Consider the following 120,833-nt stretch of genomic DNA (forward strand, 5'->3'; position numbering starts at 1 on the left):
TATTAGTAGAAATTTTCCATTTAAATAGTAATTGCTTTGAGGGAATAATATAATTTAGCAGTTTCCATCTAAACATTTTCATCTTATTCTCTCTTAAAAATTTAAATATGAAATCGTTTACGAATGACATATTTGGCTTGCTATCTAGCTTTAAATTTTTTGTCCAAATATTGATACCAATCGGCTGTGTATACTTTTGATCTATTAGACTATTATATAACATTTTATTAAAGATATCTTGTGCTTGTATTTGTTTATTTCCCCATCTCAAATTATCCTTATTAATACTAATTTTACTCTTTAAAGAGTTTTCTTTAATTAGAATTTGCTGCCATTCCTTTGGGATGGAAGATTTTAATATTGTAAACTCTGCAATCCAATTAGAGTTATTGCTTAATTTTTCTAAAATAAAACCCTCTGATAACTTTCCCTCACGATCAAGTATGTCGTTGATGTAAATCAAACCACTTGCTACCCAGTTTTGAAAGAATAAACTTTTGTTACAAAGTTTAACGTATCTATTTCCCCAAATAATCTGTTTTCTTATATTTGAAAAATGATCTTTAAATTTTGTAAAACCTCCCCCTGTTTTCACCCAGCTTGAAATTACTTGCAAATAAAAGTCTGGTATATTTTCAAATTCTTTTAGTGATTTAATGTTATCTAAATTCATATTAAAGACAAGATAATTTTTTCCCAGATTGTTGAAATATTTGGTAGGAATAATCTTCCAGTTCGGCATAGTGGTTGAATTGAATTTGGAAACCCATGAAGCTTTCAGTGATCATGGTGATGTAAAATAGCTATCAAAATCAACCATTTTTAACCCCCCTTTTTGATAATCGCCAATAAGTGTATTTCTTTTTACTTTGTCATTTTTACCTTCCCAAATATATTTAAAACAACAGCTTTCAATCTCTTTTATGTATTTGTTTGGAACAATACACGAAGTAGCCAAAAATGTAAATTTAGGTAAGATCAAAGATTTTATAATTAATATTTTTCCAATTGTTGTTAATTTTCTTTTTTTCCATGCCTTTAGTAAGGATTTCATCTTATCAATTTTAGGTTCCCAATTTAACTTTTTACATTCGTTTATGTTGTGACCAAAATAAATCCCTAAGGCTTTAACTGGTTTGTCCGTCCAGCGTATTCCTTCAATTTTATCTTTACTATGTTTAAGCGCCCCTATCCATATTCCTTCTGTTTTACTACGATTTAATCTCAGACCTGAGAAAGAACCAAACGTTTCTATTATATTGATAGCATTTGATATGTCGGTTTTTTAACTACAAAAAAGAGTTGTATCATCTGCCAATTGAGATATTTTTATGCTATGTGTTTTTTTATCAATAGTAATTCGAATACCTTTGATGTCGGGGTTTTGTCGTAATCTCAAAGCCATAATTTCTACTGACAAAACAAAAAGTAAAGCAGATAAAGGTCATCCTTGACGGATTCCTCTAGAGTTTTCAAAAATCTCAGATACCCATCCATTATTTATTACACATGTTTGTATTCCCTTATATAACGTTTCCACCCATGATATAAATGATTCATTAAAACCGAAATGTTTTAGAACGCTTAACATGAATTCCCATTCCAAAGAATCAAAAGCTTTAGTAAAATCAACAAATACGATAGCCTCTTCTATTCCATATGATTCTGCATAGTCCATAATGTCTTGAATTTGCCTTAAATTGAATCCAATAAAACGATTTTTTACATACCCAGTTTGATCTTCATTGATTAGTTTAGGAAGCAGTTTTTTAAGTCTCTGTGCCAAAACATGGGATAGTATTTTTAAATCTACGTTTAATAATGATATAGGACGATAATTGTCCAAAGATAATGGGTAATTCTTTTTAAATAATAAAGATAGTACACCTGTTCGTTGGGTATACGATAAAAGTTTTTCCTCGTGTCCCTTATTAAGAACTTTAACTAACATTAGTTTTAATTTTTCCCAGAAAGTCTTATAAAATTCCAAAGTCAAGCCGTCAAGACCTGGTGATTTATTTAGCTTCATCGTGTTTATTGCACTGGTGCATTCATCTATAGTTACTTCCCCATCACATTCTTTAAAGTCATTAATATTTATATCTTTTTCCATAATAGTATCAGCAACGTATGAATGTAACAATTTTTTATCGGGGCATGTTGTAGTGTATAATACTTTATAATAATTCTTTATCATTTCCAAAATTTCATCCTGGTTTGTTGTTACTTCGTTTCTTTCGTTTCTAAGCTTATTAATAGATTTTTTAACCTGTCGCTGTTTTTCTAACCCTAAAAAATAAGCGTTATTTTTCTCCCCTAATTCCACCCATTTTTCCCTTGATCTAATATGAGCCCCCTTGGCTTTATATTCATAAATTTCTTCTAAAAGCACCTCTAATTGTTTTATATCTTTTGTTAACTTTTCATCTACCTTTAATTGTTCATCTCTTAATTTCGTAAGTTGCTCTAATTCGTTTTCCAACTTTCTTGTTGTCTCCCTTGATAACATTTACAGTAAAGTATAGATTCGTCCCTGATTTCGACTTTTAAATTGTCCCATAGTAAACGTATATCACTGCTGTCACTATTGATTATACGACCTTTAAACCTATTTATCACATTATTGATTTTATCTTGATATTCAATATCTTTTAAAATAGAATTATTCAATTTCCAGTACTCATTCCCTCTTTCAGAATCTAAAACCCGAATGTTAATTACTACGTCTTGGTGGTCCGTCACTTTAATAAGTGCTGGTTTTATTTTACAATTCTCAACAAGAGACTGAACATATTTCCAATTAAAATATAATCTATCCTACTTGCTTGAGTCTTATCTTTTCTTATCCATGTAAATTGTTGTGTGCTTTTGTGTAGAAAGCGCCAAATATCTATAAGGCTATGACTTTTAATAAAAGTTTTTAAACTATTAACAGGCTCGGTAAATCGTGCATTTTTATTTAAACTTTTTCTATCAATATTTCTTAACGCTTCATTGAAATCGCCTCCAACCAAAATTATGCCAATCGAGTTTTCCTTTAAAAAAAATGTTGACCTTTTTATAGAAAGAATTCCTATCAGTCCTGTAATTTGGTGCATACAGACAAACTAATGAAAATTTCAAATTATTCATTTTTACATTTAATAGGATAAGTCGCCCGTCGTTATCACAGAATTTATCAATTACCTCGATATCTGCGTATTTATTTATAGCGATTGCTACCCCCCTACTAGCTGAAGTGCCATTACTGCAGTAGAAAATAAAATCAGATTCTTTTTCAAGATTTGTTTTTGTGTCTTCGAATTCGTTAAAGTGCGTTTCTTGTAATAAGGCAACGGAGCATTTATTGCGTTTAATCCACTCTATAACCCTCAATCATTTTTCTTTATTTTTTATACCATTAACATTAAGTGAACAAAAATTGATGTTTTTCATAATGGTATCGATAGTTTAAAAAAGTATTTAATTTATGTGATTTATCTACATGATCTACTACTTTAAGATACAATTTGTCAATCGACAAAAGATAACAATGTGTGACCTTGGTTAAGCTCGTGTCAATTATCAACTCGTGAAGTACGGACGTACCCAGGTACAAATCATTTGTAACATAGCGTATAATATAGAAAATATGTGGAACACAGTTAATGTTGGAATTGGACTTTTCTGAAAAAGTGAATCTTGTATATCGCAATTGCCAGATTTACTTACATAAGTGGAAAATAATACTATCTGTATCTAGAAAGGATTTAATTAGTAATATAGAATTGAGACAGAATTGCCTGTTTGTTTTATTTTTACGTTTTTGGAGCGACTGTGTCCCAAAGGAGAGTCCATTTTCAATAAGGTAGGTACTTTTGTTTTTCTTTAAAACATCGATTACATATTTGTGTTTATAATTTACTTTGTTATCATTTAAAGCAAGTGATTCTTGTCTATGTGTAAAAATAGTTTTACAATTTTGAATACCGTCAAGTATGTCTAAAAATAGACTTAGAAAAACCCAACATAGCAGGTAAGTATAAAATGTCTTTAGCATGAGCATTCCAATCATAATAATATAATCATACAGTATTAAGCTAATAACTAGACACGTTGTCCTAAGTTTAAAGAAACTATAGTTGTTATACATTGTTTGCATTTTTGATACATGTAAGAACATTCTAAATTTGATCAATTGACTTAGTACAAATAACAGGTAGATAGTACTGTATACACATGTCCATAATAAATTCAGTGCAGTACTAACTACCAAGCATACATTCTTGCCTCTGTATAGTTGATTGAAGTTAATTAAACAATAATAATGCATATAATATAATTTCATGCGGTTTATTGTGAATGAGTAGTGGTTTACTTTGAAATAATAACCGTAAAATTTACGTGACAAATTTTCAATCCGATATGATGTTTCTATAAATAGAAAAAGGAAAAACCACTTTATTTGGAAAAGTCTATCAGTTGTTTTTCGTATATAAAAACAATTTTTGAAAAAAAAAATTACATATAGTCTGATTGAACATATTTTTAGATATAAATATAAGCGCTTGTCTTTTTAAATCATATAGCTTACACAATGATTTTGTATCTAATATCATTAATTGACATTTTATAACATCTGACTTTTGTAAAGTATTGCACATACACATGTATGTCATTTTCAACATTATATTAACTATTGCATATAGCCATTTTTTGAAAAAATGTCTACTGTTTTCATCATCATTTAAATTAAACTCTGTATTTGAGCTTGATCTTTTTTTCATGTTTAATCTTTTTTTTATTTTATTTTTAAATAACATAAAAATATAGAAAAATATAATAAGTTAATAAATTATATGGTTTAAAACTATTATACAACAGTTATTTTACAAGATAAGTTTCATGCTTTTGATTTCTTTGGTCCAATGTTTTCAGTAGGTGTAGGTGGAGTATGATTTCTTGCAGCTGATTTTCTTGAAATTTTAGGTGTATTTACGAATTTGTCAATGGATGGTTGCGATTTGTCTTGACCTGTGTTGTTCACATTTGACATTTGCACATTTCTAGCTGGACCTGTCTTTGTGCTACTAGCTTTGTTGGATGTACTACTAGTATGTGATGGTTTTAGTATAGCTGTATTTGGTGTTTGTTTGTCAGCTGTTTCAGACATATGTTCTATTGTCTGATTGTCATTGGACTGTACAACTTCACTTTCACTCTCTTGGACATTTACATCTAGGTTTTCTGAATTTTCATTTTCAGTTTGTAAGTCAGATTGGCAATCTAACATTTTATGACCACTTTTGTTGCATGTTCTACAAACCCAATCATTAGGGCATTCATATATTAAGTGACCTGGTTTTAAGCATTTATGACATGTCTTTACATTGCTACTAGTATCATAGTTCATACTTCTGTTAAATTCTGGTTGTCCAGCATGGAATACTCTAGCCATATATTTACCAATCTGTAAATTTCTTGGCACTACTTTATCTAGGCATTTACTTATAACCACTCTGTCTCCAGTCTGACAAGCAGTTATTCTACCATTGATTCTCAAGCATTCTCTAGACAGACTTTGGATGTCACAACCCTGCAGTGTTAAAGCTCTGTGGATTTGCCCATCATCCGCGGATAGAGGGACATTTTTTTACTTTAATGCGAATTGTATTTTCTTGTAGCCTACCCGGATTTCGAGGATTTTGCGAGTACAGAGGTACCTGCCTGCCACGCAGGTGCAACCCTGTCACTAACAAAGACAGTCTGTCCTCCTCGTTGTCCATATACAGGCGCCACATTTCTCTTATCCGTTGTATACCTTTGATTCGTTCTGCAGGTACCTTGACATCTATTGCATTATATATCTCGACATTTGTCAGCCATAGAGATTTCGGAGGTTCCTGAACCATGGACATCTTCATCTTTAAGGAAAATGGGCTTTACAAAGTTCCCTGGGTCATTGTCAGTGTTTTGAGATGTTACATTTAAAGGAGTAGGGGCATTAAGCCCTAGTTTTGGCCCAAAAAAATGAAATGTTTGATAACTATTTCAAATTGGCACATAACGTTTAGAAATGCATAGGGTCAAGAAATATAAATGAAAAACATGAAGATTTTTATCTGATGACGTCACAATTACGTCATAATATAAACTATTTTCACAAAAACGATGAAAAATACAAAATGTATGCAGTTTTCTGACTTTATTTCTGTTTAGGAAACATCCTGCGCGGCCGAGAAACAACAAAATAATTTAACAAAAGCTTTATTATTACTATTGGCATTATCTCACCAAATATAAAGTTGTTTCTTGGGTGCGCACATACTTTTTCAGTCTAAAATATACTTAAAATTTGACGAAAAAACAAGGAAAATCACGAAATTTAACAAAATATGCAATTTAGGTTATGATTTGTTGCCATGGTAACTTGTTCGATGTCAAATTTGTTTTGTTTTTCTAAGTACCTTATACCTTAGACAAGTTTTCAGTTATTAAAGAATATGTATGATAACTTTAAAATTTGCAGTAATTTTTGGGCCAAATAAGGGCCTTATTGCCCCTACTCCTTTGTTTGATGATTAGTTACCACCTCAGAAAAAGACGCCATTTTTTCTTTGTTTTGATTTTGTTCGACCACTTCATCATTGATATTTTCACTTTCTTCACTTTGTAGGACACTTAACAGACGTTTTATACGATCAGCTGGCATACGTTTACACATAGATTCGATTTCTGAATCCATTTTACCTTAATTCTACTATTTTAACAACTTTTTAGGCGGAGTGCTATCTCAACGAGCCGTAGCAACAAGGGACATCACTCAAATCGTATTGGTATTTGCAGTTTTCAATATCACTATTTATGCATGCAATATTCGGATCCTGACCTAATCTTAAAATGCAAAAATCATATTTATAATCAGATTAAAATATTGATGCACCCTTTTTTAAATTCAATGAGGACCGTAACAGGAATAGTTCGCATTTCTGACTTGTCGCAAGCACCAGCGTGAATAATAGCGTTCACAATGGGTTGTGGTGATAACATTTTTATCTTATGGTCAAAGTCCCATAACTCGTATGAAGGAAATAAAATTACCAAAATACAGTCAAAATTTTATATACAAGAAGATGAAGTTATAAAATTAAGAATGGAAATAGGAAATGTGTCAAAGAGCCAACAACCCGACGATAGAAAAAACAACAGCAGAAGGTCACCAACAGGTCTTCAATGTAGCGAGAAATTCCTTCACCTGGAGGCCCCTAAACAAATGTATACTAGTTCAGTGATAATGAACGCCATACAAATTTCCAAATTGTACACAAGAAACTAAAATTAGAAAAATACCAGACTAACAAAGGCCAAAGTAAACAAGTATTCGAGCGTTCTGTCGAATGGTTTCATAAGGTCTGTTTTTTTTTAACCAAACACCATATCAAAATATAGTTAGAAAATGGTATAATGCACAGGTAGCAAGCAATCCTACCAAACAAAGGAAAGTTCTGTAAATAAAGTCAACAGGAAGATATCGATGATTAAAAGACAAAAGTCCGGGTTCAAAACTAACACCAAGAGAAACACATTAACAATTAAACTTTCAATTGTTCTTGAACAATTAAGAGGTCTTCCCTTTTCGTAATGTAAAATACATGTTCCAATAGTAGCAGAATGGATTGAAAAGCTCTCAAACACACATAAAACCGTAAAAATATGACAAAAATAACAAATTTCGCTTTTTAAGACATGACCTTGACTTTTGACCTTGTGACCTTTGTGAAGATCATTGGTTCATGATGTCATTATAACAGACCCCATGGGTCTAGGACCTTTGGTTCAAGAGTTAAAGCTATTGTTGTCTTTTCAGAAACCGTTAACGGGGGTTATGCCCCTTCATGGTATTTTAAAGGTCTTCGGTCAAAATGTAAAAAAGTTGCACCTTAGTCAACTCAACATGTCTCACTATTTACTATTTCTGTAAGTATAATCGTTTTTGAGATATCCAATAAAAAGTTGAAAGGTCAAAGGTCAAGGTAAAAACACACTAAAAATCCATTTTATAAGGTTAAAAATACTAAATTCGCTATATGGGACATGACTTTGTCAAGGTCATTAGTCCCCAATGTCATTGCTGAAGACACCTTGGGTCTAGGACCTTTGGTTATACAGTAAAAGCTGATTTTTGCCTTTTCAGAAACCTAAAACAAGGGTTATGCCCCTTACATAAAGGTCAATCAAATCTCTTCGGTCAAATGTAAAAAAGTTGCGCCTCATCCACTTCAACGTTTTTCACTATTTACAATTTCTGTAAGTACAATCGTTTTTGAGATATCGACTAAAAAGTTTTAAGGTCAAAGATCAAGGTCAACCTTAAAAGGCTTTAAAACACACTGAAAATCCCTTAAATAAGTTCAAAAACACATAATTCGCTATATGGGACATCACCTTGGCCTTTGACTTTTTGACCTTTGTCAAGGTCATTGGTCCCCAATGTCATTGCTGAAGACCCCATGGGTCTAGGACCTTTGGTTATATAATAAAAGCTGATTTTGTCTTTTCAGAAACCTAAAACAGGGGTTATGCCCCTTATAAAAAGGTCAAATCTCTTTGGTCAAAATGTAACAAAGTTGCACCGTAATGACTCAAACATTTTTTCACTATTTAAAACTTCTGTAAGTATAATGGTTTGTGAGATTTCCCCATAACAAGGTGTTAGGTCAAAGGTCAAGGTCAACATACAAATTTGACCTTGAGGTATTTTTCAAAGAAACATGAATTCACTACAAACCATTAAAGTCTGAAATGGCCTTTATCTGTACTCGACTGTACTAATTTTTACTCGGCCAGTCTAAATTGGTCCGACTTTTACTTGACATTACTCGAACCCAGTCTGAACCATACTTGACTGTACTGAATCGTACTTGACCCTTACCTTTCCGTTGAAAATAGTCTGAACTATTACTCGACAAGTCAGAAACAGTCTTAACCCATTCTCGACTTTTGCTCGACCTATTTTTCCAGTCTAAACCATACTTAACCAAAGGTCTTAACAGTATTCGACCAGTCTGAACCATACTAGACCAAAAAAACAACTCTTTTTTAACTGTTAAAATAAATTTCTTTTCAACTGACATATATAACAACAGCCAACATAATTTGTATTTTTTTACCTTATATTAGAAATATACCTATGATTATATTTAGGATAAAAAAAAAATATTATATATAACTTATATCAAAAAGGGATAAAATTAAATAAATAAATAAAATTGTTTTTCTGATAAGTGGTGAAATATATAGAATAAACTCATAAATAAGATCACACCTAAGTAGAGTTATTAAATTGTAAATAGCATTGATTCAAAATTGCAACATCCTATTTAAGTTAAATAACAAGGCCTTTTAAATATACATGTTAAATATTTCTCAGTGTGTTTGAATTTGTTTGATAGCCTTTTGGTCATGACTGTTTGTCTCTAATATTTAATTAACTGTGCATTTGTATTCAGATATCGCAGATCAAATTTATTCGTTCTTTGTGTAATCATACGTTTTTTGATTGAGTTAAGTCTGCAAATTGATATTTTATCGTATGTTTTTATATGTTGTGATGTTATGCTATTGTTTCAGAAAAAGGGAGAAGGTTTGGGCCCATTAAAACGTTTAATCCCGCTGCAAATGTTTGCACCTGTCCTAAGTCAGGAATCTGATGTACAGTAGTTGTCGTTTGTTTATGTAATATATACGTGTTTCTCGTTTCTCGTTTTGTTTATATAGATTAGACCGTTGGTTTTCCCGTTTGTATGGTTTTACACTAGTAATTTTGGGGCCCTTTATAGCTTGTTGTTCGGTGTGAGCCAAGGCTCCGCGTCGAATGCCGTACTTTAACCTATAATGGTTTAATTTTTAAATTGTTATTTGGATGGAGAGTTGTCTCATTGGCACTCACACAACATCTTCCTATATCTATGTATGTACTAGATAAGTTGTACACGATTGAAGAAAATAGGGCTTTCTTTATACCTGTAAAACACACTTGTACTGAGGTAATAAGAACATATTAAAGTGCTTTATATATGTTAATTTGACAAAAAAAAAAAACTCAAATTAATTGATTAATTTTTACTGTCACTTTGGAATACATTTCCCTTTTTAAAAAGGTTTTCAAGAATTGCTATGGAAATTCTATTTTCATGATTACATTACATTCTTGGTTTAATAAAACAAAACAATTAAGCTCCCATTTTTTTAATTTTTTTAAGTTGTTTTATATACTATTATATTATATATTTTAATAAAAAAAAAAACATTCACTGCATTATTAATTAAACTCAACCAAATCTATACTAGGCTTATAATAAGTTAATGGGGGAAATAGTCCAGTTACCATAAAATACTTCCGATATAGTAAAAAAAAATTAAATAAATATTGAAAATGTTACTCATTTGTTAGTAACAATTCATTTTTTTAGATTATTTGATCAGCTTGTTTTATTTATATTTTAAAAGTTGATATATATTATTACGTTAGTGTTGATTAATATTGAGTTGAAGTTATATTATGATTGATTATTGTGAAATTTTAATTTCAATACTGTTTAATACACTTTTAATTTCAAGTTGTTTTTCAAATTTCATTTTTATGAGAACAAAATCCTTAATTGACAAAATTCAGTTGATAGATACAAACCATAGGTCTAGGTTGGTTAATACTTGGTCGAGTATGGTTCAGACTAGGTCGAGTATGGTTCAGTCTTGGTCAAGTACACATTCAGACTGTTAAGTATGGTTCAGACTACAGTCGAGTATTATCAAGTAAATCTCAGACGAATTTAGACTGGTCGAGTAAAAATCAGTACAGTCGAGTACAGATATACGCCATTTCAGACTTTTAATGGTTTGCAGTGATTGATGATGATTGGTGAAGATCATAGGTGTCTACGACTTACGATTTCTGAGTTTTGAAGGCCAACCGACACCGGTTAATTTTCATAGGAGCATAACCCTACCAAAGAGTCGTTGAATATTTTCGATACAAATGTAACGAAGAACCGGGGTCTGGTCCTGAACAAATTTCACCCTTCGGTTTTTTTCTACCTATTACGGTTACGGTGTTGAACGATAATAAGGTTTTTGGGTTTCGGACAGATAACTCCGAACCGACAAAATATTTCGACTCACAGGGTGAGTTCCAGATATGAATTCATGACACCCATACAAAGTGTGAACATGAAAGCGACATGGTTTACGGTTACGGAGGTAAATTTTGTCAAAGTTTGGCGGAACAAAAAGAATAATAATAGTCAGAAGAAATGCAGTAAGGTCTTTCCCTTTTGAAAAAGAAAAGACCTTAATAATAATAATAATAATAATAATAATAATAATAATAATAATAATAATAATAATAATAATAATAACAATAATAATAATAATAATACTAATAAACAGAAGAAATACAGTAAGGTCTTTCCCTTTTGTAAAAGGAAAGAACTTAATAATAATAATAATAATAATAATAATAATTGAAAACCAATTGTTCAGAGAACCATTGATGGTCTTTCCACCAGTAAGGATTTTTTTATATGAAAATATTAAAATTTGGTTTAAAATGTCAATTGTACCGTCAAATGACAGCTTATTGAACGCTGATTCCAAAAATGTATGGTCTCTATGGAAAAAGATATAGATAAGCTAGATAATTGTTTACTTCCGGTTCAAACGATGTTATTTCCGGTATAGTTTGATAGTTTAAGTGACACTGATTCCAAAAATATATGGTTCTATATACTTTTACATTTATTTAGAACAAAGAATAGCTACTTCCGGTAAACAAAAGGTCACTTCCGGTTAGCTTTTACAAGGTCAGATTGCTTGCAACTCATTGCAAAAAGTCCCATGTCTTTATAATGTATAAATATGAGGTAAAAGCAAAGGTCATAATCTAGAACGTTAATTTTGCCTATGACCTTGAGCTTAATTTCAAGGTCAACAACCAAGGACCTCAAATCAAAAGACCCTAGGCCTCTACTGTATATTGTTAATGAGTAATATTACCATACAACTAATATAAGATATAAAAGGGGGAAATCGCATCAAATGTTTACGTACTCTTTTAACTAAAATTTACGTGTTACGACATGTCGCAACTCACAATTGTGCTGAAAATAAGTGATAACAAGCAAAAATCAAAATTTTGAACATGACCTTGACCTTTGACCTTGACCTCATTTTTTTTTTTGGACCAATGACTTCATATAAAAAGAACCTAGGGCTCTATCACTCATGGTTTTCCAGTTATAATTACAGTTCAAAATTTCAAATACAAAAGGGGAAATAACTCTCATATGGAATCCCTATACGACTTCGGTCAAAATAAGAAAGAACATCATGAGGATATAACTGTATAACTTGGGCATGAAATCAGGTTGTAACTATTTATTCCTATCGTTTCAACCTACAAACAAACAAAAAAAAAAGATATTTATCGTTCAAACGAACAATAACGAGCAATTTGTAACAATTAATTTGTCGGTTTCTAATACGGTTGCGAAGCCTTAGAGATAACAAGAAAAACAGTGTTTGGGGAGATAACTCTTATATGGGAAAGTATTCGGTTAAGCAAAAGCGTATCAACTGTTCGATATCATATTCCAAAAATCTAAGCGACATCTTGCAAAAAAAAAAAACAGCAAAAAAAAAAAAATTAGGCGGAAGAAAAAAAATTAATAATCAGAAGAAATCCAATAGGTCTTTCCACGGAAAAGTGGAAAGATCTTATAATAAACAGAAGAAACACAGTTAGGTCTTTCCCTTTTGAATCAGGAAAGATCTTAATTAGAGAAAAACAACGGAACAACAGAATACTGAAAAAAAGACAATGCCAAATACATCGAAACGACCTATAATATAACATCTGCCATATTCCTGAATTGGTACAAGACATTTCAAGAACAAATGTTTGGCGGAATTTGGTTCTGTGGCTACTTGGTTTCAGTGGAAATGCGTTACAAAGTGTTCAGATAAAAAAACTAGAGAGATAGAAACAGTTCCACGACGCAAACATGGTCAATGAGAATATAACTTGGTTGCAAAAATAAAACAACAAATTGCTTCAAAATATGCAAGCTTTCTGTCAAATAGTTTAAAATATATAGGTGTTTTTTTATATCTTTACAATATCCCTGCAGTGCGCCATAATATACCAATGTCACAAATGAGTTTTTAAGTCCATTTAAACTCTAGTTATCTACTTACACAAACACTGTACTCAAAACGTGATCCATGATAAACTGATAATTTTGATTGTCTATAATTGGTGCAAGGAAACCACCGTTGTCCCGACACTTATTCATGGCATCAACAATTGTCCATGACGTCATTGATGAACTCTTACTTGTAAACCAGTAACAGTGTTCTCTGATCTGTTGATCAGCGGTGGAATTCCATTTTAAACAATTTTCTAAAAATATTTAACACCAGTAAAATACATGTAGATTGTGTATGCACTTCTATTCACTAACCAGAAACAAGGCTGTATAACGTTGGGTTTGTGTGTCTTTTTTTCGTGGATTAAAATATGTTCGGCCGTATTCATATGTTCAGTTGTTTTTTAAGGATTTTACAAAGATGAGTTTATGAATACCCCCTGTTTCAGGCGCTTCATGTTGACATAATTAGTACTAAATGCCAGTTCTTATATATATTTACTATCGCGTACTATCCAATTTCAGAGGAATGGTCATATCCTTTCCTTGGTGAATGATATGGAACGCCATGACTGCCTTATGTTAATGATCAGCATTATATTCAGTGCTCACAATACTATATGCAGTGCTCACACCATTATATGCAGTGCTCACCACATTATATGCAGTGCTCACACCATTATATGCAGTGCTCACATCATTATATTAAGTGCTCACAAAAATATATTAAGTGCTCACAACATTATATTAAGTGCCCACACCATTATAGTAAGTGCCCACAACATTACATGCAGTGCTCACACCATTATATGCAGTTTTAAATATTGTATACTGCCTTAATGATAACATGACTATAATAACTGTTTAAATTTGTTTGCTGAGCATTACCGTAATTTGCCAATTATGAATTCGGTAATTTCCCCTAAAAAACGAAGTTTACCGAATGATCTCATCATACATCAATCTCAACATACATCAATCTCATCATCATGATCGTACATCAAACATCATCATCACCATCACCCATCATCACCTTCGTCAACAAAAGACGTATAATGTTGTGACTACTTCATATAATGTTGTGACCACTGCATATAATGTTTGGACCACTGCGTATAATATTGTGACCACTTAATTTAATATTGTAAGCACTGCATATAATGGTGTAAGCACTGCATATAATGGTGTTAGCACTGCATATAATGTTGTGAGCACTGTATACAATGCTGATCTTTAACATCAGGCGTTCCATAGAATGATGTATACTATTGCTGATATCGCCTTACACATAAGTCGTTAAGATATCATTTACATATAGCAAATTATTCCACTAAAGCTGGAGCTAGATGCAGCAGGGAGTAAGCTTAATCAATATTTAAAAGGCTGTAATGTGACTGTGAAAGAGAGAATTTCCCAAACGTAACATGAAAAACCCTTTTGGTATTTTAACATTATTTTTTTTAAATATGGACATGTGTTTTAATCATGGATAAGAAATTATATATGTTGTATACATTTATGAGACAAAATCAACGGATACAAAAATGATATCAACAGCAAAGTAGCAGCATTTCTATTGGTGTTTCAAATCTCAATGTGCCAGTGTGGTCTTAAACAATAAAACAAAAACATGTAAGGTTAATGGACTGATGATTAATTTACGCCACATCAACACAGCAAGGCTGAATCGTAGCCAGAGATGCATATACAAGAAAATTGCCGTGCAACAAAAAAACAAGTTAAAATAATTACTAGCAACTTACCTTTTTTATAACATAACATTTCATCCCGTAAAACTCCTGTACACGACTTGTCCTGGGTTTTATTTGGAAGATGAAATGATCTACTGCTAATCACAGCACAGTTTTGGCCTGGTCCTCCGTTCGGCTGGCTTTTAGTTAGGTCTGCATCAACCCAAAAGGTCGACCAAAAGTCGTTGTTTGTTATTCTTGACCCGTCTAAATGGGTCCAAGTGTCTTCTTCAGCTACGTCCATCACGCCAATAAATGTTTCCCATCTATAAAAATGATGGTAAATACATGAAGGATATAAGTCAAGTAATGTCATATTGCACGATGGTATAAAAATTATATGTTGTTGAATGATGCCTCTGTGGACATATGCTAGTCATTTCAGTTTTAAATTTTATGCTGTATCTTGTTCAATTCACCTCTGTTCAAAATCATATAACTATGCATACTCAATTGAATACATCATGATGAGACAAACCCATTGTCCAAATTAATTTCTGATATCTTTAAAAACAAAGAGGGGGGAGGTGGGGTGGTGGTTGAAGTTGAAAAAAAAACAATGAAAGGGATAAATTCTAAAGGGAATAGTAAAATCCTACACTTTCATCGGGTTAAAGTTCAAAATGATGGTTCAAATTTGGTATTGAAAACCAATAGGAGGGCTTTTTAAAAAAAAGCTGGAAGAAAAGAAAACACAGTAAGGTCTTTCCTCGAAAAGAGAAAATGTAAATTGCAGCAGCTGTATGATAATTCACGGCCTTCGGTAAAAAAGCAAAGCCATACTGCATATTAAGCTATACAAGGACTTGACAAAACGAAATTAGAAAAAAAAACATACGCGTTACTAGGTCTTAAATTTTCCATAAAATTGTACTGTTCCATGTCTATGTATGGCGCCAATCCGTGTCCGTCTTCAGCACAAAGCCTGTTAGCCTCAAATACAGTTACTAACTTCGTTGACCTTTTGTACCAGTAACAGTGGTGTCTGTAAATGCCATCTAACGACGAATACCATTGTAAACAATCAACAGCAAAGCACGAATACCCTAAAAGTATGAAAGAAGAAAACATTATTGCAACTCTCAGGTTCTATTATTGGGCACACAGTTTTGTCTTTTCGATGCTTTTTTGAATAAAGTTTCGAATATTTTATTTTACGCACTTTTTTAGAATTTAAAAAAATATCTCTTCGTTCATACATGTCAACAACCAGATGTTTGGGAATCTTTTTTTTAAGCTTGTTTTCTTGAAACAAAGAAGGGAACAGCCATAAAAAAACAAAAAGTAATCATAGGGAGAATAAATCACCATTTTCCTCCCAAAAGATATTATGAATCTTCAGAAGATAAGAAGATAAGATTTTATAATTATTAATGTTTTTAAAAGGGGTCTAAAGATATCAAAGGGACATTCAAACTATAAGTCGAAAATTAACTTACAACGCCATTGCTAAAGAGTCACGTGTTGATCTTGCAAGTAAAAATATATGTTCATGACACATATAAGAGTTACATTAAAATATCACTACCTAGCCGAAAAAGATTAACTAGACACTCAATTTCGAATAACACACATTTCGAATATATAATTTATGAAATATTTACAAGCACGCGTACGTCTTAGATAAGGATGTGAAAATTCCACATTTTACAAAGTAAAAATCGATATGAAAATGCCAATATAGAGATTAAGTAAATACAATTGTCGATGACATTGTTTTAAAAGAAGAATATACAAGTATTGAAGACAATAATATACGCTGGAAATACCAAAATCTATCTTTTGATAATGTTAACAATTAAAAAACGAGAAAAACGGATCTTGTAGCGCCCGACACAGGACAAACATCTATTACGAGGGACAAAGAAGTACTTGGTTTTTATTTCTCTTTTACAAACTGAAAAAAAGTATATTGAATTTTTATACATTTAAATATTTTTCAGGAAGTTTGTTTAAATCGAAATATATAATTTCCTTTCCAGAATATTTGATTTCTTCCAACATTTTCAATATGGACCAACATGCTTTATAGAAAAGATATTATTGGTTATAATGCATTGTTAACATTTTTTAGGTTACCATTTCGAGTTCGATAATATGGACGATGTAGCATGAAAAAATAAAGACAATTGAATAATCAATAGAATACAAAAAACAATTTACGAGACTTGTGACTTGTTTGGTAAAAAAAAGACGCTAGCTGGAGAGACTGCGTTCCGATCTCACAGCGATGTTATTTCAAGTTCACTCCGACCATCGCGTCTGTACCGCCACTCAACCATGCTTCTTATACGCATTTACAACTTTTATACCACGTTGTGTTTAGGGCCACGGTACAATTCCACCATGCTCATGCCGTCTTAATCATGCTCGTCTTACGAAATAACTACATGTATGCGTTCATACTACGAGCATTTTGAGTTCTAGCCATGATCCTTGCCATTGTCACATAAAATACATAGAAGCTATGCAGGTTTTGTTTGAAACATCAATTTCAATTAATCATTGAAACACAAGATCATGAACAGTGTAGATTACTTCTAACCTATCATACAATCTGTCAGCATCTGTCAGAACAACTGTTCTAGGAAAAAATAAAGAACTGTCATCCTGAAACCTTTTAGACAGTTCTAGCTAAAACAGCTTTAATCAAGAACTAATTTGGATAGTATTTAGAAAGTTTTACTACGTTCATCCGTACGTTGACTTTTAGCTGTTAACTTCTATGTAATTTGGTCTCTGGTAGAGAGTTGTCTCATTTTACCACATATTCTTATTCTTATATTAATCTTTTGAAATAGGAACTAAAGATACCAGAGGGACAGTCAAACTCATCAATCGAAAATAACTGACAACACCATGGCTTAAAATGAAAAAAGGCAAATGGTAGTACACATGACACAACATAGAAAACTAAATAACAAGCAACACAAACCCCACAAAAAGGGGATGATATCAGGTGTTCCGGAAGGGTAAGCAAATCCTGCTCAACAGAAATAAATATAAAATTACGAAATTAACTATGTCTTTTTACTTAACAAGTATACGAATTAGACAAACCATTAAATTGTCTGTATCAAAAATTTATTAAAACGGTTGCTGATTCAAAGAACATCTTTTCATATGATTGATCAATGATCTAAATGTCTACCAGTGATATAATGGTTATGGTTTTATGTTTGAGTCAGAAATTGTTATCTTATTTGCTGAATAATAATTGTCTTACCTTGCATTAGAAGAAATAGAAAATAAAATTGTAACTTCATCTTCTCCTCATTTTTCTGAAAAAATTAAATGTGAAAGTCTTTGTTCCGACAAAAGTTAAAGGTACTACAGCTTTGTTCCAAATAAACTCGAAGAGACTTTTGCGTTTGTTACTGAATTTTCCTAATATATGAACTGTTAACGTTTTGAATGGTTAAACAGTTATATACTGTACCTGTCAATTTATTTATTTTAATCATAGCTTGAATTATTAGGCTATTCCTTTGTAAGCACGTGTTAAAATCCTGTCCAATAGAAATGCGTCAAAGTATCTCATAGAATAAACAAACGTATGGATAATTTTGAAGATTAATTTTTCTGTACTGATGTCTTCATACATCTACGTGCAATACAGTAGGTTATATTTAACAGATTTTAAAACCAATAATGAAAGTAAATAACTAACTTAATTCAGCATTGCGATGCGTAGTATAGTATTATTAATTGAACAGTCATAGAAAGTTTGCAATTCTGCTGAGTGCAAAGTTTTGACCTCAATTTCGGAGTTAAGTCAACATGAAGTTGCATGGTTACTTGGTTGATATTAGCTCCCTAGTATTTGTTTTGACTGGTTTTGGCTTTAGCACCACTGTAAAAAATTCACTCTCCTTGTTTCAACAATTACCTCAGATACGTTAGAGGAAAAGGCAATATTTTTCTTCCTCAATGGAAACAGAAGTCCCATAGGCTATTTTCTTCATCAATGTTTCCTTTGAGAAAATTTGCGGCTACACATTTTTATTTTAGGAATTACTTTCGTTTACTGCAGTTGTTTGTGAGAAATTTCTTCACAAACAATTTTCCCGGAGGGAAAATTCAAAACCACAAAATTTCCTCTAGGGAAACCGTTGATCTCCAAATTTCCTCTATGACAAATGTTTCCTCTGTTTCAACTGTATTTGTTTTTCTGAATTATAAAACATTTTTTTTTTTAAATGAATAAATGATACAATATTTAAAAGATTGATAATTTTTAATTAAAAGTATCATGACTTACAATAACAACCCAGTCTGACTTTTTAAATCAAGGTTATTGTACATTCTGTATATGACTTTAATTTTGATTTATTATATATGTTATGTAGTAAAGTATTGAGTTTTCTTTGTTGATTGTTTCAATGCAAATCATTAATAAGCAACCAATGTGAATGTCATACCATTTGTTGTGCGCTTTTTATATTTGCAGATTAAATAAAATAAACACTTTTCTTGATTTAAAAGAAAAAACCATCTGTGTCAGCTGCTGTACATGTGTACAGCTATTCAATCCCCTACGTAAAAGTTCAAAGCATACATTTAACCCTCCACTAAATATCTTCCGTCATTTCTCCCTTCTTTCGACGAATATATATCGTATGGTACAACTCAATTTTGTTTATAGCCATTATCACGTGATTATAATTAAATTTTCTGATTTTTTTTTGCAGGAAAGCATTCAATCCATTTCACATTTATCCACTTAGAGCGTCATGGAGAAACATATGAACTTTTACAAAAAAATGTAGTTTCTTCTGCAATGTTGACTTATTGATCATGCAAGCCAAGATGTCTGATCTATGCATACGCAAATAAACCAATACAATAAAATGTTATAAATGGAGAGATAAATAGCGATAACAAAGCTTATTTTGTCATGTTCCTGAACAATTTAAGAATATTGTGTTTCTTTCTTGTGAGTAATCTGATTTCTGTGTTTTTGTCTATGCTTTTTATATTATTTAGTCTTAATTTTTTGAGTTGAGGAAATTGCAACGGAAAATTTACAGTTTGTTTTTAATGTGTTGAGTTGTCAAACCACTGTCCAAAGTAAGGGCAGGGTTGAGTGCTCACAAACCTGTTTTTTATTACATGTATTAGATGGTATTGATTTTATACAAGCTGTCAGTCACTGTGAGTACAAACATATCCTTGTTTCTTTTCGATAAACTGGATCGAGCTATGTTTCTATATTATCCCATTGAGATTTATCGAGGCATTCTCGTATATTACCCAATCATATGCAAATGAAGTCAACAGCAGCTTTATAAACAATTAACCACAGGAGGGTAAATAGTTATTGTTTTAGCTCGAAACACCAAATCAACATGGTGACCGAGGGGTTATAATTCATAATGATTACTATACGCATCACTGAATATAATAGCGTAAGAGTAAGACCCCCCCCCCCCTTAAAAAGCGGATCGTGTTAGACTCCGTTCTAAATTGACAAATATTTCAGTTTTACTGCGTAAAAACAATCTAAAATTAAACTTCGCATAGCACACATTAGGAATTAGGGGAGTTTATGAAATTCATTCATTATCTGTCGGTCACAGCTTACGGTTACAACATACAAACTTCTTTTATAACACACATGCTACAAAGATTATCCAGTTTCTCCAGGGTTCCATGCTTTGTTAACTTACAGTTTTACAGTACTGTGCAAGTATTTTAGTTCATGGGTATCAATTTTCGTTGTTTAAGCAACAATGTTCGTGGAATTTTTAATTCTTTGATTTTGGTTCATGTCACCTTACGAAAGTATACTGAACGACTTTAGAAACGCAACACTCATTTTGTTGCTTTTTTATACCAAATCTTGTTTGATTCTCTTACAACCACTTGTCATGCTTATCATAGTTCTTTCTCTCTACACATCAAAATCTGACTTACTTGTGGTTTGAACATGCCGAATTTTTGAAGTCGTACGAAATTCTTAAAGAGAAATTTAAAACCCATGCATGAAAAATTGTTTCATTTTTTTTTTTTGCTTTATGAAAGAGGTCTTTCAATCCTTTGCCTCAGTTTAAAAATGTTGCATCTCGAAAATGTCAAGACTGAGAATTAAAAAAAATGAATCAGCCCTTGTGAATACTGCACACAGGAAATCATAAACGTTCGACAACCATACTGTATGAATTCAGAAACTCGTATTACTGTCCGTCCGACAACTATATAAACTAGACAAGATGTGTAACTGGCCATCAAAGAACAGATCAACGTGTAGTGACAATGAGACGTCAACAGAATAAGATTACGAAACGTCATTTGTCCGTCATGTGAACGACCGCAACGTCAACTGCTTATTAAATTGCCGAATGCCATTGCGTACAGATACATGCCATAAAAGTTCCCATCAACTGAATAGCCAAATAATCGACTGAAGGAAAACCTTTAAAGCCCTCGGGTTCCAACAGCATAGCTACCAACACCAATAAATGCATTGAACAAATGCAAAACAGAACACAAAACATGTCAGACTGAATTTGTTGATCATTCTGACAATATTTTTGGTGGCTGTAACACACATGTAACAGGGTGTCATCGCTTTTGACTTTGACACATTCATTCAAAAATAACAAACTAATCATCTAGAGTTGTTAGTCTCTGATGCATGATTTTTTACTATTAATTGGTTTTGGCTTTTAACTAGCTGTCAGTAAATGCGAGTACTCTCAAATCGTATTTTCTTGTTAATTCGACCTATTGATACTGTTTATAATGTTTTTTTTGTTATTTTTTTATTTATATGGATCTTGTCTTTACACCAGCTTTGATTAAGTGTAATATCTTCAATTTTTCACTTATTCTTACAAAATTTGTATAAACTTCAAGATTATAAAAAAACGGTTTTTTTCTAAAGTAAACATTGATTGGTTAAATATTTCTCAGTGATGTCCTGTGTTTGAATTTGTTTGTTAGCTTTTTGGTCATGAATGTTTGTCTCTAATATTTAATTAACTGTGCATTTGTATTCAGATATCGCAGATCAAATTTATTCGTTCATTGTGTAATCATACGTTTTTTGATTGCGTTAAGTCTGCCAATTGATATTTTATCGTATGTTTTTCTATGTTGTGATGTTATGCCATTGTTTCAGAAAAAAGGGACAAGGTTTGGATCCATTAAAACGTTTAATCCCGCTGCAAATGGTTGCACCCGTCCTAAGTCAGGAATCTGATGTACAGTAGTTGTCGTTTGTTTATGTAATATATACGTGTTTCTCGTTTCTCGTTTTGTTTATATAGATTAGACCGTTGGTTTTCCCGTTTGAATGGTTTTAGACTAGTAATGTTGGGGCCCTTTATAGCTTGTTGTTCGGTGTGAGCCAAGGCTCCGTGTTGAAGGCCGTACTTTAACCTATAATGGTTTACTTTTTAAATTGTTATTTGGATGGAGAGTTGTCTCATTGGCACTCACAAAACATCTTCCTATATCTATTGTGTTCCTAAAGCCAGTCAGTATAGAAACGTAAACAAATGCTACAAACGTACCTTTAAGTGTAAAATAATTCTGATCAAGAGCAAGCCTAGCATGAAATTATTACTTGTCATGCGTGCGAGAATTATAAGAATATTAAATATCGGTTGAACACTTTATAATAGCACAACAATACCGGAAATCTGCATTTTATTCAGAAAATTAAAAGATGTAAAATTAACAGAAACCATGACAAAAGGGTTCCCACGAATACAAGTTCTTTTAATTTAACAAATATGCAAAAGACATGTTTTGCTATAGAAAAGTATGATTGACCTGTTTATCGGAGGTTAGAAGACATTTTTATCATTTCGGGATTATTCTTTTGTCATGATTCGGAATTTTAATGTTTTAAGATCGGGAATTCAAAATTTTGGGCAAAAGAAGTTTGAACTTCAAGTTGGATTCGATCAATGTGTTGGTTCCATTCACCTGTTATAAGTGATCAATTTGCAGTGAGCAATCACAATCTACATGCTTCTTGTGGATTCGTTATTGATGTGTTTTGTCATTTGATTTTACAATGTTATTATTGACTTTCCTACTTGATTTTCCTTTGAGTTTAGTATTTTTGTGATTCTAATTATGCTAAAAGGTATACTCATTGCTGTTCAGTTTGCATAACAAAATATATGTCTACTCACTTCTCCTTCCTACATTATCACGGTAAACATTAAAAAAGCCTTGTTATGCGTCATAGTTTTTGGACTTGACTAGGTTTTTCAGATACAGACATTTATTTATTTTACTAAGTGAGATTGGGTAATGGATTTTTTTTTATAGATTGTCATTTTTTTAAATTCTTATATTCACTTTTGTGAATCCTTTTATTTTATCTTATGCATGGTTTTTTTATTTATCACTTACCTGACAAGGTTATTCCTTAAAAAAATCCTCGACCCGTATTCAAGACTAACAAATCAAACAGTTGTCCAATTACACCTACATGACCTAAAACTTATTCATATGACTATTTGGTATCATTTCTTTGACAACTCTTCACCAGTCATATGATATAACCTAAAGCAGGCAAGATATTTGAGCAAGTAAACAATTGTTGGTCCAGTTATAAAACAGTCGCTAGTGTGAACAGTGAAGTACTTCCAAATGTATTTCTTTATATTAATACATTAAAAGTAAGTAGGGGGATGACATTTTTGTTTTTATTTGAGAATGACTCAGACCATTTTATGATGTCACCATAACTAGAAATTACCAAAAGAAATACACATGTATTTCTTCTTCTGGGAATGTTTAAATTTTCATATAAAAAACATGTTACTGCCTATAGCATCGACCTCCTTATTTTTCAGTCTTGCATTGCCTAATGGGCATAATAGTACCTTGTTTTACCCATTGGTATTCCATACTTTAATTACTTTCTTTCCTTTTATAATACATTGAATATAAATATGAATATGATGGAAGAAACCCGTATTGAACAATTACTTCACAAATTAAAATTTGTATGAGACAAATACAATTTGATATGAGCCTCCTCCTGTATGCCAATTAATTATAAATCTCTATTTCCAAGCATAGGCTCAGATAATTTGACTTTTGAAGAATTCAAATAAATCTGAGACAGCAAATCAGTAATGAATGTTTAACTGCTTTACATTAAAATGCAAGCATGTGACATACAAGGTTAAATATAAAGTCATTTAAATTAGGTAGGCCCAAATCTCGACAGTTGTAATTGTTTTTTAACGTAAAAATCTTAACACCAAAATTTTAAATGTAGGAATATGATATTGCCATGAAACTTGGTAAACTGTCTTGCGATTCCCTAATTTTAGTGGATCATGTGGATGCCAAATGTGAATAAAATTGGTGAAGTGTTTCTTCTCTAATTGGTCTCTATGGAAATAGTGCATAAGTTGCGAATAATTTTCATTCTCCCTCCAAATTTGTTTCTTTATATATTATGGATAAATAGTAAGTATTGGATACAATTGCATTTACATAAACATGTGGCCATTATTTTTAGGGTAAAATTGTATTATGGTTTACTTTGAAAAGGTCAAATATTAGTATGTCTGAAGTTGTCAACTAAATTATAGACCCTCCAAACAAATTTCAGATATAGCTTATACATTTTTCTATAATGTTGATTTTTTTCTGTTCCAAGACAAATGCAAGAGTAGTACATTATACTGTTGTTTTTTTTTTGAATACTCAGTGCACTTTTTTTACATTGCGTTTTTGTTAAAAACAGCAATGGTATCAAGGAGTTAACTATAAAGAATAGTTCAGTATACAATATATATATATCTGACATAATTTTACGAATAGTTAAAAACTTTTATTTTCACTAATCATGCTACATGTAATAATTAAACAATAATTAATCCAATGTAACCCATATAGCCCATGTCAAGAAACATTAAACTTTAAAGAAAATATGACAAATAAAAAGAGGATTAAAATGGAATTTTCAAGCAACTCATTAACATATATTGACAGCAACAAAAATAATAAATGAAAGATCCAAGCAACAAATTACAGTAGAGCGATTCAGGCTATAGGGAGCCTCTCGCTTTAATTCCTTCTGTAAGTAATATATTAATTTGAAATTATGACGACAGACACATACATATTATACAATTAACAGTATTTCAAAATTAAGAGTTGCCAATCGATCACACTTCAGAAGAATAGTTGTTCAATGCAAAGTTTGTATGAACACGATGAAAAATTACGGCACTGTTTGTTTGTTTGTTAGGTAGTCGTATTTGAAAAAAAACTGTCGATTGGAAAATAGTCTGTCAAATGAAATAGCATAACTATCACTATTGTTATGTCGTCATTCTCTTGCATTTAATGCGTTTCCCTCGGTTTTGGTTTATGACACTGATTTTTACTATCGATTTATAATTTTGAACATCGGTATACTATTGTAGTATTTACTGATGTAAAATAATAGTTATTGTCATTAAATGATAGTGCTTATCCATTTTATGTGCTGGACAAGAAATATAGATGATAAAGAAAAATATTTACTCTTGAGAAAAAACCGACAAAACAAGACAAACAGAAGACAACAAGGCCTATTCATTTCACTAACTAGTTTATAGTTGACTTTCATAAAACTGCTTCTCGATTAATGTGTGCTTCTAAGAAAGTGCAGAAAAATGTAACCTATACTAACATTCTCTTTGCTTGTATTCAAAGCTACACAAAAAAAAAAGAATCAAAACATTATTCAGTCGTTTAGAGACCAAAGAAACAAAACCATAATACGACATAACAACAACAATCCATGAACAATTACCAAAAAAAATAATTTAAACACTGGAAAAATAACCTAATCAAAATTAGGTGTCTACATTGTAATATCCGATACTCGGAAAGGATGCATATAGTTCAATAATGAACAAAAATATCAACCGAACAAAACTTATATTAGTAAACTTAATATTACAGTCTTTGAAATAGACAACATTTAAAAAAGAAACATATGTTTGTAAAAAACAGTTTCAATATAACAAAACCATGTAAATAATGTTGCAAATTTCACATATTTTTGTACTTTGTTTTGACTGATCCTTCACACTTACATGTCAGTTTTTAAAAGGATGTTTGTTCACATGTTGCGTTGTGAATAAGACTTCTAAAAATCAAAAACTCGTTGAGTTTAAAGCAAAATACCTCGATTCTATCAACTTTCATATTAATATATAAAAAAAAAAAACTGCAGAAAATGAATCAATGTTATAAATAATTCCTTCGAAAGTAAAAGTGGCGGCAGTAGATTATTTACATATTGGTAGATACATTTGTTTTCTTTTTAGTAATACACTGTTCTAATCGTTGACAATCTAACAACACAATGAATAATATAACTGAAATAAGGATGGCGACACCTACACCACCTATAGCTTTCGCTACTGGTCTATCTTCGTACACACTGATCTTTGTTAATTTATAGGCTGAAAAACAATAATTGTATAACGTTATATGTTGCCTCAAAAATACCAGGTAGTTCGAGTATTGAATAACGAATATGTAATTGACCAATGTTATCAGTCTTTGTGAAAATGAGAAAAGCGCCGTGTGTTCGTCGCTAGACTTGTCTTTGTATTCTTATTAAAACTGTTGTACATGGAAATGCTTGAAATACGTGTACAGTATACTTGAGTTATGGATGTTTTCCCTTTCATATTGTAAGGGGTCTGCGTCATTCTTTGTACTATTAATCAAATGCAATCAAGTGGTCATTTGTTTTCAGGAGTCTATTTCAGAAACAAAGTTCAATTCTATAGATATAGGAAGATAGATATAGGAAGATGTGGTGTGAGTGCCAATGAGACAACTATCCATCCAAGTAACAATTTAAAAAGTAAACCATTATAGGTTAAAGTACGACCTATACTTGTTTATGTTAAAAGATTAAAATGACAATTGTCAACGTGACATTTGCTATTTCGTCCAAATAAATCGCTAATATACGATCCCTTTGGAGTTTATTTGATTAGTTCTAAGTTTTTTTCTCTGTTATCTTAATTTTTCCTATCGATCTGGTGGATTTGAACACTGGCCAACTACTCTTAAATTATTTCAAAAATAAGCAACAATGATTTTAAACGGAAATACCGACGATTCGTAAAATACAAATATATTAATTGTATGTATGTTAGCTGTACTATGTGATATGTCCTTACCGTTTGTATGTTCAGGGTCAATAAACAGGACACGTTTTAATTCTTCTACTGTTGTTGAATTAATATTCAAATTAGATATATCAGGTTCACATGTTATAGCATGTATAGGTTCTGGGCTTATAAGTGGAATGTCTCCTGCTGTAAGTACATTGTTTACAATTGATAATAAGACCTACAATGTATCTTTTATCAAGAATACCCTATGATGCATGGGTAACATTAATGAAATCAACATACATCGACCACTTAAAACAGATGCATATAGTCACTCACTATATACAGCGTTGTGTGTGACACCGATAAAATTTTCCCTTTAGGAATTAGTTTGATATTTTGATTTTTTTATTATACTGTTTGTAACACTTTAAGAGTGTCAATACACAAACACTCATCAAAGATACCAAGTGTGTCTGTGTCCACTAGCCGCACATTTCATCACAATAAACTGATATAGATATACAAAGATTTGATATGAGGGCCAATGAGACAACTCTCCATTCAAATCACAACTTATAAAATAAACTACTATTGGTAAAAGTAGAGTCTTTAACTGGCCATGGGTGTCTTGTTTATTGTTTTTTTTTTGCTGCTAGTATTGTTTTAATCGTATAATCTTGTATGTTTGATTGAACTTATTTGTTTCGTCTGTCAGAAACGTGTTTTACAAATGCATGGTGGATTTCGGCATAACTGATCAGAACGTTTTTGGTTTATCAGGCAATTATATCAATGTGAGTACAGTCAAAATGAAACTGATTGTGTCTATGTCAGCGTGCATAATGATATGTTTATCAAACAATACACACATGTAGCATTTAGTAGCAATCCTTTGGAAATAGTCTTGTCTTCAAAATGTTGATTTTTTTTTAAAGGGGGTCTATGTACTCGTTTCAAAGTAATGATTAAACTTAATGGTAAAATGTCTGTTTCCCATATACATCACAGTTTGACGGCACACATACACATTGTTACGTAAGCAAGGCCAATACATCCACTTTAACTGTATTGTGTGCTCTAACATGTAAGGAAAATTTCAGACTAGGAGATAAAAAAAAAAGACATAAAACGCTTGGTGTTTAGTTTGACACCGATGGCATTTCGATAACCTCACCTAGCTCCCGGAACAAAGAAGATAACATCTTTTTGCAGTGTTTTCTTTTATGAAAAATTAATACTGAATAATTATGGAAAAAAACATAAAAATTCTCATTTTTGCGAAGATAAGTATATCAAACGGAAAATTTTGCTATGTTTATTAACGTAATACTAAAAGTTGCATTTTCGTTAGAGATTAAATTTCTTTCGTAAACACAGCCGGTTGTGAAGGGACTATTTTGTCACCGTAATTACCATTTTTTACTATTTTACATTAATTTTATATTAATTTCTACCTATAATTGCAATTACTATTATGTTCTGTAATGCCTGTAATAGTACAGATTCCCGGAGACATCATTTTAAATATTTACCCTGCCACGTTGTTTTTTTGTCGGCGAAAAACACCATGGTGCTTGTTTTGTTTTGTCATAGTGAAGTTTGATGTAACCCCATGCTTTCTGACATTAGCCCACCCTGAAGAAGATGGAGCAAAGACAAAAATGTATTATGCAGAAAAATGTAAATCAGTATCAGCCATTTGATAAGCAGAATAATTATTGGCGGGGCTTATTTTACCTACTTAGCATCTGAGTTATCAAAGGGTCATCAAATAATGTGGGGGGTTGGGGTATTGTATACAAAACCACAATACTTATAACAACAACAATTGTTCACCTGTAAAAACCAACCTGCTAGCCATTTATAATAGGTCTTAAACAAAAATACCCCACATCCATAAGTGGACTTCATCAGCTGGCCTCTACATAGTCCAAATAATTATGAGGTCTACAAAGGCTATTATATTTTTTTCTTTGACGCCTTACTTCGACATAAGGCGTCAAAGAAAAAAAATATAATAGCCTTTCAAGACGTCATAATTATTTGAACTAGCCTCTACATTTCTATTGATACATTTGTACATGTACAAAAAAAATGTATGTAGGTTGTAACTTACTTTAAAAGTTTAGAATTTTATTCTTTGATATAACCTCTCCACATTCACACCTTCACAATTAAGTCCTTATAACTATGATGTCATGCAAGTATATTTTTATTTTTTTTCTGTCAGGATGAAGATGTTTTTTTTATAATTATTGTACATTCAATACCCATAGATTTATTTTAACATCAGCTAGTGGGCCCCCACTTATAAAAATTTCTGAATCTGCCACTGATTATCAAATTTGTACTTAAAGTCTCACCAGTTCCATGTTGAACAGTTTGTCCATTTCAACAGGGGATGCAAGTACAACCGACAAAACAGAGTAATTTAAGTAAAAGTACTTGCATATCATTCTGTTTTCTAGCAAGGACTAGAGGGTGAAGTGTTTAGAAAGCTACAATTTAAATATGATAGTAAAAAAATTTAAATGATTGTAGGTCATGATGCATAACTAATCAATACTTATATCTTTCTTAGATTCACCATAGTTTTATTTAAAGTCAATCTTTTTCTGCAATCTAATTAAAATTAAATCCTTTAATTGCTCCTGTTCTGATATGTTGCGCATCAAGCCTTGATGCGTGACATATCAGAACAGGAGCAATTAAAGGATTTAATTTTAATTAGATTGTCTTTTTCTGTTAGGTACAAAAGTGTTTCCTTACAGTTTTGCAAACAAATGCACACAAAGAAAGGATAGTTAGGGACATAGGGTCATACAAACAGCTGGTGAAAGTTTTGCCTATTTATTTGAATCTGGTTTTTTTTATTATTCATTTTAAAGATAGAAATCATAGTTATGTATAAAAAAGAATATGTGGTATGATTGCCAATGAGACAAATATCCACAAAAGACAAAAATTAAACAGACATTTACAACTATAGGTCACATTATGGCCTTCAACAATGAGATGTAGTTTAAGTCTATGTGACATTATCAGACACAAAAAAATATTCCCTGATTTTTTTACAAAGGCCAAGTGATACCATGATGGATTGCTTGACTGTAAGCTGTCAATAAAATGAACGCACTGAAATTATTGACACTTTAAGTTCTAGACAATCAAACAAATAATATTTGAATAAGTACAAATGTATACTTTATACTCAACATGAAAAATGATATATATTATATAAACTCTTGTTGAATGTTTATGACTTAAACAGAAATGTGGTTATAATTCTCATTAGAGCTAATTTCCTAATGCTTGTAAAATAAGACTTTGGTAGACTTGCCTGCTATGTAGCTCAAGCATTGTGATTAAGATTGACATCTGCAAACAATGTAGATAGGAATAGTTATTTAAACTTGTATATTATATTTCAATTTAACTGAATGTTATCCCAATAACAATTGTACAATATACAAACAAAACAAGCAAGCTAACCAAATTCTTACTCTACATACATTAGGAAATTATCTCTAACAACTGCTTCTATAATTTCCTTTCATTTTAGCAGTTATGACAATGTTGTGCCAAAAGATGACTTAAAGGGGCATCTGGAGTAAAAAGACAGACTACTGAGTATAACATGAAATTAATTATATCAATCAAATTATAAAATATTTGACAATTTTATTTTCAATTAAAGTTTAACACAAATGTTTAAGACTGATTAACTTCTCTTATGTAGTGCATTACATAATGTCAAAGTTTTCTTCACAAAATTGATAATGCTACAAAGTACTGAAGTTTTAAATAGTTTGTAAATGTTGTGCTATTCATATACATCTGCTGTGTAATTACTCTATTTACATGCAAACACATGATCATACAAATCATACATAGTAAACATTGTAAAAAGATGTTCATACATGTACAGTGTATGTAGAAATTGAGTCAATATCTAGTTATACATATGCCATACATTTTCTATAGGAGTAATTAAACACTTTTAAAAATACTGGCTTTACTTTTAAGTTACCATTCATCTAAATTGCAGTTCTTCAAATGACCATGAGTACAGTTGTAAATTGTTAATAGAAGAAGAGGAAGAAGTGGATGGACAGGACTAAAACAATTATGCATATGTTGAATGTAACAATTGGATTTTTTTTTTAATTATGCCAATTTATTAAGATTAGACCTGATTTGTATATACATGATGAAGATAAATACACCATAAAAATATTTAATTTTGCTGTATTCTTTTGCAGGAAACCAAGTATGAAATTGAGAGGGTTTCAGTATTTCTAGCATATTATAGTATTCATTTATACCTGGGATTGGTATACAACTATACAAACAACTGATCAAACACAAGCCACCATTTGTTACTTTGTAACTCACTAATTGCTTTATCTTTTTTATTTTTGCTTCAATTTACTCATTTGGCCCTATGTTGCTTCTAGTCTCTTTTTTTTTTTTGCTTAAAGATAAAATGTATGCTCTATAATAACAAAGTTCATTATATATAAGTCTGTTAATAAGGGAAATACACTTGTTGTATGTTGGTTCGAATCCAACTGCAGACGAACAAATGTGAGCTTTGTAACTCACTAATTGCTTTATCTTTTGTTTTTGCTTCAATTTGCATATTTGGGCCTATGTTGCTTCTAGCCTTTTTTTTGCTTGAAGATAAAATTTATGCTCTATAATAACAAAGTTCATTATATATAAGTCTGTAAATATTGGAAATACACTTGTTGTATGTTGGTTCGAATCCAACTGCAGACGAACAAATGTAAGCTAGTTAAGCTTATGAAAGCATTTTTTTTTTTTATCATTTTACAAAATAGCAATGATTTTTAGGATAATAGTTTCTTTACTAATAATTGGAAAAATAACTTGTATATTTTCCTATAGAATTTTGTTTTTTTATTTCAAATAAATAAAGGAACACAATTCATTTAATTGGCATTTATGAAAAAAAAATTAGAAAATAAAATATAATACATGTATATTCATGATATTGATATTAAAGAATGCTTTCACATTTTGCTTTTCACCTCTTATAGTGTTGAAATCAATATGATTTTCTACATTTTGGTGTTGGTGTTAAGTTGGTGTTTAAACTACCAGATAATATACCAAAATGGACACATTTTTATCCTGTAAAAGTTACTCTCCATCTGGATGAGATAGTAACACAGACTTATTTGTAGATTTTTATACAAAATGCATATGATAGAAAAACAAAATCATGTACCATCTGTTTAGCATAAATTAAAATGCACAGACACTGCAAAGTCTTATAAACTTGCAGTTTGGTTAACACATTTTATAAAAAGGCTGTAACTTATTTGTTTTCAGTAAACAATTACTGTAGTGGTAGCCATAATTTGCCACCTTTTACAATTTACTTAGATTTTCGATTATGGGCCCAGTTTTCAAACTCGTCTAAATCGAGGTCCAAAATTTAAAAAAAATGAATATATAGATATACATTGAAGACTAAAAGGTTCAGAATGAAACTTTATTAGATTTCTTCAAAAACTGAATTCTTGGGGTTATTTCATATGCTGAATCTAACAATGTATTTTGATTTTGGATGTTGGCCAATAATAGGTAAATTTCCAATTCAATTTAAGACCACATTCATTCTGTGTCAGAAACCTGTTTTGTGTCAACTATTTATTCACAATCCAAATTCAGAGCTATATCAAGCTTGAATTTTGTGTCAATACTTGCCCAACTGTTCAGGATTGAACATCTGGGGTCTTATACAGCTGTTCCCTGCAGAGCATATGGTTAAAGTTATACTTATTTTATTTGTAAATGTTTAGGATTAAGATGACTTTTAAATTTGCAGCAATATTAATTTGAGTCAAATAAGGGTCTTTTATGCCCCTACTCCTTTGAGATATTGAATAAAGTGTTGACATTGAAACGGCTTGATTGACAAACAATGGCATACCATGTATATCCCTTATTTTAATAAAAACCGGAAATTAAAAAGATATTTTTTTTTTTATTATATTTTCAGATCACAATTATGTTAACCTGATCATAGAAACATGAGAAGCATTACAAACCTGCATAGATTATACACACAAATGGAATAGACTTTCACTTTAAAAGAACTTACAAACAAGACTTAAGAACTCATAAAAAAATGATTCATGTTTCAATGAGTGAATTGGAGTGATTCTAATTGCACATCCAAATTTGTGTGCATTTAATACATGTATTAATTACAATGAATTTTATTAATTGCTGTTTTGAAAATTTTGTATGTCTTCTTAAATCTATCATGAACATATTGTTGTTAGCAATTAAAATAGAAATGAAGAATACATTTTATCAGTTTTAGCCAAGTAGTATGGAAATATGAATGTCCTTCACATTATTTACATTTTTAAAACTTCCCAAAAAGCCTTTTGCTTTATACTACTCATAATTTCAGTAATGTACAGATAAAACTGATTTAACTTTTTACCTAAGATTTGAGATTTAAGCATATGAATTCAAGGAAATAATTGGTATGAGTCAATTGGACAGCATTCTAAAACACAAAAATCTTAATAAAATACTTCAGTTACAAATAAAGATCTGCCATCAACAAAAAGAAAGCAGTAATAACAGTTGTCTTGCAAATAAATTATAATGGGTTAAATCATCTCACACTGGATACATGTACATCATGTCTGTGCTTGATTAAATGGTTGTATTGATGCATGAGAAAGTTCAGTATTATTACCTCTTACAATGACAATTATTTCATGACCCCACACAATGAACTTGCAGAGGGGGATAATGTTTTTGACCCATGCATTTGTCTGTCTGTCATTCCTGGTCTTCAACAACTTGTCATCACAACTCCTCTGAAAACCCTCTTGTAAGAGAACTTCATATAACTTTATAGATGTGCATATCAACAGGAAATTATGATTCAATTCTTTTTCTAGAAGTTATTCCCCTTTGAACTTATTGGCCTCAATTATACTTCTACAATATAGTTTTTCATTGCAAATTCTATGAAACCTCACAATAGAATCTTATTAAGCTTTGTAGACAACAAGGACAGTCTAGGTAGATGTTTGTCCACTGACAATGTGGGGACATGGGGTATGTGAATGTGCTGACAATGGTTTTTGAATTTATTCTGAATTCAATATGGCATGTAAAATGTTTAACTAGATGATAAATTTATTAAAGCTGATGTAGATTCCAGGTTTTGTTGGCTTACTGAATAAAAAATATGAGATGTGTTTGTTGCTAGTGAGACATTATTTTTTTAGCAGTGATATAATGGATCCAGATTTTTTTCAACTTGAAATAATAACAATTGATAAACAGTACATACATTCATCACTAGTTTAGTGCACAGAACTCCAATATCAATTATTGATAATGCCAAGAGTATCAGGACATAATTTGGGTGTAACATCTACCAAGGTATCTGCTAGCTTAAAACCCAGTCCCCAATCATGTATATTAAATAATAGACATTGGTTAATGTGCAGTAAAAGTCAAGATTATATGATACATTAGAGAAGGGGTATAATGCAAGAATAAAAGTAGAGTAATAAAACCATTGTCTAGTGTTATACTGCAAGATTCAGAATTTGAAAGAATTATTTCCTATAGGTGTCTATGTACTGTAGAATGCTTGCACAAGAATAGGCTTCATGGAAGCAAAGCAATATATTTTTCTCATTTGGTAGCAGGAATTTTTATAAGGTAAGGTACAACCCCACCAAGCTATGAGAGGCTTTCCCTCTGACAAAGGGTTGTGCTGTTTAATATACAGGTATCACAGAGGTTTGTTAATATTTGCCATGTACCTTTTTTAATGGAAGTTTAATGGATTCCTAATGGTAAGGATGCATTGGACCATAAAAAGGAATATGTTTGCTTGCCCTAACCCTTAGCCTACCTACCCAGAAAATAGCTGCCTAATAAAAATCTTTTTATTGTCCTGTTTCTTTTTTTAATCAGATAGGCAGGAAGACTAATAAACAGCTGATACTTCAATTTCTTTTTTGTTGAAAAAAGGAAATGTCTACCTACCCACTGTCTCAGCCATTGAACATTGTTGAATGTAGGGTTCGGGCAAACCAACACATTTTTAAGTGTGGCCTTTTAGCAATGTTTAGTAATACTTAGCACTTTATTCCAGAAATCCCAACCTTAGATTTTCTTCATTTCTAATTTTTTTCTTTTTGCAAAAACTTTGGAACACAGGGAGGGGTTTTGTTACAATTTGCTGGGTTTACTTTTTATCTATACAAAAACCGAAAAAATACAAGGGTAGAACCCCCATAGCAACTGTGTTTCAAATCATTGTATCAATTTAATACAATGATTTGAAACACATATAAGACTTTCACTTACATGTACTTTGTTTCCACTTAACTTGTCTCCTCAGTGGCGTATCCAGAACTTTTCAAAAAGGGGGGGGGGGAGTTATCTGACTGACCAAAGGGAGCCCACTCCAGCCATGCTTCAGCGAATCCCTATAAAATCAACCCTTTTTTTTTTCTCAAGAAAAGGGAGGGCCCCTGGATCCGCCTATGCTTCTATTTTAAAATATGTCTATCACGGCACTAGGATATGTAAACTGAAGTGTGATTTTTGGGGGTTTCTTTAATATGTATGAACCGGCAAAATTGTAACAAACCCATGTGGAGTACATTGAGCTATACTGAATGGACAACTACCATCCTAGACCAGGATCAAAAGTGCTAACCGAGTGATAAAATACTTGAAAGACTCAACAGATTGCCGTAGCCTACATGTAGCCTGTCGGCAAAATTCATAGAATTTCTTCTTTTTTCGCTTCAAATATACTCCTCATAGTTACCAGGATTGAAATTTTGTGTTTGCGTCAGATGCACGTTTCGTCAAAGTAATTTTTAAACTTCAATTTGGCGACAATCCTAGTTGAAGGAGATGAAGCGATGAGATGATTCTCATAATTTCCGCCATCGCCACTTTACCTCATTACTCCTAACCTTCCGCAAATATTTTTTTCGACAATCCTCGCTAAATTGTGTATCACGCAAGGGACTTTGCAGAGAATACCGAATGCTTGTCGGCCATGAGGAAATTTCCTCATGGAGTCGGACAATGTGTGGCAGAGGTCATATTAAGTGCAGTATTGCAAAGCATGTATGGGACGGATATGAACTCTGCGCCGGAGATTGAGTAAAAGGAATATTGCGTTAAACTGTTACGTCTCAATGTTCTCACATATGCAAGATGTATCAAAATACAATTAGAAATAAATTCTTCCATATCGGCTACATCGGCGATAACAAACAGACCAGGATTCCTTTAAAACGACTCATAAATTTGCAAGTTTTGTTTTCCTTATGATGACTTTTTTAAAACAAGTCTTGCATTATTTTATTTTAATTTCAGTTTCTTGTGTACAATTTGGAAATTAGTATGGCTTTCATTATCACTAAACTAGTATATATTTTTTAGGGGCCAGCTGAAGGACGCCTCCGAGTGCGTGAATTTTTCGCTACATTGAAGACCTGTTGGTGACCTTCTGCTGTTGTTTTTTCTATTGTCGTGTTGTTGTCTCTTTGACAAAGTCCCCATTTCCATTCTCAATTTATTACTAATAAATATCACTCATTCAGGACAGATGATTAACGAGTATGGAGCAATTATTCACGACAGCAAGGATTATAAATAGTAGTTATAAATAGGAATACATATATGTAAAGGGAGTGTGTAAAAGGACAGGATAACTCACAACCTAGTTTGCCATAATAAGCCTGTTCACTTCATTAACTCACTTTTTAAAACGACTGCTTATTCAATTATCTTTTTTAACAGGAGATGAATAGAATTATCTAAAGAAATTAGTGTATAGTTTGTCTATTAATAATGTAATGCTCGGACATGAATATGTCCCTACCATTCCAATGCTTTTGAATATATCGGCAAGATGAAGAAAGTGCCATATAACTTTTCACTATTGCTTATCCATTCAGCACGAGAGGAAGAGTAAAGTCAACAGTAGCGGTTAAACACGATATATTTATAGTATTAAGCTATAAAACAAAACTTTAATAGTTGATCTGAGAGTAAATTGTAATAATTCATTTATATTCGGGTGTCCAAATATATTAATTATAAACAAGAAGATGTGGTATGATTGACAATGAGACAACTATCTACAAGGGACCAAAATGACACATACATTAACAATTATAGGTCACCGTACGGCATTCAGCAATGTGCAAAGCACATACTGCATAGTCAGTTATAAAAGGCGCTGATATTACAATGTAAACAATTCAAACGAGAAAACTAACGAGCTTATTTGTATGAAAAAATTAATAATTGCCTATTAGCTGATAAAGGCATCGATAGCCATGATCGTATATACACTGGTCACGCACGAATGCACGATAAAAGACTTTCTGGAGTGAACAGTATTTCAATTATTTTTATAGTTTCAAATAATATATATATATTGTTTTCAGTACAGGGGGTATAATGACTAAATTTCATTTTTGACTATAACTTGTACTTTTGACTTTTTTACTGTAAAAATATATATGGTTATTTATTGAACTCTTGTGTTATAGCCGTCGTATTAAATTAGTTTAAATCATCACACAAATCAATCCTTGTCTAAGTTGAATTGTAATAAGGATCACCTACGTTCTGAATAAGAAAGGTGAAATGCCGATTGTTATGTGGTTAACGTTTAATAAATAACTTCCCTTATAAAATAATCAAAACATAAATGTAATGAAACATATGTAAAATATGAGATGTTTTTAATGCTGGTTCTTTAAGGGTTGCGTTCACAACAGACCATTGTGATAACATGGTTATTGTATGGTCAAAGACTGTTAAAAAAATTATACAAAACTTGCTTTTTTCTCCTATTTTCTATTTTAAGCTATGTTAGCAATGTTGGTTCACAAACAAAGTTATTGTTTACATTTTCTTAACCAGATACCTTTATGAAGATTGTGGCTTCATTTGTTTGTCACAGTAGTTTCAGAGGAGAAATTTTTAGTAAAAGATTACAAAAACCGACAACCAATGTTACAAATTTGTTACGAAGGGCAATAACTCATAAAGGGGCCATAGTTAAGCTTTCTGTCACAGTCATGATAATCGAATTGTTTCGGTCGAATAGATGAAGACCATTACCATAGGTTCCGCGCTGTGAGTGCAATGTATATCAATACGCCGACGTCACACAAATGAGTCGAGACAGTTTTGCCTTAGAAACTTGAAATATCTACTTACGAAAACACAGTAGTCAAAACGTCATCCCTGATAAACTGATAATTTTGGTCATCTATCAATGGTACAAGGTAGCCACCGTCATCCTGACATTTGTTCATTGCATCAACAATTGTCCAAGACGTCGTTGATGAAGGCTTACTTGTGAACCAATAACAGTGTTCTCTGTACACTTGATCAGCAGTGGAATTCCATTTAAGACAATTTACTAAAAGAGAAAAACTTCAATGTCACTGTGGTATGCAGCGCAACTATTTAATCAGAGGCAAGGATGCATAGTTGGACTATGTACTTTATCATGTATATAAATATTGTGTACACTTTCTGTTGTGTTTTAAGCTTTTCGCTAACTAACGATAAGTTCGGGATTACATACTGTTGCAGGCGTTTGTGGTAGACAAACTCTTTACTGAATGTTAGCTCAAATATATGTAATACTCAATTTGATAGGCATTGCCATATCTGTTTACTCGAGAAGATTTTTTAATGTTTCTTAAGTTTCCTTTACCCCTATGCATCAGTATATATCTTATAGTTATTCAAATTATTGCTCCATTATTTCTTTTCTTTTTATCGTTCATAATTTCTTGCATGTGTACATTACTTTATAATTGCTGAGTTTTTCAATGTTTCATACTAACATAACTATATAAATAACTCCTTTTTAAAATATTATAGACACAAAAAAGATCTGTAACTGAAACTTAAAACAAAATCACGTGATCATTTTAGTAAGGAGTAGGCATCACGATGAAACATTTATTTGATTTAACAGTTATCTATCAGTTTCTATTTTACTGTTCTCAACATATTTAAGAGAACTTTTACAGGATATGTTAACTGTCAAAAACGTCCTCATATAAATGTAAAAGCTTAAAAAAGTCTCAAAAACATTTGAATGGCAATAGATGATGTCATGACAACTGTGTTGTGACAAAAATTCAAATTAGATATTTACATTCTTTGTAAGTTATTTAAGAGATAACTGTATTGTATTTGAAGCTTTAAGGACGTCCATCGGTAGTTTTACTGTCGCAAATTTAGTTTACCTGGCGACGCGGAGCGACAGTAAAACTACCGATGGACGTCCGAAAAGCTTCAAATACAATACGGTTATCTCTATTCTAATGCAAAACAAGTTTATATTTAAATTTCAATCATTATTTCAGTGTAAAATCTTCATAAAAGAAAATTCCGCGAAAAGATGTTATCTTCTTTGGTCTCTACACTAGGTGACGTCATAGGTATGTTTCCGGCGTGAAACGTAAACACCGGGCGTTTTCTGGCTTCTGTGCCGCTTCAGAATGTAATATAATTTGATAAAAAGAAGATTTTTAGGCACATCAAGTAGGTTTTTTGTTTATTATTGTAGAAATAACATGTCAATATATTCCGAAATTCAAAATGTTGGTTTCCTTAGTTACAGACAAGGAGATAGAGAATTTTACGCTTGCTGTCATCCAATCAGAACAAATGTTACAAAATAATTGCATTAGAAAATCCTGTATTATGTTAATTCACACCGCTGGTTCTCGTTAAGCAAAATTTGGTTCGTTAGGCAATCAAGACTCGGGTTTTTGTCTCTTTAAAACATTTCCCATTTCCATTCTTAATTTTATTGATTGTTCATAAATACAATTACATAAATTTAAAGTTAGATGTATGTTTAATTAAAATACGTTATCCTGATTGGACACAATGCAATATCGCGTTATTCTTTAATCAACTTCATTACACAATTAAATTTATCATTCATGATGACACGAGGTCCCACAATAAAGTGCAAAAGTAAGTTAAATAAGAACATGATAAAAAAAATAAAAGATAGTGCCCCGCAAAGTTCTGCAATATGTCTTTAATATATTTTTATTTACATTATTTTGATTTTTTTCTCATTATACTGTTAGAAAATTCAAATGATTTGTGGATATAACTATCTATATAAAAAAATCTAATTCAAGGAAGTTTTTCTGAATTTAGATTGCTACAGGTTAACAAATTACCAATTCTGTTATTTGCAGATTAAAATTCATCTTTCGTTAACTTCCGGCTGTTTTAATTTGCAAATGATCGAGTTTGTGTATGTGATTCAACTCCGCAAAATAATAGCGAGGTATGCTAAGAATTATGCATTTCCTCTTATGAAACGTAGTATAGCGTATAATTGCCTGTCGATACATAGTATTCTAATACATATCTTTAGGCGCACATTGGTTGTGAAAATAATTTACTTGTGTCTTAATTAGCAAATACATTGTCGTTTGTTCTATTAAGGAATTTATTAAGATATCTTTATATGATTTATATATAATATACTTTATATCTAATGTTGTTGATATCGTCTCGCAAAACTAGTCATCAAGGTACGTGTATCTTCAACATATACGCAAACTATACCACCTAGCTAGGATCAGCAGGGAGTGAGACTATTTTCTGTTGTAAAGGCTATTATGACTCCAAAAGGAAGAATCTCAAGAGCACCGTTTGTTTTTAAAGTTATTGGATTGTCTGCTTTTTGTAGTGATTTTATGTCATGAATAATCTTTTTGGTATTTATACATTAATTATATAAAATGCTGACTATTGCATTATTTACGGAAACATGCAAAAGGATTTGGTTTTTACCTTTGTAAAATTAGGAGACAAAATCAACAAATAAACATATCAAAAGCAAAGTTGTAGCGCTTTGAGTGGTGTCCTTAATCTCAACGTGACAATGTGGTCTTACACAATGATACAACATTTTTTCTCTTGACTGCATGTTCAAGAGGGTTATTGACATATGTAAGATAATAATGAATCTAATTAATTGGTTGGTGATGTCTTTACGTCACATCAACACAAAAATGCTATATCACAGCGAGGTTTGAATATGAAATAAATTCGCCATGTCAAAATACAATTGAAATACCAGCAACATACCTTTTTTATAACATAACATTTCTTCCCTAAAAGTTCCTGTACATGACTTGTCCTGAGTTTTATTTGGAAGATGAAAACTTCTCTTGTTAATCACAGCACAGTTTTGGCCTGATCCTCCGTTCGGCTGAGTTTTTGTCATATCCGCATCAACCCAAAACGTTGACCAAAAATCGTTGTTTGCTATGCTTGATCCATCTAAATGGGTCCATGTGTCTTCCTCAGCCACGTCCATCACGCCAATAAATGTCTCCCCTCTATAAGGATAATAGTATGTACACGAATGATGAAAGTCAAGTTAAATCATATTGCACAATTGAATGGGTATTCTGGTGTGTTGGAGAATGCCTCTATGGTCATATGATTGTCATAACAATTTAAGATGTTATGCTTTCTCTTATTCCAATCAGGTCAGATCAAAATCATAAAATTAAAACAAAATACCAATAGAAACAAAACAAATGTGACACAATTACCGCTATCTTTGTTGTTGCACAAGATGGCACGTACGTGAAGTAAACAAGTTTTCTATGCGTATCATGCTATTAAATGCTATACATATATAACATTAATATGGAATGATTGCCAACGATAATTCTAATCAAATAATGTAGATTAAAGCAGTTATAGACTACGGTACAGTATGTGTGCTTATTGCATAATTAGCTTTACAAGGACCAGACACAACAACATGTTAACCAACTGAAAGGTTAGTCCAACAAAAACAATAAAGTAAAACGAATTTGAAATAGACCGCACCCAAAGATAATCCCTAGATTACAGAACGATGGATCAACTGGTCCAATTTAAGAAAACAATGTGTGTATACGTCAGTACAAGAGCAACCCAACAACACGGAACATGAATAGCACGTTTTTAATCCCCTGTTTATTTGATTATTTTCCGTTTTTATTCATAAGAAACAACAGTAAAATCAAATAAAACATACGCGCCACTAGGTCTTAAATCTTCCATAAAATTGTACTGTTCTACGTCTATATATGGCGCCAATCCATGACCGTCTTCAGCGCAAAGCTTGTTAGCTTCAAATGCATTTATAACATTTGTTGACCTTTTGTACCAGTAACAGTGGTGTCTGTAAATCCCATCTAACGATGAATACCATTGTAAACAATTAGCAGCAAAGCACGTATACCCTAAAAGTAAGAAAGAAGAAAAAACTATTGTATTAAAACTTTCTGGTTTTATTATCAGGAATGTTGTTTCGTCCTGTGTTTGATTCGATATTTTTTTGGGATGAAGTTTTAAAAACATTTTACGCGCTTTAATTTGTTTAGAATCAACAAATATTTCATTTTGTCAACAAATATCAACACTGTTTGAACAACTAATTTTGTTTTTAATGATGTTCGCTCCTTCTGTTTTGAATACTCTAGGTTTATCCATAGTGTTCTAATTATTATTTTGTCCGCTAACCCATACGTTTCCTTTCATAATAGTATAACATATACTACTTTAAAAAGCCATTTTTTAAAATCTTACAAAATCCATATTATTTTTTAATAGTTTTTATCTATTTTAATATATTTCAAGATGTTGGTTTGAATCAAAATCTATTATTCCATTTCTCAAATATTCGATTTTCACCAACATTTTCAATCTAATCGCATATGGTACAGCACGCCTAACAGAAAAGCTATTGTCGGTTATGATTTAGTGTAAATATATTCTAGTAATACGATTTCAAGTTAGATGATATGCACAATTTAATAATTATTAGGATACAGTAAAAAAAACTGTTAAAACTAATACAAATCCAATCCTAGACTTGTTTATCTAATGTGTCATCATACGGAGAAAATCAATTGTATGGTCATTTTTATAAATTTCCTGTTTATATATAAAGGCAACAGTAGTATACCGCTGTTCAAAACTCATAAATCCATGGACAAAAAACAAAATCGGGGTAACAAACTAAAACCAAGGGAAACGCATTAAAAATAAGAGGAGAACAACGACACAACACCGAAACGCAACAAACAGAGAAACGGACCAAGCAACAGACAAAACACCACGAGAATAACAAATATAACATATATAAAATATAAATGGTTTACAAAATACATGGGAGCGATTTCAAGTCCATCCCCGGGAGCAGGATTATATGTATAATATAAAAGTGTGAATTTTTCGAAATGCTCAGGATTTTCTTATCCCAGGCATAGATTACCTTTGCCGTGTTTGGCACAACTGTTTAGAATTTTGAGTCCTCGAGTCTTCAAATTTGTACGAGTCGTTTGTCTATTTTGATCTCAGAGTCACTGATGAGTCTGATGTAGACGAAACGCGCGTCCGCCGTATTAAATTATAAGCCTGGCAACTTTGATAACTATTTACGACACGGTTTTGGATGGACTTATTACTGTTCTAGGATATGATCGAAGCTCTCCTATGGATATTTTACTGAGGATTTCCTATTCGCTAGCCTTATAAAGTAAGTGTTGGGGGGAAGTAAATAGCAAAATAATAAACATTAAACTGTATCTTTAAGATAACAATGCATAACAATTGACCTGAACATGATACCTATATTTCAAATCATCATAAAAAAGAAAAATTATGAATAATATTGAAAATGGAAAGGAGAATGTGTCAAATAAATAGAAACTAAAGAGGAGAACATAGCCAAAGGCCCGTAAGGGTCATCAAAATCATGCATCCGGAGGTGGACTTGAAAGGGCTCCTAGGTATTCTGTTAATCATGTATTACATTATTTAATAAGTGTACTTTTAAACTTTTACAAAACAACACAAAACAAACAAAAAAATATAGTTAACGAATATTTCTATTCAAATTAAACAATTTAAATGTAAATATTTACATCGATAACCTTTTTGGACAGAGTTGAAATTAAAGTATCACAGTTTATTCATTCATATCAGAATGTAAAGATTAATATCATGGATATTACATAGAATAAAACTGAGTGTTGCTTAACTATTCCAATACACGTTTGCCTACGAATGATTACGAACAAAAAAAAAGGAATCATAACTTGAGAAATACAAAGAGATAAGCTCTCATGAAAGCACTCGTCATTAGTGTATAATAACATGTCTGATGTTGCAACAAGTAGTGAGAAAGAGGGTTAAATAATTAAATAAAACCGCATAAAATACATCCCAAAAATGAGTTAATCTAGGACAATTCCTAGAAGGTAAAGAGATTGAACAATGTAGAACAATATGGGAAACAAGCAAAACATATACAATCATAGTGCTAACACAAGTAAAAGAAGAAAACTCGAATTCATCAGAAATACAAAAGTGATTTGCATTATTCTGAACGGAATATAAACATGCCCTATAGACAGCTGTATAATTCGAACGTAACGTTATCAAATACTAATGGGGCCTTGGCGATATAGTAAATGGATTAAGACCCTGGCTGATAACATCAATAACTTTCACTCGAAACGTACAGCTGCAGATATTAAACACAACGTAAGACATAGGTTCAACAAGATATGTTACTGAAAACCAATACGGCATTTTAAAAATAAGAATCAGATGTTTGTACAAACGATGACATTCACAATAGACACAAATATAAATATCATAGTGTAAACTGCTGTTCACTATACACGATGTGTAGATAAAAGAAATAGAAATGATGATCCTCAATTTGACCCTGTAGAATGTGACAATGAAACTCAATATTGATTAGGAAATGTCCGTTGACAGAGCAGATGGGCGTGTTCAGAGGAATTATCTCATCGAAATGTGTTTGCAAACATATACATACATGTATGTTGTTTATTTTGCAAAATTAAACAAAGCTAATAAAATGATACTACTTTAATTTACTTTGAGTCGTATAAAATGAAGCAAATTTATAGTTCCACTTATATACTAGTATATGGAAGTGAACACATATATTTTCTAACCGATAACATGTATGCCGAAAGTATAATTCACATGTAAACATAACACAGGGACAAATGTATTTGATAAATAAAGGCAACAGTAGTATACCGCTGTTCAAAACTCGTAAATCCATGGACAAAAAACAAAATCGGGGTAACAAACCAAAACCGAGGGAAACGCATTAAATACAAGAGGAGAACAACGACACAACACCGAAACGCAACACACACAGAAACGGACCAAGCATCAGACAAAACACCACGAGAATAAAAAATATAACATGAAAACCAAATACATGAATTTGGGATAGACAAGTACCGTGGCACGTGATAAGAGACACGAATACATCGATGCAATACAAATGTTAATATGTTTCACGGAAGTATGTGCATAGCCTGCAAACGTAACTGTCAGTCTAAGCGTGCTATGTTCTATGGTCGAGTTGTTGTGACGCATTCCCCATTTCCATTCCTAATTTGATGATGTAGTACTTAAATGAATTATAAATAATCAAAAACAAAGGATATTTAATCCTTCTTTTAAAGATGGTTTAATTCTATGATTAAAAAAGCTTAATTCTACGTCTCAAACCATTCAATGAAATTGGTTTAATACATAAATTGATGTATAAAAATATAATCCAATATACAGTGACTAAACCGATGTCAGAGATCCACAGAACATTCAGTCTTCTTATGAAAAAGTCGGGAAAATCAATACCAAAACAATGCCGGTGACGATACTGATAAAAATGTATTTCTAAACAGCAATCGTTCATTTTAAATAATTATGTGTAAAACTGTCTAACTAGAAATATACATGCAATAAAACGATGTTTTACGTTTATTATTTAGAGATAATTGCATTATAAAATTGTCAAATTGAAATTTAACACATGTTAATATTTGATGGATATTGTTAAAAAAAAGATATTGTAACAATCATGTGCTTTCAAACTTTGTTTCTTTTGTCACATGGACATTCAATATAGAAGTATTTTCTTTTCGTAAATCTAACAATTTGAACGTCTGGTTGTGCAGGTTAAAAAAAGATAAATAATTTTATAAAGTCGGTATCTTTTTCCTTTTTTTAAAACCAGTTTGGAAAAAGGTCGTCTTAATGTTTGTATATGTATTTATAAGCGGTCTTCTCTGTCTAATCACATTTAATGTTTACGTCGAAATAAGGTCCATTTAAATCTACTTTGTAATTTTGTGTGTCGCCAGGTACGAGATTTATAGATCATCGGTGATCATCTCAACGAGATTGATTTTCTCGCTTGAGCCGGGACGGCGAAAGCGAGAAAGGCAATCGAGTTGAGATGAACAGTGATAATCTTTTTATCGCTATTTTACCTATGACGACGTTTTCAATTTCGTGTTAATTTCATGTCAATTTCGATAGCAACCCCACGTGCATGCTTAGTTACTGGAGATAATTTTCCATCTCAGTCGAGTAGCATGATATGAAAATTATCACAAAAAAAGATCAAAGAAAAAATGCACAAAATAGCGATAAATATATATATATATATATAAAGCCTTCAATTTTGTCCAAATAAGCTAAGAATCAATGATGATAAATTAACGCCTTGCAAGTGAATAATTCGACCTCATTGAATCCGTATTCGTGTGACCTTCAATTAAGCCCTTTATCCAGAAATGAATAACGCATACATTATGCATGATCAATTATTTAAAATAAACGAATGTTAACATTGAAAGTAAAGCAAAGGTCAACCATTTAATTGACTGATTCGGTCAACGAAAAACACATTTTTATACAGATTAAAACGATGACAGAAATATATATTTCTAATCTATAATATGAAATTGAACAGACCTATAAAAAGGCCCTGACACAAAAAATACAAAACAATTCAATTGAAAAAAATAACGGCCTAACTTATAACAAATCAGTTTACATAAAACAATTACGACAGACATGGGCAAACGACAATCAATAAACTGCATGATCTTGCCTTGGCGCAGGCAAATAAAGAATGTGCTGGGATAAACTTGTTGTGAATGCTCAACAAACCCTACCCCATCAGTCCATTAACCTGGGATAGTGCTGTAAAAGTACAAAAGTGTCAACATGGAAAAAAACTATAAACATCACTTAAAAATCACCTCAGATTGGTACGTATTTTCTGTTTTCATTTAAAGCTATACACCCAAGTTGACGGAACGTTAGCCTCTATTCCGAATAAACTTAAAAGTACTCCACTTTTGTTATGAATACACTAACATAGACTATTGCATGTGTTCAGAACCACCTTTAATTTATATAAATATAAGAAACAGTTATTCGCATATTTTTAAAGTGATTTTATCGGTTTTTAGTAATTTGATACTAGTAAAATTGTTCTTAACATTGTTTTTTATCACGTTTTGAAATACTGTTAAAGATGAATGCGTAAAAAGTCCAACATTGAAGATAATAAATCATATTGATAATTATTTATATGAATTTTACTGTACCAATGTCTACAATACATCTACGTGTTACACAGTTCTCAAAACTAATAATTAAAGTAAATAACTAACTTAATTCAGCATTGAGAAGCGTATTATACACATGTTATAGTATTATCCAAACTTCTATAAACTCTATGAATTGTTAATTTTGTAATTATTTTTAAATAACTTCTTCATGTTCTTAGATATGCTACTTCTATCAAAGACTTACACTATTTAAAAAAAATAATCATGACGTGCGGATTATAAATTACTTGTACTTCTTCATTTAAATAAAACAAAATTTTCAATTTAATCTTAAAAAGTGTCAAAAGAAATGTAAAAATAAGGAAAAAGCATATGAGAATATGACCGTTAACTCTTTTCTTATTTCCTTTTTTGAACCGAGGGGCCTCAAATAAAAAAAAAGATTTCAGGATTAAACGACAAAAACATACAACCAAATTTATTTGGTAAATTTAGGTAAGACCTATACAACTTCATGAGTTGATGCGATCCAAACTTGCCAATCAGTTATGAAGAAGTAACACCAGATAGACAAGGATTGAGGCAATAAATCTTACAAAAAAAATCGGCTGAGCCGGTTGTAATTTGAAAGAGCAAACACTTTACGATACCTTATCAGTAATTTATTAGCGACATATTGCAACATGATACTTTATTGCAAGAACAAAATATGGTGAAACACAATAATAATCAGAACAAATACAATATTTATTTCAACGGACCTTAACGTTCAAACAGACCAGAATCTGAAAGAACCTCATTGTCTAACCAATTATTCATAATCATTTTTGTTCTTATCTGACATCAAAAAGAAAAGCATCATGATCATTACATACAAGCAGAATTTTATCTTTTTTGTCAAAATAAATTCCCCACGGATCTTTCAATTCATTTAAATCAGTAAAAAGTTCTCTGTAATGTTCACCATCATCAGATATTACTAATACGTTATTTTTCTTAAAATTCGTCACATACACATTCTGCTCATCATCTGTTGTCACACTATGAAAATCTTCCAAATTATCCTTTTTGGTTTTCCAAATTTGTGTTCCATCTAACGAGCAACAGTATATTGACGTCCTTTCTATAATAACCATCCTGTTTTTGTCTACAGTTATGTCGACGATATGCTCTAAAGGGGAAGGTATGGTACGTTTTTCTTCAGATGGCAGGTCCATCACATGCATTAAGCATCTGTCAATAACAATGTACAAGTTATTATCATAATATGATATTCCGAAGCTTTCACGACTGGTGGTGATTTCATTGGTGATAGAACATGTAGATATATCTATTTTCAATATGATTTTGCCTTTACAGGATACTGCTACAGTATTACTGTCTATCTGTGTTATAGCATATGGAGAATAGGACAGCGGAATGTCATGAATATCAGTACCATATGCATTACAAATAATAAGTCGTTTGTTTATAAAGTCCGTAAACAGTAATGTATTTCCTATTTTGATACAGCTATAAATATGTTGAGAATGATCATCCCTTTTTATACTGATGTGTTTTCTCAAATTGACAGAAACAGGCAGGTTGTGTTTGACAGATGCTTGATCCCAGGCGAATGCTTCTACTTTGGTTGGTTCTTTTTCTGAAATAAATAACTAGGAATCAAATGTGATTTTTCAACAGTCGTCTGTTTAATATATATATTGCAGTTTACCACTTAAACTATTTGAACGTTGCAACATTTCTTAAATATATTTAATATGGAATTTGTTTACCGCCTGCAATTTTTTCTTTCGGCTGTTTAACGATTTAATTGAGTGTTTTGTTTCTCATTTTGAACAGTCACATAGATTTTGCATGAGACGACCACAGCGTATAAACCATGCATGTATATATGTATTAAACAAACCATTGCAGTGAAATCATATTTTGTGTATTTGATTAACATATCTAATTGTAAAACATTGAATAGATATAGGAATATGTGGTGTGAGTGCCATTGAGACAACTCTCCATCCAAAAAACAATTTAAAAATTAAACCATTATAGGTTAAAGTACGGCCTTCAACACGGAGCCTTGGCTCACACCGAACAACGAGCTATAAAGGGCCCCAAAATTACTAGTGTAAAACCATTCAAACGGGAATGTTCACTTATTCTCTTTTTCATCTAATTGTAATAATATTAATCTGTAAAAGTCAATAACAAATGTGTTCGCCTAAAATTACACCATACTGATTCAAATACATTTATGATCTAGTTCGTACTAGACTGTATGCGTATACACATATTATACGACCGCACGCGTATGCACATATTATACGACCGTAATTGCATGAAACTGTACGTTTGACATCACTTTTTAAAAGAATAGGTCGAATCACACACGACTTTTATAATATGTTTTTTATTTAAAAAAAATCAATTCGACTGACCAGGACGGAATTCAATTGTCTTCGAATATATTTTATTGATTGAGGGTTTTACATTATTAATATACATTTTGATTAGTTAGATTTTATCATTTAGGCAGGCTTAAACACTTGCTATCTAAAAATCTTCACGGGTGTAGATATTTTGCTATCAAAATATCCGCGTGCATGTTTCTTCCTTAAGGTGGTACCCAACACTTTCACTAAAATTAATTTGGCTCGTTTAATTTTCATAAAATTTTGACAATGTATTTACTTTGAACCTTTAACAAAAATATCAAAATATCAAAAACTTTGAACCAACCGTTTTGTCAGAAAAAATACACTGGTTATATAGCAGTTTGACAAACGTCAACTTTGATCAGTGAGAAGCTTACTATTCCCTTTACAATACAACGTAATTAAAACGTTTAGCTGACTTTACAGAGTTATCTCCCTGTAGTGTTCGGTACCACCTTAAAGTAAAGTTACAAGACATAGGTCTATTATTTCATAAAATTATCTCATTTTAGATATTTTGATCCATTAATCTTTTTTTTTTTTTGTATTCAGGAGTGAATTATATCGAATATCAATCCATATTTGCTATTTAAACTTGAAAATATTGAACAAAATCTTACAGGATATAATGACGTACTCGCGTACAATCAAACATATACAAAATGTATCTATAAAGAAAGCGTTTTATTAATGTTTAAATTACCGGTATATATTTCTAATTGTGAATGTTTGCTTTTTCAATTAAAAGTTAAAAGCTATTTCACTTCGCTGCATTTGTTTGTACATGTCCAAAGTCACCTTCTATTCAGTGGGTTTCGTTTATATTAAGATACGACTGTCGGTTTTCCTGTTTGAGTTTTTCTACACCAGTCATTTTGTTGCCTTTTATAGCCTGCTGTTCGATGTGAATCAAGGTTTTTGTTAAAACCGTACATTGACCTATAATAGTTTTACTTGTTACACATTGTGACTTTGATGGAGAGTTGTTTCATTGGCATTTATACCAAATTCGCTTATTCCTATTTCCTAGTAATTTTTGTACTTTTGAATCAATATTTCTTCGAGCATGCGCAGTAACTCTTACCTTTTGGATCCGTGTCTATCTTAATGGTGTGGCATTTACTACACGATTCATTGTTAGCACTATTTTCCATAAAACATTCAGGACAGATCCACATTTCAATAATTTCTATTAAAGAATAGATAAATCTCAAAACATCATATACATGTGTTAAAATTGAATTTAAATTAATGCACACTACAGCGTACAATTTTGTTGTTGTTAATTATTGCATTTTTGTTTAATAATTATTTTTTGAATGGCATTAACCCTTCAGTACAGGATATAAGTGCTATGCATATCTTAAATATTTTCAACGAATTAGATATTTGGTTGTTCATTTAGATCCTTGTTAATTCTTTAATTAAGATTCTAATTCTTGTAAAATTTTGACAAATTATATATAGAGAAACTTGTCTGTCATTGTATACATTTTTCAAACTGCATGTTATTTGATGTTTTCTTATATAAATGTGGATGGAACGTAATCTCTCTCAGAATCATCAATTAAAAGTTCATTTATAACCGATCCATAATATAATACGCAAAACAGTGAAATTTCCATTAAAAGGGAGAGGGGTAAGGGCACTGACTGCCTAAGAGGCGTCCCACTCCAGTCATGCCTCAGTGATTGCTTATATAATCAACCTATTTTTTCCCCAAAAGGGGACCAGACACTCTGGCCCTCTGCCCCCCTCTCAATTCACCGCTACATAAATTTGCAAATGCAGTGATGAATGATTCCACATGCAGGTACAGTGGTAACATTTCTGTGAAGTGAGGCATTTAACATGTTTAGTTGTATACTTAATTTAGAACATATGTGTTACGTTCATTTTTTGAACATAAATTATTAGGCCGTTAGTTTCCTTCTTTGAATTCTTTTACATTGCCATTTCGAGGCCTTTTATAGCTGACTAAGCGGTATGGACTTTGCTTATTGATAAAGGCAGTGCAGTGACCTATAGTTGTTAATTTCTGTCTCATTTATTTATTGCATAATTGTTTGTACATAATTCTCTTTTCTGTCAGTCAATTACCTAATATACTATTCCTTGGATTATTTTCAGCCTGCTCTTTTCTTAATTTCGCCATTTCCTGTAACAATGAGTACTTTTATTGAATACAACGCACGAACAAAGAAACACATACACGATAACGATACATGATGCAACTACACTTTAGGTTTAACTATACATAAGCATTATCATTCAAATTGTCAAGGACAATCAAGATAAATACAATGACAAAATATATGCAAAAGAATTCATACTGATATACTTTAGTTTAAGCATACAATTTGCTCACACAAAAGTGAGTTGTGTAAGTATACACTAAGCGTTTTATTTTAACTTACTTGTGTCTGTACTAAATCATGGGTTTTTAAATCAAATGTAGACTGATGTTGGCGACTGCATTGTCTAGAACTTTTTGTATTCTTATTATCCTTTTGCTCAGACTATATTAACACTTTACATAATGTGAGTTCAAACATTTGACTTTGAAAGACCATCAGATAAACAAGGTTGATTTTTTTCATCATCAAAATGATATATGCCTTTTTTACACCCAACTTTGCACTACATAAACAGGATATCATGATTGCAACACACTTATAGTGTTTGCGATGACACAAATTGTTAAAACATTGCCACATTTTCATACGAAAAGCCAGGATCAATGCGGTAGCTCCCTTATGTCACATTTATAGTTATATATACTTAATGATAGATAAGTGATTGTTTCTGTGAGATGTAATTACAACTGTTGTAAATTCTTGACAGATTCGTAGGCTTACTTTTGGTGTAGATACCTGATATATTGATGCAGTTTGCCTGATACATGTAGTAATATTTTGATTGGTTCTTGTTTTTGTTATAATAGGGATATACTCGACACCAACAACCAAATGCACACAAAAGATGGAATGCGATAACAGCACCCAAGCGCCAAAACAATACTACTACAATTTTCGGAAATTCAGTATGTCTAATTAATTGCTATTATACTATGACACTATTAAGTATGTCATACGTATTACAAGGTTCGTGTTGCTATGTCGTTAGTTTTCTAAGTAGTGTTTTTTCTGTTGTTTGTCTCTAAGTCCTATACTTTGGTTTCGTGTCGTTGTATGATTTAATTCGAAATTTGAGTTTGTAAGTTCCTTTAGTATCTCTCGGCCAATTTCCATCTTTGTACCAGACTAGGATTGATTGCATATGCTGCGAAAGAATAAACAGATCCAGATTTACATATGGCATAAGTTCAAATATGGTGTTAATTTTCGATATGTCACATTCGTGGATAAAAGGGTCTTCAGAATTACCATTAAATTATTATTCGTGCAGTGGTACTAGCCATATGTGGATTGTTAAATAAAATGACATAAGAAGTTGTCCATATCTTTAAATCTCAATCTTTGTGAAAATTGTATTCCAACAAACTTTGCATTTTTAACCCTGTTTACCAACATTCCCCATGTGAAATTCAAAAGTATTTCTAAGGGATATCGTATCATACCTTCCAACATTTCAAACTGCCCATTGGGGTTTTACTTGCAAAATGGCTGTCATAGTCCTACACAACCTTTCAAGGGGCCTTCAAAACTATTGTTTAGCTGTTTATTTGCTTCTTCATACTTTAACAATGCTATACCAATGCATGGTAAAGTTGATTGTTTTGCTTTAGATAATGGTAAACATTGCTATTTCAAAAAAATTCAATCGGGAGCCTCCATGAGGAAAATCCTCCCCTAATAATGAGATAATTGACAGATATGCGTACGGGCACACGTCGTTAATAGTGATCAAATTGATAAAACATGCTACACTGAGGAACAAGTGATCAGTATGATGACGTTTCTTATTCACATTTGAACATATGTGTTAGATTAAATTTTCTGTCGGCATTCGCATTAAAAGAAGCATGCGCCTCTCTCCGTATATTTCATATTTTCATACGAGTCCAAGTTCCTTCAGAAACATTTTACAGAAAACAAGATCAAAGAAGAAATATCATTTAATTTGAAATTCAGAAATATTGATGATAATATTTTTGTTATCAATCCAAACTTTGCATATTGGGTTGATTAAAGTAGCTTTAAGAAATAGACATAAAGGAGACAACAGACACAGCTACCACTGTCTCATATTAGACACATACCTCGTATTTCACTTCAACAATAAATTCTATGACAAAAAAGCAATGACAAACGATACAATTTTAGTTTGGATATTATAAAATTTAACAACCTGGGCAGAAATAGACCAACTACACATGCATATCGAATATACATTTTTAAATTCGTTCGATATCCAAGAGCTTGCACTTGCTACTCAGACTTTCCAAAACGTTAGAAGATTAATGTCAAAGAACGTCTCGACTTTTTTTCTAAAAATATTCCGAAAGATTTTATGAACTTGCTAAAAGGTATTCCGTATCAACTTAACAAATAATGCATAAACTTAGTCGTCTGCGCACGATTTTATCATTTTTTTCGCATAAATTTCGTATAATCGTCATTTTTGTTTCAATCGGTCAGTGTTGTTGTGAAAATATGGCAAGGAATTAAATATCGTGTTTTGATGCCAAGTTTAACGATTGTCACCTGTTTACCAACAAACAACAAAAATCATTGATATTGAGCATGTGTTTAACATGTACAATCAGATTTTTAATAGTTTATTTTAAGGACATCCATGCGTATTTCGATCACCGAATTTTTACAAAATGGGTCACAATGAGGTCAGTTTGCATACAGAAAATATGTCGGGGAATTGCTTCCTTGAAGGAATCAATTAAAAGAAAGTAAACATCTTCCAAATATGAACAAATTAAAGAATTTTCTTTAGAAAAAAATATATGTACATAAGTTTTATTATGAAAAGCATCCATTGAGTCATAAAAAAACATATGCATTATTTTTTTTTTAATTTGAGGTTTCTTATGACTTTAAAGTGTAGAATTTGAATATCTTAAAACTTTAAATCATTAGGTATTCACGGTTTCAACACGGTCACCGTAATGTTTTAGCTCACCTTTTTCTCATTAACTGTGGTCAGTCAAAAAAGTCCAGTTTTTTTACAAAAATATTCTACGATGAAACTTATTGCCATACTTTAACCAAATTTAGCCACACTCATCATTGAGGTATTTTTGTTTTAAATGTGTCCGAATTCCCCGGCTGCCAAACAAGATGGCCGACATGTCTGGCATTAGAACATAAGGTTGAAATAAGGTTATTATTAGAGAAAATTTAGAATGATGAGCTCTTTTAATTTAAATTATACAAACATGCACGACAAAACTTTCAGACAACTTCTTTCAAGAATGCTAGCCCATTAATGACTAGTATTTCAATCGATTTAATTTCTCTTTATCTTCTTTCGTGTTCTGTTCAAACCACAGAAGATTGTTAAAAACCAATAGTGTATCGGAAAAAAATCTTACTTTGCTGAAACAATTATGACAATGAATGTGCCTTTTAATTTTATAGATGCTGTTTTCTTTTTGTAAATGTTGTTTCGTTTTGATATTTTAATACAGTGATGACTGCTGTAACCATATTTTGACTATTTAACCAATGATGTCGTTTCTGTTCACGCATCGTTGTAAATTTAACGGAATTTAATGCGACTATCATACAAGTGAGAGGTTTAGCGATATATAACCACGAACAATCACCATTTCTACATTTGAAAATGCCTTTACCAAGTCGGGAATATGACAGTTGTTGTCTATTCGTTTGATGTGTTTTACTATTTGATTTTGCAATTTGAATAGGGACATTCCGTTCTTCCGAGTACAATATTTTTGTGATTTTACTTTCTACCATTCATTTGTGTTTCGTCGTAAAAGATATAAAGTATAATAGGGAGAACACTTTAAATCACATTAATTGTCTGCGAGGCAATATTTTTTCCCCATACAGTAATGATTTGTTAAACCCTCTTCTGTGGTGTGCACAAAAAACGAAAGAAGATAAAGAGAAATTAAACCGACTAAATAATCAGCACAACAAGTTCAACAAAACAGTTTTTAGTCATAAATTCTGTTCTCGTCTATTTTGTTGAATACGCATATAGATCAAGGTAAGCGACCTCTTCTGTCAATCACTATATACGAGAAGGTTACGTTATTTATAGATGATGGATGTGTAGTCTTTTATTTCTTCCTCAAATCACGACCACTCTGTACAGAATGATATAACTAGTGCTTTGAACACATGTATTTACCAATTCAACTATCAGGTGGTTGGTTACATGAATGGAGTATTACCAGGTGCAACATATACAATAATATACCTTCATTTACATTTACATTGAAATACATGCTTATGTGACATAGCATTATGATAGATATTGCAGGACACGGATGACAACACTAGTTTTACGTCCGTGTATTATACTCACGGACTACTTCGAATATACGGATATAATAATGAAAGATTCACTATTCTTTCTCGTTGATACGAGTGTTTTAACATTCTGAACATGTTTAATTTATCAAGAAAAAAAAATCCATGATGATTTTTCGTTAAATAAGATAAATCTTTAACAGAAAAGTGTTGGCTATTTCGAAAATATGACTGTTCAATTTATTTTATTGAGTTTCAAAAGTATTTATTCAAAAATGTGTGATCAGCTTTTTTTGACAAATTGAACCACTGAGTGAAAAAAAAAAACGAAATATTTTGTCTTTATCTCGCTTTTATAAATGTTTGCAACAACAACAAGAATGTGTCTCAAGTACACGGATGCCCCACTCGCATTATCATTTTCTATGTTCAGTGGACCATGCAATTAGGGTAAAAACTCTAATTTGGCATTATAACTAGAATATCATATCAAAGGGAACATGTGTACTAAGTATCAAGTGGATTGGACTTCAACTTCATCAAAAACTACCTTGACCAAAAACTTTAATATGAAGCGGGACGAACTGACGGACGAACAGACGAATGAACGAACAGATCCCCAGACCAATAAACATAATGCCTCTCTACTATCGTAGATGGGGCATAAAACATGAATATTCCTTTGTCCCGCAGTTTAGTGTACACTAACATCGTAATAATAAGATCCTACCGTAGAATCGGTGCTACCTTTGGTCCATAAGTGGGCGCCTAGTTATTTGCAAGATTGAATATACAAATATTTCATTGCAATGATATCTTAGTTTATATAATGACTTTTAATTTAACTTAAAGGCTCACTATCATTAAATTAATTACATAAAAACAGCTTCGTGGTTATTTTAAAGTTTTTTGGGGGCATATAAGGGACTGTTTTCGACTTTTTTAATGGACTTTTTTTTCCATGGGATGTCAAAAATAGCTTACGGTACATATGATCAATAACGAAACTGTATAATACGGTGAGATTTGTTGGTTACTCTATAAACATAGAAGAATGGTGTTGTTAAGAAACGAAGATTAATTTAGGACACTAATATTTACTAGTCTGAATGTGCCATTAAAATAAAAGATTTATTAACTTTCATTTTTACAAATTTTGAGAAATTGAAAGAGAGGATATCATCAACACCTTTTAAGTTTATTCAAATTCCATATCATATTTACTAGTTAATGAAACAGCTAGTGGTCTTTATTAGAACTTAATATTCTATATTAATACAAGCCCAATAAAGCAACCTCAATTCATGAAAATACAAAAAAAGCAGAAAAATTGTACACTTAAACAGCACATCATACTTACTTTGTCAGCATACTGAAACCAGGTACTATCTACATCAATCCTACTATGTGTAACATTATGCTCAAGACAATAGTAGCGTCCTTGTTCACATTTTTCATCTAGTTCTTTATAAGAAATTCTGCCTTGTGTTTTAGAGTAATCCCCCTTTTTGCATTTCGCTTTTATATCGTAAGATATGTTTTGACTTAATTTTCTCTGCAACTCTTCAATTGTTTTACATAGTTCTTTAACAATAATGTCGTATCGGGTAAACTTGACATCAGCTAATAACCATACCTGTAAGGCTATAACATTCTTTGAGAAACAGATCAATAACTTTCTTGATTCAGTTTTATCTAAATTTACCAATGCTTTTCCTCTATATAAAGTTTTTCGACTCTCTTTATCTTCAGATACCGTATATCTTTTAATATAATAAAATAAAATATGATTGAAATAAGCAAGGGGGAGAAATTCAAATTCAAGTATTAACCATGGCGAAGACCTAATTTTTCCGAAAATTTTCTTAATTATATCGAGAGAAGCCGACTGCGTGGTAATCATGCATGGCATATAGTATGAATATTGTATCAGACTTGAATCGTTGTTGGAAGCTGTAAACTTGGGTTTCACTATAATATCAAATTTTTCCATCACATTAAGTATGTGAGTTTTATATTTTCCAAACTCTAAGTCAGGTTCTTTTTCAAAAAACCTATCAATAATGTTATCAGATAATTGTCCTGTCTTTTCCAGATTGTGCCAGTCAGTTAACTTTACTATTTCAATATTTCTTTTTAGTTCATGGTTATCGCATACCAGACACCTGAAACACTGAACTAACCAATCTGGCTGTAAAATTATATAATCCTTTATGTCCGCGAAAAAAATAATGTTTCCAATTTTATGCTGGTAAGTAAGGAAAGGAAGAAGTTCTTTTTCTTTGATTGTAACTATTTCGGCTAATTTCACACAGGTCTGCCATGACAATATATTCTGTTTTGAGTCGTCTTTCAACACGCTTAATGCATTTTCAAGTTCAATCCACCGCATAGGAAGTTCATCGGCAAAATACATCATCTCTTTCGCAACATCAGAGACTTTGTCTTTCAATTTTTTATAGTCGCTATTAAGAAATTCTGTGTTAGAAATAAAGAAAATGCCTCTATTGTGATTAACTTTATCTTGCTTTCCAAAAACTTCTTTAAATCTTTCGATATATTTTTTTTTCCTATCTTCAATCTGCAATAAAAAACGAAACAGAAATAAAAATACCTTTGTTAAACCATTTGATTTTATAGAAATACATTTTAGACTCACAAATGATTACTTTTAACTTCTGAAGGCTATATGTATAACCTTCAAAATCTTACAAACACATATTGCGTCTAATAATAACACACAAAAAACTTTCACCGACAGCAATGTTTTGCTCGTGAAAATCAAGTCAAATTTAATTGTAAAATTAAGTGTAATGATGGTAACATTTAAAACATTATATTTTTCATCTTTATTTTCCAAATCTCCAAATACTAACACTAATGTTAAAATATAGTTCAACAGACTGACTGTTTATGCAAACATAGGTAAGGCTATTGGTCTCTGTTTTTTTCATAAAGCATCGTCTTATCATAAACTACTAGTAGGCGTACATGTGGTGATTTGAAAGTTTCTTGTCTTACTTTTTACATCTTTTTAATAATGTTTTCCACGGTTAAAATAATGTTGTTCCGTAAAATTTTTCTTACTAACAAAATGACGTAAAATCCTTTTACTTAATTTCTTGTCATTGATAAATTGAGCTTATTTTCCAATATTTCATTGACAGTTACAAACGTTGAAGAAATGTTGACATTTAATAATTAAGAACATTGTGCAGTTTAATATTAAAAAAAATTGGTATGATTGCCGAAGAGAAAACTATCCACTAGAGACATTACACAGAAATTAGCAACTGGAGGTCACCGTACGGCCTTCAACGATGAGCGAAACCAATACCGCAAAGTCATCCATAAAAGGCCCCAAAATGACAAATTGAATGTAAAACAATTCAAACGAGAAAACTAACGGCCTTATGTATGTACAAAACATGAACGAAAAACAAATATGTAACACATAAACAAACGACAACCATTGAATTACAGGCTCCTGACTTGGGACAGGCATATACATACAGAATGTGACGGGGTTACACATGCAAACAGGATCCCAACTCTAGCCTTTACTGTGACAGTAGTATAACAGTACAATATAAGAACAAACTATCAAAATCAGTTGAAAAAGGATTAACTCATCAGATAAATAAAAATACAAGTGGACAATTTGATAGGGATTCAGGAAGCCGCAATTAAAAGCAAACATTTATAACCGGAGAGCACGTATCTACTCTACATATTTGCATCGTCACCACCGGGATTCGAACCCCGGTCGCCTGCGTGACAGTCAGTGCGTTAACCCACTGAGCCAAAGAATCGATTCCCTAGTTTAGTTGATTAAGACTGGCTTTATATGTTCTACCTGTACTGAGGGGAAACAACCCCGCTACACTATTCCCCCACCACAAGAGTCATCATATCTTTATATATAACTCTAAACAACACAGACTTTTACGACCACTTGCCTTTTATAATGATGGCATATCGTGCCGCGGTACACGAACGTACCAAGTGTACACCAAATTTAATTATACTGGGGAGGGAAGTATGTCTGCCTATATACATAATTGCTGGCTCACCGCCTAGTGAAACAGAGTTTGAATGTCCTATTAAATATATAGAATGGGTTAAGGCCGTACTTTAACCTATAATGGTTTACTTTTTAAATTGTTATTTGGATGGAGAGTTGTCTCATTGGCACTCACACCACATCTTCCTATATCTAAGGATGCTATGCAAGAGTCTTTTTCTTCTGCCCACGAGAAATTAGAGGCAAGTTTTCTTCGACAAAAACGTTTTTATGACGTCAAGCTTAAAATTCGTTCCTTCAAAAAGGACCAGTTAGTATGGTACTGGTATCCCCCACATGCAAAACGGAAATTAGGCGTCGGTTGGACCGGTCCGTATAAAATTATAAGAAAAATTTCTGAGGTCACTTATCAGATCGAGTCGAGTCAAACAAAGAAAATGAAAATCACGTAGACCATTTAAAAAGAGTAGAAGGAAACGGCTTCCGAAATGAACTGTCTAATGTCGATACAAGCCTCGCGACCTTAATGGATCAAGGATCTCTGGAACATGAAAACTCGAACGCAGAAGAATACAATACCGTTTCTTACACTGAAGATGAAACAGTTTTAGACAATGTTGTACATAACTCTCCTAAATACAGCACACGAGGTCGCTTGATACAACCAACACTTCAATCTTCACTATAAATTAGCTTTCTTATGCAATCTATTGAACATAGTTTAATAATACTGTTATATCTGAATAAAACTTTAGACCTACATTATGTAGATATATCATAAGGCTGTGACCGGGAATGCTAGGAATTTACATGTACGTTTGTACATTTTATTTACCATGGGCCTTTTCGTATGAGCTTTAATATGCAGATGTTTAGGAGAATTTAGCTGCCTTTTGTAAGGGTAGGATAATAAGGTCAGGTTAGACGTCAACCTGATTTTAAAATTTTGGAAGCTGGGGAACGCTTCTTGTAGCATGGGAACAGTCACCATGGATGTCTACATAATGATCAATAAAAATAAAATAAGTATAAATCGTAGGAATTTGACCAGAAAAACTTTTCTACATATACTACTTCCAAAGATACTACTTCCACAGATACTACTTCCACAGATACTACTTATACAGATACTACTTCCACAGATACTACTTCCACATATACTACTTCCACAGATATTTCTTCCACAGATGCTTCTTCTACAGATACTACTTCGTCAGATAATACTTCCACATATACTACTTCCACATATACTACTTCTACAGGTGCTACTTCCACAGATACTTCTTCCACAGATACTACTTCCACAGATACTTCTTCTACAGATACTACTTCTACAGATACTACTTCTACAGATACTACTTCTACAAATACTACATCTGCAGATACTACTTCTACAAATACTACTTCCACATATTCTTCTTCCACAGATACTACTTCCACAGATACTTCTTCTACAGATACTACTTCTACAGATACTACTTCCAAAAATACTACTTTAACAGATACTTCTTCTACAAATACTACTTCCACAGATACTACTTCTACAGATACTACTTCTACAAATACTACTTCCACAGATACTTCTTCTAAAGATACTACTTCCAAATAAACAACTTCCAAAGAAACTACTTCTACATATACTACTTCCAAAGATACTACTTCTACAGATACTTCTTCCAAATATACTTCTTCTACAGATACTACTTCTACAGATACTTCTTTTACAGATACTACTTCTAAAGATACTTCTTCTACAGATACTACTTCTACAAATACTACATCTGCAGATACTACTTCTACAAATACTACATCTGCAGATACTACTTCTACAAATACTACTTCCACATATACAACTTCTACAGATACTTCTTCTACAGATACTACTTCAACAGATACTACTTCTACAGATACTACTTCCACTGATACTACTACCACATATACTACTTCTACATATACTACTTCTACAGATTCTTCTTCCACATATACTACTTCCAAAGATACTACTTCAACAGATACTTCTTCTACAGATACTACTTCTACAAATACTACTTCCAAAGATACTACTTCTACAGATACTACTTCTACAGATACTTCTTCCACAGATGATACTACTTCAACAGATACTTCTTCCACATATACTTCAGCTACTTTTTCTACAGATACTACTTCCACAAATACTACTTCCACAGATACTACTTCTACAGATACTACTTCCACAGATACTTCTTCTACAGATACTACTTCTACAAATACTACTTTCACAGATACTTCTTCTACAGATACTACTTCTACAAATACTACTTCCTAAGATACTACTTCAACAGATACTTCTTCCACAGATACTACTTCCACAGATGATACTACTTCAACAGATACTTCTTCCACATATACTTCAGCTACTTTTTCTACAGATACTACTTCCACAAATACTACTTCCACAGATACTACTTCTACAGATACTACTTCCACAGATACTTCTTCTACAGATACTACTTCTACAAATACTACTTTCACAGATACTTCTTCTACAGATACTACTTCTACAAATACTACTTCCAAAGATACTACTTCTACAGATACTACTTCTACAGATACTTCTTCCACAGATGATACTACTTCAACAGATACTTCTTCCACATATACTTCAGCTACTTTTTCTACAGATACTACTTCCACAAATACTACTTCCACAGATACTACTTCTACAGATACTACTTCCACAGATACTTCTTCTACAGATACTACTTCTACAAATACTACTTTCACAGATACTTCTTCTACAGATACTACTTCTACAAATACTACTTCCTAAGATACTACTTCAACAGATACTTCTTCCACAGATACTACTTCCACAGATGATACTACTTCAACAGATACTTCTTCCACATATACTTCAGCTACTTTTTCTACAGATACTACTTCCACAAATACTACTTCCACAGATACTACTTCTACAGATACTACTTCCACAGATACTTCTTCTACAGATACTACTTCTACAAATACTACTTTCACAGATACTTCTTCTACAGATACTACTTCTACAAATACTACTTCCTAAGATACTACTTCAACAGATACTTCTTCCACAGATACTACTTCCAAAGATACTTCTTCCACAGATACTACTTCTACAGATACTTCTTCTACAGATACTACTTCCACAGATACTACTTCTACTGATACTTCTCCTACAGCTACTTCTTCTACATATACTACTTTCACAGATACTTCTTCTACAGATACTACTTCTACAAATACTACTTCCACAGATACTACTTCTACAGATACTCCATCCACAGATACTTCTTCCACAGATACTCCTTTCACAGATACTACCCCTAGATTTACTCCTTCCACAGATACTTCTTTCACAGATACTTCTTCCACAGATACTACTTCCACATATACTACTTTTACAGATACTACTTTTACAGATACTACTTCTACAGATACTACTTCTACAGATACTACTTCTACAGATACTACTTCCACAGATACTCCTTCCATAGATACTTCTTCTACAGCTACTTCTTCCACAGATACTACTTCCACATATACTACTTTTACAGATACTACTTCTACAGATACTACTTCCACAAATACTACTTCTACAGATACTACTTCAACAGATACTTCTTCCACATATACTACTTCTACAGATGCTACTTCTACAGATGCTACTTCCACAGATACTACTTCCACAGATACTACTTCTACAGATACTTCTTCTACAGATACTTCTTCTACAGATACTACTTCCACAAATACTACTTCCACAGATACTACTTCTACAAATACTACTTCCACATATACTTCTTCTACAGATACTACTTCTACAAATACTACTTCCACAGATACTACTTCTACAGATACTCCATCCGCAGACACTTCTTCCACAGATACTCCTTCCACAGATACTTCTTCCACAGATACTACTGTAACAGATACTTCATCTACAAATACTACTTCCACAGATACTACTTCTACAGATACTACTTCCACAGATACTACTTCCACATATATCACTTTTACAGATACTACTTCTACAGATACTACTTCTACAGATACTACTTCCACATATACTCCTTCCATAGATACTTCTTCTACAGCTACTTCTTCTACAGATACTACTTCTACATATACTACTTCTACAGATACTATTTCAACAGATACTTTTTCCACATATACTACTTCTACAGATGCTACTTCTTTTACAGATACTACTTCCACAGATACTACTTATACAGATACTTCTTCTACAGATACTTCGTCTACAGATACTACTTCTACAAATACTACTTCCACATATACAACTTCTACAGATACTTCTTCTACAGATACTACTTCAACAGATACTACTTCTACAGATACTACTTCCACTGATACTACTACCACATATACTACTTCTACATATACTACTTCTACAGATTATTCTTCCACATATACTACTTCCAAAGATACTACTTCAACTGATACTTCTTCTACAGATACTACTTCTACAAATACTACTTCCAAAGATACTACTTCTACAGATGCTACTTCTACAAATACTACTTTCACAGATACTTCTTCTACAGATACTACTTCTACAAATACTACTTCCTAAGATACTACTTCAACAGATACTTCTTCCACATATACTACTTCCAAAGATACTTCTTCCACAGATACTACTTCTACAGATACTTCTTCTACAGATACTACTTCCACAGATACTTCTTCTACAGATACTACTTCTACAAATACTACTTCCTAAGATACTACTTCAACAGATACTACTTCTACAGATACTACTTCCACAGATACTACTTCTACAGATACTTCTTCTACAGCTACTTCTTCTACAGATACTACTTCCACAGATACTACTTCTACAGATACTTCTTCTACAGATACTTCTTCTACATATACTACTTTCACAGATACTTCTTCTACAGATACTACTTCTACAAATACTACTTCCACAGATACTACTTCTACAGATACTCCATCCACAGATACTTCTTCCAAAGATACTCCTTTCACAGATACTACCCCTACAGATACTCCTTCCACAGATACTTCTTCCACAGATACTACTGTAACAGATACTTCATCTACAAATACTACTTCCACAGATACTACTTCTACAGATACTACTTCCACATATACTACTTTTACAGATACTACTTCTACAGATACTACTTCTACAGATACTACTTCCACATATACTCCTTCCATAGATACTTCTTCTACAGCTAGTTCTTCTGCAGATACTACTTCTACATATACTACTTCTACAGATACTACTTCAACATACTTTTTCCACATATACTACTTCTACAGATGCTACTTCTTTTACAGATACTACTTCCACAGATACTACTTATACAGATACTTCTTCTACAGATACTACTTCTACAGATACTTCTTCTACAGATACTTCGTCTACAGATACTACTTCTACAAATACTACTTCCACATATACAACTTCTACAGATACTTCTTCTACAGATACTACTTCAACAGATACTACTTCTACAGATACTACTTCCACTGATACTACTACCACATATACTACTTCTACATATACTACTTCTACAGATTATTCTTCCACATATACTACTTCCAAAGATACTACTTCAACAGATACTTCTTCTACAGATGCTACTTCTACAAATACTACTTCCAAAGATACTACTTCTACAGATACTACTTCTACAAATACTACTTCCACAGATACTTCTTCTAAAGATACTACTTCCAAATAAACAACTTCCAAAGAAACTACTTCTACATATACTACTTCCAAAGATACTACTTCTACAGATACTTCTTCCAAATATACTTCTTCTACAGATACTACTTCTACAGATACTTCTTTTACAGATACTACTTCTAAAGATACTTCTTCTACAGATACTACTTCTACAAATACTACATCTGCAGATACTACTTCTACAAATACTACATCTGCAGATACTACTTCTACAAATACTACTTCCACATATACAACTTCTACAGATACTTCTTCTACAGATACTACTTCAACAGATACTACTTCTACAGATACTACTTCCACTGATACTACTACCACATATACTACTTCTACATATACTACTTCTACAGATTCTTCTTCCACATATACTACTTCCAAAGATACTACTTCAACAGATACTTCTTCCACAGATACTACTTCCACAGATGATACTACTTCAACAGATACTTCTTCCACATATACTTCAGCTACTTTTTCTACAGATACTACTTCCACAAATACTACTTCCACAGATACTACTTCTACAGATACTACTTCCACAGATACTTCTTCTACAGATACTACTTCTACAAATACTACTTTCACAGATACTTCTTCTACAGATACTACTTCTACAAATACTACTTCCAAAGATACTACTTCTACAGATACTACTTCTACAGATACTTCTTCCACAGATGATACTACTTCAACAGATACTTCTTCCACATATACTTCAGCTACTTTTTCTACAGATACTACTTCCACAAATACTACTTCCACAGATACTACTTCTACAGATACTACTTCCACAGATACTTCTTCTACAGATACTACTTCTACAAATACTACTTTCACAGATACTTCTTCTACAGATACTACTTCTACAAATACTACTTCCTAAGATACTACTTCAACAGATACTTCTTCCACAGATACTACTTCCACAGATGATACTACTTCAACAGATACTTCTTCCACATATACTTCAGCTACTTTTTCTACAGATACTACTTCCACAAATACTACTTCCACAGATACTACTTCTACAGATACTACTTCCACAGATACTTCTTCTACAGATACTACTTCTACAAATACTACTTTCACAGATACTTCTTCTACAGATACTACTTCTACAAATACTACTTCCTAAGATACTACTTCAACAGATACTTCTTCCACAGATACTACTTCCAAAGATACTTCTTCCACAGATACTACTTCTACAGATACTTCTTCTACAGATACTACTTCCACAGATACTACTTCTACTGATACTTCTCCTACAGCTACTTCTTCTACATATACTACTTTCACAGATACTTCTTCTACAGATACTACTTCTACAAATACTACTTCCACAGATACTACTTCTACAGATACTCCATCCACAGATACTTCTTCCACAGATACTCCTTTCACAGATACTACCCCTAGATTTACTCCTTCCACAGATACTTCTTTCACAGATACTTCTTCCACAGATACTACTTCCACATATACTACTTTTACAGATACTACTTTTACAGATACTACTTCTACAGATACTACTTCTACAGATACTACTTCTACAGATACTACTTCCACAGATACTCCTTCCATAGATACTTCTTCTACAGCTACTTCTTCCACAGATACTACTTCCACATATACTACTTTTACAGATACTACTTCTACAGATACTACTTCCACAAATACTACTTCTACAGATACTACTTCAACAGATACTTCTTCCACATATACTACTTCTACAGATGCTACTTCTACAGATGCTACTTCCACAGATACTACTTCCACAGATACTACTTCTACAGATACTTCTTCTACAGATACTTCTTCTACAGATACTACTTCCACAAATACTACTTCCACAGATACTACTTCTACAAATACTACTTCCACATATACTTCTTCTACAGATACTACTTCTACAAATACTACTTCCACAGATACTACTTCTACAGATACTCCATCCGCAGACACTTCTTCCACAGATACTCCTTCCACAGATACTTCTTCCACAGATACTACTGTAACAGATACTTCATCTACAAATACTACTTCCACAGATACTACTTCTACAGATACTACTTCCACAGATACTACTTCCACATATATCACTTTTACAGATACTACTTCTACAGATACTACTTCTACAGATACTACTTCCACATATACTCCTTCCATAGATACTTCTTCTACAGCTACTTCTTCTACAGATACTACTTCTACATATACTACTTCTACAGATACTATTTCAACAGATACTTTTTCCACATATACTACTTCTACAGATGCTACTTCTTTTACAGATACTACTTCCACAGATACTACTTATACAGATACTTCTTCTACAGATACTTCGTCTACAGATACTACTTCTACAAATACTACTTCCACATATACAACTTCTACAGATACTTCTTCTACAGATACTACTTCAACAGATACTACTTCTACAGATACTACTTCCACTGATACTACTACCACATATACTACTTCTACATATACTACTTCTACAGATTATTCTTCCACATATACTACTTCCAAAGATACTACTTCAACAGATACTTCTTCTACAGATACTACTTCTACAAATACTACTTCCAAAGATACTACTTCTACAGATGCTACTTCTACAAATACTACTTTCACAGATACTTCTTCTACAGATACTACTTCTACAAATACTACTTCCTAAGATACTACTTCAACAGATACTTCTTCCACAGATACTACTTCCAAAGATACTTCTTCCACAGATACTACTTCTACAGATACTTCTTCTACAGATACTACTTCCACAGATACTTCTTCTACAGATACTACTTCTACAAATACTACTTCTACAGATACTACTTCAACAGATACTACTTCCACAGATACTACTTCCACAGATACTACTTCTACAGATACTTCTTCTACAGATACTTCTTCTACATATACTACTTTCACAGATACTTCTTCTACAGATACTACTTCTACAAATACTACTTCCACAGATACTACTTCTACAGATACTCCATCCACAGATACTTCTTCCAAAGATACTCCTTTCACAGATACTACCCCTACAGATACTCCTTCCACAGATACTTCTTCCACAGATACTACTGTAACAGATACTTCATCTACAAATACTACTTCCACAGATACTACTTCTACAGATACTACTTCCACATATACTACTTTTACAGATACTACTTCTACAGATACTACTTCTACAGATACTACTTCCACATATACTCCTTCCATAGATACTTCTTCTACAGCTAGTTCTTCTGCAGATACTACTTCTACATATACTACTTCTACAGATACTACTTCAACATACTTTTTCCACATATACTACTTCTACAGATGCTACTTCTTTTACAGATACTACTTCCACAGATACTACTTATACAGATACTTCTTCTACAGATACTACTTCTACAGATACTTCTTCTACAGATACTTCGTCTACAGATACTACTTCTACAAATACTACTTCCACATATACAACTTCTACAGATACTTCTTCTACAGATACTACTTCAACAGATACTACTTCTACAGATACTACTTCCACTGATACTACTACCACATATACTACTTCTACATATACTACTTCTACAGATTATTCTTCCACATATACTACTTCCAAAGATACTACTTCAACAGATACTTCTTCTACAGATGCTACTTCTACAAATACTACTTCCAAAGATACTACTTCTACAGATACTACTTCTACAAATACTACTTCCACAGATACTTCTTCTAAAGATACTACTTCCAAATAAACAACTTCCAAAGAAACTACTTCTACATATACTACTTCCAAAGATACTACTTCTACAGATACTTCTTCCAAATATACTTCTTCTACAGATACTACTTCTACAGATACTTCTTTTACAGATACTACTTCTAAAGATACTTCTTCTACAGATACTACTTCTACAAATACTACATCTGCAGATACTACTTCTACAAATACTACATCTGCAGATACTACTTCTACAAATACTACTTCCACATATACAACTTCTACAGATACTTCTTCTACAGATACTACTTCAACAGATACTACTTCTACAGATACTACTTCCACTGATACTACTACCACATATACTACTTCTACATATACTACTTCTACAGATTCTTCTTCCACATATACTACTTCCAAAGATACTACTTCAACAGATACTTCTTCTACAGATACTACTTCTACAAATACTACTTCCAAAGATACTACTTCTACAGATACTACTTCTACAGATACTTCTTCCACAGATGATACTACTTCAACAGATACTTCTTCCACATATACTTCAGCTACTTTTTCTACAGATACTACTTCCACAAATACTACTTCCACAGATACTACTTCTACAGATACTACTTCCACAGATACTACTTCTACATATACTACTTTCACAGATACTTCTTCTACAGATACTACTTCTACAAATACTACTTTCACAGATACTTCTTCTACAGATACTTCTTCTACAGATACTACTTCCACAGATACTACTTCTACAGATACTACTTCCACAGATACTTCTTCTACAGATGCTACTTCTACAAATACTACTTTCACAGATACTTCTTCTACAGCTACTTCTTCTACATATACTACTTCCTAAGATACTACTTCAACAGATACTTCTTCCACAGATACTACTTCCAAAGATACTTCTTCCACAGATACTACTTCTACAGATACTTCTTCTACAGATACTACTTCCACAGATACTACTTCTACTGATACTTCTCCTACAGCTACTTCTTCTACATATACTACTTTCACAGATACTTCTTCTACAGATACTACTTCTACAAATACTACTTCCACAGATACTACTTCTACAGATACTCCATCCACAGATACTTCTTCCACAGATACTCCTTTCACAGATACTACCCCTAGATTTACTCCTTCCACAGATACTTCTTTCACAGATACTTCTTCCACAGATACTACTTCCACATATACTACTTTTACAGATACTACTTCTACAGATACTACTTCTACAGATACTACTTCTACAGATACTACTTCCACAGATACTCCTTCCATAGATACTTCTTCTACAGCTACTTCTTCCACAGATACTACTTCCACATATACTACTTTTACAGATACTACTTCTACAGATACTACTTCCAAAAATACTACTTTAACAGATACTTCTTCTACAAATACTACTTCCACAGATACTACTTCTACAGATACTACTTCTACAAATACTACTTCCACAGATACTTCTTCTAAAGATACTACTTCCAAATAAACAACTTCCAAAGAAACTACTTCTACATATACTACTTCCAAAGATACTACTTCTACAGATACTACATCTGCAGATACTACTTCTACAAATACTACTTCCACAGATACTTCTTCTAAAGATACTACTTCCAAATAAACAACTTCCAAAGAAACTACTTCTACATATACTACTTCCAAAGATACTACTTCTACAGATACTACATCTGCAGATACTACTTCCACATATACAACTTCTACAGATACTTCTTCTACAGATACTACTTCAACAGATACTAATTCTACAGATACTACTTCCACTGATACTACTACCACATATACTACTTCTACATATACTACTTCTACAGATTCTTCTTCCACATATACTACTTCCAAAGATACTACTTCAACAGATACTTCTTCTACAGATACTACTTCTACAAATACTACTTCCAAAGATACTACTTCTACAGATACTACTTCTACAGATACTTCTTCCACAGATGATACTACTTCAACAGATACTTCTTCCACATATACTTCAGCTACTTTTTCTACAGATACTACTTCCACAAATACTACTTCCACAGATACTACTTCTACAGATACTACTTCTACAAATACTACTTCCACAGATACTACTTCTACAGATACTCCATCCACAGATACTTCTTCCACAGATACTCCTTTCACAGATACTACCCCTAGATTTACTCCTTCCACAGATACTTCTTTCACAGATACTTCTTCCACAGATACTACTTCCACATATACTACTTTTACAGATACTACTTCTACAGATACTACTTCTACAGATACTACTTCTACAGATACTACTTCCACAGATACTCCTTCCATAGATACTTCTTCTACAGCTACTTCTTCCACAGATACTACTTCCACATATACTACTTTTACAGATACTACTTCTACAGATACTACTTCCACAAATACTACTTCTACAGATACTACTTCAACAGATACTTCTTCCACATATACTACTTCTACAGATGCTACTTCCACAGATACTACTTCCACAGATACTACTTCTACAGATACTTCTTCTACAGATACTTCTTCTACAGATACTACTTCCACAAATACTACTTCCACAGATACTACTTCTACAAATACTACTTCCACATATACTTCTTCTACAGATACTACTTCTACAAATACTACTTCCACAGATACTACTTCTACAGATACTCCATCCGCAGACACTTCTTCCACAGATACTCCTTCCACAGATACTTCTTCCACAGATACTACTGTAACAGATACTTCATCTACAAATACTACTTCCACAGATACTACTTCTACAGATACTACTTCCAAAGATACTACTTCCACACATACTACTTTTACAGATACTACTTCTACAGATACTACTTCTACAGATACTACTTCCACATATACTCCTTCCATAGATACTTCTTCTACAGCTACTTCTTCTACAGATACTACTTCTACATATACTACTTCTACAGATACTATTTCAACAGATACTTTTTCCACATATACTACTTCTACAGATGCTACTTCTTTTACAGATACTACTTCCACAGATACTACTTATACAGATACTTCTTCTACAGATACTTCGTCTACAGATACTACTTCTACAAATACTACTTCCACATATACAACTTCTACAGATACTTCTTCTACAGATACTACTTCAACAGATACTACTTCTACAGATACTACTTCCACTGATACTACTACCACATATACTACTTCTACATATACTACTTCTACAGATTATTCTTCCACATATACTACTTCCAAAGATACTACTTCAACAGATACTTCTTCTACAGATACTACTTCTACAAATACTACTTCCAAAGATACTACTTCTACAGATGCTACTTCTACAAATACTACTTTCACAGATACTTCTTCTACAGATACTACTTCTACAAATACTACTTCCTAAGATACTACTTCAACAGATACTTCTTCCACAGATACTACTTCCAAAGATACTTCTTCCACAGATACTACTTCTACAGATACTTCTTCTACAGATACTACTTCCACAGATACTACTTCTACTGATACTTCTCCTACAGCTACTTCTTCTACATATACTACTTTCACAGATACTTCTTCTACAGATACTACTTCTACAAATACTACTTCCACAGATACTACTTCTACAGATACTCCATCCACAGATACTTCTTCCAAAGATACTCCTTTCACAGATACTACCCCTACAGATACTCCTTCCACAGATACTTCTTCCACAGATACTACTGTAACAGATACTTCATCTACAAATACTACTTCCACAGATACTACTTCGACAGATACTACTTCCACATATACTACTTTTACAGATACTACTTCTACAGATACTACTTCTACAGATACTACTTCCACATATACTCCTTCCATAGATACTTCTTCTACAGCTAGTTCTTCTACAGATACTTCGTCTACAGATACTACTTCTACAAATACTACTTCCACATATACAACTTCTACAGATACTTCTTCTACAGATACTACTTCAACAGATACTACTTCTACAGATACTACTTCCACTGATACTACTACCACATATACTACTTCTACATATACTACTTCTACAGATTATTCTTCCACATATACTACTTCCAAAGATACTACTTCAACAGATACTTCTTCTACAGATGCTACTTCTACAAATACTACTTCCAAAGATACTACTTCTACAGATACTACTTCTATAGATACTTCTTCCACAGATGATGCTACTTCAACAGATACTTCTTCCACATATACTTCAGCTACTTTTTCTACAGATACTACTTCCACAAATACTACTTCCACAGATACTACTTCTACTGATACTTCTCCTACAGCTACTTCTTCTACATATACTACTTTCACAGATACTTCTTCTACAGATACTACTTCTACAAATACTACTTCCACAGATACTACTTCTACAGATACTCCATCCACAGATACTTCATCCACAGATACTCCTTTCACAGATCCTACCCCTACAGATACTCCTTCCACAGATACTTCTTCCACAGATACTACTGTAACAGATACTTCTTCTAGAAATACTACTTCCACAGATACTACTTCTACAGATACTACTTCCACATATACTACTTCCACATATACTACTTCTACAGATACTACTTCTACAGATACTACTTCTACAGATACTAATTCCACAGATACTCCTTCCATAGATACTTCTTCTACAGCTACTTCTTCTACAGATACTACTTCTACAAATACTACTTCCACATATACTACTTCAACAGATACTTCTTCCACATATACTACTTCTACAGATACTTCTTCCACAGATACTACTTCCACAGATACTACTTCTACAGATACTTCTTCTACAGATACTTCTTCTACAGATACTACTTCTACAAATACTACTTCCACATATACTTCTTCTACAGATACTACTTCTACAAATACTACTTCCACAGATACTACTTCTACAGATACTCCATCCGCAGACACTTCTTCCACAGATACTCCTTTCACAGATACTACCCCTACAGATACTCCTTCCACAGATACTTCTTCCACAGATACTACTGAAACAGATACTTCATCTACAAATACTACTTCCACAGATACTACTTCTACAGATACTACTTCCACAGATACTACTTCCACATATACTACTTTTACATATACTACTTCTACAGATACTACTTCTACAGATACTACTTCCACATATACTCCTTCCATAGATACTTCTTCTACAGCTACTTCTTCTACAGATACTACTTCTACATATACTACTTCCACATATACTCCTTCCATAGATACTTCTTCTACAGCTACTTCTTCTACAGATACTACTTCTACATATACTACTTCTACAGATACTATTTCAACAGATACTTTTTCCACATATACTACTTCTACAGATGCTACTTCTTTTACAGATACTACTTCCACAGATACTACTTATACAGATACTTCTTCTACAGATACTTCGTCTACAGATACTACTTCTACAAATACTACTTCCACATATACAACTTCTACAGATACTTCTTCTACAGATACTACTTCAACAGATACTACTTCTACAGATACTACTTCCACTGATACTACTACCACATATACTACTTCTACATATACTACTTCTACAGATTATTCTTCCACATATACTACTTCCAAAGATACTACTTCAACAGATACTTCTTCTACAGATACTACTTCTACAAATACTACTTCCAAAGATACTACTTCCACAGATGCTACTTCTACAGATACTACTTCTACAAATACTACTTCTACAAATACTACTTCCACAAATACTACTTCCACAGATACTACTTCTACAGATACTTCTTCCACAGATACTACTTCCACAGATACTACTTCCACATATACTACTTTCACATATACTACTTTCACATATACCACTTCCACATATACTCCTTCCACAGATACTACTTCGACAGATACTCCTTCCACAGATACTACTTCGACAGATACTCCTTACACAGATAATACTTCCACAGATACTACTTCTACAGATACTACTTCTACATATACTACTTCTACAGCTACTACTTCTACAGCTACGGTTAGGAATTATAATACCTCCTTTTGGTATTCTGCAATCGCTCTTACCAAAAATTCCAGCCAGACATCCTGCCTGTATTACCCTCCGATTCAGCTGCCGGCCATCCCAGAGAATGAGACTGAGTTATCTTTATACCTACTGTTCTTATCAAATAGCATGGACTCTATGGGAATGACGAGGCAGGTGGCTAAGGAAAGGTTAGAGACCCTCAGAAAAGAGGGTTCCAAACTTGAGCTTGAACGAAAGAAGAGGAGAGAAGTGGAGGTTAAAAACCGAAGATTACGTACGGAGCTTGCAGACTTAAAATGGAAGGACCAGCTGTTTAGAACTATGGAACCTTAATTCTTTTGTATTATGGAACTATAATTTATTATATACGACTGACTGATTGTGAAATTTATGACAATGATTAGAGTGTTCATTATTTATATATTTATAAGCAAGTTGGTTGAAAAAGTTAATTGACTGCATGTATTTTGTTAAATTTGCAATAGGAATTGTAACCTAAAATTTCTTATAATTAAAATTGATTTAAGTAATTTAATTAGAAATCAAGGCTAATAGTTTTGGAAATGAAATTTTTATGGATTTTCTTTGATATTAATTAAGTGCTAATGTTAAAACATAATTAAGGACTTGATAAGTTTACATGCATTCTTTTATATTGTATGTACTTTTATCTATTGAATATTTTATCGTTGGACTAATATCGTCCCGACATTACTTTTAAGAGAGGGGGAGTGTAATGGTGGTTGGTTTTACCTTATAATTCATTCATATTAAACCCGCTCTGTAAAAATATAATAGCTTCTAAACTGCCGTACTGGCCGTAGTTAGCTATGATGTTACCGGGCCTACCGGTCTTTCTTCCGGTAGGACCGGCCCGTGCCGGTCTAATGTCTCATGACGTCATTCTAGGGTTTTGCGTTAGTTCGGCACTTACAAACTGACTGAGAAAAAGAAACACTGAACATCACCTTCTTCAGGTTGAAATTTTAATTAATACTACGTTTATAACCACCAATATGTCTCATGTCGCCATTCTAAACATTTAAAGTATTATTATTCGTTGTAAACTGTGCTTATATTATTTGGCTGATATTAAATCTCTATTATTAGTAATGCATTCTGTTTTCTGATATTCCGTGAACTCGTGAAACCCATTCCCGTTACACATCCAAGGATGATTAAAATCAGTAAGTCCCTTATCAAATGGTAAAAACTTAATCCAAACACATCAAATAAATGGAAAACAACTGTTACAGACTTGGTACTGGCATTTCCTTATTTAGAAAATAAGAGGCGGATTAAGAGGGGTGTCCAGGAAAACATATCTGTTGCTTATATAGGGAATCACTGAAGCGTGACCGGAGCGGGCCCCCTTCTAGGTAGTCAGTGGGCCCTCACTAATGAAAATTGAAAACTGAAAACTACGGATGCAACCAGGTATCATAGCTAGCTAAATCTCCGACTCATATGACAGTGACATACAATTCCATTGTATGGACAATAATGTGTGATCAAAACAAACAGACATGTTATGTTAAAATGTTAGAAATAGGGGTATTTAACATTATGCTATAATCTTAGTCACTATAAAAACAATCAAACTTGAAAGCAAAGGAAAACAAAATGATAAATAGGCAAATCACATACGAAAAAAAGGAATATAAATAATTAACCTAGCACAACAGCACATAAGCGGGATACCGAATCACTACGAAGGATGTCACAACAACTGTCAGGTTTAACTTTTTTGACAAATTATATTATTAAAATCCGTTTTCATTTTGTCATTACACTTTAATTGAAATCAATTAAAGAAATGAAGGCCCCACTATAAGGTAAATCACCATTTTCGTGTAATTTCAAAGCCACGTCTGACAAATTACGTCTTTAATTGATGATATTCTAATTTTCATAGAATGTTGTTAATATAACCGAAAATTACATTGTCCAATTATTTCCCTTTTTGGCCAATAAACTTAGTAGAAAATCCTTCATTTTCCTTCTAACATGTTACCATATTATCTGTTTCTAAAAAAACATCTTGAAATGTATTCGTGTTTTTATATTCAGAAATATACTATAGAAAGCAACACGATGCGTATATCATAATACTGTACCTCTTTATTCGTCTTATACTCGTCAATATGAGTGCACACTACAATGACAGGTGGGTATAATCCATGTCCTGATGAATTTGTACGTAGACAGTGAATACTGTCAAACCAGAAGTCAATGTATTCTAAATAGAAGGAAAACAAATAGATTGTCCTTGTATTCGGCATTTATCCGTAACTAGGCGAGTAAAACAGTAGGATAAATTATAACCTCTCTTTGAACCAGGTAAAATAATTTGTGATCGGACTGCTATAAAGATTTCAATATTTCTTTATAGAATTCTCGGAATTTGTTCTAGAATACGTCCGATCTTTTGAAGTCTTAATCTGATCTGAGTTTAACTGTAATAATCAGTTTTCTGGTAGAATAGTTTTACTGACCTTGATTTATAACAACTACACTTTCCTAAGAAATCACGAAACACTTATCTCAGGCATAACGAGTGTGTTGTTTATTATAATAAACTGTATTCATTACACAGAGATCATATCATTTTACACTGAGTTTATCTTAATTCCCTTGACTACTTGACATTTAACAATCGTAATGATATAAGTATGTTTATTTGCTAGTTTCGCATTGTAAGTGTGACGCCCGCAAATAATCCACAGTTCATAATGCAAAAACAACTACAAAAAAATAGAACAAAAAACGTCCTCTTGACCATAGTAAAACCCCAGACAAATGCATTCCTAAAGGCATATTTAATATGACCTAGCTATTGCATCTATTTGTTTATACTATAACACTATTATTATGACACAAATTATTTGATAATTTACATCTAAACATCGCAACTCTTTATTTTGTAATTACAGCTATAACATGATTATTGTAATTTTTGATATTTTTTTTATTAACATTAAATGAAAAATCAATTGTCCGGCTTTAAACAGTTGAATGTGCTAATGGATACATATATTAATTGGTGCAGGTTCTCATGACATTTCTTAAAAGAAATCGTTTAATTATATTCTACTAGAACACACCCGTGATATCGCGGGTCCGTGACTGAATTAAAGTATATAACTATTCGCAAGCCTTATTTTAGTATTAGTATTGTCATCTGATAAATTCATGCCGATTATAAGATACACTGTTTTCTTTGCTTTTAAATCTTCCTGTTTGAACCCGTCGAACTGGAACTTATTAATTATTGGTAATATTAATTATTTGGAAAACAAAAGGTCCTGTATTGGAGTATTTTTTAATCAACAGCATTGTCCTATATTAGTTATAAATAAAGTTGAATTCTTTGATTCGCTGTTTTACGAAACAGCAGTGTCCTATATTAGTTATAAATAAAGTTGAATTCTGTAATTCGCTGTTTTACGTCATGCCCGCTAACAAATTGAAAACTGTAACTATACGCCTTATTTTTAGTCCAGATTTTTAGTATTCGTATTGTTATCTTAGAAAATCTTTCTGATTAAAATACTACAATAGGTATCAATTTGACATTTTAGTAGTGTCAACCCTGTGATTATGACCCGTGTATATAGCATATTAATCCTGAATACACCGTTTGGTGGGTCGCCTGTCAGATGCGGAACGTACAGATAAGGTAATAGGTAACAGGTCGATATACTATTGGTATTGGTATCGGACTCGACCCGGAACTTCTTAATTATTGGCAATATTAATTACGTGGAAAACAAAAGGGCCTAGAGTGGTGTAATTTTTAATCTACACCTGTGTACTATATAAGTTATATATAAAGTTGAATTCTTTGATTCGTCGTTTTTACGTGATGACGGCTGACAAATTGGACCTTGTGATTTTAGTATTATAGATTTGCTATGTTTGCGTGTGTATTTGAACAGGTTGCAACAACGATAAATATACTTATAAAAGTCGATGAATATATTTAACTGATAGACGATTAAGAGTGTACGTACAAGATAAACTAGAATCGTGTTGACTAAATTAAGTCACAGTTGTTATAAATATTTTAACAATATGTTAATTACAACTGATGCCATCAATTCTGAAATTCTAAAATATAATATTGTGTAAACAGAAAATATAGAAATACAGAATATCAAACTTGTAGAAATAAGGGTATCCTTTTTTTTCGTTCAGCTTAAATTAAAGATGGTTGCAAACAAGAAATGGATTGTTTTACAAATGTAACAAGTACTGGCTACAATAATAAGATGGTTAAGGTTATTCGTGTTCTGCTTTATAATTGACGGTGATCTTAAAATCTTACCTTCAATTGAATCAAAGTTGGTATCATCTTCTGTAGATAATATGTCTTCAGATATATTTGTAACAAGAAGATAAATAGCATGTGGATTTAAAAACGTCTGATGTGTGGCATAATAGTCTTTCTGACCTGCAAAATCCCAAATACCACATTCTACCAAACTCTCAGATGTCATTCTGTTTTGATCTACCTTAACTTTTGCAAGAATTTCAACCATTTGTTCGAAAATATTTTCCCTCATATCATCAATTTTTATGAATTCTCCGGATTTTTTAATATCATTAGTAGGAAAGACATCATTATCTTTCAAAGCTTTGTCAATATTTGATTTTTCTGCAACCGAGGTTATAGTGTTCATTATGTTCACTTTGTTTTCACTTGTTGATGGTTTGTCGAATAAAACAGTCGGAGGGTGGTGTTCTTGTTTTCTTTCAACTTCAGTCAGCGGTTCTTTAGACGAAATTATTTCTTTCTTGTTGGTCATCTCGTCGGATGTAATTACTTGAACAGAAACTGATTCGCTTGGTTTTTGTTCTTTGTTTAGACCCTCTTGTAACCTTTTGATTATTTTCGTCCTCTCTGTTTCAACTGTAATAATGTATTTGACAATATAACATGTTTACGGATAAATTATCAATTGGTTTCGTTTTTTCGTAGAATGCATGATTACAAAGATGAAACAAGACACACCTTCTTAAATCGCCCTCTTTATACAAAACATGTAGACACAAAATATAAACATGATGCAAAAGTTTAACTAATGAAAACTTTTATGTTAATTCAGACAAAGTTTAACTGACATCTCCTCTTATGGAGTTTGTGACATCCTGTTAAGAATCAAACCGCAATAACTCTTAATAGTCATGTGAAATATATTGACAAAAACACGTCCAATAATTTCCTGCGTGCGAATGCTCGAAGCCAAACATTAGAAATCCGATAATATATGAGTGTAATTGATTTCATAATAAAATATATGACGAAATCTGTGTATGTTAATGACCTTTCGGGGTTGTTTTTTTATATCAAGAAACGATATTCAATAATCACTAGCTAACTTTACCTTACTGTACATGGACAAGACGTTGATTTAGTCTGTGTGTCTGCACCGTAAACAACTGAACTTGTGAAATATCAATATAATAACTTGATGTATTTTGAATGCCAAAAAGGGTATACAGGTTAAAATCGAAAGTCGATAAAAAGCTGTAAAAAGTATCATTTGGAATTTTTTATGTTTTTTTTTTATACTTTGAATTATGTTTTTCTCACAGGACTGATACACATATTGTGACACACATTGTTGTTTTTATTATAAGTAAAAGAGGAATGCTTTGTTTGTATTTTCTTTATTCGTTCAGTATGTTTTTATACATTACACGGAAACTATATTACTGAATAATGAGGTATGGCCAATTTGCAATAAATGATAATTTTAAAAATATACTGATCGACTTTAGAAACGCAACACTAGATTATTTTTGTGTTATTTTTGAATGAATGTGTCACTGTCAAAAGCGATGACTGCCTTTTACAAACGCCAAAATGATTGTCAGAAAGGTCAACAAATTCTGTTTGACATGTTTTGAGTTCTGTTTTACACCTTCTGATTTTGCATTTGTTCAACCAATTAATTGGCAATTATGCGGTTGGAACTTGAGGGATTTAAAGGTTTTTCTTCAGTCGATTTTTTGACAATTCAGTTGATGGGAAACATTTATGGCATGAATCTGTACTCAATGGCACTCAGTAATTTGATAAGCAGTTGACGTTGCGGCCGTAAACATGTCTTGCAAATGATGTTAGGTAATCAAATTCTGTTGAAGTTTCATTGTCACTACACGTTGATCTGTTCATTGATGGCCAGCAACAAATTTTGTCTACTTGTATTGTTGTCGGAAGGACAGAAAGACGAGTTTCTGAAGTCATACAGTGTGGTTGCAGCACGATTATGTTTTAATGTTTGCAGTATTCTTAAGGGTTAATTCATTTTTTTTTAATTTCTCAGTCTTGGCAAAATGGAGATGCAACATTTTCAAACTGATTTAAGTGAGACAAAGGATTGAAAGAACTGTTTTACAAAGCAAAAAAAAACTGAAACAATCTTTATGGGTCCAAAATTTCGCTTTAGGAAATTCGTGCGACTTCAAAAATTCGGTATGTTCAATAACCACAGGTAAGTTAGATTTTGATTTTTTGTAAGGAGAAAAAAGTATGATAAGAATGAAAAGTAGTTGTAAGAGAATCAAACAAGATTTGGTAAAACAAAATCAACAAAATGAGTGTTGCGTTTTTTGAGTCGTTCAGTACACTTGCGATGTTTTATTATATTAATCTACACAGCTACTGTACTACAAGTAATTTTGATGTACAGTTCAATAAAGCGTCTGGCTTATATGCTAAATTTAGTCCTGGTATCTATGTTGAGTTTATTTTCAACCACTGGGTCGATGTCATTGCTGGTGGAGTTTTAATTCCCCGAGGGTTTAACCAGCCTAGTAGTCAGCACCTCTCTGCTTACATGACATATCATTGAAATGGTTATATTTAAAAATTAACTGTTCACAAAACTTACGAATACTTAAAATACTAAGGCTTTTCTACCTCGGGAATATATTATCTAAGCTGTATTCGGAAATCTTTTAGAATTTGGTCCTCAATGCTCTTCTACTTCGTACTTTATTTGGCCTTTTTAAGTCTTTTGGATTCGAGCTCCAATGATGAGTTATTTGTAGACAAAACCCGCGTCTGGCGTAAATACAAATTTTAATCTTGGTCTCTATGATGAGTTTATAATCTAAAGATGCATATCAAACGTACATCTGTAAATTTGTATATAAACTGTACAGCTATAAAGCTGTATTTAAACCGTACAGCTGTTAAGCTGTCCATAAACTGTACACCCATAAAGCTGTATATCAACCGTACAGCTCGACAGCCTAATATAAACTATTATTCTAAACATTACATTGAATTTTATATTCTATACACAAAATGAGTTTGAGTCCATCTTTAAATATTACATAATTCAAAGAAATGAAATATTTATAATCAATTCACTGATCTACAGGTATGTAATGTTCATGCAAAAACTTGTACAAAATTTAATTAAAATTAAAGCACATAACATGTTCACAATCATACTCTTATTTAATGGACATAAACACTAAAAAAAAAAATATTGTCGAATAGCTGACATAGAAATTGAAATAGTTATTATTATATTATGTCTATTGAGTAGTTCAATACTTTTTTTTTATTTAATGTCAATAACTGAAGTCATAAAATTGAGAATGGAAATGGGGAATGTGCCAAATAGACAACAACCCGACCACAGAGCAGACAACAGCAGAAGGTCACCAACAGGTCTTCAATGCAATGAGAAATTCCCACACCCGGAAGCGTTCTTCAGCTGACTCCTAGTATTCCTAGCAGAAATATAAACAAATCCCAGTAAACGCCAATTTGACCAAATGATGTTTACCCAAAAAAAACTATGCGAACTTTTATTTTCCGCATTTATACGCAACATATACGTCACAGATATGTTTAACCCTTTAACATTCATATCGGTCAATTTTTATCAATGGGCCAAATACCTGGACATGGAGTCTTGTATCATCGACAAATGTTAACGTACATATGTTGTTGAGTTCTCTAATTAAAACGAGGAAATCCAGCAACATGATTCATAGAGTATCAGCATCAAAACAAAGTTGAAACGCACTTAACATTTATGTTCCTTTTTGCCATTTTTGTATTGGTAAAAGAAAAAAAAATACATCTTAACTGTTCTTGAATTCTTAAGCGATGTTAGAAGAGCATAGATCATGTTGGATACCGTATCGCTTATGAAGAAATATTTACATATACATGATAAAATACGAGCATTTCTTCCCTAAAGGGTGACAGGGGAAACGAAATATGGTCTCTTGGTCTTCTTATAACTGGCAGAAAAAACGGTCAGATAGCGAACGTTCAATCCGATGCCTCGTGTAAAGAGATCGCCACGCTCTTTCAAGGTTGAGAATCCTTGCAACAACTTTTTGAGGGGTTCGTAGGTGGCCTTTTGCAAGGCAAAGTTCCTATTCCTAGCCAATATACTCTCATTTTCCAGTGGCAGTCCAAATTTCCCCAACCATCATTCCGGATGGCCTCTAAAATTACAAGACCTACCAATTGTACTTATTGTTAATTTGTTCTTGTCATAAACATGCATGAACTATTTGTCACTGAATGTTAAGCAACCAACAATCAATCAATCAATGTTCATTTCTTTTCAATTTCCGAAATATTCGCTTGAAAAGTTTAGAAATTAATAGTTTGATTATGTTTATACAGGTTTTGTTTCTCTACTTCCAGAAGGGTGAACCTACATACTACGGTTCACGACTTTCCTATGGGGTATGTGTTTCAGAGGTTAGCTAAATAGTTTGACGCTCGAGACTGCCCTTTCAAACTTCACTCTCTCTGGTAAAAGAAATTTTACGGTTTAAAATGTTGCTTAACTTAACTTAACGTTTAATTTCAATTGCGACAACTCAAGTCAATATAAGAAAATGTTTCTTATGATTTTCAGTTCCTATTCGCGCAACCCTCCCTCCTGTGACGTTCTTGCATTCTTACTCTTTGTTCTTAATCATACCAGATCATTGTTAAATGAATGTTCTTTCGTATAGGGCTATTTCTGGTAACAGTTGTTTTTTTTTGTTTACAGAAACTTGTGCCATGTATTTGAATCTCCACTATTCGTTATTTCCAGCATCGACATTTTGCTGCATCTGGCACGTTTTTTCCGCTTCTCTAAAAAGTTGGTACCTAGTACGTTTTCCAAAAGACTGTGTGCATTCGGCCTAGACACCATCAGATATACAAGGCTAACACGTAAAGCATTTATACAATTTCATGCAGTTTTTGAAAGAAATATTTATTAAATACCAGGTCTTTAAAAACTGTTATTTTCTTAATGGTTTTCTTCAAAACATGTTCGCCAGTTTAAGATTGTTAACCAATGACAATGACAGCAACATAGGTTCAGAAATTTAAATATCAAACAGTTTAATCGTGAAAAAAAATGACAAGAACATGTTTACTCACAATTATTTCAAACAACAGTAGCTTTCTTTGATCATTACTCTTATCTTAACTTATTTATAAAAACAAAACTTGAAAAAAACCTTTAATTTGGGTGTAAAAAAAGAACTTTTAAATAACTCGATGCATATTCTAACTATAAACAATTTAACTTAAGAATATAATTAATATGTTTTGTATACGGAATAAAATGCAATATTAAAACTTAATTTTGACATAGTCTAATGTGTTTTCTTGAAAAATACACATATTTTATCTATCAAATAATGTTGAAACAAGAGAAAATTGGAAACAAATACATTGTGATCAACTTAAGATATACGGACAAGACATTTTATCGATATCAATAAAATGCATTACAAAATAGTTAATAAATTTGAAATTTAAAGTTACCCATAAAATGATAACTTTTTTTTTTTATTTCTAGGAAATATAAAAAATCAACCCATGAATCTTTACATATCTCCAAATTTTATTGATAAAACATAAATGGAGACATTCTTTCATATAAAATCCATTAATCAGACAGTTTAACAATCAAACAATTATTAAAATCAAAATTGACATAGTTGGATGCGTTCTCTTTAGAAAAAATAACATTCATTTTATCTATCTGAACTCGAGGAAATTGGAAACAAATGGATTGAAATTATAGCTAGCGGTAAAACTCATAACTCCTAGTATAGTACAGTCATGCTTAACACAACTGAACACTGAACATCATGTGAATCCTTTTATTAATTTTCAGCATAGAGTGTCTGAACAAGTTTAAATAAAATTGAGAATGGAAAAGGAGAATGTGTCAAAGAGACAACAACCTGACCAAAGAGTAATACAGCCAAATGTCACCAATAGGAGTTCAAAACATAGCGAGACCATCCTTTTCCCGGGGGTTTGCCTCAATTAAACTGATTGAAATATAATGTCTTCACTACATACAATTGAAGCACAATCCCTCCCGTTTGGTGTTTGCATTGATACCATCATAAAATATATGTGAACATAACCCGTACCATGCCAACACCTAATGTTGTTTCTTCGAATGAATGTTTGTATCTGATATAATAGAAAAGTTAATCAAGCCGTCTTGTTAATCATGTCATGACAGGTCGATAATGTCTGAACTGACTATTGATCGAATCGACGATTGAAATCAAAACAAATCGTAACCTTACTTTTATGCCTGAAATTCGTCAATTTAGATTTTCTCAGAGACTAAAACATTCATTCTAGATTAAATTCCATCTGCAAATGAAACTAGTTGTTGATTCAACTAAAAATGTAAGTACTTTTATTTTATATATATGTCTGATAAATATGTGAAAAAAAGTCTTATATAAGCATTTGACAAATGTTTGAGGAAACTTGGAACGAATAAATATTTCATCAAATGAGCAAAAACACAAAAAATGCATACAGATAAATCAATTTATGTTAATATATAATGCAATGTCACAAATAAGTTTCTGATCTAATATGTGTCTGCATAGCATAAAATGGAGCTTCATTTTTAGCTCACCCGGCCCACAGGGCTAAATGAGCTTTTCTCATCGATTTGCGTCCGGCGTCGTCCAGCGTCGTCGTCATAGTCGTCATTAACTTTTACAAAAATATTCTCCTCTGAATCAACTTTAACTAAAGTAAACCAAATCATCATCGGGGTAATTAGTTTGAAAAAATTGTCCCTCGACCCTGTAAACCAACCAAGACGAGCGTCATGGCTAAACATAGAACAAAGGGGTACAATGTAGATTTTAGCTTATATCTCTGAAACTTGAGCAAATCGGACAAGTCAAGATATATCTGCTCTGAAATTTTCAGATGAATCGGATAACCCGTTGTTGGGTTGCTGCCCTAAATTGATAATTTTGAGGAAATTTTGCCGTGTTTTGATTATTATCTTGATTGTTATTATAGATATAGGTAAACTGTAAACAGTAATAATGTTCAGTAAAGTAAGATTAACAAATAAGTCACATGATACAAATGGTCAATTGAACGCTTATGGAGTCATTGTCCTTTATAGTCATTTTTTTCACATTTTTTCAAAATATTTTGGGTTTTTTTTCAAAAAATTTTTGTTCGCAAACTACTTAGGCAAATTTAACTAAACTTGTCCACAACCTTTATATAATATATTATTATATAAGTGTATGTGGTTTAAAAAATGTGTACGGTGACCCGGCTAGCCAATGAAAATGGCCGCCATGGCTAAAGATAGAACTTAGGGGTAAACTATAGATTTTGGCTTATAAATCAGAACTGAAAGCAAGGCATTTAGAGCAAATCTGACATGGATTAAAAATTGTTAATCAAGTCAACATATATCTGAACTGCAATTTTCAGATGAATCGGACCACCCGTTGTTGGGTTGCTACCACTTAATTGGGCATTATAAGAACATTTTGTCTTTTTAGGTTATTATCTTTAATATTATTATATATAGATAGAGATAAACTGTAAACCGCAATAATGTTCAGCAAAGTAATATCTACAAGTAAGTCCAAAGACTAAAATTTTCAGTTAATCCCTTCAGTAGTTATTGCCCTTTATAGTCAATTTTTATATTTTTTATTAAATTTTTGTCATCTTTTACCAAAATCTTCTCCTCTGAAACTACAAAGGCAAAATGTAACCAAAGTTGTCCACAATCATCATAAGAGTATCTAGTTTAAGAAATCTGTCTCATGACCCTGCCCTTGAACCAAGATGGCAGACATGGCTAAAATAGTACATAAGGTAAAATGCAGTTTTTGGTTTATATCTCTGAACTAAAAGCATTTAGAGCAAATCTTGCCGTGGCAAAAATGTTCATCAGATTTAGATATATCTGCCCTGAAATTTTCAAACAAATCCGAAAACTAGTTGTTGGGTTGCTGCCCCTGAATTAATAATTTTATGGAAATTTTGCAGTTATTTGCTATTATCTCAGATACTATTATAGTATCTAATGATATATTATACTATAAATGATTTTACATGGTTTTCAAAGCATCAGTAAATACAGGTGAGCGACAACTAGAGCTCTATCATTTTTAGACAGATAACTTGGCATAATGGATCCACAGTTTAGATAAATTGAAGGAAAGATGCTTACCCTTGTCAGGTTATTTTTCGATTTTTAACCGAGAGTAAAAAATAAATGCAACTCACCTTTTCCAATAACCCATTCACCATCAGTCATTCTTATTTGACATTTCTTAATGATATCGATTCCATCCGTGCTGTTCAAATTTGTATCAATATCTCCAACTAATCCACGTACAAGACTTGACTTGCCAACTCCATCTTTACCAATAACTTGAATTCTGACATAACGTCTTGTCTCTGTTCCGTCATTGATTGCTACTTTACATTCATTCATGTTTGTTACGTCCAAACTTTTCTTATTTTGTGTCTGGATTTCTAACAATGATACACAATACGAAAATCATAAGAGATGTGATGTGAAGCTTGACGCCTAAAACCTTATGTGAACATATTTTAGAAAGAACGTCAATAGGTCAAAATCTAGTTTACCATACAGTAAAACCAAAAATAATGCACTATAACAAAAAATTAGACATGGCAGGTCTCTGCATTATATTTAATAATTTGTAATATATATACTTTATTTCATGAAGGCCTTAACCGGATAATCATACTGTACTGAATACAAAGATTAAATTATCTCTCAATGAACAGTAAAAATAAGAGATAAGTTTGCAAAGTTCCTTTCGACTTGGAGAAACAAACAAACAATTCGAAGTCTCTAGCTTCCTAATGTGCACAATCAAAAACAATTATCTTTGCTACGTGGATATTCCCGAACAATTGTATTGGCGTCGTGCATTTTCACAAATATATAGTATGCATAAGCGAAACTTGCCGCAAGAAAAGGGGCGTTTTCTCCTTGAAATAAATATAAAAAAGGAAAACGAATAAAAAAGACAAAATGAAATTATATGTTTGAAATTCCGTTGATTTATTGTCGAAACGTAAAACAGACGATTGTTTTACAAGCAATGGGACAAGCAAGACAATTTATAAAGGTTTGTACTCGGAACGATAATTAACCCCGACTAACGTCAATCGTCAATTATCATTTCAGAAACCGCTCTTCTTATTAATTATCTAAAACATTAATGTTGTTTGTTTTGTGTGCAGGGACAAAATATGCATACATATAAAAATAAGGAGATGTCGCATGATTGCCTTTAAATTAAAACTATTTACCAAAGATCAAATGAAGGGAATATCCAAAATTAAAGGCAACCGTACGGCCTTTAACAATGAGAAAAAAACATATACGTATGAGCAGCTATAAAAGGCCCAGACATAAAAAATAACCAATTAAAAACGAGCAGCTTAATTTATAACAAAGCAAATTACGAAAAACAACTACTGTAGATTCAGTAGCTTTCTTTAGACACCAATTTTCGTTGAATTCGTGGATACAAGTGGACTACAAATTTCAATGTACAACAAAATTCAAATGTTAAACAAACTTGTATTCCACGAAAATGCATTTTTTTTCTAAATTCACGAAAATTGATACCCACAAAATAAATGAATCCATAGTAGGACAGACATGAACATACGACAAACACTGAACTCAAGGCCTAGAACAAATAGATAATCAATACAACTGGTAAGTCCTGTAATAATGGTCGACCAACGGACCGACAAAAGAGTTGTTGCAAGGGATCTTAGTGTGCAAATGGCTTCCATTCTACGAAACAACGATTTGAACATCTGCGTACTTCTTCATCACGCACAGTGTAATGATGTAACATTTTAGTAAGGGTTTACCATCGGTCTGAAGAAGAAATCATTGGAGTCTATGCATTCAATAACTTACTTTTACGAAATTTAATCCATCGTGGCATAATTTTATGAACCATAATACAAACAGCGACTGAAAAAAAAAGAGAACATTCTCTTTTACAAAAGATGTGATTCAATTAAGAAGGTACCTTTCGAATAAATCTTTGAAAAATATATAAACATTTCTAAAGTAAAATTAAGAATATTAAACATAATTTTACATATATTTACATGATGAAGGCAAGTTACCTCAGATATAATGCGTTATCAAAGCTGTTTGAATACCTCAACATTTTGTTTGGATTTGACTTTTTTTTAAGTTCCTAACGTATATAAGAATTAAACATATTTTGCTTTCACATTTTCAGTTTGCGATTTGTCTGTGATGATGAATCCTGAAAGGTTTAAAAGCTCAAGTTTGAATAAATTTTAATTTTGTCAGACTATTGTGACTATGATTTGTTGTTGTACGTAAACTTATAAGATAATTCGGTTTGTACTGGTTGGTTTAGTCTGATGTAATGGCAACTATATGTTTGTAACTATTTTGTTCATCTTATATGCATAATTGTATTGTACTTATAAGTGATGATTTAATGATACAATGTTTGAATGTTACAAAAGCAGAGTTATCTCTTTTCCTTTGATTGATTTTGTAATGACATTTTTTTTTTGTATCCAAGTTTCTGTTCGCTGATTGGTTGTTTCGCAAAATGATTTTTATATATTTAGAAAATGTTATCAAACAGTAAATTAGCTTCTGAAAAGGAAACTGTTTTCACGAACATGTGTGTGATATGACTTATCTCTATTACATTGTATTTTTGGAATCAGTACATCCTCGCAACGTTAAAAGACATCTACAAATCTATTTTCACAGTGTATATCATTTTTATTTTATGACTTACCTAAGTGATAGAGACATAAGTCGTTTTACTAAAATTTAGGCAAATGAGGTCAAGGTCATGATTTTACTTCTAACTTAAGCTTGTGTTTGATCTTCAGAAACAGTCATATATACAATAAATGTCGTAAGGGTTAGGTTCAGTTTGATAGTTAGGTTTCACATTGAAGGTTTAAAATGAGTTGCCTGTTCAGATACATGTATTTGACATAAGGAAATTTGATTTGAAAACTTTGTTTTATGAACTTGAAATTAAAATCAAATTCCGTCTTCGTCGTCGTTAACTTTTTAGATTTTGAACTTCTTGTAGAGAACCACTAAATGGAATGAAATCAAACATGGCATGAATGTTCTTTATTAGGTGCTGGCCAAGTGTTGTTACTTTGTAGCCAAACTATTATCCAAATATCCGCCAGCGGGGGACTTAGTTTAACATTGGACCCTACGGGAAATACATACATTTTTTTTTCTTTTAAAGAACCACTGAATGAAATGAAACCAAATACGGCTTGAATGTTCCTTATGAGGTGTTGACCAAGTGTTGTAACTTTGCAGTTGACCCTTTATCCAAGATTGTCCCCAGTACGGACTAAGCTTAACATTGTACCCTATGGGAAATACATACAAATATCTTCTTGAAGAGAACTACTGATGGAATGAAATCAAACATGGCATGCATATTCCTTATGCTATATTGGCCAAGTGTTGTTACTTTGTATTCGATCCAACATCAAAGATTGACATCAGCAGGGGACTTAGTTAAACATTAAACCTTATGTGTTATACATACACATGTCGTCTTTTTGAAAACGATAAATGGAATGAAACCAAACATGGCATGCATGTTTATTATGAGGTGCTGATAAAGTCGAATTACTTTGTATCGATCCATTATCCAATATTGCCGCCAATAGACTTAGTTTATCATAGAATCCTATGGGAAATAAATCCAATGTCTTCTTTTATAGAACCAGTGAATGGATTTAAAACCAAACATGCAATGAATGTTCCTTATGAGGTTCTGACCAAGTGTTGTTACTTTGCAGTCTATCCATCATCCAAGATGGTCGCAAGCCGGGAAGTAAGTTTAACATTGACCCCTTTGGGAAGTACATTCAAATGTCTTCTTTAAGAGAACCACTGAGTGGAATGAAACCAAACATGGCCTGAATGTTCCTTATGGGGTGCTGACCAAGTTTTGTTACTTTGCAGTCGATACATGATCCAAGATTGCTGATTGGGAATCAACATCATTAATCCATTTTATTTATGAATGAACTACACATGTATCCCTTTAACAAATCGCACGTGGTAAATGATCACTCGACCAGAAATTTAATGTAATTGAAATTAACATAACAAAAGACTTGATGTACGATAAAATTGAAACTGCTTAATAAGTACAGGTAGCCTTTGTGAGAAATAAATAATGATAAAAACATACTTTATTCAAATAATAATATATGGTGAGAGGTATAGATATATAGATCGATAAGGACTACATGTACAGGTACATTTGTACAAGGATAGATAATATTTATAAAGATGGATGTTAATAATTTATAGTGGGAGTTTTTTTTTCTCATTTGCTTTTTCCCCGACAAATGAGTCTGTAAAAATGGGGCCCCCTTAGTTGTTCCCTGGGCAACTGAGGGTTGATGTAACAGGTGATTATTAATAAAATATGTTAAATATTAAAAAAAAAAAAAAAAAAATTATAAAAAGATTGCTGCCAATAGACTTAGCTTAATATAACATGCTATGGGAAATAAATTCTATGTCTTCTTTAAGAGACCCACTGAGTGGAATGAACCCAAAACATGACATGAATGTTCCTTATGAGTAACTGGCCAAGTGTTGCTGCTTTCTTGTCGATTTACTGTTAAAGATGGCCACCAGGATATTTTATTAAATACATGAAACAATATAACACCTCATTTGGCCCAAATCATTTGTGTGTAGGGATGTCAACGAGTGCTCGAGTAGCAATAACCAAAATGATACTCGACTAATAGGTTTCATGTTTTAATGTGGTTGTTTTCTTGAATTTCAACAACACATATTTATTGAGAGCAGCTCCCGGGGCATTATATAACATGTATAATATTCAAATTTAATAAATATTAGAAAACAATTCAAATGTTTGACATTGGTATTATTTTGTGTATCATTTGAATTCCTCAAAATAGAGGTATATGTAGGATATATGAACAAGAGCATGATTCCAAGGGTTATACATTTCAGTTAATCTTTATCACTCACCCACCTATTTATTATCTAGGCATTGATTTTCATCATGTTCATCAGTAGGATTGTTAGAAATCGCTTGATTGCAGATTTATTTTTACAAGATAATAGTTTTAAATTAGAACCAATTCGTTGCACATGTATCAACCCTCACATAAGGTAACATGGCACCTGTAAGTTATAATTATCAACCCTTTGTAGATCATTAACTGTGTTTTTAAGGTTTGCATAATACTGTTTTGTGAGAAATGATTTTCTATAGATATGAAGTAACAACTGGATTCGACTATTACCAGTTTACATAATAAGTACATGTATTACACGAGCTATTAATTATGGTATAAAATTCCTTGCACTTTCAACTTCTTCTAGGTAATAATGTTTAGGGTTTTTCGATTATTCAAAGACCTAAATACTAAGCATTGGTATTATTTTGTGTTTTATTTTTTAAATGTTTTACCGAGCGAGTACATAAGTATCGCTTGGTACATTTAACGATAGTGGACGATATTAGCAAGCAAAATCAACGGAATTGTGCAAATGATGATAAAAGCATGAACATTAGCACGAAGCATCATTATTATATACGTTTTAAGGAAAAACTGCTGGCCATAAGAAAATTCCATTTGTTCAAGATGGCCACCACCTTTTCTAAAATGGCTGTTTTTTCCAGCTTGAAATACTTTTTTTTACTGGAAAACGTTTTTCTTTGACCTTCTTTGAGTAAAAAATATTATCAGGTTTGGTGGATACCTTCTTTACATGTGACGTATATACTAGAAATGAATATTTGACATGTTCTGGGTTTGTGCATGCGTGCAAATCCTACAAAGTTCACACACAATCATTTTGAGCATGCGTGCAAATGTTACAAAGTTCACACACAAACATTTGAGCTATTTATCACATGCTTAGCACTTTTAAATTTTAATGATGTTATGAATGTTTGATGACATTTTTTAAGATAATGATACACATGCGTTTAACAATTTCGCAAATGCGCAAACTATTTATAAAAAAAGAACGAATTACACGCACTACAAGGGCACAATGATGGAAATCGTAGTACATCTAATAGATGAGGATTTGAATTTCTTAAACATATCTTGGTCGTCATTCATTCCTCTAAGCATCTAGGTTCTTCTGTTCATATATAAAGTGTTACTTCATTGATGCCACTGTTCCTTCCAGTTGCATTGATCAAGAATTCGATGGATGTATCGGACAAACATCAATTATAGCTGCAGATAAATCCTTTGGTATTTGCTAAGCAAATTCAGTTGGAATGGCCAGATTTGTACGGTGAACATAAGTTTATCGTCATGGTTGGTGGATTGAACATTGAAATTGCTTGTTTTAAAATTCCGAGTGATATATTGCGTGATTGTGGATAGACATGTGCCCTTATTGAAGCCGATACTGCAACCTAAAATGGCTGATGTTTGTTTCATGTATGTTCAAAAGTAAATAGGAATAGACACGCGTATCAGATAACTGAATGTGGTTTACTTGAATTGATCATGCCAGCCGTTATGAAAGTGGAACCACAGAACATATAGTTTATGACTCTATTGCGTTCAAGTATGTGATCAAAAGGTAAAAGGAAAGAGAGTCATATCGACCACAGATTAATTTCTGCCGTTCACTTTTGAACTAAGAACTGCATGTACCTTCGGTAGTACGCTCATCTCACCAGTAAGATATCGTACTTTACAAACAGTCCATATCAAGCATGATACCAATCTTGGTCTTGATCATGTAGATTATGCTCGATGGTTACATTTACCGATCCATCTCAAAGATATTGATTCCCTTCACGAACACTACAGGTGGCAATGAAATTTGCAAATGGTAGTTTTACTGTATTTTAGACAAGCAAGTTGATTTCTTAAATTACAATTGATCAGGCACAAACACAGAATAATGAGTCGTGAACGGCGATGTTGGTATCATGTATTTAATTGAAGATCCCTTCTAGAAGATGGATGGTAGCTGGGACAGAAGTCAGTATACTGGTAGATGAATTTGAAATGATTTATTGGGTTGAGTTTTTCTAGAAAAGATAAACAACGTTATTAAGACTTTACGAAAACACAAAAGGATTTCTTCGAAAAACCTTTAAAAGCTTTCTAAAGTGATGAATTAGCTTGTAAATCCATTTCTAGAAGAGTCGTCAGATTTTTACAACATTTACTATATTAAGGAAATTGTTGATTCAGAAGTAGGTAAGATATGTATATAATTTCCAAGATATTGAGTCCAAACAGTAGGATCTTTTGAAGCAAATGCGAAACGAAGGAGAATCTGCCTTTTTTCAACCAGATGAAAAAGAACGTTTCGATGTAAAAGCAGTAAAATTAAACTGGAAACTTCTTTGTCAAAAAACAGAGCTAGAGAACCTGAACACTGATTTTAAACTTTGATATAGAGTCTGATTTTCGAAGGGACAAATTGGTATGATTCTAAAGGTTAACAGTTGATGGTATAAAAGATTCTTCAGTAAGAGATAATCTACAAAAAGGAACAATGATGTCATTTCCATTTCTTAAGGGATATGCAGTTGTTCTATGTACACTAGGTGGAAAAAGTGTGCATAGATAATCCGGAGCTTGGTTATGTTGAATGTTATAAAATATTTGTAATTTTCGTCTTTTCTTCTTGTCAGCTAAAGTTTCCTACCCAATTTCCTCATACAGATTTTCAGAATTTGTAAACATAGGCAGACCAGTAACTATTCTAGCAGCTTCTTGCTGCAAACTTTCAAATTTATTAGCATATACTATCCCGCAATTATCCCAACCTTCAGTTGCATATTCAAGAATTGGTCTTATACATATTAAATAGAGTTTTTCTAAGTTTTTCCTACAAAGATGATACTTGAGTTTTCTCAAGATATTTAAATGTTTTGTAACACTGATAATCAGATTGTCTTTATGACTATTCCACCGAGCATCAGAGCAATACGTTACCCCAAGGTGTTTGTGAAATTTTGTTAAAGGGATTTCTTTATCATTTAAGCAGAATTTTAGAACGGGTGCATCTTTATTTGAAAAATAACTGTGTTGGCATTTCATCGGAAAGTGAAGAGGTCAGCTTGGCAGACATTGGAAGTTTTCTCAGATGTAACAGACGTTTTTGTCCGATTTTGTATAAAAAGACAGACATGGACATCATAGAAGTATTTGTTTGCATAATGTACGAAAACATCACCATCACCGTTTGCTGTTAAGGAGGCAGCGGCCTTATCATGCTATCCCGCTTACCACAAAATCATCATCATAACCTGTGGTAGGCGGAATAGCATCATCATGCCGCTGCTTCCTTTCAAACGATTTTAATCTTCTGGAGCACATCAAAAGAGAAGCATATCAAGGTGACATGTTGGGCTGGTCCGGATCTATGCATTCGACAGGTTCATGTACCAAGTCATGAACAGGGGATTTGGGGTAAAGAAAAATAAACAATGACAATTAAAAAATGCAAAGTGACTTCTTTGGTGGCCGCTGATCATCGTATCTGTGTTGATAACTTCAAATGCTACCGTTCTGGCCTTCAGTGTACAGGTTTGTGTATTGGTAACTGTCAGATAATTATAAGATAAGCAACCTGTCTTTCTTAACAAATTATATATGTATTTGAACTTAAAAATGTCGGTTAAATGTCTTGTAAAGCTGATAGAAATGATAACATTGACATTTATCACGTTTACCGCAATTTTGGGACCGGAAGTCACTTTTTTCGGAGTTATTGCTTTTTCTGACTTAGAAACTGTAATTTAAGTTTTATCAAAACTTACATTGGATTATACCTATTATACAGGTTTCAAAAGATTTACGAAAGGTAACCAATTGGATATGACGAGATTTGCAAAATAAGCGGTGGCCATCCTGAAAAAAAAAGAGATTTTTTTTTATGGCCAGCAGCGGATTTTTTTTAATTATCATTTCGTCCACCCATATACCAATTTTCATGCTCGTATCACGATTTGCACAATTATGTCCATAATATCTCCCACTAGAGTAATCGATAAGTTTTCACCGAGTTGGCATCCCTATTATTTCTAAAACCAAAGTAGAGTCAGGTGATCGACACTGGCTCTTGAGAGCCTGTATTTTTTTTTAATACAAAATGGTTTTGCAAAAGAGAAAGTTTATCCTTTGAAACCTAACGAGTAAGTGTTGTGTATATTGACCATGTACATGCATGCGTTAATTCCAAAATGTAAAAAAATAACATAGATTATATTGTAAAATCAACCAATGTTAAAAAAGAAGTAAATTAAAACGCTTTAAATGATCTGCCAAATAAAAAAGCTACACTTCAATAGTATGTTATTACACAAAAGTCTTCATATTTAATGCTAGTTTGAAAAGAATCTTATTGTAACTGTATTTGCTGCCACTCTAACGAAAAAGGTAAACAAGCTAGATATACTTACTGCTTTTATGATTGGAGCTAGAAAATATGTGCTTAACAACATTTATGAACGTTTCGACAATAAAGGTTTGTCACGAATCCAACATGTTTATATGTTGTTAGGAAATACATTGTTTTGCAATATTAAGTACAATTAAGTTTGGCAAAAAAAACTGTATTTTGTTTTTTTAGCCTAATAATCACGAGTTATCTTAGTATACCATTGTCCTTGCCGATTTTTGAATACAACTTTTTCCACAAAAAGTAACGACAAAAAGATGCTTATTTATTTCGTGTTTTCAATCTTCCTTTTAAGGAATATAATGTTACATATCCACTATTTTACGGTCCTCATTTGTCATGACCGTGTCTGGAATGCCTTTTTAGATTTCAATTTATGTTATGAATGATTTAAAACTTGTACATAATTAAGTGAAAGATATCATAACTAAAAAAATCAACAATCCTTATTGAATTCTTTCGAAGATTTTGTTTAAAAATTTAGTTGACAATTCATTACAAACGTGATAGCACATCCAAATGTTAATAATGATTTAGTTTACCTGACTCGTAAACGTATAAAAGATCTTATCCTTTAAATAATTTTATCAATTTAACACTAATTTACTCTGCAGTACATCTGTTACTCTTTGTTGAAATCCCTATGGTAAACTTTCGTTTTTAACTACTTAGTGCTTTGTCTCTAGTGGAGAGTTGTCTCATTGGCAATCACACATTGTACTATATCTTCCTATTTTGATAAAGTATCGCTGTGCTCGACGTTCATATTAATTATCTTGAGTGTTTATATTAATCAATATGCGGAAAAGACTAACAGTCTTTAAGAATCATGTGCCTTATGTGCTTTATCAGCTGAGTTTCCTGTAATGTTAGGTTTACACTTGAATCAAATAATTGTCTACGTTCAATTTTGAAATAACACATTTTTGTTAAGGCGTAAATAACCACCATGCATATAAATTGACCAAGTTTCTTCATCACAGGAAGACTTATTTTGTATTGTTCTTGCGTCCCCGGATAACTCTGTTAAGCCCCACTTACACTGTCAAGTTTCAAGAGCTACGTTTTACTACGTTTTGAATGCGTAGCGAAACGGGAATATGCGATACGAAGCGTATTGAAACTAAGCGATCCTTTGTTGAAAACGGGACCTGTTCTGTATGATTTGAAAATTCAACAACAAACGTCCCGAAAATGAAAACGAAGTAGAAACCTAGTAAATACGTATCAAAGCTTAGCGCAACGTAACAAAACGTGATTTCTTAGTATTGTAACATATCAATGCGTGGTGGAAACGTGGGTCTACACGTACTTATACGTAGTAAAATGTGATAAGAACGTAACACAAACATAGACAAACCCAGCTTCAAAATAACGGGACATTTGTATACAAAACGTAGGTTAAACTATCATTTTAAAACTTAGTAAAACATGACAGTGTGACTGGGGCTTAAACATTATACCTACGTTTTGAGAATTGATATATATATTGATATATATTGTTTTCAATCAAATTGCAATAAGGGTTAACATAAAAGTACGATAAAAGCAAATAATGTCGAATTTATATTCATTGGAAATCATCATAAAACCTAATTGTGTATTAAAGTAGACGGCGAGTCTAAAAATAAAATCAATAATACTGTTTAGGACTTTGCCAAATAAAGTTTATTTTAAGCTTTAAAAGTATGGGTCACATGTATTTTCTTTTATTTTACGGATTGTGAAAATTATGAAAAATAAATTTTTGTGATAGAAATGAAATCATTTAATGAAAAAGAGTTACAATGAGAGAAAATTCTTACAACCACCTTCTAAGCCCGTTAAGAACATAAATGGGGAAAAGAAAAAAAATTTCTCGGGATTATTTAATTTATCTGTTTGTATATTTTAAAAATACTTACAATATGCTAACAACAATATCCCTATAGATGTGACTGCTTTGATGCGAAAGTCATCTACAATAATACGAAATATTTTTTTATCATTGTGCGAGAGTGCTATATTTTAGAAACATGTTACCTCGATAATTTGAATTGGCGTACTTTTATTAGCACATATTGTTACGTTAACTGACTGTTCAGTTAATGAACTATTTGTCAATTGAATGTTATATTATGTTTGAGTGTTCTACGTTTACTTCTTATAACACATATCTTACATTCAACAACATTTTTTTCGGGCAACAAAAACGTTTAAAATACGTTGAATGCACTGTTTATGCGGGTTTTTTTCTTCATATTTTTTTTAACTCATGTTGTCAAATAATCTCTGTTAAAAGAAGTGGCATTATTTTGCACAAACACAAATAAGCATGTAGCATATCAAGATTGAGTCATGTTTAGTTCCCCTTTCAGCCCTTCCTACTGTGGATTTTTCTGTTTACGTGTTGAGAAAAACCCCGAGCTTAAGTAGGAAAAGTGCAATTTCTTTTCAATTATGTTTGTAGATGATCGCAACTTACACGTGCGGGATTCGAATTCACAACCTGAGAGTTGATAGGGTATTGATAATGTTAAGTTTCTACTAAGACTAATCGGCCACCGAGGCCCCTAGCATAGCAAGAGTAATAATGACATCTTTTGCGAGAAAAAACATCAAATACCTTGGTTAGTAAACCATTATATATTTCTGAAATTTTTAGACGTCGATTTGAGGAACAGACGTCGATTAGACAACTTACTTGTTGGATAGTTAAGGTTGTATTTGAAGTTGTCAAACTCAGTGATCTTTATTGTCCGTGATACATTGAACCTGGTTAAAAACAAAACATGCCCATGCCTATTGGTATATACTTTTTTTTTTACAGATCAATAATAACGGAGTGTTCATTTATATATAGCAAAGTAACTGCTAGCTGAATCTGACTTAGAATGTATCGCGGTTTCTTTTGCAATTCCAGAAAACTTAAAGGTATATCATTTCATAAATGAATTTAAAGAGACATTACATGTATAGTTATATTAAATTAATTCACAGAAAAAAATGACGAAGGGATATACTTAGAGAAATAAACCTACATATCTCCAAAGTAAAAACTTCTTTTTATTTTCATGTCATCAAAACATTTGATATCTGAAAAGTTAATGTTTCCTTTCTGTTACCAGTGTACAAATGATTATATTTTAAATCAGTTGCAATGGTCTAACTAAATTAGTTTGTATAATCTTGATAATCTGTATGTATGCAAATGTATTGAAATATGTTCGTTACGTTATAAGAGTGTGTTGGTTATAAACTTACACGAGGTTTTCTATAACTAAAAATGTAATTCACCTTACATTTGTGTGCAACATGTACGTTTCTTTAAAGATAATTGTATAAATGTTAATGAGAAATAAACCAGACGTCTCAAATATAAGAAAGATCTTTGGAGAGCAAGCAACATCAAGTCTTCACTGATAAGGTCTTTGCGTCGGAACTAAACACATTTATTCTAAAAACAGTTGTTGGCATGACACGGGTTATGTTCTTCTCATATATGTTATGATGGTATGATACTCAACCCCTAACGGGAAGGATTGTGCCTGATGTTCATATGATGAAATCATAATTTTTCAGTCAGTTTAATTGAAGTCTGGAGCTGGCATGTCAGTTAACTGCTAGTAGTCTGTTGTTATTTATGTATTATTGTCATTTTGTTTATTTTCTGATCTTCTGATATCAGACTCGGACTTCTCTTGAACTGAATATTTATGTGCGTATTGTTATGCGTTTACTTTTCTAAATTGGTTAGAGGTATAGGGGGAGGGTTGAGATCTCACAAATATGTTTAACCTCGCCGCATTTTTGCGCCTGTCCCAAGTCAGGAGCCTCTGGCCTTTGTTAGTCTTGTATTATTTTAATTTTAGTTTATTGTGTACAATTTGGAAATTAGTATGGCGTTCATTATCACTGAACTAGTATATATTTGTTTAGGGGCCAGCTGAAGGACGCCTCCGGGTGCGTGAATTTCTCGCTACATTTAAGACCTGTTGGTGACCTTCTGCTGTTGTTTTTTTATTTGGTCGGGTTGTTGTCTCTTTGACACATCCCCTATTTCCATTCTCAATTTTATTCAACAGTACACATGAGGTTATACATTATGTCAACACCGGTAAAAAGTTAATAAATAAATTCCATAAAAAATAAAGCCTTGCCATTGCCATATTTGTCTTTGAATTCCATTCAAATATGTGGCATGAAAAATGGAAATGTTGCGGGTTAAAACAAATCCACAAAGATACTGGCCTTTAATTTGGTACATCTGACGTCCGTCTCTTTTAATACTAGTAATAAATAATAAATAATAATGTAATAGACAGTAAATTTACATACAATTAACGTATCAACGATTATTGATATCTTCACAAAAGTAATGATTTTGTTTGCTTAAAATATCCCTGTAGACTAAACGTCCATCGGTTTCACCATTATAGAAGATCCATTAGACATGAACTACAATTACCTATAACCTAGAGTGATCCCTAAAATGATTTGGATATTTATAAACAAGCTAAAAAAAGTATTGATATAACTTATATCTTTCATAAAGAGAATTGTACTTAACCTTTCAGTCCATCCGTTCTGTTGTATGGATTAATTCCGAGATAGCAGGAGCAATCTTCATTTGAAGGATTGCAGAAACATTGTTTTTTGGGGCTCTTGACAAAAGCATAACCTCTATCGGTATTACAAATACATGTTCTGTCGACCGTAGTGTTGCCGAGTTCATACATCTCTTGACCTAGGCTGCTGCAAAATGATTTCTGATAGGTGCAGTTACTGCATTTGTCACTTCTTAATTCAGGTACGTGTAATTAAATAAGTTTACAACAAAGTTATTGTCTTTACATGTACAATGCAATACAATTGATAAAAACGAAGAAGAAGAAACTTTCTTTTGAATTGTTGTAAATTGTAATAGTATATATGAATATACAGTTATTGTTTGAAATATAACTCTGATAAAACTCAAAACTAAATAAATTGTACCTGCAGTTATCAGCGGGGAAAATGTTTAGATATGTAAAAAATTTTACCAGCAGCTAAAAGTCTTGGTCTTTCACATTTTTCTCTGTATACATTTACTCTAAAAGTTACGTCAAATAGGCAAATATAATTTTTTTGAGGATCACACATGTATTTTGCTCGAATATTCCATTGTGTCTGCGATGGACAGGTAAAATAGTAGGCGTCATTAAAAGAGAACATCTACAAAAAGATAAATGTATATTCATCAATAATTTAAGCATATTTTCTACCAAACTTTTATTTTGTCAACACAAGCGCACATAGGCGATGATCAAAAAGCACATACAAAATCATTACAAACACCAGCCTTTAAATTGTGTATGCCAGACGCGCGTTTGTCTAGAAAAAAATGTTGGTTAGCCAAATCAAATACGAAGCTATATGGATATATGTTATACACTTTTGCTGTTAAAATTTAATGAATATATTTCTTTCATGCAAGTTCGGATGCCTTTCTAGGCTTTCAGCTATAGTGTTGGCCTCGTTCAAATACAAAGAAATTGTTTTGTCGAAATCATCGTGGTGTAGCGAAATATATGTCTACTAACACTTTAAAATCGATACTAAATCTGTAAATCCTGGAAATTTTATCCTTGCCAAATAGAATCGAAAGATCCTAAAAGGATATCCAAAATCATTAGCCGAAAAAAAACTGAATATGTCATGGTAAAAAAACGAAAAACGAGGAAAAGACGTACAACAACCAACATGACCCATGAATCACAACATAATAAACTAAAGACTGAGCAACACCAAAAACCAAAAGTGAGGCGTCCGTTTTGCTGTGCAGAATATGTATAAAGACAGGCTGGGTCAAGGCTTCATTTTGGTCCTTATTTAATAAATCCTTTCGTTCCATTTGCATTCCAACTTTTACGCCTATAATCCAGATTTGATTAATACTTTTACAGGACCTTCATTTTGTATTCAATATTAATTGTTTTCGTCCTGTACACTGAACGTTAATCAAGTCACAATAATTGATGATTTATGACAGCTTGAAAAAACGGGTATATATCCGTAGGACAAAATGCCACATTTGCACTGTCATATATTCGCATTTAATGAGCCGTGAGAAATAACATGTCCGACATGGGTACTTGAGTTAAGATTTGACAGTAAAATATTTAAAACTTAACCTTATATTGAGATGTACTGGTTTAACTCTACATTTATGTCATTAGGGAACAATGAAATCTGGGTAAACCGTTATTTGGAATATAATTCGAAACGTGTACAACGATTTAAGGCCAGTTTGTGTAATTTTTCAAAGATACGAGCAAATTAGCCATAATTCTGATAAATGAGCATGCGCAAAACTGATGATGTTGCCCTCTAGATATAAAAGAATAGGTAATATTGCTTTTCGGACAGGGACAATACGGAAAAAGCTGTATTAGCCCATGCACTAATATGTCCACTTCCGGTTTCAATTACCTAACGCCTTACTTAACGCTGGACGTATTGTTATACATAAAACAAAAAACATTTGTATTATATTTTTTTAACTTAAAATTATAAAATAATGAAAATTTTGAATGATGTTGTGTATTTTTTAGCGCATTGAGGTATTGAAATGAAAATATTCCACAGCCTTTTCGAGAAGTGCTTCCGTTTAAAGGCAATGTTTCAATTCCGTTGATCATCAAAGGCAGACGTCCATTATTAGGAATAGTTAAACTGTCTGATTTATTCTTCTTAGCTTCTTTATTTATGCTGGTTTAAATGAATTGTTATAGCATATCAATAGGTACTTGGACTAGATATTACATCCGACAATTTTAACCAAAAATCCATGGACGTGAATGCAAAAAGACAAGTTCATATATCATATTCTGTATCATATTCACAGTACGTTTCTTAGTTCATATGTAAAAAAAATAAATTCTTTAATAAAAGTTTTATGAACTGTGTCTTTCCGTTTTAGCCCTCAACTCTTCAATACAGTTAACCTCGTTTCAACAGAAGGATCAATACAGCAATAGCCAGTTTATAGTACTTTATTAACTAAGAGTCATTCTATGTGAGCACCAAAATTACAAGGAAATGCATAGCCATGGAACAAGACAAAACGTGGCGCAAAGGTGCACTAAAGGCATAAAAAAAAATTTTGCAGATATAAAAAGGTAAAACAAATTTGTGTTGCCATGGTTACACAACATATTTGAAAATTCAAAAACTGAAAAAAAAACTAAGTTTTTAAACTGTCTTAACATAAAAAGAAGAAGTTGTAATTTTATTACTGTAGATTCCCGAAAAAGGAAAATTATAGTTCTGTTGTTCTGTTAAAATTCAAAAAATTAAAGCTGTCACATGTTCGTGTTACTGTAACAGCCTGTGGAACTCTGAGAAAATACACTAGCTTTCAAATTTAAATTTTTTAGTAAATTTCCAAACAAATTAAAACAAATAATTTCCAATTTCTTTGATATTTATAGAGAATGACTCTTAAATACATTAACTACTGGAGCAGGATCTGCTTACCCTTCCGGAGCACCTGAGATCACCCCTAGTTTTTGGTGGGGTTCGTGTTGTTTATTCTTTAGTTTTCTATGTTGTGTCATGTGTACTATTGTTTTTCTGTTTGTCTTTTTCATTTTTAGCCATGGCGTTGTCAGTTTGTTTTAGATTTACGAGTTTGACTGTCCCTTTGGTGTCTTTCGTCACTCTTTTAACTACTGTGTTATTTGACATAATATGATGACAACTGCCTATGTAATACAGATAAGTCAACTCGGCCAAAATCGATTTATTTTCTGTCTTTACCGAGTTCTAATCCGGCCAATACAGGAATTTCGGAACGTCTCGAGTTTTAGAATAAACAGTCAGGATATACACAAACATTATGTAGAATGTCGTTTGAAAAACGCTATGTATTTCCCAATCATAAACATGCTGAAACGTTCAGTGTGGAAAATATGTTATGCTGAATATGGTCACATTCATTAAAAAAAAAAGCATTTTGTATAGTAGAATCACAATTTGAAATAAAATTGAGAATGGAAATGGGGAATGTGTCAAAGAGACAACAACCCGAGCGTAGAAAAAAACACAACAACAGAAGGTCACCAACAGGTCTTCAATGTAGCGAGAAATTCTCGCACCCGGAGGCGTCCTTCAGCTGGCCCCTAAACAAATATATACTAGTTCAGTGATACTGAACGCCATACTAATTTCCAAATTATACACAAGAAACTAAAATTAAAATAATATAAGACTAACAAAGGCCAGAGGCTCCTGACTTGGGACAGGCGCAAAAATGCGGCGGGGTTAAACATGTTTGTGAGATCTCAATCCTCCCCTATACCTCTAGCCAATGTAGAAAAGTAAACGCATAACAATACGCACATTAAAATTATGTTCAAAAGAAGTCCGAGTCTGATGTCAGAAGATGTAACCAAAGTTCATTTCTTGTCGACCACAATTTGATTTACAGTTTAATTTTGTAAGTGTAATCTATTTTCAACCCAAAGCAGGCCTGTCTTGTTGACCGGTAATGTTGCAAGTATTTGTTCTTCGGTCAGTTTGTTTATGGATATTTTTATTATTTTCAATCATATTTTTATTTTTAAATAATCCTTTTCTTTCTTCAAAACTCATGCATGTAGAAGGTTTTCCAAGTGGACCCCACCCCATGGAAACAATTGGTTGATTATTTAGGGTTGACTGGAGCGGGTGTCCTCTAAGTCATTCAATGTCCCCGCCCGATAAAAATGTCTGTATTCGACACTGATTGCAGAATATTTCCAATTTCTTTTTAGGTGTTGTGTTTCATGGCGTTTTGTGTTTTTATGTGCATTTACTGTTATGTGTCATCTGTGGATGACCCAATATCCTTTCTCTTCTACTGCATTGATGCGACAACTGTTTGATTAACTCCTAAGCCCAAAATCAAACGGGCATACAAAAAATAACGAGGTTTCAGATTTAAAATATAAATACCTGAAGGATAATCAAAAGGATAAACATGTCATTGGGATACTGTCTTCGTTTATAATTTATACAATCTGAAAAAATAAACATTTAATGTATCTAATGTTATGCTTATACACAATAAAGTGTACATTACAATGCTAACTAATCCTACCTTTGTCTTCTTAATTGTGTATATTCTTGATACAAATTGGTCAATTTTAAGTATAATTTTGTTATATTTTTATTTCCAAGTGAATACATATTCAAGTTATTTTAATCAATAAGACAGATGTCCATAATCCCAAATATACATATTGCTGTTCGGTGCGGGCCAAGGGTCCGTGTTGAAGACCGTACCTTGACCGATAATGGTTTACTTTTATAATTGTGACTTGGATCGAAAGTTATCCATTGGCACTCATACCACATCTTTTTTTTTGTCTATTTCTACGTGCGGTAGTAATGAGAGGATTAGAAAGTATTGTTTTCATTCACAGTGTTATAAAAAATAAACAATTATAGACGACCGCAATGATACGGATAAATATCATATAAAATTAAATGACCGATACCATCGTCTCAATACTCCAGCGACAAGTAGCGCGGTCCAAGCTATTAAGATATTATATTAATACGTCTGCACGGTGTGTAACATGTTAAAAAATAAATAAAAGTGAGAAAAAAAAAAAGATAATAGTAATATTATAAAAGATATCAAACTTCTTATGATTTGATTTGATTTTTTTTTTGGGCGGGGGGGGGGGGGGGGGGGGGATTTTCAGTTTAATTTTAGGCGGTCATACTATTTTTCGTCGGAAATATCAAACATCCATTTGTTCAAACACATTGTTCAGGGGTTGGGGCAAATATTTTAAATGAGAATTCCTTTCTGTAATTGATTTGGGTTTATTCCATTTTTACATTGATTATTTCTCAATTATATACATTTCGTCGATGGCAACATATATATGAGATTATTTCGATACTATACTCACGCTTTTCATCTGAATATCTTCTTTATATCAAAATGGATTATATTCCAAAGCGTCGTAAACGTCCTAAATGTCTGATATTTCTTATATTTAATTTTGAAACCAGAAACGGATATCTGACGTCATACTGGAATGTAAAAAGAGACTAGATCAACGATTAACATTATTTAACACAATGAAAGTGTTAACAATATAGCAAAATAGATTTAACGAACTTGTGAGAATAGGATTTCGCTTGAAATGAACTCTCGCTATTTTCATTTTATAGTAATATCAACTTGCCAATATTATTAGTTATATTATATTAAATTTTAGGAACTCGAGTTTATACCAAGCGATATCCCACTATCACTTGATATAAAACCTTCAAAACCTATAACAGAGTAACTAAGTGTTGTGCAACAGCTCAGTTTTGTGCAATAGTACTTATACACATAAATAAAACCGAAATAAATCACAGAACACTACATATTAAGTTGAACTGATGCATCAATCATTGTTTAACACCCAGTAGGTTATTAAATGCAGAATGAGAACATGATCTATAAGAAAAGAATGTTCAGCCTGCATGTAATCTGCACTGAGACAACATATTTACACACTGAGCGAGATAATTAACATGTGAGATTACCAGTATTTGTTTTAATTGCTAAATGCTGCATGGTTAGCGGAATTTGAATTGACTATGATTATGTTTACTGTTCGAGGCTGAACACGCAGGCAAAATGCTACTATAAAACCGCTGATGTGGTTGATATTCAGTTATTTAAAAAGGTAAAATGTGAAAGTTCCTCAAACTTGCAGCAATGCAGGTGCTCAATATGTGTCATGTTATATCACTTATTTTAGAATAATAATGTGGTAATATTTATCAAAAGTACCAACACATACAAAGTTGAAGAGTATTGAGGATAACAAATTCCCAAAGGTTGTGCCAAATACGGATTAGGTATTCAATACCTAGAATAAATACATCCTTAGTGTTCGTAAAATTCAAAGTTTTGTAAACAGGAAATTAATAGAAATGACCACATTGATATTCATGTCAACGCCGAAGTGTTAAGTCATGTCCACTTTGCATTTTAAGGAGGGACGGTATTGCTCTTCATTTCAAGCCAAATTTATTAATTTTAGTAAATGTATAATGTCTATTGTTGTGGAATTCTTGGATATTTTTTTTTATCAGGAAGCCAGTTATGCACATTCTGAAACTGATTATATCAATAAGGGAGACAACTATGTATGCACTTTTATGTTCAGGCAACGTAAATCATCATACATTTTATATAAATTATGCGTTAAAAACACATGATTATGCTCAATACAACGACTTTTTCTATTATCATGATTATAGAAAATACTTTTACTAATTAATAGAATAATGATTATAACAGTAATCATGGTGGAAACACACACAGATTTCTGGTCCTTTCAAGATAAAGAATTATTTGGTCGTGGAATTTATATTGTTTTTCATTAAAAAGGCAACTTTTTCATTGCAAGCTTGCAAAATTATGTAATTACATTCATATTTTTGTTGAAACCATTAGCTTGAAACTATTTGTCATTACGGATCAACCAAAAAAGCTACCTCATTTCTAGACCTGTCTGCCAGATTTGCATGGGTGTCTTGAAAATAAGTTGAGATTGCATTGCGCAATTCAACCTACGGTGAAATATAGAGTTATCGTTATTTAAACAATAACAGCGGGAAGAAGGGCTAGTATTTTGTAAATATGTATTTATGATTTTGAATATAACTGTTTCATATAAAGAGTTTTATACGAAACAAAACAACAATAAATAGTATATGTACATGTAACAGGTTCGAATTTAATGCAGGACCTGTCTATGCTTATTTGTTTCATCATATACCGTGTGTCTTATTTCCCCTACAGCATGGATTTCTCATAGGTCGATCCTGTCAAACACAACTACTTTAATTTATAGATGATGTCGCACTTAACATGGTAAACGGTAAACAAACAGATAATTTGGTCATGGTCAAAAGCATTCGATAAAATTTCACATTCTTTTCTAATAAATAAGCTTCACCCTTACGGGGTACAGTGGTAATTAGATTACTGGATACAAAATTTGTTAAGCAATCGTAAATAAGCAATAGTTCTAGAGGGGGAACATCTGAGCATGTTGCAGCTGAGTCAGGGGTTACAAATTGGTCAGTTATTGGACCTATTGCCAAGTCTGATATTGACCAGCTCTGTGGAAAAGTCTGATATTGATCAGTCCGGAGAACAGGTCTTCCCAGATCAGAAATTTGGACAGGTCTGCTAATGACCGGACCTGTGGATGGGTCTGCTTTTGTCGATTACTAGTACCCTGTTTAAGTATTTTCATATTAAACCTGACCTTTTTTTATATAAACATGTATTGTTCTTTTTTCCAAATTACCTTATGCGTTAGACTATATACATATACATTACAAGATCTGTTAAATGTTAGACATGATACTATTTGGCTTCAATTTAAAAAATCCAATAATAAAGAGCTAACACCACAAATCACTGTTTTATCCTAGTTTTTATTATAAAAAGTATTAAATTTAGAAAACGTTTACATTATCGCCTATGACAGAATAAATAATACCGTTTTCCTTTAAACTGTTGACATTAGACTAAGCTGGTCCTTTGAGTGTAGCGAATTACAAACTGATTCAAGGTTAACATTAGACCGAAAATATAATGACAGGGCTAAAAAAAATCGCATGGGATAGTTCTGGAACTTATTAATTTGTCTAACTACTTATTGTTTCAAACAGCAATCGATGTAAAAGGACCAACTTTTCAGTATACCCTATCAAATATATATACCCTTGCATAAGTTTGACTTTGTAGCTTTCTTCGGTTATACACTGTTATACGTTGATAAGGTGACCAAAAATGGTCTTTGGATTAAGAAGTCTTAAACAAAATTTATGTTTTGAAGACTATTTAAGAACATCAAACTTTACTTATAGAAAAATAATAACAAAACTAAGAATTAGTTACCATAATTTAAATATAGAAAAAGGCAGACATTGTAATATTCATAGAGAGCAGAGATTATGCCTTATATGTAAAACATTAGAAAACGAAAAACATTTGATATTAGACTGTAAATTAAATATGGAACTAAGAAACAACTTTTTTAACAATTCGAATTCTAATTTTTCTGTTCAACATTTATCTGATGAATATATGTGAATTATAGTTATTTTGTTTACTTATTTTATAATTTAAGTCACAAGCTTAATGTTTGAAGTTGATATTGCAATAAATATTGGAATGTATAGTATAGAAACACGTTAAAAAAATCGTTTTCACATATCATATTCTTATATAACTTTCAACAATGGCTATAAAAGTACGCACATGTGATCACATGCACTTACCATAAAGAAAGGAAAGTGTGTTTTCAACTAGAAGGCGGATAGCAAGGTAATTCAACGCATCGGGACAATATATTTATACCATGGGATATCAACATCATTGTTAACGTTGTTTTTCTTTTACAGTCTTTTCCTTTTAACTCTATGCATTACACGGATGGCATTGTCTGTGCGTTCCTTCATGGGGGAAGGGGGGGGGGGAAGGGGGCGTAGCCAAATTGACCTTCGTAGGCTGCGCGTACCAATTGTATAATAAACTGTCATATATCGGTAAAAACGTTTAATATACACAAACATTATCGGTTATTTCAGGATTTTGTGAATGCAGTGAAGAGAACGGGAAGTATTATTTTAGAATTTGTATTAAATGTACTAGTTAGAAAAAAACAAGAAAAAACATGTAAATGCACATTACAGGTAGCACTTTGTAAATACAGCTGTTTCTGAAACCACGCCTTTTTGAGGAGATTTAGAATATTCCTAGAAAATTGATTTTTCTTCCATACTGGTTCCCAGTTCTGATCTCATCGAGACATAACTTGAGACAGTTACCAGAAAAAAGTACATGTGAATATTGTTTATATTAAAATTTATGGTAACCCTATAGTCGAGGTAGGAATAGCTTAGAAATCTATTGTTAGTTTAAACGTTTTTGTATTAACTTCAATAATTGAAATCCATTTAGGCGAAACATTATGTTAACCGTTGTGAACAACAAATCGATCATTCGAACAATGCATCGTCTGTACTATAGACTAGTAAATAAAACAATAACCAGCAAGGTTGTTATCAGAGTGAGAAACTCTTAAACGTTGAAAATATGTCGTACAGCTCGATATTTTGACCTTTGAAAAAACTAGTAGTGCTTATGAACTTTCCATTCAAGGATATGATTTCAAAACTTCATAGTAAAAGTGGCATAGTTTTAGTCGTAAAGGGAGTTCCTAAGGGAAAATGCATTGTCAATATTTACAGAAATGCAACCAATATTGGGTGAAATAAGAGAACATACAGAATGTAACCAAGTTTGGTTTATCTCACACATTTTAATGAAATTTATTCAAATATTAAGTTTTATAAATATTTTATGAGTATTGACAAAATCCTGGGCCTTAAATATGATGACTCAGCATAAATTCACAGTTTACAGTAGGCATAGTTTACTAAAAGGCCTGAATGCAAAATAAATTAATAAAATATGCATATTTGTATTTTTAATTGTTTAGTTTTTATATTTACTCTTCGCAGTCATTGAAACTCATAGATACTTCCTGAATATTATAAGTGGGGTGTTTTTTGTCCTTTCAAAAGTAAGCTGTAACACCTAAATCTGCTTTTTTGTCATCGCGGCATAAATAATACAATCTAAAAATATAAAAATATCTCAAGAAAACTTACAATAGTGGGTTCTATCCTGAATATGTACTAATTATTCAATTACTGAAAACAGCAGAGTAAATGAGGAAATTTGAGTCCCCAGGGGGAAAACAGACAATTGCCTTCTGTATGTAGAAACCAATAAATGTGCGTGGAAGTTATGCAACAATCAGATGTTAGAAGTCATTTTATTGACAAATAGACATACAGTGGACTGGAGACAGGGGCAGGATTGGATAATTTATATAATCTTGAATGTTGGAATAATTGACTGCTAAACATTACATTTACAGTATTCTAAAACGCTTTCAATATGTTTCCAGAAGAGTTTTAAACCGGTTCTAGGCATTTTATGTCAGAAAACATGCACATAGGGTAAGCTGGATATAATTAAAGTCATGTTTTCAAATTCTCTTAAAAAAACAAGAGAGGGTGTGTAAATTTTATCATCGATATAAGGAAATAATTCGTAAATATAACTCAACATGCAGACATCATATACGCTTAGGTATTTCACATCCAATCTTTTATGGTAATATTCTCCACAAAGCACAAACATGTCAGTATTCACCTCCAAATTTAAAAAACCTTTAAACAGACTTATTAAGAAGAGATATAGTTACGATACTGTTGTCAGGTCATTAAAGATTGCATATTTTGGCTTTAATATTGATTCACTTATAGGGTCTTTGCACCGGAACTAACCACATTTATTTAAAAAAAACAGTTGTTGGCATGACACGGGTTATGTTCTTCTCATATATTTTATGATAGTATGATACTAAACCCCTAACGGGAGGGATTGTGTCTGATATTCATATATATGATGAAGACATAATCTTTCAATCAGTTTAATTGAGGTCTGGAGCTGGCATGTCAGATAACTGCTAGTAGTCTGTTGTTATTTATGTATTATTGTCATTTTTTTTATTTTCGTTTGTTACATTTTCTGACATCGGACTCGGACTTCTCTTTAACTGAATTTTAATTGACGTATTGTTATGCGTTTACTTCTCTACGTTGGCTAGATGTATAGGGGGAGGGTTGAGATCTCACAAACATGTTTAACCCCGCCGCAATTTTCCGCCTGTACCAAGTCATCAGCCTCTGGCCTTCGTTAGTTTTGTATGATTTTTAATTTTAGTTTCTTGTGTATAATTCGGAGATTAGTATGACGTCCATTATCTCTGAACTAGTATATATATTTTAAGGGGCTAGCTGAAGAACGCCTCCGGGAACGGGAGTTTCTCACTACATTGAAGACCCATTGATGGCCTTCGGCTGTTGGCTGCTCTATGGTCGGGTTGTTGTCGCTTTGACCCATTCCCCTTTTCCTTTCTCAATTTCATTAGTGATTTCATTAAGGCTATAATTCTGATAAGTAAGTATTTATATGAGAAAAGGTGTTTTTAGAGAGTTTTCTATTTGTTTAAATGTTTTTATAGGTTGCACTTTGTAAATGCAGCTGTTTCTCAAACCACGCCTCTTTTGGGGAGATTTAGAATATTAATAAATAAATTATATTTGTTTGCATACTGGTACCCAGTTCTGATCTGTAAGTTGTATCTCTTAAAGACATAACTTGGGAAAGTTACCAGAAAATATACATTTGAATATTGTTGATATTAAAATCAATGGTAACCCTTCAGTCTAGGTAGGGATAGTTAAGAAATGTAGTGTTAGTTTAAACACTTAGAAGTTGGGGGCATATAAACGTTGAAAATTTGCCGAACAGCCCTTTATTTTGACCTTTGAAAAAAATAGAAGTGCATATGAACTTTCCATTCTAGGATAGATTTTTTTTTCAAAACGTCATAGTACAAGTGGTACAGTTTAAGCCGTAAAGGGAGTTCAATTGGTTAAATGATTTGTCAATATTTACAGAAATGCAACCTACATGTAACTTAATTTGAATAAATATATGTAAATAAACATCTTAATTTTGAATTATCTAATAAAATTCGAAACATAAAAAAAAAACTTTTAAATATTTAATCCGACTAAAATTAAAGTTTGAGTGTATACGCAATTTAAAGTAATAAGATATAATTACATAATATGTCTAAAACTAGATACGTTTGTTAATTATATATTCATTTAGAACTCAGGTTGTATCCCTTTTTATACTGTTACACCTTAAATATTATAAAATATTTCAGGTGTTCATATATAGGTTAAAATGAAAAGTGTTGTGTATGATGATTACGTGTATTTGAATTAATAATGTGTTATGTATATATATCAGTGAGGGGCATTACTTAAACAAGTAACTTTTAAAATTACCTATTTAAGTTATGTTGAAAACGAGGCTATTTTAAAAATTACTTATATAAGTAACTTTTCTAAATATTATTTTCATAGGTGACCAATTATACAAATTTTACTAGTTTTAACAAATGTTTACAGACATCTGGTTATTTTCCCCATGAAATAAAACAATCTAGTCCTTCTGAAACACTAATTGCTTTTCTGACGCACTTATCTTTGATATCGACGCTTCTTGGTCAAGGATTGGTCTCTTGGGACTATTAAAATATCGTTTTCCTTCAAAATCTTGAAGGTAGACAGATATAAATAGATAGAAACTTATGAATTAATTAAGACTTGAAGTTATTTATAATTTGTAACCTAAAACAATTACATATGTTCCTAAAATAAGTGTTATTACTAATTCTTTCAAAGATGTACAATATAACTTATTCAAGTAACATTTTTGTCATTATTTTTAAAGTAACCTTTTATGTCTATTCTCCTCTCAAATCTTACAAATTCTTAAATTTATGATATAAAATGATGTAAAAATTCATGAAAACTACATGTAGTCCCTGCTTTTATTGAGTAATTTTATATTTTTTAAAAACAAAAATTACCTATATAAGTAACTTAAAAAAGTTACTTGTTTAAGTAACGCCCCTGACTGTATATATATGAATAGATTATCTATTCTATTTAAATATTTATGATCTCTTATTTTAAGAACTTATTTTGTTTCGTCTTCTCGCTTGCCTTTTTAATTTGATTATCATCTACAAAGATATGGTATGTTCCATTTTCTCTAATTCTTCGTCAATTTATCCCTTTCTGAACCCATTGTATACAAAACAATAATCAACGTGTGGTGCGTTTGATCTCAGTTCTTCATTGGATAAAATCCTATTATGACGTTCAATTTTTTGTTTTCCTCTGAATGTACTATTGTGACGGCATGAAAAACGGCGACCATGCCTGATGACGTCACAAAGAAAAAACACGTCTTTTTGCAGATCAGTCGTAAAGAAGGAATAAGTTTGCCTGCGTACTGTTTGAAAATCATTAGAGAAACAGATTTCACCACCTAAATCTTGTGTAATAAGATATTTATCCACTCTCGACAGTTAAATTTTAAATATTTTTAACGCTCGGCGAGCCTCGCGTTTAAAATTTGTACATTTAACTGTCTCGAGTGGATATATATTGTATCACACTCGATGCAGTGGTAGAATATATATATCTTAATAATTATCATTAAAATCTAAAGAAAAATATTTAAAAAATACTGAAGAACGTTTCTACAAAAGCGTATTAGGTATTGGCATTGAACTTTTTGAAATTTTTACATTTCACTGGATCTTAAAATCTCTGTAAGTAACCTTTTTTTTTAATTTGTTACTACTGTGAAGATTTCCGGGTTTATTTAACAATTTATTTCCGATCCGATGACATTGAATTATAAAACCCGTTCTAGGACCAAGTCAGCTTATTGTAGATTATGGTCCTTGGACTGGCCAAAGCAGTCCTAAATCCTGTCACAGGTTAACTTTGACCAGTCAAGATGACTGGTTATCAAGTTAACTTGTTGTACAGGTTAGAACTGCACTCATCTGTAAGTTTTAACATGTGACATAATCTTCAATATGTGATTTTATGGTAGAAGTAGAAGTCTAGACAATTTACGGACATTTTCCTCGGCGCTATATATATTTGTTCTTCATATTAAAATTCGCGGTGTTTTGAGTAAATATTTTCTCCTAAAGCGCGTATTGGACTGTGATCAAGTTCAAGGGTTAACAAAATACTTAACAAGAGCAAATTAGAGGATAAAAAAAAATAGACAGGCGGGTAAGCAACACTTAATATGTTGAAATAAAACGAAAAAGAACGTTTCAGTAACATTTGTAAAGAATGTTCAAATAGCTTCGGTTTGACAGGGAAACGCAGCTGATGTTCTGTGACTAGTGAACACATTTTGAAATAGATCCAGACGGTTAATTTGTAAAAGGCACCAATAAGGGCTGGTGGAACCAACTAGGTTAGGCATCAGTTGAAAGCTGTTGAAACTCTGATTAGAGAATATTCTACTAGTGTCAACCATTTAAGTCGGGTAAATTCATATACAGCTACGTATACTCATATTACATTTCTTATGCCTCTAACTGTCGAGCTATATGTATTACTTAATCTTCTTTGTACAACTTACACGGCTTGATGTTAGTTTTTGTTGTTTTACTTAATGTGACTTTCATGTCTTCATGACTTTGGGAGTGTGCTCTATATCGATATTTTCTCTTTATTAAAATATGTTTTAATGAAACTTAAACCTAGAAGCACTCTCTCTTGTTTTTAGATAGCCTTTCAGAAAAGTGCACTTGTCAATGCCATTGGGAAGGCAAAGTTTAGTCGTAAGCTTTTCACGGATCCTTTTATGAATTCATTTGTTCATTGCATGCTTGATGTTCGGTGTGAGCCAAGGCTCCGTGTTGAAGGCCGTACTTTAACCTATAATGGTTTACTTTTTAAATTCTTACTTGGATGGAGAGTTGTCTCATTGGCACTCACACCACATCTTTCTATATCTATTGATATTCTTAATGTGTTGTCGAAACTATCATTGACAATTCAAAGTCACATCACAACCTTGTTAAACATCCACCTCAAAGTTGAAGAAATCCAGAAAACTAATTAGAAATTACAAGGACAGGCATCTTGATTTTCTATACGACCAATTCAATATTTAACAATCAAATTCCAAACCACACAGTAATATGTTGTACTAATTACGTCACCAGAAAATTAATTGGTTTGTGTTCTTCATATGTATTAAATTATATTGATAATAAGAAAAGCTTTATTACCTGAAACTACTTCATCCATTTTGATTTAACTTTCCTTTTAACACAACGGATTGCGCTTGAACTTTAGATAATATTATGTAATTCATTTGGAAACACCCCGAAATCAATAATTGTATTCTGCACCTTACATAACGACTGATTTAAAATAACACGTTGCAATTTAAATCAAAAATTTAAACAAGATATCTGAAATATTTCAATAGAATACTAACAGACCGTGCACATGATCTTTAAACTGAAGTGTTAAAGTCTGGTGTTTAATATTGACTAAAATTAGAATTGCAAAAATGAATTTAAAAATCGACCAGAGAGTAAGATTTATATGTTTTTACTTTTTGTTTTAGTAAAGGAAAATTTTTGAAACATATTTAATGATTGATTGATTGTAGTTGGATTTACACCGCATGAGCGCAAAAAAGGCTATATCGCGGCGAGATTTAATTCGATTTTTTATTCTATTTAAAGGATATTTTTTAAATTATCAAAAAGATCCTTTAATAAACTAAAATTCTAGTCTATAGCAAATTGATTATCTTCGAGTAAAAATCAACACTAAGCACTAGAGGTCTGTATACGATTTGAACCATAGAATAAAACGAGTAAGAAATTTAAATATCTTTTTCGGAAATAGGCACTATGGCAATTATATTGCATTTATTTAAAATCTGTCTATAAATAAACTCATCATAGATACCAGGACTAAAACTTTATACTAACGTCAGACGCGCGTTTGGTCTACAAAAGACTCACCAGTGACGCTCGAATCAACATTTTTTTTAAAAGGCCAAATAAAGTACGAAGTTGAAGAGCATTAGGGACCCGAAATTCCTAAAAGTTTTGACAAATAAAGCTGATGTAATCTATTCCTCAGGTTGAAAAGCCTTAGTATTTCAAAAATTCAAAGTTTTGTTAACAGTTAATTTATTATTATGAACATATCAATGATAACTCAGGTCAACACAGAAATACTGACTTCTGGGCTGGTGATACCCTCGGGGAAATAAATTTCCACCAGCAGTGGCATCGACCAAATGGTTGTAAATAAACTAATCATAGATACCAGGACTAAAATGTTGTACTTACGCCAGACGTGGGTTTTTTCTACAAAAGACTCATCAGTGATGCTCGAATCAAACAAAAATGTTAGTAAGGCCAAATAAAGAACGAAGTTGAAGAGCATTGAGGACTATAATAATTCATTCAATTTACTTACGATTTTTTGTTCACTAAATGTGTATACATTTGTTAGTTTATGTACGTCATTCCATTCAGGGACTGTGCGTTTTAATTTAACATTTATGTCTATATGTGATTGCATCGTAGACCACCTGACAAACTGTATATATTCTATAAAGACATAATGCGATAGTTACCAATGGAGAGATTAGATGGTTGTTTCGGACAAGACATAGTGACATATACAACAATATTTCGTTTGAATTTCATATGAAAAATTGGACTGTGTTCCTGAAGAAATATCGTACAAACTACTTTGATCGGAAAACGTCCTCAAAGAAAAGAGAAACACAACACAAATTCAAATATATATTACATTTATAATGTATCTTGATCATGTTTATCGGAAAGCAAATCAATTTTACAACAAATTGCCTGATTGAATTGCTTTCGACCTTAATAAAATAAAAGAATTTGTCGAAATACTATGAAATAATCATTGCCCATAAAATGTACAAAATACAAATAATGCAAATTACATATTTGCTTTAAATTATGACTATTATTTTGATAGAGTTCGAAATCAATCTGACGGTTCAGTTGCATTGGATTACCTTAAACAAATATACGTTTTACGATGAATAGTAAGTTTAGTACACACTGACATTCCGGAATATCAAATGTTCGTATGTTTAAATAAATGCATGGTTACCCAACCAAATAAGATATATTAGAGGTTTACATTAACTTTAAGGTATTAGCAATTAGGGAATATAATTTAATTTCCACGAATCGTCTATGTTTAATATTGTTTAACAAACTTCGATTTACTCAGAATACTATTCATAGTTGAATATATTAAATATTGAACTTAATACACAATAACGTTCATGCATATATACAGGTACATACGTGTCTTAAAAATAGTCAATACAAGGCAAGTATTTAACCCGATTCTGATTTTATATTATATCGCGGACTAGATATGGGATATTGATATTAATTTCCAATTGGTTCACATACGTTCACATATATATTCCACAATCACACTCCCTTTTCGATTTAATTATTCCTGGATTAAACCCATTATACAATAAACATCTGGATGCATGCAACATTTGTTTTATTTTCTTCCAGCTGATACGACCTCCGACGTTTATGTTGTAGTCTGTCCCTTAGCCTTTATTTGCTTGTACTGGATTGTGAATTTGTTTGTTTTTTCGTCGTCATGTAGTATCTGCTATAGCCTTAAGGTTATTTACCACTCATTTTTTTTCGTGTTTTGCAAAAGTTTGATACGTGAAAAGTTGTCTTACACGAGACATGCATAACAGAAACCTTTTCCAAATCACCGTGTTTCACTCCTTTATGATTTCAGACGATTTTTTAGGTATCTTTATTTTTTAACCATCAATAGTTTGTTTCTCCTTAATAGATATAAGGTATTTGATTACTGTTAATATATTGAGTCATCTAATTCACTTTTTGCTATTTCTAAATTACGAAATTATGAAATATGAAAGTAAATGAGGAGAAACAAAGAATTCAATCAAATTTTCAAAGTTCAATAAAACTGTAAAATACCATGGTGAAATAAAGATTCATATTTCATTTGTAAAGAACTAGTGTGTAACTAAGTGGCATTAGTCTTGTTAGTCATTGAATAAAGGTTATAGAAACTGTCAAAACTGTCAAAACTGATGTGTGTTTTATTACATTTATATATACAAAGAAAAAGATCTGGTAAGATTGACAATGAAACAACTACGAACGTCACACAGAAACTTCTTAGGAAGACAACAAGAGGAGTAAGCAATATCCTTTATTTATCTTTCCGCTAAATAGATGTTGTTCCCTCACTAAATTATTGAACATTTGATGTCTGTGTAGAACGCATCTATCCAATCGACCTAGTTATAAGGGATACACAAAAAATAGGTTAGCCTTATAAATAACACATCAAATGTCACATGTGGAGCAGAAAATGCGTACAGGAGCACTTGGTATCAACTCCCGTTTCGGTGGGGTTCG

General features: G+C 32.1%; 4 protein-coding genes across 4 annotated transcripts; 2 read left to right on the top strand and 2 right to left on the bottom strand.

The window, feature by feature from the left end:
* Positions 1-48,148: 48,148 nt before the first annotated feature.
* Positions 48,149-51,180, bottom strand: LOC134682156 (uncharacterized). Its single transcript, XM_063541731.1, has 2 exons — positions 51,078-51,180; positions 48,149-49,203 (listed from the first exon to the last, which is right to left on the bottom strand). Exons 1-2 carry the CDS (start codon positions 51,169-51,171, stop codon positions 48,395-48,397), a joined length of 903 nt encoding a protein of 300 aa, XP_063397801.1. The 5' UTR covers positions 51,172-51,180; the 3' UTR covers positions 48,149-48,394.
* Positions 51,181-53,152: 1,972 nt separating this feature from the next.
* LOC134728049 (uncharacterized) lies at positions 53,153-117,645 on the bottom strand. Its single transcript, XM_063592448.1, has 7 exons — positions 117,627-117,645; positions 90,277-90,333; positions 88,590-88,841; positions 80,346-80,930; positions 78,136-78,257; positions 57,770-58,990; positions 53,153-53,275 (listed from the first exon to the last, which is right to left on the bottom strand). Exons 1-7 carry the CDS (start codon positions 117,643-117,645, stop codon positions 53,153-53,155), a joined length of 2,379 nt encoding a protein of 792 aa, XP_063448518.1.
* LOC134681497 (serine-rich adhesin for platelets-like) lies at positions 69,540-73,378 on the top strand. The gene is made up of 6 exons (XM_063541134.1): positions 69,540-69,639; positions 69,693-69,833; positions 70,053-70,799; positions 70,830-70,948; positions 71,098-71,263; positions 71,655-73,378. Exons 1-6 carry the CDS (start codon positions 69,540-69,542, stop codon positions 73,376-73,378), a joined length of 2,997 nt encoding a protein of 998 aa, XP_063397204.1.
* On the top strand, positions 75,233-76,351 carry LOC134681498 (uncharacterized; the record flags this gene model as incomplete). Its single annotated transcript, XM_063541135.1, has 1 exon — positions 75,233-76,351. A coding segment is annotated over one exon (1,119 nt), but the record flags the coding sequence as incomplete, so codon positions are not given.
* Positions 117,646-120,833: the final 3,188 nt, after the last annotated feature.

This window comes from Mytilus trossulus, chromosome 8 (genome assembly GCF_036588685.1).
Source record: "Mytilus trossulus isolate FHL-02 chromosome 8, PNRI_Mtr1.1.1.hap1, whole genome shotgun sequence".
Taxonomy (NCBI): domain Eukaryota; kingdom Metazoa; phylum Mollusca; class Bivalvia; order Mytilida; family Mytilidae; genus Mytilus; species Mytilus trossulus.

Bases quoted from the DNA above. Each gene is read 5' to 3' on its own strand.
- LOC134682156 (XM_063541731.1), bottom strand. From the start codon at position 51,171: ATGTGGATCTGTCCTGAATGTTTTATGGAAAATAGTGCTAACAATGAA. The intron at 49,204-51,077 runs GTAAGAGTTACT...TATTTATTTCAG, and splicing joins GATAGACACGGATCCAAAAG to AAAAAGAACCAACCAAAGTA.
- LOC134681497 (XM_063541134.1), top strand. From the start codon at position 69,540: ATGCTACTTCTTTTACAGATACTACTTCCACAGATACTACTTATACAG. The intron at 69,834-70,052 runs CTTCAACAGATA...CTTCTTCTACAG, and splicing joins TACTACTTCCAAAGATACTA to ATACTACTTCTACAGATACT. The intron at 70,800-70,829 runs ATACTACTTCCT...CTACTTCAACAG, and splicing joins TACAGCTACTTCTTCTACAT to ATACTTCTTCCACAGATACT.
- LOC134728049 (XM_063592448.1), bottom strand. The intron at 78,258-80,345 runs GTAAGATTTTAA...CCTTCTATTTAG, and splicing joins CAACTTTGATTCAATTGAAG to AATACATTGACTTCTGGTTT. The intron at 53,276-57,769 runs GTAAGTATGATG...ATTCTTTCGCAG, and splicing joins GGTTTCAGTATGCTGACAAA to CATATGCAATCAATCCTAGT.